Source organism: Aphelocoma coerulescens, chromosome 4A (assembly GCF_041296385.1).
Source record: "Aphelocoma coerulescens isolate FSJ_1873_10779 chromosome 4A, UR_Acoe_1.0, whole genome shotgun sequence".
NCBI classification, from domain to species: domain Eukaryota; kingdom Metazoa; phylum Chordata; class Aves; order Passeriformes; family Corvidae; genus Aphelocoma; species Aphelocoma coerulescens.
In genome coordinates this window covers 984,176-1,117,448 of record NC_091018.1, presented here as the reverse complement: position 1 = coordinate 1,117,448, position 133,273 = coordinate 984,176, and the positions used below count along the sequence as shown (strand labels likewise).

Sequence of the window (133,273 nt, the reverse complement as noted above, 5' to 3'; positions counted from 1 at the left end):
AGCTCCAAGGGGACCGGCAGTCTGGGCCCCTCCAGCCACTGGCACACGGGCAGAAGTGTAGGGCAGAAGCGGGGATTACACGAGAAGCGTGGCCCCGGACGCGTCTCGCAGCCACCGCGCCGTGGGGCTCCGCGTGTCCAGCGGCGTGGGGCGGCCGGAGCCCTGCGGCCAGGAGCGCTGCGGGAGCGCCGGGGCCCCGCGGGCTGCGGGGAGAGCTGGCTGCCCCTCCGTGGGGGTGGCCGTGGCCCAGCCTCCCCACCGCGTGTGCAGCCAGAGCCTCTCTAACTCCACCTCGGAGCGGGCTGGCGTCCTCGCACACGGAGGAGACCATGGGAGAGACGGCTCGGCAGAGCCCGCAGGACTGCCGCTTTCTGGACGTAAGTTCATGGCTTGCCTTGCCACCCTGCGTCCCTGCGGCGCCAGAAATGTCTGATACGTGCGTGTCCTCCTCCCTCCTGGAGCCCTCAGCACACCCCGGCTATCACTGGTTTGTCATTAAATAGGCAGAAGCAGCCAAGCCGCGGAAGAAGATCTGCCCCAGGTACCAGCTCTGTGGACTGCTCTTCAGCGCGCTGCTCCTTTCTCTTATTCTGATATTTTTTGGTGTCAAATACCTCTGGAACCCAGCACCCAGAAAAGTAAGTAAAAACTCTTTGATACAGCATTTCAGAGCATTCCTTCCCCAGACAGAGCTGTCCGCCTCCCCTTGACTCGCAGAAACTTTTAACAACTCCCCAAAACCCAGGCAACTTCACAAAATGCATTTTCTCAGACCACAGGTATTCATGGGACTTTTAAAAATCTTTGTATTATTCATAACTAGCTTTTACTTTATACAGGCTGGGTTTTTTCCCTGTCACCGCATTCTCTCCCCAGTTAACAATTAACAGGGGATGGGAGCTACGCCACAAAGAGTTAAAGTTACTCTTATTTCACCGGCAACAAATTTTATGACAAGTAAGAAAATATTTTCCATTTCATTTCAATTATCTTGCCAGAAACCGGTGGAAAAGTCATTATGCCACCGCATAAAGAGGAGAGAAAGCCAGGACGCAGTGGTGATTGATTGTCAGGGATTACATTTCTTACTTTAATGTGTCTGCAATGTGAGGCATGGTGAGATGGATTAGCTTCTGGAGGAGCTCCTGCTAACTGGATTGGGCTCGTTTATTCCCAGCTGCAGACGGACGCTGCTCTAAGTGCTGAGCACGTCAGGGACTTGCAGGACTGGGCATCTCCAGCCGTCTCTGCCCGCTGCTGCCCAGCATCCTGACAATTCTGCCAAAACCCTTTTTTATCCCACACCCCAAGTAAATAATTTAACCTTGAAGCCTGCCTGGTGCCAGTCATCCTCCGTTACTTTGAACTTCCATGTTCATCCAGGAGGCCCGCTTTGCATCCCATCACCAGTGGGTTTTGCTGGCTCTTAAGAACATCTCCAAAATTCCTGTGCACAGCCAAGGCAGTCTCTTTCCCACGCTGGCATCTCCAATCTCCTCCCTGCCCTATCCTGGAGCCGCTCCAGCCTGGCCAGGATGCCCTCCTGCTGGGTAGAGGAAGCACCCTGCTTGCTGGAAACTTTATCTTCTTATCAGCAAATAGAAATAAATACCCCCCCAAAATAAAAGAAAAAACAATAAAAGCCATATGTTCCTCCAGAATCCTGCCAAGACGATTATAAAGTCTCTACTGTTCCTAGAAAAACAGGGGGCATGCCAGCCATGAGGGGAAGAGGCTGTTAACCCCTGGAGGGGCAGTTTTCTCCAAGCAGGCAGTGCAGAGACAATGCCACAGCCTCGGAAAGGACATCCAGAACTCCGACCCTTGGTGTCCTCGCTGGTGGCACTGGTGGAGGATGGAGTCCACCCAGCCCTCCCCAACACCTGATGGGCAGGCAAGTAGGGCGTGAGGTCCCCAGAAAGCAGAGCTGTTCCTGCAGTGGAGCTGCACACGGACACTCCCAAAGCCCAGCACTGCCCTGTCCCTGTGGCTGTAGGGCTTCTCCAGCTGGCCTGGGAGTCCTCAGGACAAAGCAGGATGGGGGGGGCTGGAAGTTCATAATGCTCAGAAATATCAGCCAAGGGGAATTAAACTCTTTAAAGAACATGAAACCCTTCAAGCTTCCTTGATGTAACTGGAGAGTGGAAAAAAACTTGAAAGAAGAGTTGTTCCTCTGAGGGGTGGCCTTGGACACGGCTCTGCCCTCTGCACAGCAGCCTCTGTGCCGGCCAGCACAGCTGATGATTCAGCTAACGAGGGGTTCATCACAGCCTTGCAGAGGGACATATTTCAACCATTCACCAGCAAGTGTCATTTTTAGCCCTATAAAACATCTCATAGCTCTCTGAACAGCACAGAGCTGGCAAAGCCCAAGTGGGTTAGCTGGCCGCTGTGCTGGCCAAAGTAATTCTTTGTAAACGGAGAGGCACTTGAAGGTAAGGTGCCACCAGGGATCCTGCCCTCCTTGAAATGATTTATGGCACTGTGTGCATTTTGTCAGTCAAAACCAGCAGCCATCCACCCATTTCAGGCTTCAGACTGTTCTTACCACATCATAAAATGCATTGAGAGCTATATATCTTTACAAAATCTTCCTGCAGACCAACAGGAGATGCTCGTGGCTGCCAAGGCACACATCATTCCTCTAACCTTTAAGCAGGGGTGAAGGCACCCATCAGTTCCCATCTGCACAGCCAGTTCTGCACCCTGGTGGATGCAAAACGGGGATACCGATGCTGGGAACACTGCTAAGAGGCTTTGAACCGCCCAAGGGGAGGGATGTGCAGGAACCAGGGGACTGTGAAAGGGGGTTTGGGTTGGCACTAAAGGCAGAGCTCCTGCCCCGCACAAATGGGGCCAGCATGCTCCTGCCCTGGTTCCATGGCCGTACCGTGGGATGAACAGGGCTCTCCCATCCCCAGGCCTCCATCTCTCCTCCCTGCCCCGTGGATTTGAGGGGTTTTGCACAAGCCCTTTGCTTCCACACGGCACCGTTTGATTTGGGAAACGAGGCTCCCCGGGGCCCGGCAGCTCTCGCCGCGCCAGCAGGATCGCTTTTGAGCTTCAAATAGCATCTGCCACTCCTCATCCTGTAAGGGTCAGGCATCCGCAGAGACTGAGGGCTGCCGGGCTGGCGGAGTGCAGCGAGCACCTGCGAGCAGGAGAGCGCTGCTCCTCCCGGCGCCGCTTCCCGTGGGGATGAGCGCCGCCGGGAAGCCGGCTGCTACGCCCCGAAGCTCTTCAGCAGCCCTCGAGGAGGTCTTTGATCCGCAGACAATCCTTGATCTCCTCCAGGCAGAGAGAGGTTCTTACCGCTGCCTTTCCAGGAAACACAGAAGGCGCAGAGATGGAGCAAGTCAGCTGGGGAGGACACGATGGAGCAAGTGAGCCGGGGACACAGTGATGGAGCAAACAAGCCAGGGATGCGGTGTGGAGCAAGCAAGCCAGGGAGAAGGGAAAATGAAATACCTGTGGATTCGGGACCTCAGTCCAGCCTGGGATGTAACCAGGCTCATGCCACAGCACAGCAAAGGCTGAGCTGTGGCAAAGCTCCTGGTGCAAGCGTGGGAGCAGCATCTTCTCCCAGGCTTGACACACATCCCAGGCTTGACACACACTACCCCTCATCCTGGCTGCAGCCTGCTCTTTCACCCAACCCTGGCACCTGCCTGGGAGCTGCCTCTCCTTGTGCTATCCAGGTGATTGCTCCAGCTCAGAGCTGGGCTGTGAGGAAGCAGCCAGACCCACGGCAGGGTCCCCAGCAGTGATGGTCACACACCCAGCACCAGCCTGTCCACCCATTGGACAGGGTGTGAAACCAGAGGGGTGCTGAGCTGACCCCTGTGTGACTTTGGCCTCCCAGGTTTATGACATGGAACACACGTTCTTCAGCAACGGTGAGAAGAAGAAGATTGTGATGGAGATTGACCCGCTGGCCAGGACAGAGACCTTCAGCAGCGGGAACGGCAGTGAGGAAATCCTGGAGATCCATGACTTCAAAAATGTGAGTGTGGCAGCTTGTCCCTGAGACCCTGCAGTCTTGCAGCAGGACTGATGGGATCCTTTAGGACACTGTGAGGTTGCTGGAGCAAGTACCAGGACTATTTGCCCCTGCATGAGGGAGAGCAAGACCCAGACTCCCCAGGGATACTCTCAAAGGAAAGGAGATGTGTTACCTACATAAGCTTCCACCTGTATTTAATGGTGGCGTGGTTCAGTTCCAATGAAATACATCTTAGAAGCGAGACCTAGTTATTGGATTTACCCTTGCAAAGGAACGCAATCATCATCTGTCTATCTGAGCCCAGTGCATTTGTCTGTCTGGAGAGCATTAAAACCTCATGACGCTGTAGAAGGCTCTCTCTGAAACCTAATTAAAATTTGTAGGGAAATACCCTGTGCAGTGACATATGGCAAAATTTTGAGCTAATAGCCTAGCAGGAACTGGGGCTGAATGTTCATATAACCATAACGGTCAGATGCTATTCTGCATATTTTTATTTATGATAATGAGAGTTCATGATAGTTATAAGGAGAAGAGGAGCAGAGTAGAATTTTATGACTACCTGCCTTATAATAATTGTAAAAAGCCCAGTTCTCCCAAACCATAAAATGCAATATCCCTTATGAGAACCTGTTAGTACATCTTAGCACCACGGCTGAATGGAACTGGCACAAAAACATCAACAGGGAAAATATGACTAAACCCTCCTCCTCCAGCTGTACCCTCCCTACAATGGGTTATTCATCCAGCTCCTTGCCCTGACTGCTTTTGGGGTGTTTGCTTTGATCCTGTAGGGAATAACCGGCATCTTCTTTGTGGGGCTTCAAAAATGCTTCATCAAAACTCAGACTAAAGTCCTACCTGAGACAACAGAGGCCAAGATCCCCGAGCTTGAGGTAGGTGAATAAAACAGGGCTCCCCTCTGCCCTGCGAAATCCGCTCCTCTCCCTGGCATAGGAGCTGCCATTCCTGCCGCCCTCCCATCTGCTCCAGCCTTCCCAGAGACGCTGCAATAAAGAAATAATGAGTTGTGATCGCTTCATAAAATGATCTTATTTCAGAGGATTGCTTATAAAAACAAGTGAAAAGAGACAGGATTAGACAGCGACCGACAAAAACCTCTCAACACAATACCGGAGATCAAGAACAATAATCCTGTTGTAGTCAAAAGGTCGTAAGGCAGCTCAGGATTAGCAGGCACCAAAAAGTCAATCAAATTCTTTTCTCCAAGATTTGAGCCTCGTGTTTTCAAACAGAATGAGGCAGAAATAAGGGATTTAAATGAGCAGCCACATTTAAGAAATGCAATTTGAGAAAACTCTTGGCGCGCAGACCCGAGAGGTAGGAAGGGCTGGGGCCACTTCCCTCTCCTGCATGGACCTTCCTCCCACTGATGTGCCTGATTGCTTCCTGCATCCCTTTAACTGCCCACCGCATCCTGCTGCAAGGAGCCTCACACCTTGCATGCTGCATGGAAAAAAGTGTGGACTCCATTATTTAATCCCTCTCTGACAGCGTGACCTGGAGTGACGGCTCAGTCCCTTGACAGCAGTTGTCCTTTGTCCCTGTCCCTATCCCCTGGTGGTGGCACAGCCTTCCTGCCTCCCCATTTCCAGGACGACGGGTGTTAGCAGATTGAATCCCCCCTAGGGAAACTGCTGCAGATAAAATGCCAGCAGGACACGTGTTTGAAATGAAGCGTGGGCAGAAACATTTCCCTGAATCATGACCCAAATTCCCAGACACCGATCCTTTGATTATGCCCTAAGAAGCTAATAGATCTTTTCAGCTACCATCGTAAAAGGGATATGACTTCCCAGGCTTTAGCAGAACATTGCCCCAGGTAGAGAGCTGAAATGTAAAACCCAGTGAGATAAATGTAGATTTAAGCTCTAGTCATGTCTTCTCGGAGCCTGCACGCTGCCAGGTCCTGCAGGCAGCACCTCCCCGACCCCCCCGGCTTCCACCAGAGACTCCAAAAATGACCCAGACTGGGTCAGGTTGTGTTGGCTCCTTCCTATGATTTCCCAAAGCCGTAAGAAAAAACTATAAAAGAGATATATATCTCCAGACACCTTCTGGAGAGAAAAATGCTTTCTGCCAGCTTGCTCTATGGGCCACCACCACCAACATAGACAACATTGCCTTGGCAGAGAGCTCAGCGCAGGCCCATCCAATAATCTTTATATATCTCCCTCCCTAAGTGCCTGCCAAAACACACCATGGACTACTGCAACGGCAGAGACATGTGGTATAAATTACAGAATACAGCCATGCAAAGAATTTCTGTGAGGAGTAAATTAAAGTGTTCGATCAAAAAATCAGTAGCAGAAGGAGAGAGGAGTTAAGTTCTCGGAGCAAAGCAGAGCAGAGATGTTTTAATCATGTGTTTTAAATGACATGGAGGGCTCCAGAAGGCTCTTCCAGATAGTGGGGACTGCACGGGAAAAGGGTCTTGGATGATGAACTAAGAGAGGAGAGAGCAGGGTGGTGTAGACTGAAGGTGGACAGGAAAGCCAAGGCTCATGATGGGTCTGCCCATGTGAGGACTGTCGGGGTAATTTGTGTGCCTCCTGTGAGCACTGTGAGCCAAGGCAGGTGAAGTCCAGCTGCTCTCTGGGAGGGGAGAGGTGCCTTGAGGTAAGCCAAGGAGAGGAGAAGCAGCCAGTGGTGGGGAGAGCATGTCTCACCACACCAAGGTGAAGTCTTGCTCTTCTTCCAGGGTGAAGAAATCACCACCACCTACTTTGAGCAGTCTGTGGTCTGGGTGCCAGGGGAAAAGCCTATTCAGAACAAGGAATTCCTGAAGAGCTCCAAAATTTTTGACATCTGCAAAAATGTGACCATCTTCTGGATCCACCCCACTCCAATAGCAGGTACCAGGAGCCATCTCCCCTGCAAGGGGCTCATGAGCCCTCTCACTGGCAACAGCCCAGTGCTCTGCCATGTCCCCCTCTGTGACATGGTGGGAACCCACTTTGACAGCCTCGTTGTACATCTCTGACATGAACACAGTGTTGCCCATGACCACAGGAGATCATGGCCAATGTAATAGCAGGGGCTGAAGTTCCTCTCTGCAAAGCACTGGTCTCTGCCGGCTCCCCACCGCCCTGCACTTTGCAAAGTGGCCACCCTCCTCATAACAAGGGGGAAAAAAAAATAATCCTTTGTACATGCAAGGAAAGCAGCGCTGCTGGAAACTGGGATGCCTAAATTCTCGTCACCACATGAACATCAGAGTGTGAGCAGACATCTGCATCTAAATCACACAGCGGGGTTGCCACCTCCAGCTGCTCACTACACAGCCCTCGCAGAGGTTGTGGCCTCTGAGATGTGCCAGTGTAATTACCTGCTCTCTCTAACCCACTTCCAGCCAAATGAGCCGGGTTAAAAATCCCTGCTGAGAAAATTCCCTCTGCTCTGCAGCCACAGAGGTGCATGGCATCGCCCACGGGTACTGGCCAGCTCGCCGGTGGTCTGGAGGGCGGGTGGGCATCCGAGATCCTGATGCAGAGGGAGGCTGGTGCCCTTGACTGCTGTCCCTTTTCTGCTTCCTTGTCCCTGCTGTTAGACCCTATCTGCAGCAGTGTCCTGGGTCGGTGGGTCCAGCTGTGTCACAAGGTGCATCCAAAGCCTTGGCCAGGACAGCAGTGTCCCAAGGCTGTCTGGCATCTCCCCCAGCAAAGGAAATTATTGCTGCTCTGGGTCTTTCCTAAGCTAAGAGAGCTGTAGCTGGGCATAATCTGCCCCAAATCATGGCCTTGGGGCTCATGCCAATTCGTGTTGCTTTGATGAGGCTCTACAGATCCACCCCCCAGCAGCAGAGCCCACCATGACAATGTGCTTCTACACACCCACAGCCCCATGCAGGGGATACCAACAGCACCCATGGGCCTGGGGATGGGACGGGCCATTATCTCCTACAGCCCTGCTCCCAGGCTGGGTGAGAGCAGGAGGCAGTGGAGCACTGGTTTGCTGCCGGGCTTTTCGTGCCTCTTGGCACCAAATTCTCATAGAGATGTTAATTCCTGCTGCTGCATTTGTTCCCCTGTTCCATGGTTATTGACAGCAACATTCGGACTCTTCCTGTAGCTCCTGAGCTGGCCAACCTTGAAGGGGCAGAAGAAGAAGACCCTGAGCTGCTCACGGACAGCCAGAGCTGGTTGGACGGGGGGAGCGAACACGAGCTGGAGAAGGACACGCAGGCGGGGCCCAAGCGTCGGGCACGGCAGCTCACTGAGGAGGACCTGCCCATCAACGACTACGTGAGTGAGGGAATCACACCCTGGGGTGCCCTGGCCATGGGCTGGGGTGCCCTGGCCACAGTCCTGGGCTATCTTAGCCATGGTCCCAGGGTGTCCTCGCTGTGCTCCTTGGGATGGCCTGTGCATGCCCTTGGGGTGTCTCCACCTTCCTAGGGAGCTCTGCTCCTCCTCTGAGCTGCCCAGGCTGCCCTCCCAGGATGTCCTGCCCATGCTCACGGGGTGCCTCAGCCACACGAGCCCCTCACTGCACTGGCTCTGTCTCTCCCTGGCAGTCGGAGAACGGGCTGGAGTTCCACCCTCTGTGGGATGAGCGAGGCTACTGCTGTGCCCAGTGCCGCCGCGCCAACCGCTACTGCCGGCGGGTCTGCGAGCCCCTGCTGGGCTACTACCCCTACCCCTACTGCTACCAGGGCGGGAGGGTCATCTGCCGCATCATCATGCCCTGCAACTGGTGGATCGCGCGCATGCTGGGCAGGGTGTAGGCCCCGCCGTGCCCGCCTGCTGCACGGCCACCACGCCGGCGCACGCTGCCACGGCCCGCAGCGGGCACTGCCTGTGGGATGTCCGGTGAGCCTGTCCACCCGCCGGCCGTGGCACCGCCCCGTGGGTGACCCCCGCACCCTGCGTGCTCCCGCGGGGCTGGCGGAGGCCGCGCTCCAGCACGTCGCCGCCGTGCTGAGCAGCAAGAGGCAAACAATAAACGTCTTGTATGAGCGATTGCAAAGAAAATGGAAAGTCATTTAGTCTCAGTCTGATGCTTAATGGGTCTGAGAAGTGATCTAATTGCGTGGCTGCCTCGTCAGGAGCATCCATAACTCAGGTACGGGCACCGCCAGCGCTCGCCTCACTGGGAACGTGCAGACGTGCCTAATTTGCTCCCTGATGGTGCTGGTGGCTGTTCAGCATGTCCTGACCCTCTGTTCCAGCATGCTCTGACGTGTTCAGTAGTTGTTACTGACAGCTCAGGGTGCCACCAGCCCCTCTGGACTTGTGTGCAGCACAGGCATGGGAAAAGCTGGCACAAGGAGCATCCTGAGGAGCCAAGCAGCCAAAGTCAGAGGGAGTCCACTCCTGTGGAGGACCCAAGTGCCACCAGCTGTCCCCAGCCCTGTCACCAACAAATGGGCAACACCTGAATGGCAGGAGGGAAGAAGGAAGTCCTTAACACTGCAGCTGCCCTGAGCACAACACTGCCTGCCACAGGGCTGAAGGCTTACACCAAAATCCCCGTGCACCCCTGGGCAGACTTCTGCTCATGACCTTGGGGCTCATGCCAAACCCAGGTTCCAGATTTCATCCCAGGGAGGCAGCTGCTGCTGAGGAGCTCTGACATCCTGCAGGTGTCACCAGGCAAAGCCCTCTCAGTGTCACCAAGGGAGTGCACGCTGCCATGGCCAGAATGTACAGACAGGGGAGGGAGCAGAGACAGGTGCCAGATGTGGTGTTCCCAGGGCTGCCAGGCCCCTGTCACAACCCCGCAGCTCCCATGGGGATGTGAGCATATTTTAAGGGCAGTTCTCTTCCTCCCTGTTCACGGCTGCACTGACAATGTGGTTAAAACACCGGGAACACAGTGCAGCAGAGCTCCCACATGGCACCCCAAGGGACACCAACCAGCCTTGGGGACACCAAGTGTTTCTGACAAATCCCCTGAGACCTTTACCCCACTGAGAGGGGAGGTTCAAACACAGCGGGGGAATGTGTGAAACCCACCCAGCCACAGCTGTTGCAAGAAACCAAAGCCCTGGGGCCAGCCAGCAATGCTTCTGTCCCTGCTCAGGGCATCCAGAGTGGTGACCAAGGTGCACCCAATGCCTTTGCCAGGACATCAATGTCCCAAGTGTGCCTGGCACCTCCCGCAGCACATGCCTGTACCTACAGAGCATCTCTCCAAATTAGAGTGAGTTGTCTACATAAGTGCTATTTAACCAGGGAAAACCCACACCCTCTGATGGCTGCAGTGCTTTTGCTGCCTGTGGGGATGAACAGGCTGCACAAGCCTCCACATTCCCAAGGTTGGCACAACCCATGCTGGTTTCCCAGCTGGGCAGCTGCTTGGAAACCTCCAGGTTCCTCATGCCACCCTCTCCCAGAACCACCCCCAAGCACCTGGCATCACCTCCACCAGCTGCCCCAGGAAGGAATCTGCCTGCGGAGGCAGGGGCACAGACCAGGGCAGGGTCCTTCCCTCTGTGCAGGCTTTAAGATGACAATGGGTTTATCCAAATCTGTTCCTGCTTCTCACATGCCCCTGCCCTGTCTCCATCCATCCGTTCATTGTCGTCAGCCAATCTCCAGCCTGGCTTCCATGCTCTGACGCATTCTGCCTCGCCATCCCAAGCCAGGAGGCTTTCAGCCAGCTGACAACAGTCTGATTTACTCACCTGGATTAAATGCAACACAAGGATTTTGGGTGTTTCCCTCCGGGCTCTTCCGTCAGCAGTGAGGCTGGCCCATACGGGGTCATTGTTGGGCTGGGGCAGCTCACCCAGCGCCGAGGCAGCATCTGCCAGAGGGGTGACACTGAAAAAGGGCCACCACTGCTACCATGGCTTCACTGCTCTGTTTACACCTGCCTCTTCCCTCTAGGAACAGAACAGGCAGCCCTGCATCCAGGCAGACACAGCTCATTTGAGGTCGGTGCTTGAAACCCAAAAATCCCCCAAGCTTGGCAGGGAGGTGCTTCACTGCAGTACCGCAGCACCAGGCTCACAAAGGCAGAGGCTTGCTGACAAAACAGCCCAAAAATGAGCAGTAACAAATGAAATCAAAAGCTTAAATCCACATTTCTTGCCCTGGGGAGCAGCTGGGGCCTGGCACTGCCCTGCCCTTTGCTCCGAGCCAGCAGCCAGCAGGCTGAGGATGCACATGTTCACACTGGGCTGAATTTACCCTCAGCTCCTGGGCTGGAGTGCTCCAGGCCCTCTGCTCCAGCACAGTTACACAACCCCGGTTATGAAGAAAATTCAATTACAGAAGTTATTTGCAGGCCGAAGTGCACCAGTGCACGTTGGAGGAATGCAAGCTGCAATGGGCACAGGTTCCTGGCTGGCCCAGAGTGAGCGGATCACCCCTGGGGGGACTTGCTGCTCTTCAAGCAGGGGAATTCCCAGGACATGAAAAGAAAAGTCAAGGAGGTTTCATAGAGTAAAATATCTTAGTATTTATTGTGTCTCAGGACAAAAGAATTCTACTCAATACATAAAATGAGTTGAAGCAGCATATAATACTGACAATCAAGTCACAGCTGAATCGGTGCAAGAACACCTACCAAGGTAAAGGCACCAGGAGCTACATCACCAAACCTCGCTACAGCTTACAAAGAACCACTACAGCCTGTACTTAAAGAAGTACAACTATAAAAAAGTATATAAAACCCAGGGGAGGGATGAGACAGCTTGGCAACAACCTTGCTGAGCCAAGGCTTCAGGCAGGCAGGACTGTGTTTTAACAGCCCTATCTCAAGAACAACCGTGTCTGGAGAGCGAGAGGACACCAAGGGGCTGCCAGAGGGAAGGGGAAGCATCGCTTTCCCAATGGAGGCACTGAAGATGAGCACTGGGACACCCAAGAGGCCACCAGCACGGTCTGTTCAGCACAGTGTGGCACTCGGGGAAAGGGCCAGGGGCCGCAGCGCCCAGAGGAGCGCCCTGGCTGCAGCCACCACAGCTACACCAATTATCCCAGGCAGTGGCACAGCAGAGTAGTGTCAGGACAAGTCCCTGAGTGCACCAGGACAGCTGCTGCACTCCTTTCTATGAGCTATTTGAGAAGAAGATCAGTCAGTTCAAAGCAAGATTTCACGATGCGGCATCCAGAGGAAAACTGGAGGCGGAGGCCTCCTCCCCAGCCATTCCCTGCAACGCACACAGCAGAGTTAACAGACAGGATGGGTTTATACACAGGGTAAAATGACACAGCAGACATGGCCTAGCAGGTACCCTCCAATCCCACACCCCCCACACGGTACCCCCACCCCAGGGGTGACCAGCAGCAGCCAGGGGGGCAGAGGCAGCCCACCAAGCTTACAGACATACCGAGCCACAGAATGCTGAGGGCCAGCTACACCATCTCATACTGATTGTTCGTGATGTACCGGGACAGGCAGCAAGAGAGAATGATGCCGATCAACTGAAAAAGAGAAAAAACAAACCCCACATGTCAGAGGTAGCCACACCAGGGAGAGGTGTTTTCAGGAGAAAACCTGACAAATGGATCCAGGGCTTTATGAAATCCAAGGATGGACAGTGGGGTTTACAGACCACAACAAGGGCTGCTGCACCCTGCTTCAGAATCACTGAAAGTGGCTGAAGCACAGGATCCTGTCAAGCACCAACTAAACAAGCTCCTCACAAGGGATGCTCCAGGTCCCATCCTGTTACATTTTGCTTCATGAAGCATGTACTGTTTTACGGTAATTGCAGAGATTACACAGATATCAGGAGCGTCACAGCCAATTACACAGCCACCGGAGAGTGGCAGCACCTCTCCCTGTTGCAAGGACAGTGGGGAAGCAAGGCTGCTGTTCTCACATCAGGAAGGTACTGTTATCACAACATGCTCTGCTATCACAACATAGCCTCCCAGCAGCTGTGCAGACTGCAGGGCCAGATCCTGCCTGACTCTGACCTCCACAAGCAAAGTTGGAGACACATCAGCACAACGCGTCCTTGTCAGATGCATGACCCAGCCAAGCTTGCTGAAGAGGCAATAAAAGCTAGGAACTGGTTATAATTCCCAAGCCTGCCATCAGCTGAGATAATGTTGCAGCTGGGAGTGTGTGTCCAGTTCACCATTCCCGTATCGGCCATAACTCAGTGAGCCCAGAGCGAGACCAGCCCAGCCGAGGAGAGGAGCGGGGCGAGCAGCTGGGCGCAGCAGAGTGGCTCCGGCTCTCCCGAAGCACTCACTAGCCTGAGCTGCAGCCAAGGGCTGTGAGCTCCCACCTCTCCCCCAGTTCAGTCCATCCCTCACGGAAAGCACACGGTGACGAGCTCATTCCAGCTGAACATCCTGGCGGGGTTCCTGCTCCCCACGCCGGCGCGGGCAGCCCGCGGTCCCGGCGGGCAGCGCCTTGGCGCTCACACCATGGCCTGTGTGTGCCGGGTCAAGGGGAGGCAGAATGTGAGCCCCTCCAAAGCCAAGGCCAGCAGGAGGCCAGCTGCACATCCCGCATCCCAAGACAGCCCTCGGCACCTCGGGAAAGCCCAGCGCGGCGTCAGTGCCCGGCGTGGCTGAGCTGGGGGCAGGGGCCTCCCGTTTCCTGCCGGGATAAAGCCTGCCGGGGCTGGGGCTGGCGAGCACGCTGCTGCTGCGGCTCCTGCAGGAAGCGTCCTGCAGGATAAACTGAAGGAGACGCTGGGGAGCGGGAGGGAGAGGACACAATGGCAGGGTAGGGTAGCCCGTGGGGAGGTCACCCACCAGCACAGGTGGTGCCCCACGGGCACTCACGGGGACACCACCACACAGAAGCGATGCCAAAACACCTTCCTGATAACAGTGGTGGGTGGGCAGGAAAAGGAAGGGCGCAAATTTGATCCCTGCCAACAGCAGGCGCAGAGAGTTTGTCCATCTCCGTTTGTTTTTTCTTGAAGTCGGTTGTTTCAGAGAGGAGCTCTTTCCAAATAAACCTGGGCTCGAGGAAATAGAGCTGTGGCTTCAGCCCTGGGTGTAAGAGACTGGGCCCTGCACAGCAGGCAGATTAAACCCAAGGGGAATCCACATAGTAGCTGCTCCTCCCTGGCTGAAACCAACCATGCCTTTTGTAAACACCAGACTTTGCACCGGAATTAAATACCTCTGGAGACATGCTAGCGTCACTCTGCACTCCTCCCAAGCCAGACAAAGGAGATTTACCTGGAAACACGCGATGCCAAAGGAGATTCCAGCCACAATGCTCATTTTGGACTCCATTGTTGACGTTACCAGAAAAAAACAACCCTGCAGAGAGGGCAAAGTAAGCACCTGGATGCAGTGCTTTCCACCCCCAGCAGTACAAACCAGCTCCTCCCCAAAGCACCAGCAGCTCCAGGGGAAGATGCTCCTGTGCAGGCAGCAGGGGGGTCCTGGCTGCCCCCCTCCTGACAGACCTCAGCAGAGCCATTTCCCTATCAGGGCTGCCCCAGCCAGTCTCCCAGCCCAGATGCCTTATCAAGGGGAGCACTGCCCTTGGGCTGTTCCCAACCTGAGCAAGGTGACTCATCAGAGGAACGATCCTTGCATCACTCAGCCATCCCCGCTGATGAGGTCACACTCACCATCGGGTCAGGACTTTGCACCGATGGGAGATGTCAGCACTGCCGAAACAAACTTCACTGGAAACTACTTCCTTACTCACCTGCTCTTCAAAACACCACCCCCAAAGGCCAGTGCTTGGGTCTGGCTGGTCCCTGATCTCAAAGGAAGGAGTAGGGGAACCTCAGATAGAAGGGAGGACTCCACACCCTTACCCTACCTCCACTCCAGAGAGTCCCTGGGCCACTGAACAACTGCATCAATAGGGCAGTTCTCCTTTCAAGCCTGCCAGGGACAGACTAGCCCTTCTCTACACACCCATCCCTGCCCTCCCCATCTCCAGAACTGGCAGGCAGATTTTTCTGAGCTTAACTTACATCCACAAACACTTTAAGCTTGGCCTTGTTTGGGTCTTTCAGATCTTCCTCCGAGCAGTCATTCTGGTTCTTGCAACAGCTCCGGGGGATGCCCCTCTGGCTGAAGTATTCAGTCCTCTCCCAGTCAGAATAGTTCTGCACCCCGCAGCAGTGCAGCTGGAGGGGGAAGCACATTTGGGGAACCTGGTCACACCAGGGAACTGACCCCAATCCCACCATCACTGACATGGCTCCCCTACCCTTGCCCATCTCACCCAGCATCTGCCAAATTCCAAAGCCTGTGACTGGGATGCCGATGCCCCAGAGGTCCAAGGGAACACCCTGGGCCAAGGGGAGCATTCCCACCTGCTGGCAGCCAGACGCCAGCCTGGGGCTCTCACCGTTCTCTGGATGGTGTCAACGGCCTCGCTGTGCCGGTCCGCGGTCACGTTGTAGTCCTCCAAGGCCAGGTTCAGGTTACTCTCAAAGTTTGTCTTTATCTGTAAGAGAGAGGTCTCAGCAGCGGTGCCGTCCCCTCCTGCCCCGCAGGACCCGCGTCCCCGCGTTAGTCACCGCTCGGTGATGGCAGGAATGACTCTGGCCACGGCCAGCAGACATTTCCCAGCCACCAGGCAATTAGAGGCTGTATTAAAGGGCAGGCTGGCTGCACTGTGGCAGCAGGGATGCTGCCTGTAATAACACGGACCTGCGCCATGCCAGCTCCCTCCCAAGCAGGGAGCAGGAACCCTCCGAGGAGCTTTAATTACTGAAATTATTGCAGAAGATAGACCAAAGCCAGAAATTACAGTCCAGGGCTACTCTGCCTGCTCTGATGGAGGGACAGCGTGCTGTGCTGGGCTGACCCTGCACCCAGGCTTGTCCTTCTGGGTCCTTACAGGGACCAACCTGCTCCTTGTGCTGGTTTACCCCCATTTTCACTAAACTAAGCACCACTCCCAAGCAGCACCTCTGTCCCTCCAGTGACATCTGCAACTGCCCTTGGGTTAAAAGCAGCCTCCAACTCACTCTGCAGCACTGGGAGGCGGCAGTGGCCGCCCAGACTCACCTCGTGCCTGAAGACGAACCCCACGACGGCGGCCACCAGGACGATGAGGAAGATGAGGGACAGGAGCATTGCATACTGCGGGCAGAAAGGGTGGGATGGGAGGGAGTGGACGGGATGGGGTAGGACAGGATGGGACAGGGTAGGGTTGGGATGGGATCAGACAGGAGTAGGATGGGATGTTTCGGGATGGATCGGGATGGGTCAGGAGAGGATGGGGCTCCATCCCACCCTGTCCCAGGCCACCCACCAGCTTGAGCATCCAGGTGCTGCCGCGGCAGGTGGCAAAGCACCCGAAGGTGCCCAGGAGGACAACGACGGTGCCAGCGCCCACCAGGACGAACGGGACATTGGTGGCTTTCTCGTCCAACAGGGAGAAGTAGACGGCCAGGCTCACCCTGCCCCAGATGCCCACGGCCAGCAGCACAATGCCCGACACCTGGTGGGAGAGGGGAAAGCCGCAGTGGCTCGCGACTGTCGCGACAGGGCGGCGCGGCCGCGACTTGCCGGGGGGTAGGGTGGGCGCTTACCCAGAAGACGAAGGTGTAGGTGAGCAGGACGCTCTTGAGGCAGGTGATCACCGGCTTCGTCTGCAGCCGCCGCGACGGGGACGCCATGGCCGACACGGGGCGACTGCGGGGCCAGGACGGGCCGGGGCGGGGCCGGGCCGGGGCTCCGGGGACACGCCCCCGACACGCCCCCCGCCGGAGGTGCCCGAGTGCGCACGGAAAGGGCCGAGCGCAGAGAAGGCGCGGTGCTACTCCCCCCTCCTGCCACAGGGGGCGCCCTGTCCTGGGACACCACTGCCCAGTGACACCCCTGTCCTGGGACACCCCCTGTCCTGGGACACCCCCTGTCCTGGGACACCACTGCCCAGTGACACCCCCTGTCCTGGGACACCACTGCCCAGTGACACCCCTGTCCTGGGACACCCCCTGTCCTGGGACATCCCTTGTCCAGGGACACCCCTGTCCTGGGACACCCCCTGTCCTGGGACACCCCCTGTCCTGGGACACCCCTGCCCAGTGACACCCCCTGTCCTGGGACACCCCCTGTCCTGGGACACTCCCTGTCCTGGGACACTCCCTGTCCTGGGACACCCCCTGTCCTGGGACACCCCTGCCCAGTGACACCCCCTGTCCTGGGACACCCCCTGTCCTGGGACACTCCCTGTCCTGGGACACCCCCTGTCCTGGGACACCACTGCCCAGTGACACCCCCTGTCCTGGGACACCACTGCCCAGTGACACTCCTGTCCTGGGACGCCCCCTGTCCTGGGACACCCCTGCCCAGGGACACCCCCTGTCCTGGGACACCCCCTGTCCTGGGACACCCCTGCCCAGTGACACCCCCTGTCCTGGGACACCCCCCGTCCTGGGACACCCCTTGTCCTGGGACACCACTGCCCAGTGACACCCCCTGTCCTGGGACACCCCCTGTCCTGGGACACCACTGCCCAGTGACACCCCTGCCCAGTGACACCCCCTGTCCTGGGACACCCCCTGTCCTGGGACACCACTGCCCAGTGACACCCCCTGTCCTGGGACACCCCCTGTCCTGGGACACCACTGCCCAGTGACACCCCTGTCCTGGGACACCCTTGTCCTGGGACACCCCCTGTCCTGGGACACCCCCCGTCCTGGGACACCACTGCCCAGTGACACCCCTGTCCAGGGACACTCCCTGCCCAGTGACACCCCCTGTCCTGGGACACCCCCTTATTCGGTGTCACCTCCTGTCCGGTGTCGCCCCCTGCTTGTCCTCTGTCACCTCCTGTCCGGTGTCATCTGCTGCCTGTCCGGTGCCACCCCGTGCCTTTCCCTACTACCCCGTGTCCGGTGCCACTCCCTGCCTAGCCCGTGTCAATCCCTCTCCAGTGCCATCCACTGTCTCCCCTGTGCCACCTCCTGCTTGTCCCATGCCACCTCCTACCTGCTTGGTGCCCCCCGCTGCCACCTCCCGCCTGCCCCGTGCTACCCTGTGCCAGCCCTTGCCCGATCCATGCCATCATTCCCTGTCTCCCCGGTGCCACCCCCCCCCGTCCCGTGCCCCCTCCTGCCCGGTGCCAGCCAGTCCCTGCTCTCCTGCTCCAGCAGCTGCTGATGCAGCCCTAAGCGTGCCCCACCCCCTGTCCAGGTGTCCAGCGGGACAGCCACCCCGCGCCCCAGCACATGGCATTACCACCATGCTAACAAGCGCCGGGCTTCCTGCCCTCCACGGGGCGAGCCCTCCCGGGGATGTCCCCGGGCTGCGGGGGCTGTGGGCTCCCCACAATCGGCGGCAGCAGCAGCTCCGCACAGGACCGCCCTGCCCTGCCCTGCCCAGGACAGCGGGTTATTAATTAGCGCGCTCACCATCCTGGCCGCGACATAATTAGCCCATTGAGACAGCAGCGCGTCCTCCCCTGCACACCCCACGCGAGCGCTCCTACCTGTCCGTGCCGGGCTCATGCCCCGCTGTTCCTTGCCCACGCGGTCCCGTGCCCCCGAGCCCAAATCCCGGGTGGCTCCAGCCCCTGCCGTGCCTCCCGCCCGACCCCAACACCGCGGGCTGTGGGGCAGCGGGTCCTGACAAAGGCACTGCGGTGCCTCTGCCTCGCGGGGGCTGAACTTCAGCCGGGAAACAGACCCCAGCTGCAAGCGCTTGCCTCGGGAGCGGTTCCGGAGCCTTCCCGTCTGCAGCGGGGTCTCTCCCTCCCTCCTGGCGAGAGGTGGGAAAGGGGACCTCGCTCCTGCGGTTTTGTGCTCGTCCCTACAGGCCCCCGTTCCCGGAGCCCGTCAGGGCTGGCACAGGCTCGGTTTGGCTCTCTCCTGTGTCTAAACAGGCTTCTGGCTCTTCTGCTTGCAGTAGAAAACCTCTAACAACCTTTTAAAGCCCCAGAAAAGCAGGAGGCGCGTTGGAAAACGGGAGATCCTGGGATTTATTATTTTTTACAATCTCATCATTTTGGGCCTGACTCACGGCTTTTGAATGTTTGGGATGGGCAGCCAAGGGGGAAAGTAAGTTTGCTCAGCACAAGCAGAGCAGCCAGGCAGGAGGGACAGACATCTGTGCAGTGACAAGGCGACAGAGGGGGCCGTCATCCTGCCTCCAGCTCGTCTCCATCCTCGCCAGGGCTCACGGCCGCTCCCGGACTCCGCACGGCAGGCGGGCTGCCCACCCCGGCTCCCCAGGATGGCGCAGGAGGCAGCCCCCGTCCTGCTGGTTGTCCTTGCCAGGCTGGTGTCATCCACGTGGCATGAAGGTGAGTGCCGGGCTGTGCGGGCACAGCGGGGCTCCTGGGGGTGGCAGCCTGTGCGGCTCTGCTCCTGCTGAGGGCTCGTGGTGGGAAGGGATGGAGAGTGCCTGGGTACAGCGATGCCAGGAGAGCATCAGTGACGGAGGGCATGGGGTGCTGTGCGGGCGAGCTGTGGGTGCAGGGAGGAATGGAGGGGTTGCTGGCAGGCATCCAGGGAGGAGCAGAAAACCAGCCTTTCTTCCTCACACCCCCGCCTGCGGGAGCGCAGTTTCCCGCTGACTCTCTGCTCCCACGGGGGCCATCGGCCGGCAGATGTTTGCCGGATGGAGCACACAGTCCCAACCCAGCCACGGCTGGACCACCAGGTCACAAGCCTTGTTTGAGGTGGTTTCCACCTTCCCTGCTTCCATCCTCTCCCCTGGCCATGCTGCCAGCACGCCTGGCTGGGGATGCTCCTGCCCGGTGCAGCCGGCGCTGAGCTGGCCCCAGGTGAGAAGGAAAAGGCAGCGCTTTCAATAGAAGGAAACATCACCATTAAATGGCGCATCTGCCTGCGGGGACACAGTGCACTCTGTCCCCAGGGCCCCGGCGGGAGTCTTGGCAGCCCCCTCGGGAAACGCCTTTGTTCAGCAGGTCACGGAGGCATCCCCACTGCCGCCCGCATGGGTACCATCGCTGCTCCTCTGCTCCCCGAGGCATCCATGGCAGCGTGAAAATAGCAGCAGGACAAACGCATTGTGAAAACGAGTGGGCAGCTAGTGGGAAGCGGTGGGGAGCTGCTCCATAGTAAAGTTCATGTTGGAAAGATTCGTAATGGAGTTTCCTACCCGTGACGGCGGGGCTTCTGCTCGGGTTGGCCCTGGCGGATAACCCCTTCCCAAAACCCCGAGCAGAGACAAGGGGAGATTGGGTGCAGCCACGGCGGGGCTGCCGCTGTGCCTGGGGCCCCTTCCCGGGCCGAGCACCCCCGCCACGGCGGAGGGGAGCGCGGTGGGCTGGGCTGGCGGCGAGGAGGGGGCAGCGCTGGCGGGGGCCAGCGGAAACGCGGCGGAAACGTGAGCTCAGTGCTGGGGAATGCCGCGGCCGGCCGAGGCGCCGAGGGGCCGCGGGGAAGGACGACAGCCCTCTCCCCCTGCACCGGTCCCTCCCCGCCGGCGAGTACCTTGCCCATGAAGGCACAGTGCGCGCCAGGGGGCGGCCCGCAAGGATGGCGCAGGGCTGTCCTCGCCCCGTCCGTGGGGCCCCTCTGCGCAGCACGGGTGGCGTGGGGCCAGCATCTCCGGCCAAGCCCCTTCAGCAGCTTCATCCTTCCCTGGAGCACGGGCAAGGGGCTGCATCCCCACCAGCCCCGGCCGGGCAGCGTGCTCACCATCCCCTTGCCTTGGTGAGGGGATGGGCAGGAAAGGGCAGCTTTCTTCCTTCCCTTGGGATGCCCCGTGGCAGTGACGGTGCCATGGGAGCGGGTGGAAGGACTTCCCGGCAGCACGAAGCTGGGGGTCGGTGCCAGCCCTCTCCGCGCCAGCACCCGTTTCCTGCCACAACCACGGCTGCTCCTGCCGCTGTTTAGTCTGCGGCTGGTGCCAGCGCACACCATGTCGCTCGGGACTGGGCTCGTGGTCTGCCCGGCTTAACCCTTGACAGCAGTCCCAAGGACAGGGTCTGCCCAGGGCTGGGGTTGCTTGGCGGGAGTTGCGGGACGTTTTGCAGCCACGAGCTACCGCGCAGCCTGCTCGTCTCTTCCCTCCTCCCCAGGGTCTGGCTACTACCTGGAGAGTCACACCAACGAGGTGTACGCAGAAGAAACCCCCCCTGAGCCTGCCCTGGACTACCGTAGAGGTAACAGCACCCAACCCATCCTTTGGGTCCTCATGGGGAAACCGAGGCACGGCAGGTTCCTCTGTCACCTCCCTGCTCTCCTGCAGTGCCCCAGTGGTGCGCCACGCTCAACATCCACCGTGGAGAGGCCACTTGTTACTCGCCCCGGGGCAGCTCCTACCGCAGCAGCCTGGGGACACGCTGCGAGCTGAGCTGCACCCGCGGGTACCGGCTGGTGGGTCCCAGTGCTGTCCAGTGCCTGCCCAGCCGCCACTGGTCCGGGATGGCGTACTGCCGACGTGAGTGTCCCCGGCTCTTGCCTTGCCAGCATCCCCACAGGCACCCACCGCGGCCAGTCCGGGGTGCTCTGCCCACTCGCATGGCCGGCAGCCGCTTCCCTCCCCTCTTTGCTCTCTCTATCCCAGAAATCCGGTGCCACGTGCTGCCAGCGGTGCTGCGGGGCTCCTACGTGTGCTCAGCAGGCGTGCAGATGGATTCCCGCTGTGACTACACCTGCCTGCCCGGCTACCAGCTGGAGGGTGACCGGAGTCGCGTCTGCATGGAGGATGGGCACTGGAGCGGGAGCGAGCCAATCTGTGTAGGTAAATTCTCACCCCACGCTGCTGGGGCACGCAGGGGCTGATCACTCATTCCTGGGGTGTCTGCAGGTGTCACCTCACATCCAACCCGGACATTCCCTGCACCTTCCTCCCTTGGGACCCCTGTCCCTGCTGTTCCCCGCAGTGCCATTAGCCCTGAAGCACTGGCACCAGCCCGGGACTGGGGCACTCAGCGCTGGCTTTACAGCAGGTCCAAACGGCTCCGAGGTCCCTGAGGTGGTTCAACACCGGGGCTGGTGCCTCCTTCTCATAGCTCAGCTAAGATATCCACAGGTTTCATGAGCCCCTCTCCTCCTTCTGGGCAGATATGGAGCCTCCCAAGATCCGCTGTCCAGACTCCCGGCAGCGCATCGCAGAGCCAGGCAAGCTGACTGCCACTGTCTACTGGGACCCTCCCCGCGTGAGGGACTCTGCTGACGGAGTCATCAAGAGGTGAGGGCAGAGGTGCTGCAGGCCCTGCCAGCGAGGGCTGGAGGCCGTGCCGGGTGCCCCTGCCCGGGGTGCTGATGGGGAAACCCGTCTGTTGGGTGCAGGGTGATGCTGCGGGGCCCAGAGCCCGGCTCTGAATTCCCTGAAGGAGAGCATGTGATCCGCTACACCGCCCATGACCAGGCTTACAACCGAGCCAGCTGCAAGTTCAGCATCCGTGTCCAAGGTGAGAGGGCTCCCGTGGGGCCTCTTGCTGCTCCCCCCAGCTCCAGGCTCCACACCCACTGCTGGGGCTGCGCTCCATCAGCCCCAGCCCTCAGCCAGCTTCCCTCCATGCAGTGAGGCGCTGCCCTGTCCTGAAGCCTCCGCAGAACGGGTACATCTCCTGCACCTCCGACGGCAACAACTACGGTGCCACCTGCGAGTACCTGTGCGACGGGGGCTACGAGCGCCAGGGCACCTCCCTGCGGGTCTGCCAGTCCACCCAGCAGTGGACGGGCTCCCAGCCCCTTTGTGCGCGTAAGTGGTGCGGGCAGGGCAGGAGCTGCCCGTGCCGATGCCCTGCGCTTCGGGGGATGCTGCCTGATGGGTCAAAGGGGTGATGGGGGCCACGATGGCAACTCCCCCCACACTTGTCTCTTACCCCAGCCATGCAGATCAACACGGATGTGAACTCGGCCGCCAGCCTGCTGGATCAGTTCCATGAGAAACGCCGCCTCTTTGTCATCTCAGCCCCCGACCCCTCAAACCGCTACTACAAGATGCAGATCTCCATGCTGCAGGTGAGGAGACCTTCCTGCTGCCTGCCTCCCCACCTCCACATCCAGCAGCCCCTCACTGTCCCCCTCCCACACAGCAAGCTGCCTGCGGGCTGGACCTGCGCCATGTCACCACCGTCGAGCTGGTGGGGCAGCCCCCACACGAGGTGGGACGCATCCGGGAGCACCGCCTGTCCCTCAGCATCATCGAGGAGCTCAGGTAGGGAGACAGGGGGCTGTCCTGCAGAGCCAGGTGCCTGTTTGAGGGGACAGGGAATGGGAATGCCTCTAGGAATGGCAAAGCATGAGGTTGCAGTTGGGTTCATGAACAGCCCCTTTCTGCTGCACCAAAGGGGCTCATGCAATGGGGGGGACCCCCCTGCAAGTCTGAATGCAGTATCACCAGAGCTTCCCAGAGCTCACAGCCCCGAGAAGAGACGGGAGCTCAGAGGGACCTGAGCATGGTTGCAAGAGGTGGGCAGGCTCAGCCCTCAGTGCACGCCCCCAGCCCCGAGCAGAGACCCCCTTTGCACCTGCAGGCGCTTCCTGCACCTCACGCGCTCCCACTTCAACGCGGTGCTGCTGGACAAGGCGGGCACCGACCGCGAGCGCTACATCTCCCCGGTGAGCCCCGACGAGCTCTTCGTGTTCATCGACACGTACCTGCTGAGCGAGCGCGAGGCGGCCCGGCGGGCACAGAGCGGGGACCCCTGCGAGTGAGCCAGCGCCGGGGAGAGCCCCCGCCACTGCCCTCAGGGGAGGGACACCTTCCTTTCTGCTTTTCTAGTCGCCCACTGTAGAGGAGGAGCAGGGTGCCAAGGACCCCGGGGAAGGGGAGCCCCTCTCTGGCTGTTCTGGCACAGAGAGGCGAGCAGGGACTGTGTGCCAGCAGAGTCCCACTGCCCAGCAGCCCGGAGCTGTTTCCAGCTGGGGGATGGTTCAGCCCAACCAGGACCATGGCAGGAGATGCTGGAGTGCCCCTGCTCAAATCCCAGGGCAGGGAAGAGACAGGGAGCCAGAGGGGCGCAGGCAGGGCAGGGAGGGCAGGCCGGCCAGCAGTGTGACAGCCTCTAACACAGCAGCTTCAGCCTCCCCACGGCTCACCCTGTGCACACCCTGGACCTGATGCCTCCCACTCCGAAAGCCCTTATTAAAAGCAAATGGCCCCGTGCTCAGCAGAGCCCACAGCAGCCAGCCAGCGTGCAATCCACCCCAAAGGGTTTGCCATCTCCCCTGCCACTCCCTCCCTCTCCCACCACCTACAGGGAACCCTTTCTGGGAACTGCTTTGGCAGTAGAATATTAACTATAAATAAATAAATTTGTATAAAAGTCAGTCCTGGCACATATGTCACTGAGAGGCCTGGAAAACAAACGTTTCCTGGGGAGCACAATCCCCAGTCTCCCCAGGCTGACCCCACACAGTTCTACCCATCCTGTGCTGCAGCTGGGGCTGGACTGTGTATGGGAAAGAGGGTGGAGAGGACAAGGAAAGAGCAGACTGTGAAATGGGGTGGTAGGAAAAAGAATGGGAAGAAATAAGAACACAATGACATTTCAAAGCATTTTGCCTGGGGGAGAAGAAGGGAGGGTCCACAAGGACTCCAGTTCAGCCTGAAATCTGGTACAAGGCTTATGACAAGAGAAAAACCCTTTAAACGAAGCTAGGCCAAGAAGACTTTCTGCCCAAGCCTGTTTAGAGAAGGTCATGTTTATTAAACTGTAAGAAAAAAAACCAACCCACATTTGGCAGCCCTGCCAGGCTGTGCAGCAAGCATGGCTCCCGACAGCGATGCCAGTCCTGGTGCCACAGCCTACGGCCTCAGCTTGGCCATGGTGGAGCGGAGCTGGAGTGTCCCCTCTGCCCAGGAGCCCGGATACTGGCACATCTTCTGCCACAGGTTCAGCTCCTCGCCCGTGGAGTCCATCCAGTCCACAGCCTGCCCGTTGCTCATGCCTGGGAAAAAGATGGAGAAAGTCCCTGCCGGAGCAGCCTCCTGCCCACAGCACAGCAGCCCCAGCAAGGCTGCTGGTGCCCAGAGTTTGGTGGGCCCCAGGCTCCTCACCATTGCCCACCCCCAGCCGGACACCCCCGAGGAAGTCGTTGCTGGACAGCGGCTCCCGGTCCCAGACCGTCAGCTCCAGGCAGATGTGCTGCAGGTCCTCGGGGTTGATACCATTGTAGACAAAGGTGTGGTTGTAATGAGGGTTCAGGGTCTTCTTCACCACAGGCGTCTTCCTCTTGGAGGCTTTGTTTTTGTGTGGCAGGAGGTAGCTGGGGGAAGCAGCCCCTTGGGTTAGCACAGGGGCAACTGCCTCCTGCTCTGCAGGCTGGGGCACCTCAGTACCCCAGGATCTGGTCTGGAGCCCCCTTCCTGCCTGTCCCGGCACGGCTCAGGAACAAGGACCATGACACCCTGCAAGGGGCCCTCCTCCAGGCTCCCTGGCAGCTTTGGGAATACAGCCACAGAGAGCAGTGTCTTCATCACTCCCCCACCCAGGACCCTCACTCACCCCTTGACAAAGCTGTCTGAGGTCCCCCCAGACTTGGCAGCTGTGAGGTTTTTGGCTTCTTTGATCCAGACCTGGAGTTCACCGCCGTCCCCCGTTTTACCTAGGAAAAACCGACACAGTAGAAACTAATAAAATTTAATTTCCACCACTGTAAACTTCTGGAAAGGTCCTGCTGAACACTCTTCATCCCAGAGGCAGGTGCAGAGCCCGGGCTGGCATCCCCTCTTGCCTTCTCCTGTATTGGCCCTGCCTGATGAGGCAAAGGCAGACAAAATTGCTTCATGCAGGGCCCAATGGTCGAGCCTAGTCCAGCTGCAAGGAAGCACTGGGATGGTTCAGGCAGCCTGAGGACAGCCAGGTCTGCCCTGACCCAGGGCAGCTCTGCAGGCAGAGCTGCAGAGAAGGCTGCAGTGAACCCCATCCAGAGCCAGCTGGCAGGGCCACGAGCAGGTCCTGCAAGGCTACACACTGATCCTGGAGCTTCAGCACTTACCTTTCCTGCCATTCCCAGCCCCAGGATGCTTGGCAGATGGGATGTACTTCATGGAGACAACCAGCTCCCCCTTGTACTGGTGGAGACCAGCAGCATCTGCCCCAATCTGCAAAGAGGTGAGAATTACCAACACTGCAGAGAGGCCATGGCACACACAGTGACAGCCTGGTGCGCAGCACCTCCCCAGGCTGGGACAAAGGACTTGTCTTCTCCTAGATGTGGCTGAGCTGGCACAAGTGCCTGCAAACTCTCCCCGGCATGACCAGAGTAGCCCAACTCCTTTGGGATCTTATTTTGGCTCAATCACCTGACAAGGAGGAGGGAAGCCAGGCTCATGGCAGAAGATCTGCCCTTTTTTACTACAACAGCACTGCTGTCTCCACTGGGGTTTTCATATCTCCAAATATTTGATTTGGCATAAGCCTTTTGGCAATGCTCAGCCGAGGTCTCCACACCCCTCTGCCCATTGAGGGCTATACCCCAGCAGGAGCAGGCAGAGGAGGCTGTGGGCAGCAGGGCTGGGGTGGCAGGGGCACACCTTGCCATGCAGGGGTAGGAACTCCTCCAGGTGGCTCTCGAAGTTCCAGGCATCCAGTGGGACCTCCACCTCCCCCAGGAACGTGTTGCGGCCAAAGCGATCGTGGTGCCACACTGAGAACTGCAGCGTCCTCGCAAGCAGGAGGGACTTGTTAATCTCATACTGGGGAGAGAGAGGAAAACCACTGGTGAGCAGGCAGCAGAGGGCAGGGGCAATACCATCAGCTTGGCATATACCACCAGCCACAGCTCTTGAGAATGAGAGAAGACAGGTTTGAGGAGCAATGGATGCACACAGGAGCCTGTTCATCTTTCTTTCCATGCCTGCTGAAACCTCAGAGTCCCAGGGCAGTGGTGCAGGAGCCTGTGCTCTCCCAGCAGATGGTCCTCAGAACCAGGACCCATGCCATCTGGCCATCCCACCACAAACTGAGCTCTGCCAGCCCACCAAGCCTCAGGTGGCCAGAGCACAAGACCTCAGCAAACCTGGCTGTGGGAGCCTAAAAACCAAACCACAGCTCTCACTTCCTTCTGTGCAAGAGGGTCTGGCCTCAGAGGTGCACTGCTAGGCGCAGGGAGAGTCAGCCAGCAGGAATGGTGAAGGGCAGTGCCAAGTTGTTCTGCCCTGGGGCCCAGAACTGTCTTATCTCTGCCCCTGCAGACATGTTGCTCTCTTTCCTGCCACTGTAGCCTGCCTTCAGGGGCCTGGAAGCCTTCACCATGGAAGAAAATATCCAGGGTAAGCAGGATGCCTCTGATCTGGGGAGTGCCACAGGAACCAGGGACATGTCCCGTGACACGTTCACACCTGCAGCTGTGCCTCCACCCCACCGTGGCACTGGGGCTTGGCAGCACAGCCAGAGCAGAGCTGCGAGTGGGTTTTTGCAGCTTTCAGAGTGCAGTCTCTAGACACGGGTCCTCTGCAGAGACTCCACTGCAGGGTTAGGAGCTCTACCCCCCCTTGCTTGTTCCAGCAGCATCCCCTGAGAACCTGCACCCCAACCCATCCCCACCCACCTTCAACAGCTCGTTGTACAGGGGGTTGATGGTATTGCGTTTGATGGTTGTCTTGCGTTTCCCCTGCCGGGATTTGTCAGGCAGGAGGTAGGTCTTCACATAGCTGGAGGGAGGAACACGCAGCACTTCAACAAGGTCCCCTGCACAATTAATCACCCGAGCTCCCCAGGGCAACCCCAGACCTTCTGCCTCACCAGGACCCTCCCACTTACAGCTCCCATCTCTGGTGAGCACCCCACAACCCAGCTGGGCACCACCAGTGGTGCCAGCAGCCATCACCCCCTGGCTCTCACGGGTTGGAGCGCTTCCTGCCCTCGTCCCCATAGGCCAGCTGGCGACACTCCTTTACGTGAATGAACAAGGTCTGCGTCTTCTGCTCGTAGCTCAGGGAGAAGGAGATGCCCCCGGTGACAGCCACGCTGCCGAAGTCGCCAGCCTCACTGTAAATGCTGACCATGCTGCCCAGTGTGCTCTGGAAGACATGGCAGGGCTGAGCAGGCACAGGATCACCTGACAGTCCCTGTTCATCCTCAGCAAGGCTACTCCCTGTTCCTCTTCTGCACAGCCTCATTCACCTCCCCGTGGCTGGGGATGGCCACCAAGTGCCTCCCACCCACACATGGGCTCCCTGGAACAGAGCTGAGTCTCTGCATTTTGATTCCCTTCAAGGGGAAGAAGCCCCCACACACAAGGCTCTTACCCCTTCCCTCCAGGAGCTGCCTGCCCTGCCTCCCTCCCACCCAACCCGTCGGCCCTGCCTTTCTCCATCACTTTTCCATCACTTCTCCTGCAGTGGAGCAGAGCACAGCCACGCCACAGAACTCACTGAGGAGGTGCCACTGCGCATGCTGCCCCGGGCCACCCGCTGGCGGTGGATCTCCACCAGGTTATCGATGTCCTCCTCCTCCTCCTCCTGCAAGGAGAGAGACAAGCCGCCTGTGTGGGGAGCAGTCGGGCACAGCCAGACAGATACTCGGCTCCTCCAGCTGGCAGCCATCTCCATGGCAGTCTGAGGGTCTCACCAGCTCCGTGTTGAGGCCAGGGACTGACTTGCTCCTGTCCCCCAAAGAGCCACCTTCCCCCACAAGGTCCTCAGGGCGCAGGTCGATCACCGACTTGGTGTAGTCTGCATGAGAGGTGGTGAGCGGGAGGCAGTGGCACGGAGCAGGACTGGCAGAGCCCTGCTGCTCCCTCCCGAAAGAGGCTGTTCCAGCCTCTCCCATCTGCACTGAAAGTCCATCACAGCCCAGGGAAGAGCAGCTGCCCACCCCCGGCCGTGTCAGCACCCAAACCCATGGCACCCGCGCAGCTCTCACCCGCGGGCCTCACCACCCGACGGGGGTTCTTCTTGAATATCATTTCATGCTCATCCACCAAGGTGCTGCTGCAGGTCCCCACGGTGGCATCCTGGGGAGGAAGAGTCCCTTCAGAGCAGGGCAGGGCTGGGCACCCCACAGGGCTCCCAGCCCCACGCCCCAGGACAGGGCCGAGCCTGCCGGAGCAGCGTCACACACCCGTCCATCAGAGAATGCGGTTTTGGAGCGGAGAGGGAGGGTCAGGCTGGAGGAGGCAGGTCCTGCTGGCACAGCAACCTGTTTTCCAGGGATGGCTCTCTCCAGGGAGTTCCTCCTGTGGCGGAAACAAAGGTCTGTCCCAGACCACAAGCACAGCTGGCAGAGCAGGTGCTGGCCAGGAAGTGCCACTTGAGCTGCCTGTAGCAGCCAGGGAGCAGAGGACCTGCCTGCCCAGGGACAGGCTTCAGCCCAGCCAGAGGAGCCAGCTTCCCCTCACCAGACCGAGAAAAACACATTTCAAATGAAGCTCCTCATCCTCTGCCAGCCAGTCTTGCCAAGGACAACCCACCCCAGGAGCCTCTCACCTGCCCCCCACATCAGCAGGACTAGGTCTGTAGCCATCCAGGCTCATGTTTTCCATGGACTCTGTGTCGCTTTTGCCATCCCGAGGGTCTGAGGCATCTGGAAACAAACTGCAGACAAGCAAAACCACAGGTATGTCCTGTTTGGCAAGGAGGTCGGTCTGAGAGAGCTTCTGTGCCACCGATGATCTGCACGGTGCGGCAGATTCCTCTCAAACCTGCAGCAGATAAGAGCTGGTGCCTGGAGCATGGGGGACAGCAGAGATTCTTACCTGGACCCCTCCCGGGGTGCAGGGGGGCTGGGCTGCCGAACTGCAGAGCTTTTAGGCTCACTGAGCTGGGCTTTCTGTAGGAGGGTTTGTCCCACAGTCTCTCTTTTGTTGGCTGGAAGGAGAGAGGCATCAGGAGGAACACTGCTCCAAGCTCACTGCCTGGAGCAGGAGTTGCTCCCATCCACACTGGACAGAGGTGCACTGGGGAAAGCTGGAGCATCCCAGATGGCTGGGCTGTGGGAGAAGGCATTGCTATGGCAACCCTACCTGTTGGTCTGTGCCGCAGGGACAGCCGTACCATGTCGCTGCCCAAGTGGTTGGCAAAGCGGTTCACCCTCTGGTCATAGAACCAGTCGCCCGTTGTCTTCTTCAGCTCACTGCAGGGCAGGGGATGGTGGGGGCAGTCAGGGGCAGTGGGGGCTGTCCCCTGCCCCAACCCACCCTCGGTGCTGCCACAACCCAAGGAGAACACAGATGCAGTGGGCAAAATTAGCAGGTGACTGGGCAGAGACAATTCACTGGGTAGTGGACAGGCCTAGCTACATCCTCAGCAAACACAGGAGTAAGACAAGTTTTGTAGGACAGAAGAGGCCAGAAGGGAGGAAACCTGGGATGTTTGAAACACAGGCTGTGCAAGGGGCACAGGGGGATGCTGCAGTCAAGTCAGGGGGTGAAGGGGCAGGGTGGACATGAGGGAGACACAAGAGCAGGGTATGACCCATTTCTCCATCACCTAAACATGGGAACCCTCTCCAGGAGTGATGGCAGAGTGAGCTGCCCTGCACTGGAGAGGACTAGCCGGGCTAGGAAGGGCTGGCCATGGGGCATCCAGCTGAGGCAACTGAGGAGAGGAAGGGGACTGAAGGCATGTACAGAAGGTGCCTGCCACCTGTCCCCGGCTACTCACGCCTCCTTGGTGCAGACTTTGCAGCGCCAGGAGCTATTGGGGCTGTAGGAACGGCAGTCCCGACACACCAAGTGGTTGCAGCCCCGGCAAGTGTTGGCCTTGGGGCTGACGCGGCCCAGGCTCTGCTGGCAGCGGGCACACGTCCTCTCGCTGTAGCGCTGGCTGCCCCGCTTGGCTCCCTTGCGCCGGATCTCCAGCAGCTCATTCTTCAGGCGCCTGCTCAGACCCGACACCAGGAGCTGTCAGAGCCGCCCCGGGACCCCGGGGGACCCCCGCCATCCCCACTCTCACTCATCCACCCGCTTCCAGAGCGGAGCAGGGAACAAGCTCCTGCCCAGCCCCAGCCGCGCTCGCACCTGATCCTCCTCTCCTCTGCTTTGCGGAGCTCCTCGTCGCGCTGCAGGACCTGCAGGATCAGATCTCTCTCCACGTCCGACAGGAAGGACAGATCCACAGCCTCCGACATCGCTCCACCCGGGATGGCTGGCCCTCACCAGATGCCAGCTAGGGACATGCGAGCTGCTGAGCCCGGGTCCCGCCCCGCGAGATGCCCCGTGCCCGTTCCCGGGGCTGGACCGGATCGCGGCACCCAGGACATCGGCCCGCCCGCCGCCTCCACCGCCCTGCCCCGGGCTGCGCTCGGGCCGCCTGCCAGCCCCGCCGTCCCGGTGACCTCAGCCGGCTCCGTGGGACCGGGCTGACGCCCAGCACCCGCGGGCAGCCCCGGCAGGAAGGAGCCGCCCCGGGCTGCCCCTCCCACGAACGCACCGGGGCTCGGAGCTGCCCGACCCCGAGGAGCCGCCGGGAGCGGACACGCACCAGGACCCGCGGTAGGGACAGGATCCGGCTCGGAGGCGGCGGCACCGAGACCCGGGTGGCTGCGGCCGCTCCAGCCTCGACAGAGCCGGAGCATCTGCTCGGGGGCTGCAGCCGCTCCCCGCCCGGGTCGGCGGAACCGGCGGGAGGGCCCTTCCCGTCCCCGCAGCCGCGCCCCGGCGTCCCTCGGGGAAGAGGGGCTGGCGGGACGGAACCCCGGCTCCTCTCCGTCGGGGAAAGGGGGGGCCGGGGCCGGCGGCACCGCGTTCTCAGCGCGGCCACCGGGGCTGGGACCTGCCCCCACCCTGGGACACCGCGGCTCGACCCCCCGACAGCAGAGGGACAGCTGGCTCCCCCCGATTCCCCACCAGCCGAGGGATCCCCGTCCTCCCCCGTCCGCGGAGGAGCCCTCGGTACCCCCGGCCCCGCCGGCGGAGCGACCCCCGGTCCCACGATCCTGCCGGTACCTGCAGCGGCTCCGGCCGGCGCCTCCCGGCAGCGGGAGGGGGGCCGGGACGGGAGGGCGGTGCCGGTGCCTTAAAGGAGCCGCGCCCGCCGCACCTGCGGCACCGCCGGGGCTGCCCGTGCGGGAGGCGGTGCCCGCTCCCTCCGTCCCCTTTCCCCGGCCGGTCCCCCCGGCAGAGCTGCGGCTCCAGCCCCGCTTTCCCCCCGCTCGGCAGGGCGGGGCCCGGTGCCCCATGGCCCTGACTGGGTGGGCAGCTTCTCCCGCAGAGCACAGAGCGCACCCGCACCCGAACTGCGGGGGACCCCCGGGATGCCCAAGGGGGAGCCCCAGGGGCGCGGCCGTGGTGTCCTCCCGCCGCAAGGCTTCAGCCGCTGCCCTTGTCCTTCACAGCAGAGATACGGTCCCCGCAAGGCGCCTCGCCCCTGCCCGCAGCAGCACAGGCACCACGGGAACTCGGAGCACACGCGGCTGGACGAGGCGTGGGGCTCCACCCGTGGGGAGGTGGTTTCTCGCCATGCAGGACAGCGGGGGAGGCCACCTGGGTGCAGCCCAAGGCAAACGAGAGGACGCGGCTCTGCCCAGACTTTCAGCCGCACCCCAGGGACGGGAGAGCCAGAGGCTTCTAGCCCTGTGGGAAGCGATGGGACACTGACACAGTGGAAAAAACCACGGAGACATCAAAGGGCCAGCGGGAGCTCCCTCATGGGGCTCCACCGAGGGTACACACGCAATAAATACGTAGAGAGCTTTGGGGTTGCAGGCAGACGATGCCCCAGAGGCTTTGCTCCCTGAGCCCCTCCACACACCACCCTAGGACCCAAAGACCCCAGGCCAGACCCCCACGCTTGCACCAGTGTTCACGTTTTAACTGGACACCAACAAGAGGTAGTGAGAAACATCCTTATTTCTGTAAAAAAGATACAAGGAAAACGAGATGAACAGACTTGTTTCCAGTACATTAAAAAAGCATGCTGGTAAATACAAGCACAAAGCTTTGTCCCTGACCTGCTGAAATGAACCCAGCAGGAACCCAAGGCTTCTCAGCCCTGTGGCTCTCTCCTGTGTGAAAATGGGGCTGAAGGTGCTACCACATGTCCAAGATCTGGGCAGCGACTGGCACAGCCAGGGCAGAACACTGGCACTCTGAACCCCAGCTCGCTCCATCCTTGTCTGGATCCTGAAGGGATCTGCCATGGGAGCACAACCCTGGATGCCCTGGGCATGGCGAGGCACTGTTGGGCAGTGCTGCCACCTGGGAACTAGGGGACACAAGGCACATCCAGGCGGGCAGCAGGACACTGCTGGTAGCATCTCCCTGCCCCTGGTACTTGATACCACCCTTCCATGGGAGCTGGAGCCCCAGCAGTGCCCATGCCCACCTATACAGGCAGCACTGGCCGGCACTCAAGGTCCAGCACGAGGTGCTGCACGTGTGGTGCGTAGGACTTCACTGCCTCGATGTGCAGGATGCTGGTGCGCCACGGCCGCCCATGCAGCTCTGCCAGCAGCCCCTGGATCCGTGTGGCCGTGGCTTCAGCCCACCTCCGCCACTCGGGTCTGAGCCTGGCCCCCAGCATCTCCTTCCCACCATCCTCTGTTGGGTGCTGTGCCTCTCCCCCAGAGCCAGTTGCCTCTGGAGAGCCCCGCTCAGCCGGCGGGGCCGGGGTCTGCGGCGGGGCAGGCGCGGGGGGAGTCTCCACATTGTGGTGGATGTGGAGAACCCCACCCGTGTCCTTCTTCAGGACGCGGCAGGCCACCGGCCAGCCTCCCTCCGAGCTGGGAATCAGCCCCAGGTTCACCCTGTCTGCAACGTCCCGCAGCTCCAGCTGGGAGAGGAGAGGAGGTGAGGGGATGCCAGCAGGGAGAGGGTCCGCGGCCAGGCGGCAGCGCTCACCTGCCGGCTGTCCCCAGCGTGGATGTGGCAGCGATCTTGCACCCCGTTCAGCACCAGGGTCCTGTGCAGGGCCTCCACGGCGTGGCTGTTCCACTCACAGGCATGGACGAAGGCGGCTCCCGCGTGAACCAGGAATGGCAGCGTGAAATAGCCGATGCCTGCGGGCAGGAGGTGGCAGTGGCTGAGGGCAGGGACCTGCCAGAGATCCACACTTCTCCCTGAGGGCAGGGCAGGATGTAAATTGCCTCCCTGGCTCTCCAAGTCTGCTTTGCTCTGGATTGGAAGAAGCCCAAACACTGGAAAAATGGACATTTATCCCTCCCTCTTCTTCAAAAGCAAAATCTCTTGAAAAAAGTTTAGAGGGGCTTATCTTACCTTCTATCTTTGGCCATCAGGTTGAGACCTGCCCTGCTCTGCAGAAGTGTCCAGATTACCATTTATTTTAATTAATCCAGAGCAGTTTTGTGGGTGCCATGTCCTTTCAGTGTGGCACAAATTGGAAGCACTAACTTCCTTAAGCACAAACAGTGGCAAATCTTTCCTCTGGATCCAAGTGATTCCCGAAACCAGCACCAGGTACAGAACACGGCTCTGCAGAACCTGAGTGCAGGACATCCTAAGTGTCCAAAGGCCACAGGGACACAGGAGGGACAGCAGTGCCAGGACAGTTGAAGGGCTCACAGACAAGACAAGAGCTCAGTATTTTTCATTCCAGGCTGCAAATGACATTTCATGTCTACCTGGATGCCATCAGCACCTGCGCCACTGCTCTCTGCCAGCCCATCCTGCCCGACCCCTCCTCCGTCCCCGTTACCTGCGTAGAGATCCACCAGGACCTCCCCGGAGCAGGGCAGTGAGGCCACACGCAGCTTCTCTGTGATGTTGCCCGGGGAGAACATGCACTTGGTCACGTCAAAGGTGTACCTGGAAGACCCCGCCGAGATGGTGAGGGCAGTCCCTTCCCAGACCAGCCGCATCCTGCGGCTCCTGCCTACCTGATCCCGTTGTCCACGTGCTCCACCCAGCCATCCTGGCCCAGCAGCAGGGTTACGCTGGGGGTCCGGAACCCATCCGGCATCACCCGTCCTTTCCTGGCCACCCGCCGGGCCCCCAAAGCCGAGGCGACCGTCTCCCAGAGCGCCGAGCCTGCAACGCAGCCGTCCCGGCAGAGTTGGGAAATGCGGGCAGCCCCGCGGGCAGGACCGGGGCAGGCAGACCCTGCTCTCCCTCACCCAGCCGCTCCCACGGCGCAGCCTTGAAGCTGTCCTCGCTCAGCAGCACCAGGTCCCCGTGCCTCTGCCAGGCGTGGGGCACATCCCGCTCCAGCTCCTCCGACCAGGTTCCGCCCAGCAGCCGCCGCAGCTCATCCCGCAGCTTCTGGGCAGGCGTCCGGCGGCGGGCGGCCCTGGAGGGGACAGGGGCCTGCAGGAGGGACGTGGCACGCGGGGCTGAGAGCCCACCGCCCCACACAGCGCTCGGGCCAAGAGAGCTCTCCCAACCTGGATCCAGACCCGCTCACAGGGCACCTCCGGGGGCAGGCGGAGCCGGGAGAGCTTCTCCTCCAGCACAGGCAGCGCCACACGGCGCCCCGGCCCCTGCTGCAGCTGGTAACGCCCGTCCAAGAGCTGCTCCTCTTCCAGGCATTCCCTGCACGGGGAATGCAAGACACGGTCAGACCCTCCTGGTGCAGGGCTGGCCCTGTGACCCTCCTGCCGGAGCAGCACAGGGCTCCCATTCCCCCTCGTTGCCGGTGCCCCTCACCTGAGGCGCTGGGCGAACCTCCGCTCTGTGGCCAGCGCAGGGACAGCCCCGGGGACGTCCGTGGCTTCCATCCTGCCAAGCCCCAGGCGGTGTCAGGCTCGCCAGGGACTGTGCCTCGGGGCCGGTGCCCGAAGCTGCATCCCGGGGGCCGCGGGGCTGCCCGGAGGCCGGCTCCTCGGTGCCGGGGGGATCCCCCGGGCCGCACCCGCCCCCCGTTCCCGGCTCCCGGCGAGTCCCGGCCGCCCGCCCCCCGCCGCTGCCGGCCCGCGTTTCCCGCCGGAGCGCTTTCTGAGAGCGCCGCTGCCATGTTTGTTGCGGGCGCGGGCGGAAGCGGGGGGCCGGTTGGTGCGCGGACCGGAAGCGGCGCGGGCGGCGCGATGGCGGGGCTGTCGGTGCGGGACCCCGCCGTGGATCGGTCCCTGCGCTCCGTGTTCGGTGAGGCCGCGGGGCCGGGGCCGCGACCTGGGCAGGGAAAGGGGCAGGGAGGGTAGGGGCAAGCGGGGGGCCGGCGGGTTTGCCCCCCTCGCCGTCGGGGCCCGCACCCGCCGCGCTGACCGGCGGCACCGTCTGTCTCCGCAGTGGGGAACATCCCGTATGAGGCCACGGAGGAACAGCTGAAGGACATTTTCTCGGAGGTTGGGCCCGTGGTCAGCTTTAGGTGAGAGCGGCCGCCGGCCTCCCCCGGGTCCCCCTGCTCGGCCCAGACCGAGCCTCGCGGGCTCTGCGGAGCCGGCCTGGGAACCGTGGAGTCGTGAATCCTTAACGTTGGGAAAGACTTCTAAAAGCATTCAGCCCAACCGCTCCCTCAGCACTGCCAAGCCCACCGTGTCTCCAAGTGCCACATGCACGCACCTTTTGAGCGCTTCCAGGGATGGTGACTCCACCACTGCCTTGGGCTGCCTGTTCTAATGCTTGACAATCGCTTTGGCGACGGAATTTTGCCTAATATCCCATCTAAATCTCCCCGGGCCCCCCTCGAGGCTGTTTCCTCACACAGAGCAGCACAGCATTTGCGGGGCTTGTGAGGCTGTGGCAGCTGTGCTCAGGGCAGAGGACGGAGTGGCTGTGCCAGGGTCAGCCGGAGATGGAGCACAGTGTCCCGTGCACAGCAGATGGACGTGGGCACGCAGTCCTGGGCTGGAGGAGCTGCCCTGCTGTGGCTGATAAGTGCTCAGGTCCTGGTCAGGCCCTGTGCTCCTCACTCCCATCCCAGTGCCTCTCAGGGGTGTTTCCCAGGCTTGGCACCAGGCCCTGGAGAGCTCTCAGTTAAGGGTTTGGGAGGTGCAGGAGCAGCCGGTCCCAGGAGCTGCCTGGTGGGGTGAAGGGAGGCACAGAGCTGGCACTGGTGGGCTTCCTGCACACCGCAGCTTCGTGCTCTGTGCCAGGAGCCAGGAGGCCCTTCGGCTGTGCCTTGGGCCCGACTGCTGTGTGCCTTGGCCTGACTCCGGAGCCTTCGCTCTGCTCCCGGCGCTCCTGCGGCCGTGTCCCAGTGTCCGCTCTGGAGCTGTGGGAGCCGTGGGCACAGCTGGACGCCCACGCCGCCCTCAGCAGCGCTGTCGCTCTCGTCGCCGTGCAGGCTGGTGTACGACAGGGAGACGGGCAAGCCCAAGGGCTATGGCTTCTGCGAGTACCAGGACCAGGAGACGGCGCTCAGCGCCATGCGGAACCTCAACGGGCGCGAGTTCAGCGGGAGGGCCCTGCGCGTCGACAACGCCGCCAGCGAGAAGAACAAGGAGGAGCTCAAGAGTGAGTTGGGATTTTGGGCTGTCACGCTGGGCCCGGCCTTGGCAGTGCTGCAGGGCACGTCTCTTCTGCCCGACTGGTGCAGCTGACCTGCTCTAAGAGGTGTTGCGAGTAGTTCCCAGAGGGATGCATGGGCTCAGCTCTGTGTTTTTGCTCCCAGATGATCACAGAATCACAGAATTATTTAGGTTGGCAAAGATTTCTAAAGATCATGGTCCAGCCTTTGACCAAACATCACTGCGTCAGCTAGACTGGAGCACTAAATGCCATGTCCAGTCTTCACTTAAACAGTTCCAGGGACAGTGAATCCACAACCTTCCTGAGCAGTTTGTTCCAATGCCTAACCACCCCTTCTCTGAAGAAATTCCTCCTAACATCTCCCTGAGTTCAGTGCCTCCTTTTCCCCCTGACGGGCTGGTGCTCCCCTCCCAATGAGCCCGTTGCCTGCGCTGTTCGTGTTGCAGTACAAAGTCACCAACTCTATTGCAGGCTTGGGCACGGGTGCACCTATCATAGAGTCACCCTATGGGGACCCTGTCAACCCAGAGGATGCCCCCGAGTCCATCAGCCGGGCAGTGGCCAGCCTGCCACCCGAGCAGATGTTTGAGCTGATGAAGCAGATGAAGGTGAGTGCAGGAGGGCCATGCTCCCTATGTGAGCACAGCTCCTACTGCCACTGCCTGCCCCCTCCCAGCCCCTGTCACACCTTGTCAGAGCTCTGATCAGTGCCTGTCTTCTCAGCTTTGTGTCCAGAACAGCCCCCAGGAAGCCAGGAACATGCTGCTTCAGAACCCCCAGCTGGCTTATGCACTGCTGCAGGCCCAGGTGGTCATGAGGATTGTCGACCCGGAGATCGCGCTGGTTTGTCCCTTGCTGCTCATCCGGGGTTGGGAGGATATTGGTGGTAGCCTTTGTGGAGTGGGAGTGGAAAAGAACTTCTTTCTCCTTCTTCCTCCCCTAGAAAATCCTGCATCGCCAGACCAGCGTTCCTCCTCTGATCCCAGGCAACCAGCAGCCAGTGCCAGGGCCAGGACCTGGGCCGGGACCGGGGCCTGGGCCAGGGCCCAACGCGCAGCTGAACCCACAGAACACCCCCTCATCCCAGCCACAGCCCATAGTAAGAGCTTGCACGACACATGAGCTGTGCAGGAGAGATGGGCAGTGCCAGCTCCAGCTCTCCCAGCTGGGGACGTGCCCAGGTTTTGGTGTGTCTCTGAGATCCAGTGTCTCTCCGGGCAGGGCGGAATGCATGTCAACGGCGCTCCTCCTCTGATGCAGCCACCCATGCAGGGGGGGGTGCCAGCCCCAGGACAGATGGCAGCCCCTGTGCAGGGCCCAGGCCCTGGCCCCATGGCTCCAGGAGGTGAGTTTGGGCCGAGCTGCCCCACCCATGTGCACACGGGTCCTGCAGACACCCACCTCCCTCTGCCTTCCCCCTCACCAGAGGGCTCGTAACCCTGTACTGTACATTGTGGTTGTGCTGCTGCCAGAGGTGGGCTGCAAAGTTGGATTATCCCTGGGGGGAGCCAACACCAAGGGAATAAACCTCCAGATGCCCCCCCAGGAGCTGGGAGTGAGAAGGTATTTGGGGCCAGAGGAATGGGTTAGTCATCAGGGACGGCTGAGGAAGGGTCTGATCTCTGCCTGTCCCCTCTCAGGTGGGATGCAGCCACAGGTTGGGATGCCAGGTGCAGGGCCCGTCCCCTTGGAGCGCGGACAAGGTAAAACAGACGCGTGTAGTGCTGTGTGTGGTGTGAGCCTCGCTCCAGTGAGCAGTGCTGTGCCCCAGCTGTCTGCAGCCTGGCTGTGCCTGGCCCCAGGGCTGTGCCCGGCTGTGTTCACTGAGGCACAAGGCTGTGGTAGCAGCTCTCTGGCTCCCAGGACTCAGCCCATGCCGCTATTGGCTCCCAGCTTGTTCTGCGCCGTGTTGTGCAGTCGAGCCCTGGAAGCCAGGGGCTTCAAGCGGGATGTGCCTGTTTTCCACCTCTACGAGCCCGTGTCTGTCCCTGTGCTTGTGCGGGCAGGCAGAGCTTGCTCTTCTCTGGTCCGTGTGCTGCTCCGCTGCTGCCTGGGTGCTGGGAAGCGGCTGGTGCGGCCGCCGTGTCCTCCCGCGCCGTGCCCAGCAGAGGGAGCGGGCTCTCCGTTTTGGCTTGAGGCTTGGCAGGGACTCTCCCGGAGAGTGACGCTCGGCTTTCCCTCCGCAGGCACGGTCTGTACGGCCCAGCCCTGGGGCCCGGTTCCTTACGCTTCACGTGGTGCCATACATAGGTTAGCATGGCCCAGGTGTTCCTGTTCTCCCAGGAACAACACGTGCACACACCTGTCACCTCTGTTGCCTTGACTCGTATCCTAGGCCTTGTTTCAGAAACATGGCAAACCTAGTCTGAGATCCTTCGGCCTTAGGGGCAGCCGACTCTCATTTTCTTTGGGGGGGGCACTGTCTTCCTGAAAGCAACCTGATAGTTCTTGGCACCCAAAAAGTTTTGGAGAGCAGAAGCTGGATGTGCATTGTGGGGCCAGCGTGGCCCCACAGAATGCCGTGTCTCTCGGCAGGATGTCTTCTCTCCCTGCCTCTCTCCCTGAGTGAGGGAAGGACTGTGCCACGCTGGCTGTCCTGCCTGTGGTGGCAAAGGTGGTGTTAATGGAAGAGGTTGATCAAGTCAGACTTGCAACATCTTCTCTGTAGGTTTTCCAGGGGACTTCAGGGAGCTGATCCTGCAGGCAGCACTGTCCCCAAAGCCGGTGCATGCATGCATACACTATTCACGTGTATTCTGCTCTTTCCCTCTTTTCCTGCTGCTTGCCCAGGGAACCTGCAGCTCTCGCCCGTGGGACCTGCCAGGCCTGCGTCTATCGAACGCGTTCAAGGTACCCCGGCACCCGCCAGCTCCCTCTTCCCATGGAGCTCGTTGTGCAGTGTGCAGAGAGCAGCCTTCACCCCGCTGTTCTCAGGGCCAGGGACTGGCATGTCACTCCTTGTAGCCTGATGGCAATAAGAGGAGGTGGAGGAGGCAGGATTTCCTCTAGGGCTACGGGAGAGAACAGGCTAGAACCATGCACGGAGCCTCCAGTGGAAAAGGAGAGCCTGTTTGGAAAGGGCTTTTGCCTAAGATCCAGCCCCCTTTGACACTGCACTTCCAGGAGCCTTCCAGGTCTTGCTTTGCTCCTGGCCCCACGTCAGCACGGTGTTGATGCCCACACTTGTAGGGATTGCCATGGGGGCAACCCATTGCTTGATTTGGCCCCTGCTACCATAAGGAACATGAGATAAAACCACGGAGGAAAAAGAGAGGAATAAAACTGGCAGCCAGGGAAGGGGCTTTGGTGCACTCCAGCCTCGGGTGTGGGGCTGTGTCCCCGGCAGACAGCACAGCTCAGGGGAGCAGCATGGCTGCCCCACACCCGGCCCGACAGCGCCGGGGACAGTCTTGGCACGGCACTGGTCATGCAGATCCTCACGAGTTCTTGTGTGTCTCTCTGGCAGTGCCCATGCCAGACCCGAGGGCCCCTATGCAGCGTGGACCTCTACCTGCTAGTGGCCCGCCGCCCCGAGGCCTTTTGGGAGATGCCCCGAATGACCCTCGCGGAGGGACCCTGCTCTCAGTCACTGGAGAAGTGGAGCCCAGGTGAGGGGAGAGGGAAGGAGAGGAGCCCTTGGCACTGTCCCCTGCCCAAGGGTAGCCTCTCGCTGAGGACAGGGATGGCACCAGCCTTCCGGGAGTCACTGCTGCCTGGTCGGAGGCCTGTGTGCTGCCAACCGCGGGGGCCGGCCCATTTCCCCGGGGAAGGGATATCCCCGGGGTGATGGCACCTGCCCTGCAGCATGGGGCCACCAGCACCCATCCCTGTGCCAGCCTCACCCTCCTCCCCTGCGGCCGGCTTCGGGGGCAATCCCAGCGCTCTGCCCAGACCGTGCCAAGCCAGTGTCTGATTCACACTCTCTCGCTTTTTCTCCTCCTCCTGCTTTGCTCTCCTCGTCTCTCTGCGTCAGAGGTTACCTTGGGCCGCCCCACCAGGGAGCCCCTATGCACCATATGCCTGGTCATGACAGCCGTGGCCCCCCCCATGAGATGAGGGGGGGACCCATGGGAGAACCCCGACCACTGATGGGAGAGCCGCGGGGGCCCTTGATGGATGCTCGAGGTGAGAGAGGGGGCATGAAATACTGGGTGGCTTGGATTGTGCAGGCAAGAAGTCAGAGTGGAGCCGGCTGCCCCGACCCAAGGCATAGGAAGGGGGTTTGGGCAGTGAAATGACTGACTCCAGGCGAGGAGGGACAGTCACAGAGTGCAAGGGACTTTCTCCAGGCATGTCTCCTCTGCCCCCCGCCCTGCACCTTTTGGGTGCTTGCTAGCCCCCAGACAAAAGAGGCAGCGGGCTCACTCCCACACTCCCTGCAGCACTGCTTCCTTCAGGAGCTTACCTTGTCTTTCCTCCGCAGTCGGAAGAGATCCCCGAGGGCTGGAGCCACGAGGACTGGAGCCGCGCGGGCTGGAGCCCCGGGTGATGGAGGCGCGAGCACTGGAGGCGCGAGGCCTGGAGCCGCGAGTGCTGGAAGCCAGGGCCATGGAGGCCAGGGTCCTGGAGCCCCGGGGCCTGGAGCCTCGTGGGCCCGGTCCCAACCCGCGTGGCCCAATGCCTGGTGGGATACAGGGTCCTGGGCCACTTAACATGGGAGCCAGTGGCCCGCAGGGGCCCCGCCAGGTACACACGTCTCTGCTCAGCCAGTTGGGCACCGACGGCATCCTGTAGGCTGGGGCTGGGTGGGGGGGTGTCCCACAGAGCAGCAGCTCTGGGAAGCACCAGGCTTTGGTCACTGGCTCTGAGGGGTCTGGGCATCTGTCCCATTTCCCCAGGCACTGCCCATCAGCTGGGGACAGGACAAGGCTCAGGCCTCTCTCCACCTCTTCCTGAGGTGCAGGAAGGAGCACAGGAGTTGGAGGGAGAGGAGAGCACGTAAAAGGCACTCTCTCGGTGCTCAGGCATTTTCAAGCTGTCCGTGAGGGCATCCATGAGGGCATCCATCTGATCATCTGCTTTACCTTCCTGGATTTGTATGGCTGAGTCCAGAGACCCCTCAGTCCTTAACCCCTCTTTTACTCCCATAGGTTCCTAACATGGCTGGGGCAGGCATGCAGGGAGGAGGCATTCCTGGCGCAGGAGTCCAAGGAGCTGGTCAGCCTGGAGGCTTTAGCCCTGGACAGAGCCAGGTCACCCCACAGGATCACGAGAAGGTGAGAAAACAAAAGAGAAAGGGTGAGACAGCAGGAGCAGCACTTCCTGTGTGCCTTTCTGTGGTGGGGTCAGCCCCTCCCTGGCTCTGGTATGCTGTGGCTGCTCTGGCAGGGCATGTCTCTGACCCCTCTTTCCCCACAGGCAGCACTGATCATGCAGGTCCTGCAGCTGACAGCGGACCAGATCGCCATGCTGCCCCCAGAACAGCGGCAGAGCATCCTCATTCTGAAGGAGCAAATCCAGAAATCCACAGGGGCACCCTGACAGGTGACCTCCTTTAACCCAGTCTCACCCTGTGCCTGTTCCCCTCCAGTAAATCAGAGCTGCCCAGGATGGGACTCTGCCCTGCTTCCCTCTGTGCCAGGCTCACCTTCCTCCCCTTCTTTCTGGCAGGCACATGATGGAGATGCCATGTGCCTGGATAGAGGTGATGCTCCATGGCAGCTGCTTCCCATTGCTACTTGAGCTGATGCTGCATTTTGGGAGAGGTTGTGTCACCCTCAAGAGGTTTTTCCTTCCAGTTCATCCTTTTGTTTTTCTGTGTATATTTTATGATGTTTGAAATAAAGTGGGAGGAGGGTTTGAGTAAATCCATGTCTCTGGCTGCCTTGTTTGGTCTCTCATGGAGGCCAGGGTGGGATTGTTGGCTTCTGGGAGCAGTGTGGCCTGGCTCCACTCTTGTCCAAACAACTTGCCATCCTCCCTCCTTCCCACACCAGGGCAAGAACTAGTCATGAAGTTTCTTGTGCCGTGCTGTTTACAGGGGTGTAGGGGAAGGGCAGGACAGCAAGCTTGGCTTTCTGTCCCTGCTGGCGGGGCAGGAAGGGCTCTGTATCCAATTGCAGGATCACTTATCACACCAGCCTGCTCAGGGAGTGGGGTTTCCCTCCCTGCACACGCTGGAGCAGAACCTGGTGGGAGCTGCAGTGGGAGCTGAGCTGTGTGCTGGGTGCAGGCTCGCTCTGGGGGGTGCCATGGTGGCAGCGAGCCCCTGCAGAGGGGTGTCTGACCCTGCACCCCAGAGGGTTTGCTATCGACCAGCTCTTCTATTGCAGCCCTACAAGGGGGCAGAGCATGGGCTCCTTCCTACCTGCACAGCTGAGTCACTACAGAGGCTTTCATTACAAAGAAAAGAAAGTTTAATTTACTCTTACACAAAGCACTGTTTAAACCCTGAGGGGCACTTTTGGCCCCTGACACCTGCATGGATGCACATGCCCCATCCCCGTGCCCTGGTTCTTTCCAAGCCGCTGGGCTGCTGCTGCTTCCCGCTGCTCCGGCAGCAGCATGCAGCACGTGTGTCTGGTTTCTCAGTGAGGGGGCTGCGTGGAGCTACAGGCCCACTTGCTCCGTGAGGACCCCTTGTACACCAGGACAGGCAGGCAGCAGTCTTTGAACCTGGAATTTCTCATGGAGAAGGAGTACCTTGCTGTGTCTTGCCTGGCTTCAGTGCATGCACTGATGCTTATCCCTGGCCTTGCTTTGGAAAAGGGCTGAGGCAATCCAGTCAGGGTCCCTGCCTGCTGGGGCACCAGCCTCGCTGCCACTTAAAAGTTTTCCTTGTTGAAGTAGAATTTGACCTTCCTGGGGTCCAGGCTGGAGTGCTGGTGACAAGACTTCTGCAGGCTCTTTGCCAGGGCCTCTGGCCCACAGAGGAATACACCGACCACTGACCTGCAAACAGCATGGGGCTGTCAGTGCCAGGCGGGCAACTCAGGGAAAAGTGATTTAAAAGCCTTTTGAGCCCCCTGCAGGGGATAGCACACCTCTCCCAAAGCCTGCCCAGTGCTGAGTGCCAGGGTGGAGGGGGTGCCTCCAGCTCCAGCATCCCAAGTTCCCTGCTCAGCTCTCACCTGGGGTGGGCTGCAGCCACTGCTGCAAACTCCATGTTCCACATGGGCCGCCCGAAGATGGTTTTGTGCCTGAGGCCCGTCACTGTGTCCGTGGTGGTGTCGAAGTGGAGCGCCACGTTGTTGGCCTGGCCAGGCAGGGATGGTGAGAACCCCAGGCACCACCCATGAGCCCCCTTCCAGTCCCTCACCATGGAGGAGCATCCATTGTTGATCCCACCAAACACCATGCCTGGACTTCGTGCCTGAAACCATTGTCATGCTTGCCCTGCCCTTCCTGCCCAGCTTGGCCACCCTGTGTCCCCTCTTGCAGACGTGCCAGCCCGTGGTCGACTCACAATGCTGGTGTTCCAGCCAGTGAGGAAGAGGCGGTAGGTGAGAAAGTCTGCCTTGCCCGACTCAGCCATCTTGTGCTCCAGGGAGGCAAGCAGGTCGTTGAACCAGGCAAAGGCTCCTGTGTCCCGGCAGAGCCAGTAGAAGTAGATCTGGGATGCAGGAGGAGAGGGATTGCTCAAGGTGGAGCAGAGCTGGAGGGAGAAACCTGCAGCTGGTCCTATGGGACACTCCATACCTTCTTGGTTTTGAGGGTCTGGTCAGCCTGCTGGAACTTGTACCAGATGGACTTGAGGATGGAGGCGAAGGGGGTGACGCCGATGCCCGCTCCCACCAGCATGGCCACCTCGTACTGGAACACGTCCTCGCTGGCCGTGCCAAAGGGACCATCCACCTCGATCCTGGCCAAAGCAGGGCCTGGGTGAGACATACGGCCTCTCCAAATCCCTGAAATGACCTGTTGGGCACTCCCCAGCCTACCTGGCTATTTCCAGCTGGAAGGTGTCAATGAGACGCTCTGTCCAGTCGCCAGCCGCCCGGATGTGGATGGAGAAGAAGTCCTCCTCGGGCGCAGAGGTGAGGGTGAAGGGGTGCCACTCCAGCAGGGAGATGGCGGGGCAGTTGACGAAGATGTACTGCCCCACCTCCATGCGGAAGCCTTTCTTCTGCATCTGCAGCTCCAGCACGCGGGCGGGGTGCATGACCACCTGGGGGCACGGGCAGGGCTCAGCGCCTGGCCTGGCTCCTGTCCCTAGGAAGGGGCGATGGCCATGGCCCCTGCCCGCCTCCCCATGGCCACCACGGCGAGGAGCTGTGGCACCGATGACTCCAAAGGCAGGAGCTGGGATAGGAACGGGCTCCTGCACCACCCACCTTGGTGACAACCACCTTCTGCTGCGCACGCCAGACGCGCAGGATCCGCTCAAAGACGTAGAGGATGATGGGGGCGAGAACCCACTTCCAGGACTGTGAAGATGGTGGAGACCAAAGGATTGGGAAAGGCCGGAGCATCCCAAGGGCAAGGGAAGAGCTTCTCCCCACAGCCATCCCAGCACTGCCCTACCTCGGCAGGGATGCTCCCGAACTCAGGGTCTTTGCAGCAGTCGTGGGTGCAGTTCTGTTCCCGCTGCGGGAGGTACTCGGCACATTGGTGGGGGGGCACCTCTGCCATGCTCTGCTCCGTCTGCCCACGCACCAGCCCACTGCAGGGAGGCGAGGGATGAGCCCAGGGGCCAGCTTCTGCTCCTAGCCAGGGCTGAGCCGCACTGCGTGAGGCCGGCTGGGCTAGCCCTCCCTGGAAATGGCAGTCCGCAGCCCCACTGGGCTCTCCCCGCAGCTGCCCCACTGCCCCTCGCTGTCCTGCCCTGGGGAATGGTGAGGAGCCTTACGCAATGCCGTGGATGACGAGACCAGCGAAGTAGACGAGGAAGAGGTGGTGTGTGTACCAGAAGAGCTCGAAGTAGTTCCTGCGGATGAACTCGGTGGAGGACGTGACCATGAGGATGAGTGCCAGCGTGATGATCACCCCCGTCAGCCCCGGGATGGTCGTGAAAGTCACGTACTCGACGGTCTGCAGGGGCAGCAGGGTGGGTTAGGGGGGCAGGGGACAGGTGGGGGTGGGTTGCTGCATGCTGAGGCCGTGCTCACCGTCTGGTTGGAGTGGATGGGGTTCAGCCACTTGTTGCTGCCCTGCAGGTGCATCTCGGAGAGGACAGCGGGGAGGCTGCCGTCGGTGGCTTGTTGGCTCTGGTTGTAGCGCTCCAGGTTGAAGAGGTGGGCGATGGTGTGCACAGCTGGACAGGGGACAGGCAGTCACCCACCAGGTAGCTCCAGTCCCCACTGTTGCCCCACCCCAGTGCAGGGGGTACCTGTGAGCAGGGCCAGTGCATAGGCCACCAGCTTGTGGAAGGTGAGGTTGTGGTCCAGCTGCTTCCGCAACGTCCGCCTGCAGCACTGCAGGGAGAGGCAGCGGTGTCAGGATAGGGACAGGGACGGGGATGGCCGCAGCGGCTGTGCTGCCACGGGACACTCACCGAGCAGGTCCCACGGAGGAAGGAGAGCAGGTTGCGGCAGACGGGCAGCAGGATCAGCATGCTGTTGAAGTTGAGGCACTTGGCTGATGCTCGAGCCCATGCCAAGGCGGACTGGGGAGAAGAGCGGGGTGAGCACCACCATCCCATCGTGCTGTGCCAGGACTGGCTCAGGGTGGGGCCAATCAACGCTGAGCTGGGACTGAGTGATGCTGGGCTGGGAACTGGGATGGAGCGATGCTGGGCTGGCATGGGGGCTGGGAGGGGTGATGCTAGGCTGAGCTGGGATGCTGTTGGCCTGGGACCAGACAGGGATCAAGACAGGGACCAGCATGGTGCAATGCCAGGCTGGGGAGTGGGATGGAATGATGGTGGGCTGGAAGAGGACAGAACATGAAAGGGGTGTGGGATGTTGCAGCCCCCACCCCAGTGCAGCAGGGCCCCTAGGGGCTCGTGTGCCTGGGCAGGCAGGATGCCATGGGGGAGCACCTTACCCCAAGGATGGCCCTGGTGTAGAAATACTGCTCATCCCGGTCAAAGAACAGAAAGTAGTAGGTGAAGAGGAAGATGTTGATGCCCAGCCAGGCTGCCTGCGGGGGAAAGTCACAGCCTCCTGTCCCGGGAGCCTCTCATGCTGCAGCACTCAGGGACGGGCGCAGCCAGAGGGTGTCAGGACAGTACAGTCCCCTCCTGTTTCCTTATGAGCTGCCCTGTCACGAACAGGGCTGGGATATGGGCCCAAAGGTGAGGAGAGGTGTGGAAGTGTTGTAACATTGCTATCTTGTCACACACAGCTCTGTGCATCACCTGTGCATGAGGAAGGAGGAAGGGCAGGAGCAGACAACGCCCGTGTAACGGGAGGGCAGATCTGGAGGGTAGTCAGGGCTGTGTGGGGAAGATTCTGGGAGAAGGAAGTTTCCCAGGGAGCTGGCTCACCGTGTTGCTGTCCCCTGCCTAACGCCACTACACCCCACACCAGCGCCTCTCACAGCTACTGAATTTTTGCAGAGGTCCAAACAAAAATCAACCTGCCGTGTATTTGGATTTTGGCTGTTTTCTTTTTCTTTTTTAAGTAACTTCAAGAGTTAAAATAGCCCAACTCTCTGTAAACCCCCACGTTCCCGTGCTTTCACAGCTCCTCACACAGTGCTGAGCAGCTGATGGGTGCTGGCCAGGCAAGCTCTGTTACACCAGAGATGCTGCAGCACGGCACTGGCAGATGGTCCCTATGGTGCCAGCTCCTCACCCTGCCACGAGTTCTCACAGGATCCTCCTCCTCTCAGAAGGGGAGAAGCGAGTGGGAGGCTCCCAGCCAAAGCGGCTGGGCAAAGCAGCAGCATTTTTAACTTTTCCAGGACCCCCTTTCCCGTGAGCTGTGTTTTCCCTAAGACTTCAGTTTTCCAGAGCCCATCCCTCCCCTGGCTGCCGGGGTACGGGGGTTGGCTGAGCAGAGGGGACGCTTGTCTGTCCCCACAGCCCATTCCAGGACAGCCCATCAGCCCCCATCTCCCCCACGAGCCCCCCAGGTCCGTAGCCCCCAGAGTCCCCCCGCACTGCCCCACCCCAGTGAGCCCCCAGCCCCACACACTCACGAGGACGGCGGCCGAGAACCAGTGGTTGACCAGCCAGTTGCCCATGGTGCGGTGTCCCCGCGCCCGCCCGCGCCCGCCCGCGTTTTATGGAGGCAGCAGGCGGTGCGACAGTGCCGGCCCCGGGAACGGCGCCGCGGGACTTTCCCCTGAGAAGCCTTTAAGGAAATGCTGGCGGCTTCAAAGGCCACCTTCCAGGAAGGCAGGGCTGACCCCATCGCCGAAACGAGCCCCCTGTGCTGGCCAGGAATGTCCCCCCGCTGAGAGGTCCCCTGTGGCCCCACGCCTCGGTGACACACGGTGTCTGGCAGCTCCTCTTGGGGTTTTGCAACCTTTGAGGGCAAAACCGGGCTTTTTTTGGTAAGGTAGGAGTTTGCTGGGAAGAAGTTGCAGAGGATCCGTCCTGTGCCTGTCTCAACCACTCTTGTTTTCCCCCGCCTCCCTCACCAGCCTCCGCTGCCCCTTTTGCAGGGAAACCACCAAAGGAAGAGAAGCATCCTGGGGTCACGGCACTGTGCCGGTGCCAGGATCCAGCCCGGGCATCCATTACAGGGCGGGTGATTTAAGACTGAGCACCAGTGGTGCTGCACCTCCATGGGCCCCCCAGGGGAGATGAGCATCCTCAGACCAGCACCCAAACTGAGCTGACCCCAAAAATGGGTGCTGGGGGGGCATGTCACACTCCTGGTTTGGGGCCAGGATTCCTGGGTCCCATCAGCATCCCCACTGCTATGCCAGCCACCCTTGCCCTCCTGCCTGCCCTCCACTGCAGGGCCCTGAGCTCTGGGGTGTCCAGTGCTCCAGCTGGGAACAGCAGCCAGTTGTGGGGCTCTGAGCCTGGAGGAACAGGTTGGACAGGATTGCTCCTTGCTGGCATGCTGCTCTCTCCTGGCCTGCAGCCATGGTCACGCTGACGGAAGCGCAGGATGAGGCCAGCCCCCATCGCACCATGCTCCTGAATCTTATCGGCTCCATCGAGGGGCTCCCCCCCATCCCCCTGGCACAGCCCCATTTCGAGGCCTGTGAGCGAGAGGGTTACATGGAGAGCAGGTGTGTGAACCCATGCCAGCCCCAGCGGGACCATCCCCACCCTCTGCCTGAGTCACTGCCAGCACCCAGACGCGCAGCCACAGCAAAGTTTCTTTACTGCTTAGAACAGTCCCAGTGGCACCCGTGGCCCCAGGTCACCGTATGCACCACAGCAGCAGGTGGGGGTGTCGGGACACCCCAGGGGCTGCACAGCACGTGGCAGCCAGATTGCAGTGGCAGGTGGTTTGGGCACCCCTGAAGCTCTAGAATGATAGAATCATTTGGGTTGGAAGGGACCTCTAAAGGCCATCTAGTCAAACTCCAGAGATGGGCAGGGACATCTTCAACTCGGCCAGGTTGCTCAGAGCCCCATCCAGCCTGGGGCCTTGAATGTCTTCAGGGGTGGGACATCCACCATCTCTCCGGGCAACCTGTGCCAGTGCCTCACCACCGTCATTGTAAAAACCTTCTTCCTTATGTCTAATCCAAATCAACCCTCCTTCATGTTCACATGAGTGGTCCTGGGCAGGCAAGCACACTCCTGTCCCCCTGCCACCGTGGGGATGCACTGGGACCTGCTGCCACTGCAGGACCAGGCAGCGCTCGGCCTGTGCCACAAGCACCCTCTGGCTGCTGGTGCAGCCCAGTGCTGCCTATCCCCATGTCCACAGCTGGCTGGAGGAGCCACGTGCTCAGACAATGCTGTGCCTCACGCCGGGCTCAAAGGGTGCCTCGAGGCACAGAGGGGTCCCTGGCGATTGCCGGCGGCAGCACACACAGTGCAGGAAGTCAGCGACGTTGTGCCGGAAGAGCTGGCGGCAGGGGTGCAGGTACTGGTAGAAGAGGAGCATGAAGTAGATGCCCAGGCAGTAGCCGAGGAGGAGCTGCAGCACCAGCAGTGGGGTGCAGACGTTCTCATAGACATCAGTCTTGAAGAAGTACCAGAGGATGACGAGGGCCGTGTTCTCCGCCAGCCGGGCCATGTAGTACACGGCCAGGCGGCCCCAGTTCTGCGACTTGTCGATGAGGTCTCGGTCAGCTAGCTTGAGCTGCACGGCTGACCAGCAGAACATGTTGATGCTGGAGTAGAGGAGGGTGAAGGCACAGAGCACCACCACCGTGCCCAGGCGGCTGAAGTTCTTCTCGATGTTGTCAGGCAGGCGGTTGCCGCTGCGCCAGAACTGCACCCAGGGCAAGAAGAAGACCACCAGGAGGTTGGCCAGGGCGATGGGAATGATCCAGTGCTTGAAGACGGTGCTGAAGAGCACGAGGACGGCGATGCGGGTGGAGATCTCCAGGCTGCGCCACAGCACAATGCAGATGAAGGCCAGTGGCCGCAGCTGGACCTTGTAGTCATCATACTTGACCTGGATGGCCAAGATGTTGCAGACGAGCGCGCCGTAGGTGACTGACACCAGGCAGATGGCCATGAGGACGGCTGCAGAGGGAGAGAGCAGGGGAGTCAGGCAGTGTTGGAGACCAGGCTGTGTCCCGTCTCTCCACTGCCTGGGGTGCAAAGTGTGGAGTGACAACCCCCGGTGGGAAATACGGGGTGCCAGTCCTGGGGGAGAAGCACAGGGTGCCAAGCACCAGGGCTTGCAGCAGAAGGAACAGCTCATGGCTGGTGGTGACAGTCCCCATGATGAGGCAGCTGCAGGGGGAGCAGCAGGAGGCTCGGCTCCCCAAGGCTCTCCCTACACCAGTGAAACCCAAGCCTTGGCCAAACCGGAGCCATTTCTGTGGTTGGACCATGCCCCAACCCCCCTGCCCTGTGCAAGAAATGCTGCTCAAGTGTAAGTGGGGCAAAGTCTCTGCTGCGAGGCCCTCTGCCTTCATCCCAGCCAAGAGCCACACCACTGTAGCCCCAGAAGCATCCCCAGAGCCAGCCTCATCCGAGGGCTGCAAAGCCAAGGTCATTTGTAGGGAGTGCTGGCAGCTGCTCACATTCAGCGCAGAAAAAGTAGAAGAGTGCAGCTGGTCCCATCCGTGCTGGCTGCCAGCTGTGGGGCTGAGCTGACACTCCAGCTGCGAGGGAATCACCCAAAACACATCATTTGGTGTTTGCTTCTTGCATCTACTGCTAGAGGAGCACTGGCACTCATTCTTCCTGTGCGTCTGCAACTCCCCAAAATGCCTTTGCAGAGGACCAGTTAGGGGGTTTCTACGGGGCATCTCCTGTGCTTCCCTTTCTGTGGGCACAGATAAAAAGGTCTGGGCTCCCAGCACTGCTGGGAGAGCGGGTGGGTGAGGGCAGTTCCTTCACCCAGCACTGTAATTGGAATGGTGCAGGAGCACGCCTGCATGCCCAGCTCGGTACCATGCCAAAATGGGAGTTAAAAGTTTGCTCTGGCATATCCACCCCCAAGCACATAAACATCCTGGGAGCAGGCGAGGGAGCCTGGGAGTGGGAGTGCTGGGCTGGGAGCTCTGGCTGTTAGAAAATGTGCAGAAATAGATCCAATGGAGGGACTTTAAGGAAGCCAGAGCCTGTAGCTAGATGGAAAAAAATGAATGGAGATCGAAGCAGGCTAGGGCAGGGACCTGACCCTCTTATGAGACACAGTGCTGAGTGGATGGTCTGGTTCTGGAGGGCAGATATCCACAAGCACGGGTCTGGGAGCAGAACCTGCCACCTCAGTCATGGCCAGCTCCTCCCACTTTGCATCACTGCAAACAGGAAAGCAGAGATCTGATGAGTGCCCAACTTCTGTGGGTTGTGCTCCACATTTAGGGGAGTCCAGTGGAAGCTGTGTCAGTTTGCCTGGATGTCACATCGGCACAAGCAGCTAAGGAGCTGCCGGCGTGCCCTGGTGGGGTTCCTGGGGAGCCCACGTGCCAGGCGCTCTTACCTCGGGCAACAGGGACGTACTTCTCCAAGACGCTGATGTAGAGCTGGAGGGTGAGCTGCGGGGTGGAGCCCAGGAAGGCCTGGATGACGGCCACGCGCTTGAAGGCGTTGCGATGAGTGGCCAGCCGGCGCTCCGAGTGGCCCACCTCCTGCTCCATCTCCACCTCGTAGCCCTTCCGCAGCCGCCGCTTGCGGGTGATGGTGACGTAGGGCTCCTCCTCCCTACCTGACCAGCAGTACACCAGCAGGGCCTCCATGCACCTGTGGGGACACAGGAGCTGTCACCCTGCCAGGCTGCCCACTGCCCCCCACTCCCAGCAGCTCCAGCCGCCCCTTGCCTCGTGCTGGCCAGGCCCTGCTCCTGCTGAGTGCAGCCCAGCTGATTTGGGCAACTGTTCAGCAGTGCTGTGGGCAGTCCCTGGCTGGTCACACCAGGACCATGGGGATGCCCAGTGGCTGCTCCTCTGCTCCAGCACTCAGGATGAATCATGTTGGCAGAAGGGCAACAACAGCCCCAGCGAGGGCTGAAACAGCTGCTGGAAGAGGTGCAGCATCCAGGGTACAAAGCAGTGGCTCTGCTGGGAGCTGCAGCTACAGGAAGGTGTTAATCACCCTTGGGTCTGTTTTCCCAACTGGCAAAAACCTCTTCCTCTAAGCAGAGGCGAAAGAAACTGTGATAGTGTCTTTGATCTCTCATCTTGAGCAGAAGAAGGCTTCCACGCTTCCTCCTTGGTGGGGACAGCAGGAAGGGGAGCACAGGGTGAAGCCGTGTGTGGCATGGGCAGATAAGGCAGCGCTTCCGCCGCCCCTTCTCCGTGGGGCCCTCACGTGTGGGCACAGGTGTGACTTTCTGCCGTGCTGCTCCCCGCTGCAAGGACAGGGGGACCCCCAGCCCCTCCACACAGCCATAGGGCGGGTGTGCATGGCCAGAGGCAATCAGCTTGGCTCCTGCTCGGGGACCAGCTGGCTCTGGGACCAACAGGACATCGTTATTTACGAGTGCTTATCAGGACAGCACAAATTGCTGTGTATCAAACCCAAAAGGAGTGAGGGTTTAGGATAAATTCTCTCGACAGATCAGGCCAGCACTCACAACTCTTTGCAAACTCTAACAGGAAAATCGTTTCATCCCAAAGGTCTGGCTTGAAGAGTAGTCCCAGCTGGCTCCCAGTGCCCTGCCAGACCTTCTCAGCAGGCTGGGCTCCATCTCCAGCCTGAGCAGCCGGCTGAAGCAGCCTTCCCCAGGCAGCCCTGGCTGGCTCTTACAAGCAACTGGGCAGCACTGTACCCATCTCAGACAGCCTTGGTTGGTGTGGTGAGAGTCACGACACTGCTGTGGGCCAGCACAGGCTGGCAGCACTGAGGCAAGGCCCCCCAGGTGGCTCTGAGACGTGGTGACGGGGACACATCTGGCGCCCTGCTTGTTTCCGGTGACAGAGGAAGTGCAGAGCAGCCCACAGTGGTTTTGGAGCTCTGTGGGTACAGCGAGCCCCAGAGCGTGGCTGCTGGCCTGCCCTTGGGGAAGGAGCCTCACAGAGATGTGGCTTTGCCATGCCTCCTGTTGTGCATTCTCATGGGGCAGGCTGCCCAGGATGATGACAGCCCAGGAGGCACCGCAGCATTCCCAAGGAATGAGGGATCAGCTTGTGCAACATCCATCCAGCCCCTTACTGTCCTCTTCCCAGCACAGTCCAGTGGCCCCTCAGTTCCCATGCCAGCCCCACTCCTGCACCTAACTCTTCTCCTCCACCTCCCATAACCCCACTGAGTCCCACTCCTGGCCCTATGCAGGACACCCCAAGAATCCCACTATGTGCCCGAGGGCGTTGTCCAAACGCTTCTCGAACTCAGGCAGGCCAGGTGCTGTGACCACTTCCCTGGGGAGCTCCACCACCCTCTCTCTGGGTGTAAAACCTTTTCCCGATATCTAATCTAAATCTCCCCTGACTCAGCCTCATACCAGGTCAGTATTCACCTTCAAGCACCCACCGGGGATTCCCATCTGTGCTTCCAGCACAAGGACGGTGATGGCAAAGCCAAGAGGCTGAGTGAATCGCTGGCTGCCTCCCGGACCTTGGGCAGAGCTTTCCCAGCAGCTGGGATACAACAGGGCGGCAGAGCCGCGTCCTGCCCGGAGCGGGGTCCAGCAGCAGGAGCAGCCGTAGCACCAGCGGCGAGCAAGGGGCCCCCGGGAGCAGCAGCGCCGGGGAGGAGGGCCGGGGAGCGGGCAGCAGAGCTCCGGGCACGCCGGGCACAGGGCAGCTGGCAGACGGCGCCGGGTGCCCGTCCTGCCCGGCACCGCTCCCTGCTCTCCCCCGGGTCCGCGCAGGGGTGCCGGGGGTGCCCGCGCCCCCCCGTGCTCACCTGATGACGGGCCCGAGCTGCAGCAGGTGCATGAGCAGGACGAGCGGGCGGTCGCGGCTCAGGTCGCGGTGCACGAAGATGAGGGTGAGCTGCACCAGGACGGAGGGGCAGAGCACGAAGAAGACGGTGAGCGCCAGCCAGAAGCGGTCGTCGGAGTGGCCGTAGGAGAGGCAGAGCACGGCGGCCGCCGCCCCCTCCCCGCAGAACAGCGCCGTCGAGAAGACGATGCCGAGCGGCAGCTTGGCCCGCGACGGGGCGGCGGCGGGCGGGCAGCCCCCGCTCGGACCGTCCATGGCGGCCCCGGCCCGGCCCGGCCCGGCCCGGGCGCTCAGCCCCGCCGCGGCGCCATCCCGGGCTGCAGCGGAGAGAGGAGCCGCGCTGCGGGGCGGGACGGGGCGGGGCGCGGCTCCCCCGCCGCACCGAGCCCCGACGGGCGGCCCCGCACCGGCCCCGCCGAGCCCCGCCGAGCCCCGCGGCCCCGGCACCGCTCCGGGACCGCCCTGACGCGCCCCGACCCCCCCCAGCCCGGGGTCCACCGGCCGGGCATCCCCAGCGGGTCCATATCCTCCGGCCCGGGGCCCCGGCTCCTGGTACCCCAGCCCTGCCCTGGCCACCACCCTCCTGCTCCGGGAGCCCCGTTGCTACTGTGCCCTGGTCCCCATCAGGTGTGATGTCCCTGCCCCAGGACAGCCCCACTTGCACCCTCTGCCCCAACACCCCTGTCTTGGACCAGGATCTTCTACCGAGGACTCCCCATCTCTGCAGGGAACCGCCCCCCCAGGACACCCCCAACATGGCCAGGACCCACACCCCAGCACCCCCCTGGAGCACCCACCTGGGGACTCCCATTCCCCAGACACAGCGCTGACAATCCCATGCTACACCTTGTGTGTGCCCTGGAGCCTTTGGAGCCCTGCCCAGGGCCCCCCCATCGAGTCCAGGCCCGATCAAGTCCTGGCAGTTACCAACACCTCAAAATGCAGCAACATATGGAAGGTCCCTGCAGGGGAGAATTGTCAGGTAGCCCCGGGGACACTGGGGTCCCACCGTGGGGCAGGAATGATGCCACTGTGGGTGCCAGCCTTGCCTGAATCAGACAGCCGCCAGAGAGCTGCCTGCACTCACCCCCACCTCAGATCCGGGGCCTGACCCCCGCTCCAGACCCAGAAATGGAGCTGGGCCAGGGCACCACATGGCCCTGAGCTCGATGGGGCAGCATGTGGGAGGGAGGGCGTTGTCAAGGCAGGGAGCATTTTGGTATCTTGCAAGACAAGCTGTGTCAAGGACACCCCTTCAGGTCCACAGAGCACCTGGTGTGTGTATCAGGATTTGGGAACTATGTTACAGGGGAGATGTAGCTGCTGTATCTTGAATGTTCGTGCTTCCAGATGTGACCTTGTGCTATGGCTGACTAAGAGTGCTTTTCCCATCACCTTCAAGGACCCACCCTCAAGACAATGGGATATGTGGACTCGCTGGCGGAGCCAAACCTCCCACCACTCAGTCCCACCTCCCTCCCGTGTGTCCCACCTTGATCACCCGTACAGTGGTGGGAACACCGGGCTGTCTGGGCTGCTCCCCACCTCCATGGCCATGGGGGTCCCTGCTCTAGCAGCTGCCTCCAGCACCAGCCCTGCCCACCTTTCCCCAGGAGCGGTGGTGTGCGCACAGGCGGGATGCACACGTGCTTTCCTGAGCACCCACTGCCTGCCAGGTCACTCAGTCCAGCCTGGGCACATGCTGGCTGGCTGGGACAGATGGGGCAAGGCAAAGAGTGTTTGACATCGGTCCATTTTCCCCAGATTAGGCAGACCACGAATTTTTAGGCAACTTTTAAAAGGCTCTCGGTGCTCATCCCTCAGCAGCTAGGCCAGCTCACAAGGAGGTGCCCACGTTAGTGATGGAGACACTGCCCACTCACCTGCCCCATGCAAGCCAAGAGCACAAAACCTCCCAAACCACACACACAAGAGTTTTCCCCATTTCACCAGTCTGGAAGCATTACCAGGGCTATTGGGCTTGTCAGCAGCAGGGCTGAGAATAAAACCACCTGAGACATTGGAGGCCACATCTCCCACAGCAACAGCTCCCACACAGAAGCAATCCCTGTCCCTGCAGCTGCTCAGAGCTTTTCCTTCCAAGGCTGAACAGCTGCTTTGGGAAACCACAAACCCCATGAGCTCATGGGGACTGGCCTGACTGGCGGGAACAGGAGATCTACGTGTGACCATTCAGCTCTGGTATGATAGTTACATATTTTCAAGCTGTTTTTGGAAAACATCCTCTCCAAAAAAAAAACTCTGGCAGGGCAGAGGGTGAAGGGAGCAGTGTCCAGGCAGAGAAGCCCGCCACCAGCTGACTGGTGACCGTGGCCAGCCAGGGTGGGAGCTGTGCATGGGAGCAGTTGTGCCTGGCTGGGTGCTCAGCCAGTGACAACACATCGGGTGGCACTGCCAACTGCACCCACGGCGCTGTGTGAGCAGCAAGAGCAGCGTGCCGTTTGTACCATTTATGCAACTTCCACTTATCCAAATTAAAAGCATTCCCCAGGAGTCTGGCAGGTCACCAAGCCCTCAGCTGAGCAATGCCTGGGCTTCAACTCATCATATTTTTAATTTCAGCTTCCCCTGCTTCGTGATGAAATACTTAAGAGCAATTGTTTAAGCAAGCAAGAATTCCAGTCCTGTATCCATAAGCCCCAGAAGCCGTCAAGAGGAATGGAGAGACAAAGCCTCACAGCATTTTACACACCAGTTATTATCCCATTTTCTGTCCCAAGCACAGAGAGGCAGTGAGCTGTTCACGCTGTGAGTCACCTCTACAGCCTGACCCCACCTGTTCACAGCTCAGTGCTGTAAACAGCAGACAGACCATAAAAGTGATGTGGGTCACAGATAGCACCAGCCAGAGCTCCTGTCCCACTGCCCTGCCACTCCCTGTCCCTGCCAACTCAGTGCCCGTGCCACTTCCTGTGAGCCCAGCACAGCTGGGGCTGCACAGGTGCCCTGGGACACCCCTGTCACAGAGCAACTGCCTGACCCAGAGCTGCCACAGGCCAGCAGGGACAGTCCAGGGGCTGGGGACATCCTACCCAGGTGTCCCCACTCTGCAGTGGCTGCATTCTGGACCAGCAGAGCTGTTGGCTGCTGACTGGCCTTCACTCTGGAACCTCCCAGGAGCAGAACAGCCCCTGGGCTGGTGGATGTGAAGTGTTATGGAATCACAGAATCAGAGAATCTCCTGAGCAGGTAGGGACCCACGAGGATCATTGGGGATGGCCAAGGCACCAGCTTGAGTCTCACTACCACGTGTGGATGTCAGTTTTCCTGTGGCCACAAGTGCCTGCCCTGCCCTGGAGAGCGTCCCAACTTCATTAATTTCTTAATCCTGGCCTTCTTTTATTTTTTTTTTTTAATCCCAGTGTTCACACAACACACGTTGCACAAAGGGCAGTGGCACCCACTGTGTGAAACCGCAGGGTTTGCTGTGCAGCTTTTCCAGCCCCTTGGATGTGCCAGGGCATTTGTGTGTGTGGGGTGGGAGCAAGCTTCCTCACCAGCTCTCACTCTCAAAATAGCCCCGTCTGCTTTACACATGCCTGCCTGCCTGGCGGCTCAGCTCCTGTATAAGGAGAAGAGAAAACTGTTTGGAAAAGACAGGGAGCTCTGAGCCAGACCTTTAAAGAGCCCAGGTGGGGAGAGCTGCCAGCCTGCTCCCCAAGCTCTCCTCTCTAGGACCCAGAGCAGACACCGCTCCCAGGGCGCTCGCTGGGACATGCCGAGAGCACGCTGCTGCCTTCCCAAATATAGCCCTGCACACAGAGGTGGAGCAGCTGCTCGGGGTGTGGGGATGGCCAAGCTCCCTGACTTCAGGGCTGAAACCTCCTCAGGAGCACAGTCTGTGCTGGGGATTAAACATTCAGCTGGTGCCACACGCAGCGACAGTGGGGATGTGTTGATCAGCCCCATGTGCTGGATGAAGTGGAAATCACAAAGCGTCCCCCAGCTTGACGGGTATGTGAGACGGGACACAGCTGTGTCCCCTCAGTGCAGCCACGCTGCCCTGCCGGCAGGGCTGGGAGGTTCCCAGGAATCTGTGAGCTGGGAATTTTTTACTTAGTTTGGAAATAGCTTTTCAAATGACTGGTTTCCACAGCCTAAACTGTTTGAATGTTGCATTGCTTTCACAGTAACTCAGCTGTATTTTTTCCTGCCCCAGCAGTCTGTGGAATAGTTTCTGGTTGGGGAAATATTTATTCCATTTGCTTCATCATGCGACTGCTTTTACTGCTCCAGTTCCTCATCCAGCTTCACTCTGAACCTGCAGGGAGAGAACCTGGTATCTGTGCTGAGGACCTCATCCCTCTAAATCTCACTGGAGGCTGTGCTGAGCCCACTGGGATCTGGGCATGGAGCTCAGTGCTGCCAGGGCCGGGATGCTTGCAGGCAAAGCACAGGCCATTTCAGTGCTGCCTCATGGCTTCAATTCTTTAACAGGAAAGCAGAGTTACCTTTGGGTGCATTTATAGGTCTTTGCAATAATTACACATTTTGAAGTCGTGCCTCCTTGGCTACAGTCCCAGCACAGGCAGTGGGTGATGCTGTAACACTAAACCAGGCAGGAAGGGTTAAAATTACCTTTAATTAACCGATTCCCCCGGCCCTACCTGCTGTAAGAGTATACAGAGTGCTAACCCAGCCAGGCTGCGCCTGCGTGTGCCCTGGGCATCCTGGCAGGTGGGAGGAATAGTTTATACTCTCCTATCCCCATGCAGGAAAGCAGCAGGAGCACCACCATGCTCTCAATAAAACCACTGTAGGAGCCTGGACAGGGCTTGTAGCCACCGCAGGGGCTTCCCAGAGCCGTGTGCATGGTGCAAGAAACAAGGTGGCAGCTTGTCTTGCAGCAGGGAGCAGAGCAAACAGAGCACTCGGATCCAAGCCTCTCCTAGAAATTTGTGTATGCTTTGGCTGAGAAGCACGCTGCCAGAACTGGGTGAAAAGCAAACAGCTCCCTGCATGCTTCCTGCCTGCTTCTGCATCCAACGTAGGGTGATGGTGCCAGTGTGGGGGAGCAAAGAACACTCTGGAAAAAACAATCTCCCTTACCCAAAAGAGCTCGGGGAATGGTTGCCCACAATGGCTCATGGCAGTAGGGTGCAAACCATCCCCTCTCCCAGTGCCATTCCAGCAAGCCGCTGCAGTGCCCCAATTCCTCACCAACAGGTCTTGGTGTCACAGGCTGTAAATATCCCGTGTTCCCAGCCTGACTGTGGGGCGTTTGCCTGTAATTAGCTTTTGGGATTTGGGAGCTGGTGTGATCCGGGGTTATCGTTAGCCACCAGTGCTGTGCTGGGATTTAAAGGGACAATGCAGCTGTCTGCATATCTACCACCTCAGTGTGCTGTCATATGACACATTAAATAGAGAGAAGAGTCTCTCCTCAAAGTCTGTGTGCGTCCTTGCCCACCACAGATCCCTTTTCGGGCAGAGTCAATGAGGTTCCAATCAAAGCAGAACAGCTTGCTAATACTTCTGCCAGGACTTTCCGGTCTTTGCCATCACCTTGGCTTTGGTGTCACCTCAGCTCAGGGCTCTCAAGGCTGCAGGCAGCCCCTATAGCTCTGCCCACTGTGTTCCCTCGTGAGCCATCATTCCCCACATCCAAGCTCCCCAGCCGTCCCCCCCACTCTGCTGCTTGCCCCAGGGGTGCTGGGTGGGGTTCCCAGTGTGCCCGATGCCGGCCGGGGCACGTACTCACGGGGTCTAGTGAAGCCAAGGCAGGGCAGCCCGCCAGCCCGCGGCCATCTGCGCTTCTCCGTGGTCCCTGTGGTTTCGCCTCATTCCCTCTCCTGCGGCACTCCAGCGGGCAGAAATAGCCCCAAAGCACGTGCTGCCTTCCGGGGAGCGATGCCAGGACCAGGCAGCCCCGGGGCCCCGGGCACAGCCCTCCCTCAGGGGCTCCTGGCAGCACTAGAGGGTCCAGCCCAGCACCGTGCCAGGGCACAGCCTGGTTATAGCTCTGGTGAGGAACATCTTCATTTATCTGCCAAGATAATAAATTCTGCCTTAGAGTTTCTCACCTGGCAACAGTCACCAAGGAAACGAGAATGGCTGCTGCGGGTCCCTGCTGGCACCGCCTGGGGAGCCCCAGTGGCCCTGGCAGAGGGTGTCCGGCTGCACTCCGGCTGGCTGGCTGTGTGGGCAGAGGGCCAGCTACCCACTCGTAACCTGAGCGCAGGCCCAGCAGAATGCACGTCAGTGTGGGCTTGGCCCTTGTGCCATCTCTCCGGAGCTGTGTGGGTTTCACCAGGTTCGGGGTGGATTTTGAGGTTTTCCTGGCTGTTGATCCTGGTGTGCATGCATTGGGAGCCATGACCTGCAGTTGCCTCAGGCTCCTGGGGGGTTTTCCTGTCCCCAGCACCAGTCTGACCAGGGATTTTGGACACTTGTTTTAAAAGCAGTGGCATCCCAAGTGCTCAGAGATCTCTGGAAATCCATTGGTGCCAGAGGGAGATCAGATCCTGCTGCCCCTCAGGAAGATGAGCCGCTGCCTCCAGGGCTGCCTGACACATGGCGCTTCCCTATTTATAGCACCTGTAGTCATGCCCCTTCCCATCCCTGCTGGGCTGTCCACTCACAGTGCCACCCCTAAACACAGAGGCAAGAGCTGACACTTGGAGCAAATCATTTCAGCCCTCATACAGCTAATTCTGCAAAAAGCATCCCAGCCCCATGCTGTGTGTGAACCTGCCACTGCCGCTGCTCCCAGCAGGCTGCTGGCACAAGCACGGGACAGGCTGGGAAAGGCCATCAGGCTGGGGACAGGGAAGTGCAGCCACTGCCCCACCATCAGCAGCACAGGGGTGACCAGTCACCTCAAATATGGCACATGACTGTGATATTAGAACAGAAATTTCATCAGCCATTAACCATGCATGGCTCCCTGCCCATGGCACAGATCTGGGGCAGCTCCCTTGCCCAGGATGGATGCCGAGTTTCCCAACAGTGTGTGGGGCTGGAGAGAAGGGCATGGGGCTCATCCTGGGCTTGCACCCCTGGGGCCAGGGCAGTATCTCAGCATCTTTGGCCCGTGGCTGGTGCTCAGCTGGTCGAGGCAGTGTTGCTGGTGCTGGGTGGTTTATCACGGACTGAGGTGAGCCATCAGGCTCCCTGTTTGCTCCCAGGTATGGCCTTTGAAGGATCTCATGTCTTTGTCCCTCTGGACCCCACTTCCCCCCCACCAGAGCTCCTGCAGCTCAGACATCCCTGTGTGACTTCTCCTCCACACCCATCAGTGGCAGCAAGCCAGGGAGGGCAGCTCTGGCTGGGAAAAGAAGCAGGAAACCTGAGAAGCAAGATAAGAGCTTCAGAGCTGAAGATCAAGGAGCTGGGACTTTTTTTCCTCCACTCCTTGCCCTGTGGTCTGAAGGTCCCCACCACATCCCTGCTCCCAGCCAGGCTCCTGCTGGGGCTGGCTGCTGTTTCTACCCCAAGCAGCACAGGACCTGCTGCCACTCAGGCAGTGCCATGTTAGGGCACAAAACACAAGCAGTGAGCAGTGATGTTCCCCAGCCCAGCTCAGAGAGGACCCTGGGTGAGCAGCAGAGCTGTGCACACCATGAAGGGGATGCTCCTTGCAGGGGCTGCAGAGAAACATCCCCTCAGTGATCAGGCAGCAAGAAGCCAGGGACACCGTTCCTTAGAGAAGTCACTAACTCAGCCCATGTGGGCTGTCAGGCAGTGTCCCCACCACAAGCCATTCTCGCCAGGGATGGAGACACAAGGCTGCCAGCACCACGAGGCTGCAGTGGGGTGGATGAGGCAGTGCCGTGTCACCCAGCGTGGCAGGCAGTCCCACAACACGCCGTGTCCCAGCAGCCGCTGGCCTGGGCCGACCCACCAGGATTAAGGAGCCTGCAGGAGTAAGTAATTTAAATCCAGATTAGATTTAAGCAGCTGCTATGCAAAGGGCATGTGAGCAGAGGCTGTGCAGTGGGGATGAGCAGGTGAGAGACTGACTGGCACCCCTGTGATGTGAGGGGCTGTGAGAGCAGGGTCTGGCTGGCAGGTCCGTGCCCATGGGGTATTGCCCAGAAGGACAGATTTTGTCTCCAGGCTTGGCTTGTGCGCACCAGACCGGAGGCAGCAGTGCTGTGCCGTGGGACAGGACAGCCCAGGATGAAGAGAGAGCCCAGGCAGGAGGATGAAGCACAGGCACACGCTGCGCTGCTCACTTCGTAGGTGCTGGAGAGAGGCCACCCCTCTGCACGGGGCTGCAGACCATGTTCCACCTCTTCTCCCACTGCTGGTCGTGGCTGCAGGCCATACAGGAGCCCGTCAGGTAGGTCCCTGTGCCCACTCCCGGGGCTCCTGGGGATGAAAATATTTACCCTTGTGTTTATGAGCGGTGAGGGCACCAGTGTGGTGACAGGGTGAGACAGGTGCCCATTGCAGGAACTGTCCCCAAGCTGCTGAGCAAGGCACAGCGTGTCCTCGCTGCCCCCCAGCAGGCAGGAGCTGGCAGGCAGGGGAGCAGGCTGGGCAGGGATGCAGACGCAGGGAATGGTTCCAGTGGGATTCCATCTCTGCAGAGTCAGCAGCTCCCCAAGAAATCTGGGAAGGATGCACTGAAACACCTGCCTTGTTTGCATGTGTCAGGACACCCAGGTTAATTCCCTCATGACAGCACTGCAAGGAGGTTTATGGTCCTTTCCTTCCGGAGAGGACACCTTACGTGCTGTAATGCTGGAGGTGCAGCTGTGCCACCTCTGCTGCCATGCAGCCTGGTCTGTATGTTTAAGGAAGAAAATGATACTGCAAATAACTACAGTGGCTTGTCAGTGGCAGAGAAAATGTTGTTTGTGTGGCTCTGGTGGATCACGTTGCTGGAGACTGGACAGGGCTGTTTAGCAACAGGAAAAACACCTGGGTCCAGGCAGAAGCTCATAAAATCGTCCTTGCTACCTTTCCCTACCTGCGTGTGCTCAAAACTTACTGCCAAGGAAGGTGTAATCATTGACTGCATATAAGGAAGAATCATGTGGGCCTGTACATATAATTGCTTAATCCTATATGATATGAGAATAAATCCTTGCCATAGGAAGCACCTTGAAGGCTTTGCAGTGTGGCTGTCCCATGGTGTTGGGGTGGCTCCAGGCACTTGTGCCTGTCCTCACCCTCTCCTGGGCACCAGGGATTGTCCCTGCACTTGCCCTCAACTCAGACAGAACCTGTGTCACCCTCCTGCCTCTCTCCTGGCTGAAATGTAGCTGCCACGGGCAGGGTCCTTTGCCTGGGGGCCTGCAGTGGTCACTGCTCCCCAGGTAGCACAGCCTTTTTCTGGGATGCTCACCTGCTGTTGTTGCCCTCCAGGAAGGTGACTCTCCTTGTCATGGGGCTGGACAATGCAGGGAAAACTTCTGTCATCATGGACATAGAGAGAGGTGAGGAGCAGCACAACCCCAGAGCCTGCCTCAGATGAGGCAGCAGCTTTATGGTCCTTTCCAGCCAAGTGCCCAAGCTTCGAAGGACCAAGACTCCTGAACTACAGCCGCTGTTCTGGGGAAGTGTGCAGGGCACCAGCCGTGTCCCAGGCAGCCCTGGAAGAGGGAGTGGGGATGTGGCTGGGGCAGGAAGGGCACAGGCATGCTCCTGGGCTCCGGGGCAGCTCTCTGCCCTCTCCACACCCGCAGCGCTGGCCGGCGAGGTGCTGCGCGACACGCAGCCTGGCCAGACCCGCCTGCGGGTGGACAGGTTCGAGGTGACGCTGGTGGACCTGCCCGGGGGCCAGCGCTCCCGCAGCGCCTGGCGCAGCCACTACAGCGAGGCGCACGGGCTCCTCTTCGTCCTGGACTCCGGTGACCTGGCGCGGGTGGAGGAGGCCCGCAAGGTCCTGAGCCGCGTCCTGAGCCATCCCGATGTCTCCGGAAAGCCCCTCTTGCTGTAAGACTGGGTCGATGGGATGCAACCTCTGAGGCAGAGGGTGAGGGGTGGAGTGGGAACCTGTTGCTGGGGTTGGGGGCTGCGGCGGGGGTGTGCTGCCCAGGGAGCTGTCGGGGAGTGCCGGGACATGAGGACCCCAGCAGTGCTTGGGAGATCGGAGCATCCGTGGAGAGGAGCTGAGGAGGGGGCTCCAGTGCCAGGTACGGGCTGGGGCGGTGCTTCACCTAATCGCAGCCACACCGGGAGACAGCGCGCAGCCTCCCCCGCCGTCGCCCCGCGAGGCACCAGGGGCCGCGGTGACGGTGGCGGCCGCTCTTCCCGTGCCCCAGGCTGGCCAACAAGCAAGACGCGGCGGCCGCGCTGCTGCCCTGCGAGCTGATCGAGCGGCTGTGCCTGGAGCGGCTGGTCAACGAGAACCGCTCTCCCTGTCGCATCGTGAGTGCGGGGCTGGCTCCGCTCCCCGCTCCCAGTGCCCGCGGGGCTCTCGCCGCCGCTCGGCGCTCCCCGCGCTGATCCCCCCCGCCCGCCCGCAGGAGCCCTGTGTCGCCAAGCGGGTCCCCCCCGCCGGCCCGGCCCGCGCCACCCTGCAGGGGCTGCGCTGGCTCCTCCGCGCCGCCGCCGCCGCCCCGGCCCCGCCGGCCGCTGCCCCGGTACCTCCCGCCCCGAGGGCCGCCCGAGCCGGCCCGCCCGCCCGCAGGTGGGTGCGGGGCTCCGCGGGCGCCTGTCCCCGTCCCCATCCTCCCCCCGCAGCGCTCGTTCTCACCCCGCTGGGCTCTCTCCCCCAGGGAGCGGCCGTCCCCCGGGGAAGAGGGCGCGGGGAAGAACGGGGAGCACCGGGCAGCGCGCCCCGTCTGCCGCCTCCTGCCCCTGGTGAGTGAGTGACACCCCCGGGGTGGGACGGGGTGGAAGAGGGGCTCTGCCACCCTCTCCTCATTCTCCTTTCCCCGCCCAGGAGGAAAGCACTAAGGGCCCCAGGAGGAGGAAGAGGAAGGTGAAGAAGAAGGGCTTGGGGCAGCCAAGCCCAGCCGAAGAGCTGGAGGGACCGGGAGTAGGGGGTGACAGCCGTGCAGGGGCTGCCGGGGGGCTGCTGCTCCCCAACAGGGTCGGGCAGGAGGAGCCCGTACTCACCAGGATGGCCACTCCCCACCCAGGTGAGAGGGGACTATGGAGGGGTGCCAGCTCTGCCGGCACCAGCATGTCAGGACCTCCCTACAGGGAGGTTGCCAGGCCTGGCAACGTGGCAAAATGCTGGACCACTGGTCCCTGCCACCTCCATCAGCTTTGCTTGCAGACCAGCTGAGTGCAGAGCCAGGTCAAAGGAGTCCGAAGGGGAAGAGGAGAGACATCTGAGCATCTCCACATGGGAGGATGCATGGAAGTGATGGAAGACTGCAAACCCACCAGCAGCAGTCCTCTCAGCTGGCTTGGTGACAAAGGCATCCTTGCTCAGGTATGGTGCCTGACATTTTTTATTTCTCCATCCAGCACAGGGCATGAAAAAGAAAAAAAAGAAGAAAATCAAGAATAAAATCAAGTCACAGGAACCTTCTCTGGAGCAGCAGCATGAGGAGGCCTCAAGCACCTTTGGTTGGTATTTCTCAGGACAGATTTTGCTGAAGCATCAGGGGTCTGGCCTGCTGGCAGTGGGGCGTGAGCTGTGCAGGGACACTTGGCCATGGGGTGCTTGGTGTGGGGACATGGGCACAGGCAAGTGCTGCTGCAGGGCAAGGGAGGGGCTGTTGTGGAGGCAGATGCTGCTGCCTCTGCTGTGAGGTGGGATGCAGGGAGGCCACATGAGTGCACTGTGCTGGAGCCTGGGGTGTCCCTGCAGCCCTCACCCAGCACAGGTTGCCAGGTGGACAATGGAGCTGGTCCCTGGTCAGTGCCTGACTGCTCCTCTCATTCCCAGATTTGTATCGCCGGGCGATGCTGGCTCTGAAGATGAGGCAGGAGCAGAGGAAGCAGACTTCAGCCATCGCCCCCTGAGCAGGGGAGGCACAAAGCAAGGCGTGTGTGCTCCTAGAGGACCCAGACTGCAGTGGCAGTGGGACCCACGCTCATGCAGAGCTGCTGGGGTGCTTGGCCACGGCTGGCAGAGCTGGGAAATGGGTCCTGGGGCATAGACAGCACCATTGTCCCCTGCATGGCTTGAAAACCAGGGATCCACAGGGGCGAGCCAAAAGTCCCTTTGTAAGATGCCTCTCTGGCAGCCGGGCTGCAAATTCATCTGAAAAGGGAACAGCCGGCCCCTTGCTGCCCCCTGTTAGTATTCTGGGGAAGACTCCGCTTAAACCCGGGTAAGTCTGTGGAGGAGAGGAAGATCCGAGCAAACATCCCAGGGGGAAAGCCTGTCTCTTGAATTGCCCTATGCCTTGGGAAAGCTGTCTTGGCAGGTCAGGGGCTGACCTGGCCCGTCAGTCACTCCCTGGATACTGCCTGGAACAGTCTCATTTCCTGATGGTGAAGGTGGGAGGGCAGTCCCAGGTGGTCTGCAGAAGAGCTCCGCCCAACCCTCAGCCACATCTGGCAGGGCTGTCAGGACCCTCTTCACACACTGGAGGAGGGCAATGCCCGCGTTTGTGCATCCTGCAGCCCGACAGTGAAAATTTAAGTTCAAGCAGCTGGTGGCAGAGGCTGCTGGAGGCTTCTTCCCCAGGATCGTTCCTCCTGATCCTGCCATCCCTCCAGGAGACACATTGCAGCAAATCTTCCCGTGTCACTGGCAGCCCGGCACTGTGCTGCCCCAGGTGGTCCCAGATGTGCGCTCGGCTCAGCTCTGAGACGGGACAAGCAGCAGCGCATCGCGTCCCGACACAACCCGCCTGTGACACACCGTGTCTGTCAGACTGTGCTGTCCCGGGGCCCGAGCCGGGCCGGGGGCTCGTGCTGCCCGGCTGTGACAGGGTGCCTGGGCCGGGAAACCAGCCCTCAGCCCTGGGAACACCTTACGTGGAGCTGGGAACTGGGTGTTGCAGGTAACGCCTGCAAGTGTTAGAATGTGAACTCGCGTCAGTCACCTCTGTTCCCGTGGTGGTTACTGATTAACAGGCACTGCCTCTGTGGTCCGGGGGAAGGCAAATCACTAAAGCTCTTCCCTTGGCAGGGCTGAAAAGGGAGAAGAAGAGAAACCGTCTACTTTGCCTTGCCAGCCTGCCATAAAGTTCTGTCGAACTCTGCCGGATTCAACTGTTGGTGACTACAGGGATTATTTGTAAATAAATTGTAAATAACAACAGCAGAAGTTAATACTGCCCTGTAAATACAGCGCTTCCAGCAGCCCCCTGTCTCAGCCTGGTGGAGTTCCCTGCGATGTGGGTGCTGGGGCGTAGAGGGTAAAGTGGGGACCTGTGCTGTGATGGAGCCTCTTCTCCTGGGATGGGTGTCCCTGGGGGTCGTGTCCAGGCTGCCAGCCACGTTCCTTCTGCTGGGGTCACAGATCTCCACAGCATCATAGGGAGAGAAACATTAAAATGTATCCCCTCTCACACCCACTTCTCGCACAGCCACTGGGTTTGGGACGAGGCCAAGCACTCCCAAACAGCTGGGACCACGAACCAGCCCACGGCCTGCTCACTGCAGCTCCAGAACCGGGTGGGGAGCAGGAGCAGAGTGGGTTTGGGAGCATCTGGCACGGGCGGCTGCAGCCAGCTCCCTCTGGTGCTCCCTGCAGCTCCCGGCACCGCAGCTCCTTCCCTCGAGCACGGAGTGCCCCGTGTGGCACCCACAGCCAGAGATGTCCAGCAGGACAAGTCCAGCGGCAGAACTGGCCCGGCTGATGCTGCTGGGAAACTTTCCTTGGAGCCAGCTGTAAAAAAACCTGTCAGGTTGACCTAACATCTTTCCCCAGATATAATGATCTCCAGCCTGTGGTGCAGACAAGCAGTGAAAACGTATTTCAAAATCAACGCCCTTTACCCTGGTGTTTCCATGGGTGTAGAGCACCTAATCCCAGGAGACAATCCTGGTCTGCATCAAAAAGGAACACAACTTTCATCTTCTTTAGAAGGTGAGCAGCAACAACTCTACATTAAAAATGGTGTATCTCAAAGCATCTCAGAAACAGCTTGGAAATGAGGTCTTGAGATCTACGTGACCAAAGATAAATCAAAATATACTAATTTATGGCTAATCTGGGCCACTGGATAATGGGCTGGGCTGCTCCTGGCACATGTGAGAAGCAGTGGCTGTAGCAGGGGGTGCATGCCTGGGGCAAGTGGGGTGGGCAGGGCCTCTTTTTCCATATTTCTCCTTTTATTTATCTTACATCCCAATAGCTGAATAACCAGCTAGGGCAGGAGGTGTCTGGGAGGCATGGTCCTGGTGGCACTGCCTGCTGCTGGGGGTGAGGTATGGCCCTGCCCAGGCTGGTCCTGGCATGTCTGATCTGCACCGAGGCCAGGTGTGGAGCCCAGCAGCAGTGCGTGGCATGAGCAGGCATCCCCAAAAATGAGATGGTGCTGAGTGGTACCCTCCCATGAATGCTGGGTTTGCTGGAAAGTGCTGGAGTGCCAAATGTGCTGAGAAGCAGGAAGCAGTGCCTCAGCAACTGCTCTGGAGAGACACACTTTCTATCTCTTGAGGACAGTATCAACAGCATTTTCTACAGGGAGTGGCTGGGTGGCACAACCCTGCTTTGCACTGCAGCCCTTGGGATTATCTAGCATACCCTTCTTTTCCAGTTTCCAGAGGAGCTGACTCAGGAGGGTCAGGGTAGGCAAAACATGGTGCCTGGTCCCACCAGCATTGTCGTGGTGCCACAGCCTGGGCTGGGGCTGTGTTGTTGTAAACTGGCATGTGAGTCTGCATTTCTACAGCTCTTGATTTTGCTCATTCAGAGACCCATATCTGCCAAGAGGGTCACCAGCAGCTCTCTCCACAGCCTGTGTCTTTCTGAGCCTGAAGGATGGAGAGAAGGAGAGATGGAGGGAGTGAGTCTGCACCCGGCTGAGCTTTGCAGAAGTCGATGACTGTTTGTATGCTGCCAGGAGGAGATGAAGAGATGTTTGAGCAAATGCCTGTGGGAATACACCTCCCACCTCCTCATACCAGCATTGCTTTGCACAATTGGATTCTTTCCTGATGCTTGTTATCACTATCAAAATTTATATGTGTGGGCTGAAAGTTGAAGAGTGAGACTGCTGCTCTTCTGTGAAGAGCACTGCTTGGTCACTTGTTTAAAAACACTGCCAAGTCCTCCTGTGTACAGGACAGCACCAACCTTTCCAGGCAGCAGGAAGACCTGGAGGACAGCCTGTAAGAGGGGATCGTGTGGGGAGGCTGTCAGCTCCTCTAGTTCCACCCATGGCCCTGCTGTGCTTTCTCCCATGTCATTAAATTTCGCTTTCTGCACACTGGCTGGGCTTAGCCAGCAACTACACTTTGTATTATAACCCCTCCTTGCTCCACTCTACCCCCAGAAGAGGATGGGGAAGATGATGTTGACTCTGAAATCTCCCCTGAGAGCCCTTGATTTGTCCCATACACATGGGCAGGGCAGGAGGCTCCCCAAGGCAAGTTGTTGTTGACATGTACAGGCATCTCTCCTGCTGTACATCCACTGTTGTTTTTTCAACAAAAACTAAACCATGTGTTTTCTCCATATATATTGGTATTTCCAGGGGAGAGTGAAACCATCGTGGATTTCACCACTGTTTCCAGGATTCTGATGGAGACACCCTTTGGCAATCAGCCTTCCTAGCACCTGCAGTGAGGATGCCTCATGCTCCGAGGGGCAGGACAGGGAAGGTGAGCCTGGTCCTGGGGTGCTCCACACATCAGGGAGCTGTGGGGCAGCAAAACCCCGCAGCAGCCAGGCCTGATGAAGGAAAGTAACTCAGAGACAGAGATTTGTGATGTGGGAAAAGCATGGCAGTTCTTTGACCACTCCTTCACTAACCCAAATTGATAGAAGAAGGAGCCAGCAAGTGGTTTTTGAGAGCATCTCAGACACTGGAATTTGAACTTTGATTTAGGGCAGTAAAAGGAATTAACTGCAAGTGATCCAGGTTAATGGGTGTTTTGCAAGGCAAGTGGAATGGATCACATCCTGTGGGGTGCCTGCAGGTGATTCTCATTCCCCGCCAACCCATCTGTAAATCCCAGCACCTGTTCTGGGGCATATAAACAGCCAGGGAAACGCCTGTGTTTTTCTGGGGTGTAGAGCCTGGGGCTTGGGCTGGTAAGGGGCTTTCACATGAAGCTCTCCCCTCCGTGCTTTGTCATGAAGGTACAAAAATTAATTAAAATAAATCTTTTACTCTACCATAGCAGTGGCTGTGGGGGAAAGGTGAGCAGCCCCTGCTCCTTGGCTTTGCTGTCCCTTGGGAGGGACTGCTAAGGTGTGGGGCTCTTTCCCATGTTACTGTTGTCTGAAAGTTGGTTACAGTATGTACATACTTAAATAAACATGTATAAGCAAAGTAAGTGGATTTTAAACCTTGGAATGTGTGTTAGGGTTGATAAAAGCCCGGGGTGGGAGGTTTTTTGAGCTCAAGAAGCTGGTTGCTATGTACACTTTCTCCTGTTTGCAGGTTCTACTCTCTCACTAACTTGGGTGGGCTGGCTGCCAGCATGCTCTTGTGGAAGTTTCCTAGCTGAAAAAGTGACTGTTGGGAAGTAGTTCAATATTTTTTTAATATGAGCACACCAGGGTCCAAGTGATTTTCAAGAGATCATTCAAAATATGGTGATATATGTGATAATAGGCAGCTCTCAACATGCTGAGTAATGAGTAACCATGCACAGAGTTTCTTTTGGATGTTTTGTTACCTGTTGTAGACCCTCTGTTGTGTTACACTAAAAACGAGATCTGGAGTGTTTGCTGTCATGTATGCTGAAAAATGTTAGGAAAGAACCAGGTTGAATTCATTGAGAGTAACTCCCTAAGCTTCTTTTGATTGCTGTGAAAGGGGCTATCAAGACTTTGTAGGAAAGGAGAAGACAAAGGACTGGAAAACGAGAAACTATGAAAACTTTCCCTTTCTATGTTTAATGAGCCTTGTTGGAGGTATTGTTGCTGGCAGAAGGAAGAAGGATATAATCAAATTTATTTGGTAGATGTGTTTGTCTTGGGGCACCTGGAAATATGCTGGAGTCTGAGGTACATAGATTTATCATATCATGTATCAAATATATTTGCTGGGTTTTCCCTCTTCAAAAAAAGAAAAAGGGAAATTTTGTTAACTGAAATTGGTGTTCTTTCACTTTCATAAATTATCACTCTAAGTTGCTGTGTGTTTGAATAGGGTATCTCACACTGAGGGGAAACTGCCTCTTGGGAAAGACTATTTAATTAGAAGGGCTTTTGCTACAGGATATCTCTGGATATAGGCTAAGAGCCAATTTGTTAACCAAAATCTTTCATTTTAAAATCTGCTGCAGCAATCAGAGCTCAGGCCTTGCCTGTGAGAGAACTTTTACCTTCTTAAGCAGCACTTTACCTTTCACTGCAGCTGAGCTTAGTGAGACTAGCTCAGTTACCCAAGACTAGCTTGTTACCCAAGCTCTCATCTGATTAGACCTTACACCCCACCTTCCATGCATAGTGCAGCTGTAGGAGAGGTTTGTGGGGGTGACTTAGGGTTTTTCTATAGTTTTTTTTTTTTTTTTTGGCTAGGCTTGTTGTTTGTAGGTTGCAAGTACAATTACTGCAGAGGCCTGCAGCAATAGGCATCTGAGCTCTGTGCTCTGTTCCAGCAAAGAAAGCTGCTGGGGGAGGGATAAACGGATTCAAAATGCACTTAAGGGGTGGAGAAAAGCACGTGCACATCCCTTTGTGTGATGGACCCCGCAGTGTGGATGTTACTGCTGAGTCAACTCCACAGCGCTCAGTGCGACTCGGAACTTGCCTCTTCCTTCCCCCAGAAGGCTGGGGAAGGACCAAAGAACTCCCTGGGAAGTCCCTGCTGCAGGTTATGCCTTGCCAGAGGCAGATGTTTTGGGCACAGGTGCGAGGCAGGACTTGGGGAGCTGGTGCCGAGTGCTGCGCCCAGCTGGTGCTGGTCGGGCCCGGCTGATCCGGGGGATGGGATGCACAGGCTCCAGGGGATGGCAGGAGGCTTCGTGCACACCCTCTGCAGACAGTTACTGCTTCCCTCCCTCACGGGTGTTTTGCAAGAGTGATGCAATCCCTCCTTGGAACACCCACACACACGAGAGTGCTTGCTGGCCCCTCCCAGGGGAAACCTGGTTTTTCCAGGCGGATTGGCACGAGGGGCGGATGAAATCTGCACCCTGCCCTGCTGAGGGGCAGTGAGCACTGCCCAGAGGTGTTGGCAGCTAAAGGCCATAGGCAGGGCTCCAGCAGACAGAGGATTTGGGTGGCTTTGGCTGCTTTCAGAACGTGAGCTCCTGGTCCTGTGCCTGCTGGTCACCCTGTGCTGGCAGGGTAGACTTGAGAGTCTCAGCTGTGCACAGACAAGAATTCTGTCTTGGAATCTGCTTGCAAAAATGCTCTCATTTCTTATAAAACAATATTTTTCACCAAATCAATGAAGGATCTGTCCTATTCGGGAGCAGTGAAGGGAAAAAATGGTGTCAGCTTCTCCTTGGCATTCTCGCAGTGATCCTGGCATGCTGTGATGTACCTGTGGACTAGGACAGAGTCCTGCCAGTCTCTTCGGAGAGCAGTGACTGCAGCAGCCCTGAGCATGAACTCACCTTCCCAGATGGAGGTGGCCCTGGAATGGTTGTCGGGGGAAATTGAGGATTGCCTCAGAAGTGGGTGGCACTCAGCAGCAAGTGCCTCGTCCCGGATCCTCTTGCCCAGTGTGAGGAGCACCCAGTCAATGGGCAGGTCATGCCCTGGCAATAAATTAGCTGTTAACCTACATGCTCAGGTTAACAAGACCTACTTCAAGCTGTAGCAACACCGAGGACAAACCTGTAGTACCTGCCAGGCGGTGGGAAGGACCTTGATGAGAAGCAAATCCATCTCCATTGACTTCATTCGACACTGGATATTATAAAAATCCATAAAATATTTGGAAGACGTGGAACGCCGATTGCATGTTTTACAGACAGCTCTTCATCCTCCAAGTGGCCACACGATGGCAGAAGAAGCAAAGAACACTACAAAAATAGATGTTTTTTAAAAAGCTCCCCAAACCCCGCGAGGCGGTGAGGGTTAGTGTGTGTCCCAAGGTCAGGGGGGAGCGTGGCTCCCGCCTCCTGCTGTGGTACCTGCCAGGGACTGAGCTTCAAAACCTCCATCGCCGTGAACAGTCAAAACAAAGGTTTCCACAGGACATGAAAACTATTTTGTGAGAGAACTTGATGGATTTACCTAAGGTGTGAGGTGTTCGAGGCAATCTCCCGGGTCCCTCTGTTTGTGCCCTGCTTGCAGTCTGCTGAGCGCTTGGCTGATGCCCTAGATACTTCATTCTTTGTGCTAATTGAAGTGGCGACGGATGCCAACCAAGCTGTATCGTGCAAAATTCTCCCTCGGAGAGGGACCTGCTCCTTGTGGTCCCCTCCACGGGCAGGGCATGCCCGGGTGTGGGACGGAGTCCCCGCCAGCTCCGTGCCCGCCGGGCACCGCCTGAGCCTCGGGTGTTCTCCGCACGGCACCGCCTGAGCCTCGGGTGTTCTCCGCACGGCACCGCCTGTTCGTGGCTCTAACAGGCACGTTAAAAACAGATTTCCCTTGTAAAGACCTGTGAACTGATACAATTGCTACCAAATCAGCAGCGGAATCGTGCAGCCTGTTCCAGGCGGTGAAAAAGCCCAGTCAGGGTTGTTTGCTTCCTCTCTGCGGGGCTGGTTTCTGCTGAGACAGGGGTTTCGCTGCCCCGAGGCCACTGTGTCAGCAGCTCACGGGGGATGACAGCTGCCTTGATTTCTCCAGTGAAGTCGTGCCTTTGGCTGTTCGGGGTTAAGTAAGGAGATGGATGGATTTAAACAGCCTGGTTCACAGCAGGATACTATGGTTGTGCTCTGGCTGAGTTTGGGAGACCAGGCACTCACCTGTAGCTCTTACCGGCTGTGCTTGGATGTATTCCATCTGGGAGCTCTCTGGAAAAGGGTCTCTGTCACTGCTGGCAGTGCATTTAAAGCTAATTAGCTAATGTTTAATTCTGTATCACCATCCAAGTCTTGCATTTTGTTTCTAATCCCAGCAAACTTAAAAAAAATTAAGACGTCAGCATTTCAAAATGAAATGGGTAGGGGCTGATGTTTGTGTGGCACAGGAATTGTAAGGATGAGTACAGATGCATGGATTCTCTCTTCTGCTGGTGGGACCAACTCTCCTTGTGATCAATTAATGCAGGTGAAAGGTGAGGAGCAACTGTACCTGCAGGAACATATTGAAGAGAAGAATAGAGCTATTTTTCTGTGGGCCAGGTAAGCCAGGTTGCCTTGGCCTTTGGAAACATGCAGGTGCCTAACCCCAAAGGCTGCTGGTTCACTGGGCATGGCTTGGTCTGTTCAGCACCTACCACAGAGCCCTGCAACAGGAAAATGTCTGAGAACAACAGCTCCCTCTTCTAGCCAGCACAAACAGGCTAGAAAAGCATCAGCAGAGTACCCAAAAAGCAGTGCAAAAGCTGCAGGGTAGTGTTGGTCTAACTTTAGTTCTCTGTTGTTTTGTGGGGGAGGGAACTCTGCAGCCAAGCTGGGTAGGCATTATAAGATGTTTAACAATTGCCATTCATTATTTTAAAATGCCTGGCATTGTTTTCTGGTTTCCTCTGTTGTGGTTAGGCCTTTGTGTGGAAAGGTGAGCAACAGCACAGCTGCGCAGGGAATAGTGGGCACGTTGCACTTGGGAGTCAGATGAGTGCTGGCTGTGCCCTCAGCAGTGCTGCCTGGCTCAGCAGGGATGTGGGAGCCTTCACTGATCCATCTGCTGCTGCCCTGGGAGAAGTGGGGTTAAAAAACCCCGTAGACTCCTGTCTGTCCGACACCTGACTTCTATTTTGGTGCTGGGGCAGGCGTTCTGTGCAGGCTTAGATATATCCCACTGTGTGAAACTGCCAGACAGTGGGTGCTTGTGTAGAGCAAATGTGACTGGGTTTAGCCTTAGTAAAACCAATGTGATGTTATTCTTGCTTTAAAAATGTGAAGTGAAAAATCCCTGTGTGTTTTCCAGGTCTCTGGAAGCTGACAGCTGCTCTCTAGGCCCAGCTGTGGTGCCACAAGGTGAGTTTTGCTCAGTTCCCAGGAAGAAGCTGACTTTAAAAACAGGAGTGAAGCAAGCTGCTGAAATGGCAGTGGCACCTGGGTGCTGGGGTCGAGGAGCTTCCTGCTCTTGGAGAGGTGCTTGGAGCTGTCAGCAAGGGACAGCACCAGAAAAACTCCCTGCCCTGTGCTGTTGCAGAGGATATTGCTCCAGAAGAGGCTGTTTTATTACTAGGCAATAATGAAGTTGAAAACATAACAAAAACATGTAGATTTTGTTAGGTTACATCTTGTCTTTCTCAATTTTGGTGGTTTATATTTATTAATATTCTCGTGGTCTGTGCCTGCTCCCTGGAGGAAGCATTTCAGGCAAGTTTAGCGTCCTCTCTGGCGCTATCCCAGCCCCGGGGAAGGGGTGTGTGTTTAGCCTGTGTCCTTCGGAAAGGCTGGAGGCACCAGGGAATTCTGGGCTAAGAGGCTGCAAAACAGCCCTGGGAATAGGCTGGTCTGGCTGAGCCACACATGGCAGGAAGAGTTTCTAGTGGGGAAAAGTACCCAGAGACTCTAAACAGCTTCTGTGGTCAGTCAAGTCTTGGGAAAAAATGCTCCAAGGTGTGTTTATGTTGGCTGCTTGAGCACGGTGACAGCGACTGTGCTTCTGCACCAGAGGAGGGGACGATGGTGTGCCTGCAGTCCGGAAAGACAACCATGCCCTGGGTTGCACCACCAGCAGGTTGAGGGAGGGCGTTCTGCCCCATAATCCACTCTTGAGATCCCCACTGGCAGTGCCATATGGACCTGTTTCAGAGGAGGCCATGAAGATGCTCTAAGGGCTGGAGCATCTCTGCTGTGGTGACAGGCTGAGAGAGTGGGGGGTGTCCAGACTGTGGAAGAGGTGGCTCTCAGGAGGCCTTGGAGTCCCTTCCAGAGCCTAAAGTGGATGCAGGATTGCTGGACAGGGGCTTTTAATGAGGGCATATAGTTATAGGACTGGGGGAATGATGCCTTGGGCAGGTCGCACAAGGGGTAGTAGTCCTTTTCAAACAGAGAGAGCAGGTTTGGGTTAGACATGAGGAAGAAGTTCTTCCCCCTGAGAGTGTTGTGGCACTGGCACAACAGGTTGTCCAGAAAAGGTGCGGATGCTAAGGCCAGGTTGGATGGGGCTTGGAGCAACCCGGTCTAGTGGAAGGTGTCCCTGCCGGGACAGGGGTTGGAAGGAGATGGTCTTTAAGGTCCGTTACGACCCAAACCGTTCTATGCCAGTGCCATAGCAGAGGGGTACCGGCACCGAGGGCAAATTGCACTCATGCAGATGGTGGGGAGGGGGCGGGCAGTGGGTGTACCGGAGCCCGGGGTGCGGGGCGGTGGGTGTACCGGGGTGCGGGGCGGTGGGTGTACCGGGGTGCGGGCCGTGCGTGTACCGGGGTGCGGGGCGGTGGGTGTACCGGGGTGCGGGGCCGTGGGTGTACCGGGGTGCGGGGCGGTGGGTGTACCGGGGTGAGGGCGGTGCGTGTACCGGGGTGCGGGGCGGTGGGTGTACCGGGGTGCGGGGCGGTGGGTGTACCGGGGTGCGGGCCGTGCGCGTACCGGGGTGCGGGGCGGTGCGTGTACCGGGGTGCGGGGCGGTGCGTGTACCGGAGGTCAGGGTGCGGGCCGTGCGTGTACCGGGGTGCGGGGCGGTGGGTGTACCGGGGTGCGGGGCCGTGCGTGTACCGGGGTGCGGGGCAGTGCGTGTACCGGGGTGCGGGGCCGTGCGTGTACCGGGGTGCGGGGCCGTGCGTGTACCGGGGTGCGGGGCAGTGCGTGTACCGGGGTGCGGGGCCGTGCGTGTACCGGGGTGCGGGGCAGTGCGTGTACCGGGGTGCGGGGCGGTGGGTGTACCGGGGTGCGGGGCCGTGCGTGTACCGGGGTGCGGGCCGTGCGTGTACCGGGTGCGGGGGGCGAGCCCATCCCCGCCCGGGCGCGGTGGCTCCGCCTGGCGGCGGCGGCGGCGCCCTGCACTCCCAGGCTGCTCCGGGGCGGCCCCGCCCCCGGCGCGGCGGGACAAAGCGGGGCCGGGCCGGGCAGGGCCGGCGGCATGGAGCGGGGCTCGGAGCGGGGCTGGAAGCGGGGCTCGGAGCGGGGCATGGAGCGCGGCCCGCGGCCGGAATAGGAGCCGGGCCGGGCGATGCGGCGGTGAGCGCGGCGGGGCCGGGCGCCGCCGCGATGCTCCGCCGCAGCCTCAGCCGCCTGGTGAGTGCGGGGCCGGGGCGAGTGCGGGCGGGGAGAAGTTCGCTGTTATTGTCTTTTTGCCTTTTTGCGTTTGTTTTCCCGCCGGGGCGGGCGGTGCTCGGCGCGGGGCGCATCCCCCTCCCCGCAGGGCCCCGGCTCAGTCCGACCCTGCGAGCCCTCCAGAAGTTGCCTTTGCTGCCGGAGCCCAAACCTTGTTTTTTTCCTTCCCCAAACCTGTTGGAGGGGACTTCCCCGCCCCGGCAGCGCGCTCCCCGAACCGCGTGGCTCTTCCTGCCCCGGGTGGGAGGCAGGGGGCTGCCCCCGCCGACGCTCCGCGCCGCCAGACCCATCCCCATCCCTTCCCGCTGCCACATAAGCTACTCGGAGATTTCACCGTGACCTCATTGCTTGGCCTCAACTCTGTAATTACTCATTTTTTCCTTTTCCACAGCAAATGTGGCAAAACCCGTGTTTTAACATCATTTCGGGCGCTGCTGTTTATTCAGCAGTGTCACTGATTGCGCAGTGCGTAGTTAGCAAAGTTCCTGGAGTTCAGGCGGTGGTGAGTGGTGTTAGCACAGCCCCAACACCCTGGGAGGCTCCGGAGCCGCTTCCCAAGGCACCACCCTGTTACCTGCCGGGATAATGGGCTCTGCCGGCAGGGCCGGAGCCGCCGGGAGATGCGCTCTCACATTCACTTCTGGTTTGGAGCGAGGTATTTGTGCCAGATTTTCCAGGCTTATAGCGCAAGGGACTCTAATTCTCCTTTTTAAGTCTGGAGGTAGCTCTGGGGGGCAGGCGGGTTGATTTCCCGTGTGTTTCTGGGGCGGGCTCTGGGTTAGCCCTGTGCAGAACACACCGCAGCCGTTGTTTGTCAGCCTCGGGGACAGATGGAAACTCAGTGCCCTGAGTTGCTGCCTTTGATGCCTTTTGAGTTTAGCTCTGCCTGTGTTAAGTGCTTCCTACCCCACCCTAGCAGGAGTTGTTGTCTCAGTCGTGTCGGGAGGCATTTTTGGCTTGAGGCGTCTCCACCGAGTTCGGTTAGAAGCGTTTTTGGGTGGCCGCTTCCTGTAGCGGGTAACTGTGAAGCTGCCTGGCTGGGTTCTGGATCCAGCACCCTTCTCGCTCGTGAGGAGCGACCCCTGCCCTGCCCGGGGTCCCACAAAGTCTCTGTGTCACCTCTCACAGTCCCTCGGCGTGGGGAGGGGACGTTCAGTGCTGCTGGGATGTGATGTCCTTTGAGGTGGAGAAAAAACATCCTGAGCACAGCCCAGGTATTTGTAAACGCTTAGTGCGGGGTTGAGCTGTTGCAGCACCTATATGTAAGGGTAGAGGTGGTTTTCTGGCTAGAGGAACAGCTCTGTTCAGGGACCAGGACAGAGTGCCAGGTCATCTGCAGTGTTGGTGTGGGATTTAGGCGTTCTTTCCACCTCCTGCCTTTGTAAGCAGCATTTCAGCAGCAGCGAGCTGTTTCTTATCAAGCTGGTGCAAGTGGTATGGGTCCCCCGATATCAGCTTTTGGCTGATAGAGCAGCTCCTGCCATGCTGCTGCAGCTCTGCCCTGTCCCCAGCCCTGCACGGTGCCACAATAGGCTTGGGTCAGTCCTCTCTCTCCTGCTCCATGGGAGGAGAGGGCAACCCGTGCCAATCTCCATGGAACTATCCCCAAGCTGCTGTCTTGCCCTCAGTCCTGGATGGGTAGTGCTGGGCTTCAAGAGATACTCATCTTGTGGCAGTGGCATTCCAGAATTCACTGCAGTTGTTAAAGGCTGCAGATTTTCTGACACTTAAGATCCCATAGGGCTGTTCAGACAAACGTTTTAACCTCTGCACTGTGTGGTCTCTGCCAGAGGCTCGTAAATACCGACAGATACTAAAAATCCTGCTTTCAATTGTATTTCACAGCTTAGGCACAATGGATGTGACTTGCCCTATCAACATGACTGTTTGTGGCTCTGTTTTTCCCTCCTATAAACTCTTATCCTGGATAGGGTGTGAAATGGGATGGTAAAAAGAGCAGGAAGGGTAGAGTGGTGCATGTGGGTCTGCTTAGCTACCTGGGGGTACAGATTGATGCTCTGCAGAAACAAATTGGATTCTGAACTTCAATTTGTATCACTGAAATAATCCCTGTCAAAGGAAGAGTGGGGCTGGGATCGCTGCGGGGAGGTGGGATTGAATTGCCATGGTTAATCCACTTTTAGGAGATACTGTCAACTTGAAATATAACTTTAATTCTTTTTTGGAAACAGATTCTAGTGCTGGAGTCTTATTTTTAGTGTCATGCTGCTCATACGGCTGTTGTGGGGAGGATGTGGATGTGGAGTGGGGAAGTGCGTTGGTGTCCAGGGAAGGATTGGGGTCACTGCTGTGCTGGGCTCCTCACAGGACTGGGGCGAGCACTGTCCACTTCCAGACCTGCTGGGAAGTGCTGGTCCCTCTGTTGTGCATCACAGACAATGTGCTTTTCCTCATTTGTTACTCTGCCTGGGTTCCTTGGAAGCGTGCAGACAGCTGTACCCTGGGGCCACGGCTCTGCACCACAGCTCTGCCCCACAGCTCTGCCAGGGCTGCAGGGCCGGTGCTCACTTGGGCTGTTGCAAGAAATAAGTGAGAAATGCAGAAAGAGAAGTTACTGATGCCCTCATTGTTTTCAGTTTTGCTCAGCCTTTCCAGGAAGGCTGGGATGGTGGGTGAAGCACCCCAGGGTGCTCTCCCTCTTCTTGGGATGCCTGGTGCTGGCTGAGCCTGTGGGCTGATGCTCGCCTATCGTGGTGCTCTGCCCTGGGTTTCCTGCCTCTGCAGTCAGTGCAGTTCCTTGCTCTGGTACTCTCCTATTTGTGTTCAAAGCCTAGGATAAGTAAGAAAACAAACAGTCTGTAATTGCAAGCAAAATTCTTCTGTTTGAGTGCTTGTGCAGTGTCTAACAATAGGGTCTTAGTTGTGTTATTCCCATTTAATTAAATACCTTGGGGCCTGATCCTCTTTGCAGCCTGTGCCCTGGTAAATCCCTGGCGTTTGGCGAGTGCTGGGCTTGTTGTGAGCTGCTGGCTCTCAACAATGCTTGCTTGGTGTTGGGGAGGAAGGTGCCTCTTAGATGGGCTTGCAGTGGTTGTCCCTGGGCTTGACCTGTGTGACTCTGAGCCTTTGCCTTGTTGTAGGCTGCAGGGATGTTCTCTTGCTGCTCCTCTCCTGGGATCTGCATCCCTCTGTCCTGTGCAGCTGCCAGCTATGGGGGTACCCCCAGCTTGGTTATGAGGCCCAGTGGGGCAGTTCCTACTGGAGCCCTGCAGGAAGATAGCCCTGCTGGGACCTATTCAAATGGCTGAAAATGGGAAATGGCCCAAAGTCACCTTTTAGATAGGAAGTAAATTCCCCACTGGCACTGGGGAATGGGTGAGAAGGGACAGGGACAGATGGGAAGAGCCCTGGGGTGCACTGGGCTGTGTGGGGCTGACCACTCTTGGCTGCCAGCCCCTGCCCAGCTCGGGGCATGCTGGAGCATGGCTTGTGAAAGATGTCCAGGTCTGGGCGTGGAGGATGCTGATTTACACTCTTGTCTTTAGGATTTTAGCGTGTAATAAAATCTATTTTTGGACACAGAGCATATCTGTGATTTTTCTTTCACACTTGTTTTTTTTTTTTCCAGCGAATGTGAACCAAACACTAGTGTGTGATTGCAGTTCCTATTCTAATAGTAGAGATGACTGTAGGTAGGAGTTGGAAGCTGTAAGAATTGTCTTTTCCCCCCAGTCCAGCCATGTTTACACCTGGAGGGTGAGGCTGCATGTCAGATACCTTGCACCTGACTGCCAGCTTCTGCAGGAGGTGTTTTGCTTTCATTGATGTGACAAAAACCTGCAAGCAGCAAAGGTTGGGGCTGGGGTGTGCCTGTGACACCAGGTGGCAGTTCTGCTTGGAGAAATCCCACACTTCAAAAGTGTGTATTTGAATGAAGCCACTTGAATTTTTCATGAAAATTGCTGAAATTTTATTTTGTAAGATGTGTTTAAGGTGATAGCAACCTTCCATGTGCTCAGGGCCAGTTCCCCTGTAGCAGCCACATGGCAGCCCATGCTTGACCACAGAGAAGTCAAGGAAGGCTCAGCTAGGGAAGCTGGAACTGTGGAAAGATTAGAGTTGCAATCCTTTATTGATGCTCCTTCTGTGGAAAATGGGGACACAGGAATTTCTCAAGTTCTGGGGAATATGGGGACATAGGGGTTACTCAGATTCCTGTAACCATTTCCTCTTTAGTGTCTCCTAACTGTAGACCTATTCCCAGAAATAGCTCAACTATTTGGCTAAAAATAAATAAAAATCAAACAAAAAACTTGGCCCGAGATAAACGGCTGCATGGAAGTGTTTGTGTGTGCAGTTGAAGTTTGGGGAAGTTGGAAATCGCTGTAGGGCGGGCTGGAAAGCACCGGTCAAACATTAATGATAAGTGATGCTTCTAATTAAACCTGTGGCATGCTGAAACTGTTCTGTGGAGAATTAGTTGTCTTGGCTCTATTTTCTTCTTCCCTTCTTACCACTTTTGTCCCCAGCTGGTATTTTGCTAAGAGTAATGGTGATTGTCTGGGCTGTGTGGGAAAGGTTGGGAGCTGACTGGAACTGCAGCTGAAGGCATGGCACTTCGCTTTTAATAATAAAACTTGTAAAAGCAAACAGGGCATCTATTAGTAACAAGCTTTTCAGCCTTGCCTTTAATTTCATCCTGCTGCCTTTGGTTTATGCACTTCCTTTCTGATTAAAGCTGCTGTTACTGGCTGTAACTGTCTCTAGTGGAGAGATTTGGTTTTTTTTAAGTGTTAGTTAAAATCAAAGCTGATGGAGAGCATTCATGGTGTCTGTGAGTCAGAAGAAACCCTCATACCCAAATCAGTTGTTGCCTGCCAGTGATCATGTTTTTAGCAACACAGGTTTGGTCCCTATGAGCATCTTCCTCCCATGGCACCATGTTTCCATCTCTTATCCCAGATGTGTAATTCCTTGCGTTGTGGGACTGTGTTTCCTTGGGAGATGTAAACCCACTGTCCTTGCTGAGAGAATGCTGGACTGGCCAAGTGGGGGAACATCTCTGTGGCCAAGATCTGCCTGCCAGAGGAGCTGGCATTGCAGGGGTAAGGGAGTTGCTGGGATGCCTGGGAAGGGGGGAATTTTCCAAGGAACTTGGGGTGAGAGTGTGCTGTTCACCCATTTGCCTTTCCCTGAAAATGTTTGCTCGGGGGTTTTTCTAGGGAGTTTCCTGTATTTAGCTGTGTGTGGGAGGCGGGTGCTGAGACTGGAGGGCAGCGGGGAGGTTTTCCTGCATGGCTTGGGCAGTCACTCCAGTGGCCTTCTGCCCAAATGTGTCCCCTGCTGAGGGGAGAGGGCAGCAGCTCCTGCCCTGTGCCAGGACAGCCTATCCCGAGGTGATCTCAGAAAATAGCTCTGCATCTAGACTGAAATCTTCTTGCTGCTCATCTCAGAAATATTTCTGTGTTTGCTGAGGTCTGGGAAGGATGGGCTGGTTTTACCCGAGCAGGTTTTGCCAGTGCTATCGATACACAGGGTGTTGTGGACTTCACCTGCCTGTGCTCTCCCCAGCCAGTGCACCTGTGTCCACGCCTGGGCTTGGAGCCCCACAGGATGCTGCAGGAGCCAGGAGAGCCTGGCACACATCTGTAGCTCTGCCCCTGCCAGCTCCCTCACCTCTTGCAAGTAGACAAGATTTTTTTCCCCACTTTAATTACCAAGTAGTATTGAGGTTCAGTGATGGGTTTTTTTTTTTTTTAGTGTTTTCCCTTGTTTGCCTGGAGACTTGCAGCTTTCTCTAACTCGTGGGGACCATGCAGGTGGTGGGCTGCAGGCAGGGCTGGTCCGCAGCAGCTCGGGGTGCTGGACTGTGGCTGTGTCCTGCTGTCACTCAGGAGCCTCACACCACTGGGCTGCTGTTAGCAGTGGGCACAGCATGAAGGACATGGTGAAGTGGGCTCTGCTCAGACCCTGCCCTGCCCTCAGTCAGAAGGGTGTCCTGCTCGTTGGAAATAGGTCGCAAGGACACTGCTGCTCACGTTGCTGATGACTGTAAGCCATTTCTATAGTTATTGTTGAAATAACTGTACAGTAATCTCATGTAGTTCTGCTCTCCTGAGGCTCCCTGCACCCTTTCCCCAGGCTGGCTCCACGACCAGCACGCAGCCCTGGCTGCTCTCGGTGTGACCATCACGCTGCAGTTTGCTGAACTGCTTTGAATTATCCAACACCTGACCAGTGACTTAGTTGCTAGGTTTGCCTGAACTGGCTAACATTTGGTTTGGGGGGTTAGAAGTTTGCTTTTTTGCAATAAACTTCAGGACTCGAGCATGGAACTGTTCGTGAGTTGCCTTAACCTTCCTGTGGGAGCAGGGTGATGCTGCTGCCTGTACGCTGCAGGGGATGGCAGCGAGTGGCAGACTGGTTTACAGCTTGATTTACTAACTTGTAGCCTGGGGAAACAGTGAAACTTCCCTGTTTTAAAAGGTTTCCTCTGGCTTCTGCCCTCACCTGGCTCCTGCTTGGCTGCTGGGTCAGGTAAAGCCTGTTTTGCCCAGAGGGTGCAGTGATTTCAATATATATATGCATTAAATATACATGCATGCAATATATGCACATTAAATATGGATATCAGCAATATACAGAGATGCATTAAATATTTATTTATTTATTTACTTCTGCTTATGGACTCTTTCTCAGGCTTGGCCAAAACCCAAGGAGCTGCTGGGCAGTGATTGGCACAAGGCACCACTTTGGTGGTTGCAAAGTGCATTTGGATATTGAGCTGTGTGTGGGACAGTGGGGTGGGGAGAGGAGCTGAGGCTCACTAGTGGGAGGGAAGCAGTCCTAGGTTTTGCTTCTCCTCCCCTCCATAATTTTTCATGCTCTCATAGGGATGCTCACTGCCACAGATGCTGATCAGAACCAGTACTCTCTAAAATTTTTAGCTCTTTATGCAACCCCTTCTGCACGTGATGTGCAGTTTGTCCACTCTTGTGGGCACCTGTTGCATCCTGCTGACTCCAGTGGTGTTTTTTCCCAAACCTCAGTCATGTTGTTTGGGATGGAATTCCAGCTGAAGCCCATTTAGTCTAAAAGCAGATCTCCTCTGGACATCCAGCCTAACTGACAGTGCTTCAGAGACATTTGTCCTGCCCTCCTTAATGAAAGCTTAGTGCATGATCCAGTTGTTTGTAAAGAGCTTTTTGTTTTCCTCCTGCAGCAGAAGGAGGGGTGAGCCCCTGTGAGGCTGTTCTAGCTGGGTATTTTGCTCTCAAATCAGGCTTTTCTTGTGTTTTTTTCCCCCATCTTGAAAAAGATTCCTGTTAAACTCCATTGTGGCCTTTGCTGGGTAATGCTTTGCTGCAGGCTTTTTGCTCTTGTGTTCAGCTGAATTTTCAGGATCTATAGGTGAAAGGACTCCAGCCTTGCTTATGGAGGGCTTGGTAATTTCTTGCTCTGTGTTTTCAAAGTGTCTTTTCATCTGGCACTTCTTAGAGTGTGCTGTACACCTTAACAAGAGTCTGTAAGATGATGGAGGTGGGAAACAGAGACATCGCTCACTTGGTCAATGCAATTTGTGTGCAGTATTGTGGCAAATGCACTGATTTGCAAAACAGAGGGATCCTCTATTTCTTGTACTGTAAAGGACCTAGAAAAGCTGAGTAAGATGTGCAACAGGCAAGACCAGACAATTTGAAGCACTTCTTTGGTGCTGCAATCCAAGATCTCTTCAGCAGTAATACAAATTAAATACTGCTTGACTGCAGCGACGCTGTGCTCTGTTGCTGGAGTCTCAATTGGCTTAAGAGGGGAAAAAATAAAAAAAAAATAAATCTCACTGCCGGGAAATTAAATGCAGGGGAAAAAAAAATCCACTTTTGTGAGGAGCCCTTCCATCTTTTATTATGATTTCTGTGTAATTCTTCCCCAGCATTCATACAAAGCCAAGCAGCTTCTATCTGTAGGGACTCAGACTGCACTGGGGGGGGGCTCCAAAGCCAACCTTGAAATGCAGCATTAATATATTCTTTTTCCTGTTTGCTTTGGGTGGTGTTTTGCATGCCGCTTTTGTTCACTCTGAGTTGTGGAAGTTTTTTATTCTTTTTGATTTTCCTCCTTCCTTACAGCTCACCTTTTCTTGCATTGTTTGCTCAGGGAGGGAGTGCAGTAAAATTAGCTGTGATGCCCAGAGGGCTGTTGTCCTTGTATCAGCCAAATTAGTATTGGGGAGTACATAATTTTCATGGGGTGGTTTCTCCCAGTGCAGCTGAATGGATGGAAGTGGGACTTCCCACCTAACAAGTACCCTTCCAGTTAGTGCAGGGTGGGTAGCCAGCAGAGAGAGGAAACCTTGGGTGAAGGAGCTTGTGCAGATAACCGTGAGAGCAGGAACGCCCTTGTCTTGGTGCCGGGCTGGGGAAGCAGACTGATGGGATGGAGATGGCTGAGTCATCTCCAGGGATGCTGTCCCCCTCTCCCGCACAGGATGGGCTTGCTTCTGCAGCTGATGGTGCTGGCGTGGACCACAGCAAAACCCCCTGAGCTCTGAGCCCGATGTCCCAGGGCCAGCTGAAACCTCAGCTCCCTGTCTCTGTGGCTTTGCAGCTTTCCAGGCTGTTGTCTTAGGGCAGTGCTCGGTTTGGGGCTCGCTCAGCCTCTGCTCTGCCTTGCCCCGCCGGAACAGGAGCCAAAGGATTTCCTGAAGATAAACAGTTCTAGGCCACATGGTGAGGATTTCTCTCCTGACTGGGTGGATTTCACTGATCCAGTATCCTGGTATGACTGTGCCTGCAAGCCCCAAGGACGAATCTGTTGGTCACTGTAGTACCCAGAGATGAAAATATTCCCAGTGCAGTCTGGGTCATGTGGAGCTGATTTGGGCTGTGGAGCAAGGGCTGAAGCAGGTGTTCTCTACCTCTTTCCCTTTTATCTCCTGCTGCTTCTGTGGAAACATTTGTCTGTGGTACAGCAAGGGCCAGAGTTAGATAACCACAGCTTTTATGGTTTTGGAGTTGAAAAGCTTGAACTGAACCGGTGTGAGTGAGGAGCATGGGGAAATGCTGGCACCTTGGATACCCAGTCAAGGATTGAGGGCACTCCAGGATGCTGGTGCAGAACTCGGGGAGTCCCTGCGGGCTGGACCTGCCCTCCCATCCCTCCTGGTGGCTGTTGTGTGGGAGATAGGACAGCTTCCCTGGGGCAAAGCTTCATCTGGGGGATGGGTCTGGGCAGCCCTGGGTGCCAGCCCTTGCTTCTGGGGGACTGTGGTGAGATACGTGCTGGCAGGGCAGTCTGTAGCCTCTGCCCCTGGAGTGTGGACAGCCAGGCAAGCTTGCTTCCCAGGGGAAAGGGAATAAACTGCTCTGGGAAATGGGCTTCTCGCCAGTCAGCTGGCAGCCTGGCTCTGAAATGCTGGGAAAACTTAAAAAGGGGCAAAATGTTTGTAGGTGGCAGAGGTTAGAGTAACGTCTGGCTGAGCTGGGATGCATAACATAGCATTTAGGGTTTTTTTGTTTCCATAACTGAAGAGCTCAGGCTTTCAGAGGACCAGAAAACAACGGGAAAACCAACAAATTATACCTCTGCTGGGTGATGCAAGCACTGACAATTGCAAACTGGGAGGTTCTTTCCATTTTGCTCTTATTTTAATTTTTGCCAGGCCAAATCACTGCTCTGGAGAGCTTGCTGCCCTGCTAAAATAGCTCCCGATGAACAGACATATGTGCACAGCTTGAGCTGGGGAAAGGAGGGAGGAAGAGTTCTGAACACAGGAAGACCTTGTTGTATTTGCTTTGTGACCTCTGCAAAACATTTGGCTCTTATTCAAAGTCCTTTTTCTGTTCTTGAGCCTGAAGTGTTCCTATGAGCCTGAATTTTATATGCTGGCGGCATGCTGGTTGAACTTTTCTTTTGGACTGCCAAAAATAAAGATCTGCTGCCTGTATTTCAAGATGAGCAATGGTTTCATAACCCTGGCTGCCAACAGGGCAGGGAAAAAAGAATTGAGATGCTGAAAACTTCCGAAGGTCGGTGGTTGTGTTTGAGCAGGAGCAACAGATTTTCCGCAGAACAGCAGCACTGAGGTAACGCTGCCCCAGTTGATCCCGCCTGGGTTTGGCTTTCTGCATCACTCGGGAGCCTGACTTTGTGCAAAGTGCTGCCGAACAGAAGCTGTGATTGCAGACATTGTGGCACGTTTGCTGGGAAGATGCAGTACTGCCTGGTTTGAGGGTAGACTGCCTCCAGAAGGAAAAACAAAATCTGTGCCAAAAAAGGTCTTTTCAGCTGTCACCCCTGACCACAGCACTCCTCAAGTCCAGGATAGGGCTGGTCCCTCCTTTAAATTTATTACCTAGGGAAAAAAACCTCTTGTATTTCCTCTCTCCACCCTTATTAAATCTTTCAAGTAGCCTTTTCCCCTGTTCTCTCCCCTTGGCCATGTCTCTGTTTTTATTGGTGCCTCTGTTGGCTAAGTCAGCTTTTCCAGGAAACGCAGCCTGGTTGGGCTCTGCTGTTCCCCAGCCCATTGTCCTTGGTGAAGGTGATCTTCCTGTAAGACCATATGGTGAGGCAGCAGGTCTTTGGGACAGAGGGGACGTGGGGATGGGCTCTGTCTGGTGCCCCTTGCTTGGCTGCACCTCTGCTTCCATTAAGGGTGGTGTGATCTGGGTCAGTGATGCTGTGCTAGAGCTCATCATCTGCTGCTTTATCATGCCCAGGGATGAGGTCTGGGTGTTGAGCCCTATCACATGCTGATTGTGGTGTAAAAAAGCCCCCTGTACTTCTTTTCCCATGACTCCTCTTTTGTTCTTGCTTATTCTTTTGGTCTGGGGGCTCTTGTGGTTGCCCCTGCTGCCCCCCACCTTGGCTGGAGCCAGCTTAACCCAGCGGTCACTCCTTGGTGGTCATGTTTTGTCCCTGGCTGAAATATCAGTGGGAGCTTCAGCCTCATCACAGGAGAAGGGATACTGGTTTAAATTTCAACCTTCTGTTTTCCCAAGGTACCAGCCTTCCCGTCCTGCTCAGGGATGAGCAGCAAAGTCCCGTCCAGTGGAAAATGAGATGGGGCGGTGTGCACCTTCAGCCCATCCTCTCAGACCTATGAGCTGTTAGTATTTCAGATGCAATGTTGGTTGTTTGGCTTTTTCCAAGGTCTGTGCATGTTATTGACCCTTTCCTGCAGGCACAGGGAGAGAGAGTGGTGGAGTTGATCCTGATCGATGGAGTTCTCTCTCTAAATCAGGAGATCTGCCTAAATATGTGGTCGGTGTGGGTAAGCACAGTCTGAGCTGCTGAATTATTCAGGGTATTCTCAAAGCATTGCTTGTACCCTCATAGAAATGACTAAGGACAAAGAGTCACAGAAAAATTGGCAAGAAGAAATTTCAATTAAAAATATATCGGTTGGGCAATGAGGTTGATGTGCTGAGCAACTTCCCGAGGCTGATGGATGTTTTGGGGAGGTTATGGTAAATTTATGGAGGCTTTTTAGAATTGTGGATGTGTTTTCCTTTGTTCTTCTGAGGCTAAATGAAATGGGAGCTAGAACAGGCTGTTTTGGGAGGTGCTGTTATTTTTGCAAGCTTTTTTTGTAAATCAGGTCGCCTTCTCTACTACTTTTATGATAAATGGAACAATACAGGAGCAATTAGACTTTAAACTATTCATGAGATCGAAGCCAAGTAATGTGATTTAATCTTTCTAGTGCATATATTTAATATAAGCTGTGATTTCATTCAAATGCTTGAGCCTTGTACTTGTACTGTATAATTATCTCTGTGTTTAGCAGATGATTTTTTTTTTAAATGCCTGTGGTTTTTATTAGATCCGTTTTCTATGAGTTATTTGTGTTTACTTTGTGGCTTAAAGTTATCTTCAGCAAACATGAAAGGAGAGGTTTTTTACTAGTTAGTTCTGGTTTTGGTGCTTTCTGGAACTGTAGTAAATCAAATGGTGGTGGTTTTTTTTCTTCTGCCGCTGTTTTTTTCTGGAAACAGGGCCAGAAGGTAGCACAGACACTTGCTTTCCATATGGGGGATATAATTAAACACTCTGTTTTGCAGCTGCCCTAGAAATAGTCCACTTGAAGTGGCTCCTTGTCAGCGGTGGCTGCAGAGCACAGGTTCACCTCTCTGTTGAACTCAGTCTAACTCCGTTAATTTTTACCCAGGCTTGCTAATTTTTACCCACGTTTGCAACTTTTATCCGGTGCCATCTGGGTCCTGTGCATGGTGATGTGATGGATTCCCAGAAAGTGGGGAGGGGTGGTGAAGAGGAGCCGCTCCCCACGGCAGGCGGGAGCTGTTGTGCTGGGGAGGGATGTTCCTGTGGGAGGAGGGCACACGTGGAGAAGGGGCAAGAGGCATGAGGGGGCAGTTGCTGGAACTCAGGCAGAGAATTTGGGGACTGCTGTGGGCTGTAAATGTAGTTCTGCCATCTCTGTGTGATGCTCCAATAGCTTCAAGTCATCAGTATGTTGTGTTATTAATTGCATCCATGGGCATTTTTACTGCTGGCCTGATGCCTTCAAATCATACCTGTTCTTATCTCCCCAAAGAAAAATTTATAGTGAAATGCCAAGCCTCAGGTGACCTTCTATGGGCATGTAGTTGGGTTTTTGAGTTTGGGCAATGTAAGAAAATAGCCGTTATCCTTCCTAATGCCTTGATTTCAGAACTGCTACTTCTGGCAGTACGTGGGCTTTATAAAAGGTGCAAGTATGGGAAGGTTGGGTTACGTCAAAGCATTTGACAGAAATACATTAATGTGTGAGCTTTTCCCTGGCATGAGAAGGGTGGTGCTGCAGCAGCAGCCCTTGGCCCTGCCGAGCGTGCAGCAGAGCGTGCGTCCTGCATCGGTGCAGGCATTTATCACTGCAGCCGGGCACCTGGGCCTGCCTAGGGGCAAAGCTGGGATGGGCAGCCAGCTGCCAGCTCGAGGGATGTTCTGGCAGAACAGCCTCACCCGCCTCATCTTTATCTCCTGTGATTTGTGTTTGACTCCTGGCTGGTGTCTTCCAGCTGAGCTCCTTCAGCAGAAAGCTGGTTTGGATGCCCTGCTGAAGGATGGATTCGCTGATGGGCTTGGTTAGGCACGAGGGGAGTGGAGCAGGAGCTCTGAACTGGAGCTTGAAACATTGCAGGAGAGACCGACGTCTTTGGGGCTGGGCCTCAGGTGATGCAGACAAGATAGTGGCTCTGCTCAAAAATGCCTCCTTCCCTCCTTCCTCTCAGTCCTGGCGTCTGCGGTGTCCCCCTGGTGCTGCTGCGTGTCTGCCAGCTGCTGGGAGCTCTTCTGGGTTGCAGGGACATGGTACAACAGATGGGTCTGTGGTCACCTACCGGCATCCCCAGATCCTCCAGGCTTGGTGGGAGAATGCAGTGTGGCATCCCTGGCACTGTCCTGAGACTGTGACCAGTCTGACACTGCTAATCCCTACAGACAGCTCTGCTTCTCCCCGTGCTCACGCAAACGCCACGCCTCCAGCCCAGGGAGGTGAGAAAGTGCCTGTGAGGGGAATGCAATTGTTTATTTTCTTGAATAATCCTTTTGGCAGGCTTGGCTCTAAACAGCAGGAGAAACTCTGGTGTTTGCCTGCACCAGCTGACTCCAGGACTATGGGCTTTGTAGAACCCCAAAAGGCAAAGAGGCAGCTGCTTGAAGTGTATCCAAGTAATATTTTCTTTTTTTTTTTTTTTTGCCATCAGAATTAAAATTTTTAATGAAAGGCAATCAGAAAAAGCCGTCTAAATCCTCTCCCTGCTAATCTACATATTTTATAATTTTCCCCAAAGCCTGGCAGTTATTCCCTAAATCTCCCTCTAAGTCTCTGTCGTGAGCCATTATTAAGACGTAGCAATCTATTAGCGACCCGGCGAGCGGCCGAGCTGGGCTCGTCAAAGTGAGAGCTTTTAATTGCTGAGCTCAGCCAGCACCTCTTGCTGCAGGCGTCTGGTGTGCGCTCGCTTTCTGGAGGCTGGAGAAGAGAGAGATGTGGTGTGAAGCCTTCCAGCTTCTCATGTGGCTGTGGGAAGGTGTCACACTGCGGGGTGGTTGAGGAATGGGAAATGAAATGCTGTGAGTGGTGGGAGCCTGGTTAGAGCATGGAGGGGTTCTCCCTCTGCAGCCCCCGCAGAGGGCTGGGATGCACCCTGGAGTTACAGTGTCACTGTTACTGTGGTGTTACTCATCTTTGTGGGTGATGCTGCAGATGAATAACTGAAGGGATTTGAGGGTGAAAGCCCTCCCAGGAGTTGGTGCTGATAACTCGGTGTGGCTTGGTCAGCCAACACACCACACCTGGGTGTGGGTTCTCCTCTGCTCCGAGGCTTCACATACTCCATGCTCTCTATGGCCAGCTGTGGATAGTCAGGAAATACTCGTGTGTACTTTTTCAAAAGTGCTTTAAGCGGAACTTTGTGGTTTCTGTGCCAATGCATGTGATTGGCAAACCCTCACCCTGCTCCTTCCCAGTGCTCTGCAAGCGGCATGGGCAGGGGAAGCTGTTGCTTCCTCCCTGTGCTGTAGGGATGCTCGCCAGGCACGCCTGGCTCCAGATCCTGGACAGGGGCACGACGGGGACCAGACGTGGGGACATCTGTCTCAGCTGCCTGGTACCGCTGTGGCGTGGGTGGATGGCTCTGCCTCTTGCTCCTGGGGCACAGGTTGGTGAGACCATGGCTGGCACCTCCCTAGTGCAGCAGATACATCAGGGAACCCTTTTTGGGTCTAGTTTCTAGTTAGGAAGAGTTGCTGTTTGGTGTTGCGGGTGGTGGTGGTGTGGCTGGGAGGAAGGTGGCATTCCCTATCTGGGAGTGTGTGCCAGCCCTACCCAGTCCCTGCTGGGGGTGCTGGTGGCTGCTGCTGGCTCTGTCGGGAGGTGCAGGGACACTGTGTAGGGCTTGAGAGTCTTCCTCCTGCTGCTCTAAGCATCAGCTGCTGGAGGTGTGAGGATGGCTGTAGTCCGAGTGGTCAGCACACCTCCCCAGGTATAGGCATGGTATAAAAACACTTCTTTAATTAAAGATGCTGCAGTCATGGGTGGGAAACCAGGGAAAGGAAGAGCTGCTGCTTCCTTTGGGCAGATCCTGCTCCTGGTGCAACAGGATCCATTCAGTTGTTGCTGCTCCAGGTCCATTGGTTTTAGCTGTTTAAATTTTTGGTTTTGACACTTTCCCCAAGCTGCAGTTAGTCCCAGGCCTTGACGTCTTAGCATGTTTTTCTTCAGAACACCTTTCCTCTAGCTGGGTTTTGTTTGCACCTTGACAAGCTGTGTGCGATGAGCCCTTTGGAGAATGGGGTGCTGAGCCAGCTCCAGGGCACTCCAGGAGCATCCATCTGCAGAAGGCTGAGCCTTGCTGGGCAGCTGACATGGGACAGGGATTTGGCATTTTTGACACCTGCTCTGGTGGGGTTTCAAAGCAAGCAAGCTGTAGGGTTGAGGATTAGTAAGAAGTGGAGTATGAACAGTATCTGCTGGTGTTTTAGCAGCCCTGCTGCCTGCTAATGCCCTTGAACCGTAAACTGTGACAAATGTCTTCTCTATTAATGTTTAAAAGCTCAAAACCTTAACTCTAAGGAAACCCTACCCTGGTCTAACACCACTCTTTCCCCCCCACCCCTCTTTACTCATTTGCTGTTAGTGGGCATTTTAAATGCACTGTGTAATTTTAAGTTCAGCCATCACAAAATGCTTCCTGGTGCCAGCCAGGTCTTCTCCCTTGTCTGTGAGCATCTGTGGCAAGGACACTTTGTTATATGAAAGGGGGAACCTGGACAGAATGAAAAGCTGATTTTTAAACTATTGCACAGTTCTGTTGTTTTTGAACATAAAGTTTTCTGGTCCACTGAGAAACTTGAGTGTGCTGTGCAGGCCAGAGCTGGAGGCTGATGGAGGTGTAGAGCTCGCAGTGCTGCCTTGTGCACTCAAGAGCTTCCAGTGGGCTGCAGGCACTGGCAGAGACCTGCCTGCCCTTGGCTTTGTCACAAGTTGGGAAAGGTTTTAAAATAATTTACAAGAAGTTGGAACTTGGATGTTTAAGAGTCACATTAAAATAGAAGAGCTCTGATAGTTTTGGTGCATTCAGATATTTTGTTTACTATGTGTTAACATCCTCTCCCTTGGATCTGGAGGATGTGTCTGTAGTTTGCAGGGTGCTGTCACCTCCCCTGGGTAGCCTGGAAGGGCTGTGGGGTGGCTGGGTCTCTGCTAGAGCCCTGTGTTGCTGATCACAGGTGTCTCGTGGCTTTGTGCAAGGGCTGCTGTCCTCCTGCAGAGCAGCCCTGCTTCCCTGCTGAGGTTATTCCGCTGCAGTTCCCCTCATGCTGCTGCAGAGCAGTGGGGCTGTCATCAAGCTCCCATGACATGAGGCTGACATTCACTTGTGACATCTCATTCTGCTTTAAATTAACCCCCCAGCAAGCCCAGCTGGCTTCCCAGCACCTTGTGTGTCATCTTGAGGAGTTTGTGATGTGAAACTGTCTGCTTCATTATTTGAGACTTTAGCTGAGATTTTTAAATAGCAGAAGAAGACCCTTTTGGTTTTCTGAGCTAAGTGCTAAATCTGTGTGTACCAGTGTGGTGGTGAGACATTTTGCATGGGCTTGAGGGTTGGACAGAAGAGTGAGGATAAGGGAGGGTGCAGTTTCCATCGTCCTCCATGCAGTGAATAAACACAGAGCTGCAGGATTCTCCAGGTCAGGACTAGGAAGAGATGTGTGGATGATAAATTAGTGACTTGAAGACCTTGATAAAGACATATTCTTCTTCAAGAGGAAAAAATAACCTGGCACAGGCTGCACATACAGGCAGCAGCTGTCCTGCACAGGGCAGGAGTGCAGTGACCTGTCCTGGTGGGGTGTAGGACGGGCTGTGGTCCTGGGAGCTGATGGCTGAGCAAAGGTGTGTTTGAGGCTCAGCATGGCCTGAGTTTTGCTGAATGACCTTACGTGTTCTTCATTCTTGTGCTTTGGCTGGAGCAGAGAGGTGAATTTTTGAGTTCCAGCTGCCTTATTTCCAAAGAACAGCACGGTGCATTGAGAAGCTGGAAGCTATTAGTACAAATACTGAAGTTATTTTGAGCTAAAAGCTGTTTTTTCCTTGTCCTGGCTGCCCCGACAGTGTGCTGGGGAGGAGAAGCGGGTGGGGACGCGCACCGTGGTGGTCGGGCACCGCCCCGTTTCGGACACCGAGGCCTACGTGGCACAGAAGTTCTGCGACAACAGGATCGTCTCCTCCAAGGTGAGCTCGCCCTGCTCGTCCAGCTGCTCCGTGTGCGGGATTTCTGCGCGGGTACTCACCCTGCTTTTATTCCGTGGTGGATTTGGAAATTGAGAGACTCTGAATTCCTCAAGGGTGGATGTAAAGGTCCGTCTGCAAGTGGAGCAGCCTGGTACAGCCCTTACACACAGCTCCAGTCTCTCTCGTAGTCTTAATTTTTTTTTTTTTATCCTATAAATGCCGGTTGGGGCATGTACGAGTTCCTTCCTTGTAGGCTGGATGAGAGCAAAGCACATGGACACATTGATTTTGTGGGGTTGGGGTTTTTTTTTGGTGTTTTTTAAAGTCTTCTGGTATTCCCTTTGGGAAGAAAAGACAGATATAATACAGCACGAGATAACAGCAACTAAGATTTGCAAACAGGAATGGGATTATTTTATAAAGGGACATAAAAATGTGATTCACTTTTTTTTTTTTTTGGTTCTATGGGATTTTTCTCTCTTGAGATAGGGCAAAAATAACCATGCTCTGTTTATCCCTTTGGATGAAAGGGGGGGGAACATTCATATGGTATTAATGCAGCTTTTGTTTATGGTGGAAAACTGTGATGACACCCATCTGCTTTCTGCTTAGCTTTTTTCCATGACATTCATGAAGCTATTTCAAAAGATTTGAAGCCAATTCGAGTAAAATATCAAACAAGTGGCATTCCATATTGTCAACACAGCTGGATACGTATCCCAGTGCCTAGGATTCATGATGCTCAGCATACACTTAGGCTTCAGTTTTGCTCTACTTGAGCTCTAAGGGGTTTTTTTCCCTCTCTTTTCTTTTTTTACACATCCTGGATCTTATCTGTTTTTATATGTCTGAGTTTATTTTTGGGAAAAGTTTTAAGTCTGTCCATGTTTAACTTGTGCAGCATTCCCACTGACGTTTCCCTGGCACACAGGAGGGGCCTTCAGTGAGGACACCTTCCCCCGTCTCAGTTCCCTCTCTGACAAATGGTTTGGTTTAGCACTAATTTTAGTTCTTCCTTGATTTAGTTTTGAATGTTGTGTCCTTGCTCTTTTTTTCCATTTATATTTGGGACCTTACCAGCCTCTTTTATAATTAAATGGACATTGGTCTTGAAACTTGGCTGCTTATTCTTTTTTATTCCAGACAGACTGAAAGATAGATATTAGACCCATTATTTTCCATGTTGTTCCTAAATTCCACATGCTTTCCAAAGTAAATGAAATGATTCAGCAGCCGTCTTAAAATTATAATGAAGTACAACCTAATACTGAATTTGTATGGGCAGCATGGCTTTTTGCCTTTTTTTTTTTTTTTTTAATAATAAAAGCAGCTCTAAGATGGTTTTGGGAATTGGAAAAAATGTATCCACTGTACATTATGTTGTAATGAAAGCAGGTGTCTGCAAATGCCTTTCTAGAAGTTGTCGGTGAGGCACTTCCAGGGTTCGGTGCTCCAGCAGAGAGCTGGAGCTGGAAGCCGGAGCAGAGCTTGGTGGTGTCTCTGCATCCAGCTGCACTGTGCTCCTGGGTTTAGATCCAGGACCTGGATCTCTGCCTGGAGCCCCCAGGGCTGCTCAGCTGCCTCGCTGTGCTTCCCTTGCCACGTTAAAGGAGAGCTCCTTTCCTCCTCCGTGCAGATCATTCCCTTTGGTAGCTCTAGTCCCTGTCAGCCACGTGCCTTGGTCTGTTTGTGAGTCCCCTTCTCTCCCCACAGTACACCCTCTGGAATTTCCTCCCGAAGAACCTTTTTGAGCAGTTTAGAAGAATTGCCAATTTCTACTTCCTTATCATCTTCCTCGTGCAGGTAAGAGCTGTGATGCTAAGAGCGAGTTTTATTTAGATGCTGATGTTAAACATAGCTTGAACGAGAATTGAGATTTAAAACTGTTTGTGCTTATAAGAGGTTTGGAATTTGTTGAGTTGGAAGCTGTGTTATAATTCTGCCACACCATCCAAGGCATAAAAATAATTAAAATATCTGGGCCTGTCTGAGATGGGGTTTGAATGACTGCTGGAACATTGAAAAACCATCTTAATTCTCACTGTTAAGATCATTCAACCACTGAAAATACACTTGATGCTATACAATTAAGATCTATTTTTTTTGTCACCATTACTACTTCTGTTTCATAACTATATTTCCCCAAGTGATATGATATTTTATGTCTCAGGTATGATGAGTTTCAAGGCAAGCAGGAGAGATAGGATGTACTCAGTAAAATTCAGAAAATGCGTAAGATGAATTCTGGAAACCTGAAGCTTCAGGAAGTTGCTCTGCATGGGCAAAGCAGCAAATTTATTACAGGCACAAACTTTTTGTGCTCTGCTTTGTGGCTTGTATGAAGGGGCAGATCCTGAGGAATACTCATTTTCTGTTCTGTCATCCAAGAAAAGCAAGCTGTCAAAATGCACTGGGGTAAAGGGAGTTTGGGAGAATCACTGCAATGCCTTTGCTCACATTTTAAATCCTCAAGTCTGGGGCTCAGCACACAGCCAGCTCTAGGGCTGGAAAGAGGCACCAGAGCTCTACCCCACAAATAAAAAGGCATTGTGTGGCTTCTGCAGGGTTTTGGTGGGTCAGGACTGGGACATCAGTCTCTCCCAGGCTGCAGGTTAAAAGATGAGTGCCTGAACTGTTTTATCCCTACTGTAAAGGATTCTGGTTTACAGTCACTCTGGGTGGTGGCTGCAGGAGCGGGGATCCCGAGACACAGCCCTGTGGCTCCTCCTGGCAGTGTGACATGAAAGGCCAATTTACTCTGGCGTCAGCTGGCTTGCCTCCATCTCTTCATTTTGCTGGCGTTGCTCCATTTTGTCAGACCCAATTTGTAATTTGCCTTGAACTGAAGCGATACCCTGGAGTCAGGATGTCCTTTTTGTGTAGCTGGCCACTTAGTGACGTGCTATTACATTTTATCTATTGACCCTCTGGCCATGGAGAACATGAAATATTCCTGATTATAGTTACAAAGTGAGTTTCAGTCTAGCTGCTTGCCCATTTTAGGCACAGGTCTATGCAGGTGAGAGAAGAGCCTGGCTGTTCCTCCTTGTTTTTATTCTGTGAGCACCTCTAAAATCAGGAAGCAGCCCTCGTGGTCTATTAGAGAAAAAACAAACCCAACTGAGCCAAGCCCAGCCTGACAGCACTGATCCACTGGCTGCTGTAGAGAGCAGCCACCTGCCCCCAGGTGCTTGTCATTCTGGAGACGTCACTTGCCTTAAAAAGGCACTCAGGGCCACTCCATTCATTTTAAATGCCAAGGGTTATACCTTGAAAAATGCCATCTATATCTTAAATGTTCATGCTTATCTTTAAATTTCTTAAAATTGATGGGGTTGTCCTACCTGGTTCTGCACGAGGAGTGAAGTGTCACAGCGCTCGGGTGCATCTGCTCTGCCTGTTGTAAAATGCTTTATCAAAACATCTATTACTCTGTGGCTCCAGATCCAGCTCTTTGTAAGACAAAGTATGTGCGTTAAACAGAAACCACGTTGTGCACAAACAGGGATACAAATAGCTGTTTCTTTGGTTCATCTGTTGCAGCACTTGCAGGAATCTGCAGGGAACCTCCCGGTAGAAGGGGCTGGAGCACAGTCCCAGAGTGCTTGTAGACAAACCAAGCTGGTGGCAGTAAGCTATTTTAGGAGGTAGCAGGAGTGAAAAGTGTCCCTTTGAGGAGGAAAGTGTGGTCCTTAGTGTCCTTAAGGAATCTTGTAAGAAGAAGCTATTAAGTAACGGGAGGACTTGGCCACTTTTAAGTGGATTCAAATTAAGCTGTTGAAGTCCTAAACCAGTTCAAAAATAGTTTCAGATGAGTTTGCCTTTGTCCTGGCTTGTTGCTTGTGTGTCCCCTCAGCTTTTCACCATCCACAAAGGGGAAGAGTACTGTCCAGCCAGGGGATTTTTGCAGGGAGTCCAAACTCCAAATGTGTGAATTATTCCAGGCACTTCATCTGGTATTTGTGTTCCTATATCTGTAATCCTATATCTGTGTGGACAGACATGGTATTGCTTTTTTTACATAAATACAACTACATCTTGTCCAGTGCAGGAAACTCTCCTGCTGGGCAGCAGGAGGTCCTCAATTTTGTCCTTCTCAGCAGAAAGCCAAAGTTCTTCTTGGATTCCCTAGACCTGTCCAATTTTTGCAAGATAACTTTTGGCTGACTGGCCAAAACTTCATGATAATGCCCCAGTGAGTGGCCATCACTTGTGCAGTGTGTCTGTGTGACTCTTGGCACTATCCTCACTCGAGGCTGTTCCTCCAAAGTGTGGTTTCTACCAGACTTTCTGCTTGGAAACATTTTAATCCCATTTAAGTGAGCCAGGGCTTTGTGTGCCCGGAAATATTTTTGGTGTTTATCTTGGTTTACCTTCCTGCTGCTTAACTATTATGCCATTTATCTGGCTGCTTCTTGTGGTGTATCTCTTCCACTTCAGAATCTTCTGGCTTTTCTCTCTGGGTTTAGTAGTGTGGGGTAATATTGCAGTGTACAGCATTTCATAGTCAAAAATGTCCACGTAGCTGATAAGAGGAGTCCTGTCCTTAATACAGCTTTTTACAGGCAGCCTGAAACAATAGATATCCAGATACTGCTGTTTGTGAGCATGCTGGGGAAGCACAAACAGGAGACAAAGTCCCTTTGTGGGGACACAAAGCCTTTCTGCTGAGTTTCCCCATCCCTTTCATTGTAGCCCTCATCATCTGCCTCTCGTGCTCCCATTCTCTCCAGGAACAGCAGGAAAAATGACCGATTTATGGTGTGCTGGTTTGGAAGGTGGAAGGTGTTCCCTCTCACTTATGAACCTGTTCTGCCATCCTTACCCTTTGGGCGAAGGCCTGGTACAGTCAGAAAGAACAGCCCGAAGGTTTTAATTAGTGATCAAGGGGCTTGGTCTTTACCATGGCGCTGGCTCGAGCACTGCAGTGAGCTCAGGAAGGATCCAGCTCTCTGCCCCAAGGCCCCTGAGCATCCATGGTGCTTAAATCATGCTCTGAACTCCAAATCTGAGAGCTTAAAGACAAAGCCTGGATTTCTCTTTTACTTAAATATTCATGTTCTGTTCTGCAGTATATTTCATAGGTAATCTGGGCTGATGGGTGTTATTTTTAGCCTCCAAGTGTCAGTGGTTCAAGATGACTGGTACTGCCCTCCCTTTCATAACCAGCCCTTCCTTCCCTTTCTCTTCTGCTAGGCTCTGACTTGCCCCCAGTGGGATAAGCAACCTTTTCCCCCCATAACCAAAGTTTTGGGTTTCTTCTACTGCCTAAAAACCAGGGCTCAGCAATACATTTTTCTTTCTGCAGGTGATAGTGGACACCCCAACCAGCCCGGTGACCAGTGGCCTCCCGCTCTTCTTTGTCATCACTGTCACAGCTATCAAACAGGTACGGTGTGGGGAGGAGCAGATGCTCTTTGGGATATGTAGAGAAAATGATAAACATGTATTTAAATATACTCAGAAGCCACCGTGTGCTGTAGGTTTGGTGCACCCTTCTTAGAAGGTGAGTTGTGCACGGGTGCTTTTCAAGAGAGGCTGCATTTTGAGTGTGGTTATTGGTGTCTCCTGTTTTGGCAATGTAAAACCCCTCTGTGCTGTTGTAAGCGGGCCTTGAGGGTCAGTAAAGCTTTCTGCTGTAGTTCTGGTGTTACTTGAATGTTTTTCCTCTTTTTAGAAGAGCTCTCTGAGTCCTTGCAGAGACGTGCTCCAAATATAGCCCACGCTCTGCTCCCATGCTGGTAGGTAGAAAGGACAGGTTCTGTTCAGCCACTCAGCTAGCCCTGAAAACATGTAGTCCTCATCTTCTTGCAGTGTTAAAAGACCTTTTTCCTCCCATCACAGGCACATATGCCATTTACAATTTCCTGATTGAATAATAAAAGAAGTTTCTTCTATGGGGGCTGGAAAGGGAGAGCTAGAATAACATCTATCTGCTTCAAATCTCAGTGTTGTATTCTTCCAGTAAAGACTGAAGAGGAAGAGTGTCATCCTGCGTTACCATAGGAAAGAGCTGCAGGCTGCTGAGTGTATTATTCATATTATCAGTCTGTTCTTGCCAGCACTGAGAATAATAGAAATGTGTTACAGTAGTTTAGCTGCTTGTTGCATGCCCCACATATAGATTATTTTTGTGTTATTTTAGTCTGTTCTGAATCTGTCAAATATGCATATGAAGTTTTTAAAATAAATTGATTCAGTCTGAGCTACTCTGATGATGTTTTGTCAGGCATGAAGGAGGTCTGAGGACTGGTTGCCTTATTCATTGTTTTAATGTGTCCCTCTCATCCTCACTCCTCCCTTTTCATTAGTTTACTTGCTTTGTTACAAGTTTGTGTTCCTGTGTCTGTGCCTTAGGGGTACGAGGACTGGCTGAGGCACAGAGCTGACAATGAAGTGAACAAAAGCAACGTCTTTGTTGTCGAAAATGCAAAGCAAGTGCGGAAAGAGAGTGAAAAAATCAAGGTAACTTGTTAGCAGAGAACTCGTGTGTTATCACTGAGGCTGATGGGAACACAGAGGTGTGTGCTGAGGGGGCAGGGGAGGAGGGGTGTACTGGGTTAGAGCTGCCCCAGTGTGCTCACTTTCAGATGAGATGCTCTGAGAGCTGTTCCCAGTTTAGGAGTGAAGCTGCCTTTGATTGCTTTTGGAAAGCTGTCTCACAAAAGCTGTACAGGGCTGACAAGTGACAGATCTGTCAGCATTTTACACTTCTCCAGGACAGGCAGTCCTCTTCTATTTCCAACTCTCCCAAGGACACCACGAAAGTACACTTAGCTTTGACGTTAATTTATCACACCACACTTCAGGCAAGTAGAATCTCTTTCTCCATCAAGATTTAGCAGAGAAATACTTACTAACTGTGCCACGTGGGTGCTCTGAGTCAGTGCAGGCTGCATCGCCCCATCAGGCTGTGGAGTGATGCTCAGGGATCCATGCACCTCTTGGACCTCAGTTTCCCTTTTAGCCAAAGTGATTTCTTCTAGGCTTTGAGAGAAGCTAAATCATAACCATCTAATAACAACTGAGAGGACTTTTCACGGGACTGTTTCCTGTCTTCTAGGTTGGAGACATAGTAGAAGTGACGGCAGATGAGACCTTCCCCTGTGACTTGATATTTTTGGCCTCCAGCAGCATTGATGGGACCTGTTATGTCACTACAGCTAGCCTCGATGGCGAGTCCAATTTCAAGGTAACGGGGCTGGGTGGGGCAGCGTGTGGGGTACTGGGGTACCTGGAGATGCCGCTGCTTGCGTGGCAGGGCTGTGCGTAACTGAGGCTGCTGCCCTGGAGCCCATTCCTGCAGCTGCGTGGCTCTTTAACGGCTCTTGTTGGCTTCCAGTGCGTCAGCAGTGAAGCCCTCGGGGATTGTTTGTGCTCTGTTTTGTCTCCAAGGGCCATTTCTGCTGGCACTGCCCCAAACTGGATTGCTATTTATCGATACAGCTTCGCTGCCCATCGCAGGAAGTGTTAGCACTTCCCTGCTCCAGCCACACTCTGTGAGCTCTGGTGCATCAGGGAAGCAGTGCCTGCAGCTCTCCAGCTCCTTTTCCAGGACCGCCAATGCTCCCATTACTTAACTAAGCATTTCCAGTGAGATTAGGGACTTTTTTGAGGCAGCATGTCTAGACTCATTCAGGGAATTTTTCAGCAGCGTGAGAAAAGCATCGCTTCTGGGATTTTCTCTCCCTTTCCCTGAAGCAAGCAGTGAAATTTAATACTAGTCTTGCTCAGGATGAATATCTTCAGTTTGTTTTCTTTCTTTCTTTCTCTCCTCTCCTCTAAACTAGGGAAAGAAGCAGCAACAAAAAGCTTATATACGTCAGAAGACATGAACATTTGGTTGCACTTGAGTGTGATAAATATTTATACAGATACTAGCAGCTGCAGTAGTAAGACTGGAAGATACTTTAAAATGACATGATTCATTCCAGCGTACTCTGAAGTCAGTGGGAATACCACTGTGGATCTGATATGTTTATCTGGGATTTGTGTTTCTTCTCTGTGGGCAGCTCTTAACTGGCACTGGACAACCTGTGTAGGAGCTGGTGCAGTGCTGGTGCACAGTACTGGTTCCACTAGTGAGGAGTTGGAGCTCTGAAGTGGCTTGAGGCTAAAAATAGCTAACCATGTTAAAAGGCTATTGCTTATTTGTGTCAGGTGTATCATGTGCGTGAGTTCACATTACTTTTGCAGAGTCTGAGCTCTTAGTAACTTGTGAGTCTGGGGATGCAATGCTGAGTTTCTATATCAAACACTGTGGTGTTTTTTCTTGGTTTGCGGATTCCTGTAGGTGACTGGGAGCTGTCTCCTGTTTCATGATGAGGTGAAGATGAGTTTGAAGGGGAAGAGGGAATAGAAAAGCCAGCTCTGTTTGGGGGAATAGATCTAACATTACAAATCGGGGTTTGCTGCAAAAGGGGGGTGAGGGAAGCGTGCTTGGGTAATCACCACACCTCATCTGCAGGGATATCTGCTGCCTTCTTGGTGGAGATTTTTCTGGTAGTTGGGGCATGTCAGGCTGAGGTATGGGAAAGGTGCCTGATTAAGTGAAACTGGAATAGAACTGTAAAAGAGATTTTGTCAGGGCTCTGTCTTTGAAGCACAAATCTTTGGCCATACGTTAGCTAAAAGAACACGTGTTTTCTAAATACACTAAAGGATGTAAAGATCGTGGAATTGATTGGGAGGCAGCTTTGAAGTATCACTCAGTAATTGCACAGTGTCTCTGCTGATGGGAGCAATGCAAAACCCCTACAAGGGCTGGGTTTGGTACTGGGCACTGCAGGAACAGTTTTGACTTGTGCTACACAAAAGCTGTGATCTGTGCTGGAGATCCATGTGTGCTGTCAGTTGGAGCAGCCAGGTAGGTCACCAAAGCAGCACAAAGGTGGGGGTTTCCACTGCCATGACTGCAGCGTGTGTAGCGTGGCGGTGCCTCCGGTCTGCGCAGGGAAGGGGATGCAAGAGTGAGGAGCGGAGGAAGCATTTTAATGAATTTGTTTATGAAGGTGGATTGAGGCAGCCCGCCGTGACTTGGAGCTCTGAGTAGCTCCTATAAATAGAGCCTGAAAGGCAGTGAGCAGATCCTTTGTGGGCTTTTCAGTTAATTATGAGATATGAACCTTTGCAGCAGCAGCTGCTAAAAATAGCTCAGAGTCTGCCAGTGCTCTGCCTGATCCCTGGTACTGGAGCTGGTGTCTGGTTACTGTCAGGAGCCAGGGCAGGTGGTCCCCAAGAGCCCCTTCTTCATGGGGCACCTGCAGCCTCCCCTCCACCCCAACCAGGGCAAGTCCCCAGGGAAAACCAAGGATGCTCTGCTTTCAGTGTGTGCCTTACTGAGACACACCCAGCAGCTCCTTGCTACTGTGGTTTCCCTTAAGCTTTAGTGACTTCATTCTTTCACTGAGAGATGCTTCAGCTGCCTTGCGGGAGCATGACAAGGGCTTGGGAGAGCTGCTGGTGCTGACTAGCTTGTGCATGGTGGCATTTTAAGTAATGGGGTATAAAACTTGGGATGGGATTGTAGCTGGGGCTCGAGGTGACGCTGCCTGTGCTCCTGTGCCCAGACTCACTACGCGGTGCGGGACACCACCGTGCTCTGCACCGATGAAGCCATCGACACCCTCACCGCCACAATCGAGTGTGAACAGCCACAGCCTGACCTCTACAAGTGAGTCTGTCCCTCCTGCATCCCCCCCTGCCTGTCCTGCCCCGCAGCTGCCGGGTGTCATCTCCCTGCAGGCCCCTCAGCACCATTGCTTGGGGGATCTGCGGTTCGGCACAGCAAAGGCCATCTTCTTTTCATCAGAGGCCAAAAGGTGTCTCAAGGCAGTGATAAGCTACTGGGCCTCTTCTGTATGAGGATGGCAAAGTCTTTAAAGCTCAGTGTCTTTGCAGAAAAGCCTCCCTTGTGCAGCACTTGTCACGGTATAATGAGCTGGTTTTTGTCAGCTCAGCAGTAATAATGGTCCATGCACCTATTTTTAGGCCACTCTACCTCCCAAGTAAAAGGCAATGGGCTGAATGACTTCCAGGAGTAAGTGGTCTGTGTGGTTAAATCCCTTGAGGGAGGTTTGCTGGGGTGTGCTGCAGTCTGTAATGGGAATGTGCTGGGGTGTGTAGGTGCCGGGGCACTCCTGAGCATGGGAAATGTGTGGCTTCTCTCTGTCCTGAGCACAGACACCCCTCTGAAACATTAAACTCTCAAATTCATTTGTTTCTGTGTTTGCTTCCATTTCCTGTCAATGAATTTTCTTTAGTGTGTTTATAATACAAGTTTCTCATCTTTTTATTACAGATTTGTTGGAAGAATTATCATCTACAGAAGTAACCAAGAACCCGTAGCCAGGTTGGTCTTGCAGCTGTGTGCTGGCCCTCCTCAGAGGGGTTGGGCATCTACAGAGAATTTCAAGGATCTGAGCTTGTGCTGCCATCATTTGGGAATGGTTTTTTGTTTTGTTTTTTTTTTTTTTTCTTTAACCATTCCAAAGATTTTATTCTAAAAGGAGGCGTCCCTTCTGCCATCCTGTGATTTGTTTGAGCCCCTTTTGGGGAAGCAGTGCAGGACCACCTGGTAATGTCCTGCCCTGCTGATGGGTCACAAATCTACCAGGTAATTACAAAATACTGTCACTTGAAAGTAAGAAAAAACTTAAACACCAATCCGAGTGTTTCAAGGGGAAAAACAGCAAATAATGTTCATAAGCCATCAAAAAGAGTTGGCTCTCACCAGAGCGTTGTTGGATGGGTTTTGTGGTGGGTTTGTGGTGGGTCTGTTCATACCCTAGAAGCAACAGAGGCTCATTGGGGGGTTTCAAAGAGAAATAAAAACACAGATGGGGCTGTCAGCTTTGATGGTGCCATTGATTGACTGGGCTGGAAGGGACAGGCTTCTGATGACTTTAACATTGCATTTTTATAAAAGTACTGAAGCATACTAGATCTGAACATTTTGCACTTGTTCCTTAAAAGCCTTAATGAAAATCCCCCAATAAGAGTGGAACTTGGTACATCGGGGATAGTGTTTGTAAAATGAAATGGAAATGTAATTATACAAAGAGAAAAACAAACTCAAACAAGGCCCCACTTAACATACAAATCATGTAATCAGATCTAAGGAACCTTTGCTTATCTTTATTACCTGTTTCTGACTCTAATTTATAAAATAGATTGAATCATCTGTGAGTGATGCAATGTTATATAATTTCTTTTATGTTTAGGTCTTTGGGTCCTGAAAACCTGTTGTTGAAAGGTGCTACCCTCAAAAATACCAAGAAGATTTATGGTGAAGTTATTTTTGTTTATTTATTTAAATAGTTCTGATAAATAATGACAAATGTAGATGTTCACTACTAAATCTGGAGAGGGAACATACCTCTCTACAGCCTGTCTACCTGGGCTGTAGAGCTGCAGTTTTCCTGCAAGCTGATGGCAAAGTGGCTGGGGTGAAATCAGGAGGCACTGGTTCTATCTGCAGGGCTGCCCTGCTGTGCAGGTTGTGTTAATACACCAGAGCAAGTTTTCCTCTTTGCCTGAGACACAATGAGCAAGGAGTTGTTCCCAAATCCTTTGCTGGAAGTGTGCTGGGAGCACAATCTCAGACGCTGATGACGGAGGGTGACAGCTGTGATGGGAGACTGATGCTGTTGCTGACTGTACGTGATCCATGGGCTCTGGCTCAGTGCTCTGAGGTACAGCAATTACACTGCTTAGCAGCCTCAGAGGTTTCTGTAGCTGAACAGTCCTTGGGCAATGCCTCTTTCTTCAGCTGGGATTGGAGTTTGATGTAAACACCGATGCCCCTGATGGCCAAGTGCCAGCTGGCGCCCTCCGGGGCTGCGAGTCCCTCATGAGCCCTGCTTTGATACCCTGCAGGAGTTGCAGTCTATACTGGAATGGAAACAAAAATGGCTCTGAACTACCAAGGGAAATCTCAGAAACGGTCTGCAGTAGAAAAGTGAGTATTTGTGTTCAGAAAAAAAATCAGTAAAACCTGCTGGGTTTGGGTTTGTTTTCAATGGATGACTTGTACAGTAATAATCCCCTAATCTGCTGCCTTTTGTTTCAGATGCTCTCTGATTGCATAGAAAAATCTGGGTATTTGATAAAGCATATCTTGCAAGAAGCAGCATAATTTAGTAGCCTTTTTTCTTTAAAAACAAAACTAAGAAATGTTATATGAACCTGACCCTGAATATCAGCAGTGTCAAAAGCACTTGTTCTGTAATTCCCTTCTTAAAAGTAAGGAAGTCTTGTTCCTGTCTATTTACGTGCTTTTCTGTATAAAAATAGCTGCAAGAATTTAAAAAAAAAACCCCTGTTTTTCAGATCTATCAACGCTTTCTTGATAGTGTATTTGTGCATCCTATTGGGCAAGGCCACTGTGTGCACGACTCTGAAATACGTCTGGCAGAGTAATCCATTTAATGATGAGCCTTGGTACAACGAGAAGACTAAAAAAGAGAGAGAGACGTTCAAGGTAAGTGGATTTGTATTTCAGCACCTCCTCCAGCTTTACTTACTCTGACTGTTTTGGTTAATCTGATAGTGCCTGCTGCCTGCCCTGGGAGTCCTGTTTGCTCACACAAAGTGCTGTTGTTTCCTTCGGTCTCTCCTGCTGTTTGTGTTTCTTTGGGCCTCTCTCATGCTCGTGCACAGTGATATTTGTGTGGAGCAGGGCAAAGTATAAATAAATACTATATAATACAGAAATGCAGCTGATTTAACCTGGGTCCTTATCTGAACTCGAGCTATCTTTCAGCTTTGAATAGGTAAACTTAAATTGAGCCATGTCAACCAGTTTCTTAAACTTGCCAAGACTTGGGCAGTCAAGCCTGGGAGAGTGTAAGGGTGCAGAGATCTTTATTTGATGGCTTATTGAGGAGGACTTACAGGGATGTCACTGCATCACTTGCACCCTTGCCACAGCTTGACTGGTCTCAAGCCACCTGCTCCTTTTTTCCAGTTACTTGGGATCAGGACGAGCCTGTAGCAGTGTAAAATTATAGCAGTATAAATTAAGAGGAATATGCTGAGATGAAACATTGTTTTGGTCCCTGTGAAGGAGTGAGATGTACTTGTGTACCTGGTAGGTCTGCAGAAGGCAGTAAGATTTCCTGTGCCAAAGGAAAATGGGATTTAGCCCTGTATCTTAGCTGCCTTCATCTTCATGTTGTTCTTTTCTATCTAACTTAGAAGAGAAGCTGTCCAGAATCCCTGAGGTGTTGCTGTAAAGTGCCCCTGTGTCCTGACAGCCACAGGCTGCATCTTCTCCTCTTTCCTTTGCAGGTCTTGAGGATGTTCACGGACTTCCTGTCGTTTATGGTCCTCTTCAACTTTATTATCCCCGTCTCCATGTACGTTACAGTAGAGATGCAGAAGTTCTTGGGCTCCTTCTTCATCTCTTGGGACAAGGAGATGTATGATGAAGAAATGCAAGAGGGAGCATTGGTGAACACCTCGGACCTGAATGAAGAGCTCGGGCAGGTCAGAGCATGCTGTGTTTGCATCTGTTTGGATGCAAATGTGGAGGAAAGTGCCCTCCCTGCCAGGAGCCCTTGTTGTGGCAATCCCCCGCAGTCCCCTCGGGCCAGAACTTCACCCGCTTTGGTGGCACTTTCCATTTAATGTGATTCCACTCGCTCTGTGAAACAGATAAGGTTATAAATAGTGCATGAAAGAGCAGGAATTGGGTCACGCCAATTGTTTCCTTATTGGGGAATATCAGGCGCAGCACTCTGTGTGTCAGGGTGATTTGCTTTCACTGCTTCAATTAAAAATTAAAAATCCTCTGTCTCTTTGAGGATTAATGAAAATGTCTGCCCAGTCATCTCCCTGGACGTGCAGAGCACGTGCAGCTGTGCTGCTGCTGCTTTGCTGGGGCACCTAGACAGCTCAGTCTTCCCTTTCTGATCTATACTGGGTGTAGTGCCTCCTGCTTTTGATTTTGCTTTAAAAACAATAATAAAAATATATTTGGAGTAGCAATTAGCTAATGGAAATACAGGAGCAAGATGGAAATCCCCCAAAGGAGGCAGCAGACCTGCAGCAGCAGTTCTATAAGCACTAGGGCTATAGGAAAGGACCCAAGAAGGAGGATGAGGGGAAAGTGAAGAGCCTGGAGACAGATTTTAAGTCTTCAGAAGCTGCCTCCTGCCACCTATGCAACAGGCTGAAAAGCAGAGGAGCTGCTCTAAGGAGCAAAGTAGCAGAACTGCACAGTGATGCAGTGGGGCACCTGCATCTTTTTTTCAGGGTCACGTTAGGATAGCAGCCAGGTATTCTCCAGCATTGGCACAGATACACTAAAATTCCCCAGCCTCTGTTTTTGGGGGTTCCTTCCCTGTCCCTTTGGGTTGGGGGTGCAGCAAGGCAGTGCCTGGTGCTTGCAGGTGGAGTACGTGTTCACGGACAAAACCGGGACTCTGACGGAGAACAGCATGGAGTTCATCGAGTGCTGCATCGACGGGCACAAGTACAAAGACTGCATCTCGGAGGTGGATGGCTTCTCCCAGACTGATGGACCCCTAAAATACTACGGCAAAGCTGAAAAGGTAAGAAATGTGCGTGTTGGTGGCTGTGAGGGTTTTGTGGCCAGCTCCTGGCTGGGCGGTGGCATTCAGCTGGTAATGAGCCCTCCCTCCCTCCTGCCCAGAGCCGCGAGGAGCTGTTCCTGCGGGCACTCTGCCTGTGCCACACGGTTCAGATCAAGGAGGCAGACCAGGTGGATGGGCTGATGGCGCATCCAGAGCGCAAATACACCTATATCTCCTCTTCCCCAGATGAAATCGCTTTGGTGAAAGGCGCAGAAAAGTAAGAATGTGAAGACGTTGGGGTTTTGATTCCCTCTCTCTGGTGGGAAGGAGGGAGGTGAGGGTGATCTGAAGGTGATAGATCCCTTTCCATGGTCTCTCTGGGAAGCAGGTTGTGATACCAGTGCTGAACCTGACCTGCAGCCCTGTGAAGCCTGGGGGTTTAAATGAGCTCTCTGTTAAAGGGATGCTCTGTAAAGGATCTTCCCTGAGCAGCTCCCTGGTAGGCTGTGGTTTGCATTCACTGAGAGTAGCCCCAAGGTGCTGCAGTGCCCAGGTGTGGCAGAGGCTTCTTTGCTGGAGCCCACGTGGCCTTTGCTTTAATCCCCTAGAAAGTGAGACCAGTTACCATGTGCATATTGCAGTGAAATTGTTTCCTTGCCATGCAGTGGCAAAATAATAGGATGGTTACTTTTGTCAACCCCACATTTGAATCCTGCCGGAGATGCTCAAGGCCAGGCTGGGTGGGGCTTTGAGCGACCTGATCTAGTGAAAGGTGTCCCTGCCAGGACTAGGGAGAAGAGTTTGGGACTAGGTGATCTGTAAGATACTCTCCAGCCCAAGCCATTCAGTGATTCTATGCTCTTGCCAGCCCCTAGGTTTTAAATGGAGTCTGTTGCAGCTGTGTACACTTGCTCATGGCTTGTAAACCTGCCAGAGACCCAGTGGACCATGTCCAGAGGCTCTCAGTGTCTGTGTGCTCCAGTGCCCAAGCTCTCCAGGGGATGGGAGCGGTGCCAGAACATCATAGCAGGCTCTGCATGGAGCAAGCAAACATCCAGCCGTGCTCCTTAGCTCGGGCTCACTGACTTCTTTGCTCTCCTCTGCAGTGCAGAAGGTGAAACAAGAACATTGTTATGTATAATATGTGCCAATGGGTTTTTTCAATGTTGTTCTGTCCTTTTGTTTATTGACAGGTATGGTTTCACTTTTCTAGGACTTGAAAACGATTTCATGAAAATACGAAACCAAAAGAATGAAACTGAGCTGTAAGTGCTGCTGGGACTGCTGAGGAACAGGGCTGCTCTTCTGCACCACTCCCACCCAGCTTAATCGAGTTTGGTCAACCTGGCAAGGTCAAAGCTGTTCCTTGAGGGCTGTCAGACAGTGCTGACCTGCCCCAAAATCCCTGTTCCCTTCACAGAGCACAGCACATCAAGGTGTAGGCGAAAAGGCTCACTTGCAAAAGTCCACGGGTGGTTTACTGATGTCTAAATTCAGGTCCCTCAAAAGGCTGCAGTCCTTTGTATGTATCCTTCATCTGTGCCAGGCTGTGCAGGTGGCTCCTGGGATTCATGGGGTGGCTGCTGACCTTATGGGCCGTGGCTGGGGCTCACAGCAGGACATTGTAAGCCTAAACTCGTGATACAGTTCCATTCCCTGTAACCTTTTTCCCCCCACCTCAAGCTGAAAATAGTTGGATTTTGCCCTGTGCTCACAGCTTGGTGGACATCTGGGAGTCACTGACTTAATCCCAGCACTCCCTGAAAACTTGCCCTCACAAGCAGGTTTCACTTCTTGCTTCCCTCGTGAAGAAACTTCTTATTTAAATGGGAGACTCAGTGTTACTGCTTGTGGCATGTGGTGCCCCATTCCCTGCTGAGCCTCTTCCCAGCTGGGGGGGGTGGGACACTGGTGGGCACCTGCACCCTCACTATCATGCTCAGATCACCACAGGACTACTGGAATTTGGGTTTTTTCCTCCATTTTCTTGTGCAGTAGCTGTAAAATTCATTCCCCAGTGGGTGATGCCTCTTGTAGGGTGTATTGATTTCTGGAGCTCATTGTTAGTGATTTTCTGTCTGAAATAGTTATTTTTCTATTTTTCTTACACTGTGTCAAAGCTTTTTTCTCCTTTTTTAAAGGTACCAACTTCTCCATGTGTTGAACTTTGACCCCGTCCGGCGCCGTATGAGTGTCATTGTGAGAACCACCACAGGTACAGTCAAAGTGCACTTGTGGACTCTCATACCTGTGTGCACAGCTGTAAAACACATCCCCCTTATCCCTAGACCCAGAGAAGCTGAGCTGTTAGGTTTTCTAAGCTGGTCTAACTTAATCCTGCACTGGGTCTGGTTGCCACAGAGTTAATTTTCCTTCGTAGCAGCTGCTTGGGACCAACAGCAGATCAGGGGATGAGAACAATGACCCACAGGGAGCTCCCTGCCTGCCTTGTTCCAGGCTGAAACAAGTACAGGGCAAGACATGTGAGAATGTCCCCTGGGTGGGATGGGGTTTCATGGGAATAACAGAAAAATTCAGAGGTCACCATCCTTCTCAAGTACCAGTCCTGTAGGGTTTGGGATGCTGGTTTTACCCTCCCTGGAGAGCTTGCCAAGGCTTTCAGATAGGAAGCAATGTCCAGCCTGTTGCAGAAAACTTGCTCAGAGGCAGGTAGGGACACCCAAAGTCTCAGCCAGGTCAGACAAAAGTTTTTCACAGGATGAATGGTGAAAGGCCATTTTTGGTAGGCAGTTGGGCTTCTAGCAGTTCCCTCTTTAGTACTGCCAGATTTCCTCCCTCTGCATCACTTGCTATTGGCGTTGTTAAGTCTTGTTAAGTCTCTCTGCAGCTTGTGACTGCTATAAACTATTTATAATTTGCTTTTAGGAAAGTTGCTTCTCTTCTGTAAAGGAGCAGACTCCTCTATTTTTCCAAGGGTGCAGCAAGAAGAAATCCAACAAACAAAAGTCCATGTGGACCGCAATGCTATGGTGAGCACTTGGATGGCATTTGGCTGGCTCCTGGGGTCAGGAAAGCCTTATTCCTAAAATAGGGATGTGACCTTGCTTGGGAGGGAAGTGTTGAAAATGTGAGTGTCACTTCACATTGTTTTGATACCAGGCTTCTTTCCTTTTCTGTTTCGTTGGCTTCCACCTTTATTTGATATACTTATATGGTCTCCATCACACTTGTGTCCAAGCATCTCCCAGGCAAGTTAAAAATAGAAGTAACAGCAGCAGCCTGGTCCCAGCTGTGATGGCACTCGGTCCCTGCTCTCCCTGCTGGCTGCATGCTCTCAGCCCTGGTCCTGTCTTAGTTTCTTTCTGCCATGTTACCTGCACATAATAAGCAGAACCATGATTACTCTGGTGGGAAGAAGTTGCTGAATAAACACAGAAAGTTGCTCTTTTGACACAAGCCAACAAATTGTCCTTGCCCTCAGGGTCAGTACTGACAGCAGCACTGATGGTAGACAAAAACACTAACCCTAAAGTGAGGAGCTGTAAAAAATCTGGATTTAAGGCATTTGTCCACTTTATTTTCTTTCCGTCCCGCTGCCAGGATGGCTACCGAACGCTCTGTGTGGCCTTCAAAGAACTAACTCAAAAGGAGTATGACAGAATTGACAGACAGCTCAACGAAGCCAAGATGGCTCTGCAGGACAGGGAGGAGAAGATGGCCAAGGTTTTTGATGACACAGAAGCAGACATGCACCTGATCGGGGCTACTGCTGTAGAAGACAGGTAAAGAGGTGACTCCACCACCAGCACTGTGCTACCTGTGGTTTCTCTGTGATGTGGCCTTGTGGCCCTGACTCGCCATGGTGGAACTAAACAGCCAGGCAGATGCTGGCAGTGTCCAGGGCAATTAATTACACCATGGCACAACCCATTTCACAGTGCCCTAGTTGCTTAAACTGGCTGATGTAGTAGGAATTGGGATTTATTAATGAAACTGCAGAAATACTTGCACTTCTAGAGAGTGAATTAAGCACACAGCATAATTTGCACATCAAAACAAATTCAATTCCATGTTCAGTTATAGTAACTGCAAGTGTAAATTAAACTCTTACTGTGAGGCCTAAGAGTCAAAAGTATAAAGCAGCGATTTCTCTTTTTGCCTGCAAATAAAAATTTGGCATTGCTGACTTGTAATCCTTATTCCTGTGGCAGTGGTCTCCCCAGCACGGGAAAAGTCAATTAACTTCTCTTGAGCTGGTATCTCCTACCTGCAGAATCAGGGTTCTGTGGGTTAGGTGTGGGCCAACCTGCAAAGTGATGCTTTGCTTCTGCTTGCAGGCTGCAGGAGCAGCTGGCAGAGACCATCGAAGCCCTGCACGCAGCTGGCATGAAGGTCTGGGTGCTGACAGGAGACAAGATGGAAACTGCCAAATCCACCTGCTATGCCTGCAGGCTCTTCCAGACCAGCACGGAGCTGCTGGAGCTGACGGCAAGAACGGTGGGCGAGAGCGAAAGGAAGGAGGATCGGCTCCATGAGCTGCTGCTGGAGTACCACAAAAAGCTGATTCAGGATGTTCCCAAAAACCGGGGAGGCCTGAAGAGGTGAGTGAGCCAGAGGACCCAGCCATGCGCATTTCAGATGCAAATTTGGTAGAGAAATAGGACCGTGCTGTGGCCCAGGGGACTGGTTACTTGCAGGTGCTGTGACCAGTTCCTTTGCTTCGCTCATCATCTCTGGTATTAGTTGGCTTTGAACTTAACTGCGCTGTTCCTTTAGTGAAGGGCGTGTTAAATCCAAGCTTTTTAAAATTGCTAAGCCCCAAAAAAAAGGATGGGAAGACGATTAACCCAAAACCAGTTTTTTTTTTCGCTAAGGTGTTACAAGCAGCTTGGTTGACTTCTTAGTCTGATTATGTTTCAAATGTGTTCCTTGTTGTGCCCCAGAAGCTGGACGTTGAGTCAAGAGTATGGACTGATTATAGATGGCTCGACGCTGTCGCTGATACTCAACCCTTCTCAGGACTCTGGCTCTAGCAATTACAAAAGCATATTCCTACAAATCTGCTTGAAGTGCACTGCAGTCCTTTGCTGCCGGATGGCTCCGTTGCAGAAAGCACAGGTATTTACCTCTAACTGGCTGAAGCACGTCACTGGCTGATGTGACGCACACTGAATTCATCAGCTGGGACTTGACCTGATCATCTTAATCAACCAGGACTTCTCCAGGCAATGTGTAAGCCTCGTCTGAGCTTCAGAGCATGATGAAAGCACACCATTCTTTCAAATCTGAATGCAAACCCTTTGTTTAATATGCTGGCAGGAAGCTGTAAACCCAGGCCAATTAGAAATAAACAAAACCTCCCAGTTTGCTCTTTTTTTCTTTCCAAATTTGTCAAGTGGAGTCTGTGACTTCCTCACTCCAGCAGATGATGTCCCAGCCTGATAAGTGATGTGTTTCTGCACCCTGAGATGTGTGAGAGAACCCACCTTTGGGAGACCAGGGTCTGGCAGAAGGGAAGAGCAGGATGTTGCTGCTGGGGTTTGTTTTTAAATACTGTCCTTCAGCCCTGCACAGCTGGATTGGGCTTTTGCTCTGGTTGTGACTGCAAAGCAAGTGACAAGGGCTTTTATTAACCTGCACTCTCCAGGCGTTATATTGTTGCCATAAAAACCTGATTACTTGTCCTGGGGGGAGCAGTGGGAAGGTCTCTGGAGGCTTTTTAACTGAATTTTGGGTTCTGCTGCTGTCCTTTTTTAATATCTTTTAGATTGTGCGAATGGTGAAGAACACAAAAGGAAGCCCGATAACCCTGTCCATAGGGGATGGTGCAAATGATGTCAGTATGATTTTGGAAGCACATGTGGGAATAGGTAAGAGTCCCTGAAACACCCATCTCACACCCCAGACCTGTCTGCTCTCTGGCTGGGGCTCACTACTGCGGCGCAGTCGGTGTTTCTGATTGCACACAGCTAAACCAGTCCCACTGAAAAATGGGGGAGGTCTGCTCTTGCTTTCTTTGGAGGCAGAGTTTAACTCCAGATGAATGCTTGAGATCATAGAATAGTTTGGGTTGGAAGGGGTCTTTAAAGGGTCCAATGCCTGTAATGAGCAGGGAGATCTTCAGCTATATCGAGTTCCTCAGGGCCCTGCCCAGCATGACCTTGAATATTCCCAGAAATGGGGCATCCACAGCCTCTCTGGGCAATCTGTGCCCATGTTTTACCATCCCCATTGTAAAAGAGAGGGACATGAGACCATCATATACTGCTCACCTGTGATAGTACCATTCTCTCTGTCAGTGATACTCTGCAGGTTATTTTCAAAAACTCTCTGACCACATTTGTGGTGGTAAGGATTGCTTGGGGCTCAGGAAAAAGGGGGCACAAGCAGCAAACAGATGGGTGATTAGTGGCAGTTGTTGCAAGGGCAGTGTGGTGAAAGTGTCAGACTTCAGTGCTGACTGGTCCTAGTAGCCCAGCACAGGGACCCACAGGTGTTTCCTGGGGGCTGATGCCCAGGTGCATTGTGTCTCCACTGTCCATGTGACTGACAGCAGGCTGGAAGCTCCTGCCTGCAGATTGGTGTCAGAAATATGGGAGACTTCTGTAATGCCACTAAAGAAGGGTCAGTGGAAGAGAAAGGGCACATTCTTCATTTGGGGCTGTTGGAAATGCCATGGTGCCCTCTAATGAAGGGAATCCAGTGCAGTTCATTTGGATGCGGCTTTTGAGTGAACAAAACAGCTCTGTGGGGATGTCTCAGGAGGCTGAGCAGCTGCAGTGGAATAACTAAGCTGTGTGAGATGCAGGCCAGCCCACGGGGAACCAATTCCTTATCTTTCATCAGGTTTGCCTAGATACTCTTCACCACACTCTTACACAGGAAATCACAGAGCAGCCTAAATATAGCTTGAAAAGTCCAGAGGCAGCTCTGAGTGTTGTGGAGCCAGAACCACGCTGAGTGTATTAGTGTTTGGTCTCCTGGGGCACTCAGGAGGGAAACTTGGCCTTTGTCACGCCTTGAGACACTGAGTGATGTGAGCAAACCTAGTGGGCAGCATCCAGGTTCCAGCCCCTCGGGATTAATCCCTTGCCATGCTTCTGTCTGCAGGGATAAAAGGCAAAGAAGGACGCCAGGCCTCCAGAAACAGCGACTATGCTGTGCCAAAGTTTAAGCATTTAAGGAAACTGCTACTAGCACATGGGCATTTGTATTATGTGAGAATAGCACACCTTGTACAGTATTTCTTCTATAAGGTAAGGGGCAGCGTGCAGCTGATTTCTTTGTTTACACTATGCATTTCTTTGGCAGTAGAATAAAATAATAAACAGGAGAAAAAACGTGTGGGATATTCTGTAGTTCTGTTTTCCTCCCCTAGGGCAGGCTGTGTGTGCCATGTGCCTGTCCATTGAAAACAGTGCTTACAGGGGAACGTGAGCATTCTTCTAGTGTCTTCTGCAGATACTAACTGTGCACTGGATTGGTTTTGTGCCTGATTGAACAAATGCCCTACCTTGTTTGATGTTGTAATGTCAGCCACTAATGTCTGATAACAGGAAAAACTGCTTGGATTTAGACTGAGAAGTCAAGTGCTTCCCTGCTGACCATTTGTCTTTTGTTTTCCTAGAACCTTTGCTTCATTTTACCACAGTTTTTATACCAGTTCTTTTGTGGATTCTCACAGCAGGTAACTTCCAGTAATTTGTCCATAAAGGCAAGATAAAAAGCAAATGGCATAATGAGGGTTCTTAGCAGAGACTTAGCTTTTGGCATCCTGTCCCTTCACCACCTTGCTCTGGAGGACAGTAAGAACTGACCTGGTTGCTCAGCACCGTATCTGGAACATAATACTCTGAGACCATAACTGAAAAGAAAGCAATCTGCTTGCTTTCCCATCCACCAGCCGTAAACACAGGTGGACGCCTTCCTGAAGTAATGAGAGAAGGATTTAGCTGGTTTGTCAGCACCTGATTTTGCTACTTCTGCTTCTCTTAAAAGAACAAGTTTTGAAAGGTTGCCTGATTTTGTCTCCTCTGCTGCATTTTACTGCATTAAAAATGTCACTCAGGAGGAAGAACAGTTCATTCTTTTATGGCAGCTTTAAAAAAAGACACACAATGAGTGTCATCAGAGCTTTGGTTAGTCCAAGTAAGCATCAGAGGGACAGATCCATGTGGTGAGTGGGTTCGTGTGCCTGGAGACAAGAGCTTTGGCTTTTGTGTCACCTTAAAGGGCTTTTGTGTCTATTTGGGCTCGAAAGTAACAGGAAGAGTAAATGATGAGAGAGAATTCTCTGCTTGTTTTGGCAGAAACACTTGCCTTTTCCTTTTAAAAAAAAAAAAGAAGCTGTAGTTCCTCTAAAACAGTCTAGTCTTTAGAGAGCCGCAGGAGGCATCAAGTGTATTAATAGAAGCGGCAGCACAAGAGCAGCAACAGGAAAGCTCTGATAAGGGCTGTTTAGTTGTGTTTTTCTGGAGGATAAGGTGGAGATGAGACCAGCCAGTTACAAAGCGTCCTGTCAGTGGGAGCAGGTTCCTGGCCACGCAGCCTGGGGGTGCCTTGTTCCCCCTTGCATCGCACGGAGCACAGCTCCTACCCAGTGACGCTGTGCTGTGTGACAAAGGGATGAATCTGTAGGGTGTGTAGGAGACGAGGGCTGGAAATTTGTGGAGAGGCTTTTAAAGAGGCTTTTTTCTGTCTGTCTCATTTAACCCTTTCTTCCTCTTCTAAGCCACTGTATGATGCTGCTTATCTGACCATGTACAACATCTGCTTCACATCGCTCCCTATCCTGGCTTACAGCCTCCTGGAGCAGCACATCAGCATCGACACGCTGACCTCGGATCCTCAGCTCTACATGTAAGTACGTGGTCTGGGTAAGGCTCTGCACAGCTCTGTTAGCCATGGTTTGAGTTTTCTTGGTGCAGGAGTATAAGCAGGTGTCCTTGTCCTGTGTCAGTGGTGGGATCACCACGTACTGCAGAAAAAGCTATTTCTGTCCCTCGTGGCTCAGCTGTTTCTGCACTCAAGATGAGCAGCCTTGTTACTGCCTATTGCTACTTTTTTATGCTCTCTGACAGTATCTGGTCTAGCAAATTGCACTGCTGTATCTCTATAAAAGAGTAAACTGTAGGTGGAATTCTTCATCTGTAAGAAAAATCGAGCTGTGAGTGTGGCCAGACCATTCATTCACGTTACCTTTGAGCCAGGCAGTGCGAGCCAAGCACGTGATAGAGCGTGTAATGCATGGAGGGGAGACGTAGCTTTCAGGAGGAAAAAGGATCTATTCTTTTTCAGGAAGATGAATGTTTCTGAAGCCCAACTCAGGCATGTAGTTTCTCAGCTTGCCTAAATGAATATGGTCCCCCAGGCTTCCCCTCCACCGGCCAGGTCCCCTTATCAGAACCCAGAGAGCTCTGCTCATTGATCCACATGCTCAGTTGTTGGCCACGTTGCCCAGGGAAAGGACAGCTTACACTGTCTCTCTCTGCTTTGCTTAGTGTTTTCTCTCCTTGGTTGCAGTGGGGAGAGGCTCCAGTCTTGCCCAGAAACAGAGATGCTTTCCATCTTCCTCCCAGCCCTGCCCACACATGTGCTTGGGGCAGCCCTTCAGCAAAGACTAAGGAAGATGGTTTTTTGGAAAACACCCCTCTCCATGTGTCCCTGTTGCTAATTCCCCAGCCTGGCAGTGAGCTCAGCCCTGTGGAAAAAGCCACGTCAGGGCTGCTTTGGCCAGTGCCCTGTGCAAGCCCTGTCACTGTAGTGTGATGCTTCTCACCAGTGGAGGAGCCACGTGTGGCACAGCTGTGCTCGAGCCAAGAGTGATGTCTGTGCAGAGAGAGCAAAGGGAATTACCAGGTGCCTGAAATATTGTGTGGCAGCTGCCTTAGGTGTAGAAAAAGCAGTGAATGCAATAAGAGCTGTAAGGCAGGGAAGGGGCTTGGGTGGTTTTGAAGTGAACACTCAGAGCCATGACTGATTAGAGTTCTCTATTCCTTCACTCGTATGGTAAAATGCCACCATCTGTGTTTTTAAATAGCTTGGTAATTGAGTATTGTGCGACAGAGAGCAATAACAGCAGGCCCCTGTGCCTTCCCCTGGTGGGCTCTCTGATCTCTGGGGTCTGTCTGTTGGGGGGAAACAGCCTTAGTTTGAATATTCATGACTGTGCATGTGCTGCTGGATGCAGAGCGCCCGCTGCGCTGCTGCTGGAGGAAGTGCTGAGCTGCTGCAGTGCAGATCCCGCGTCTGGAAAAAGCCTGTTTACCATGAGCACTGCAGGACAGAAGTGGGAATGCTAAACAGAGCTCACAGAGAGGAAGCTGCTTGTATTTTCTCTCCTTGCAATAACCCACACTTCCAGTCTGGTTTATCCTTGCTCTTTTCTCAGACCCAAACTGTGATACATTAGAGCGTGGTCACAGCATCGTTGTGCGTAGGATTCAATAGGGTCTTGTTTTAGAAACTGCAATTACAGGAGCCCAGCACCATGCAGGTTTGCAAAGTGCATCCTGCTGAAAATGGATGTACTGCTTTAGGAGTTAAGGAGAATCATGTGAAAAAGATAGGGATTTTAAAGAAAGTAAGCTGGAAAGATAATGATGCAGGGAACTGTCTTTAACTCCCTCCTGCCCTGATAGCCACCCTGCACTCCCCAGGCCCTGTGTGTGGTCCCTGCAGAGCTTTGCTCATAGCCCATCCATTTGGTGCTGCTGCCTCTGTGCCAGATCTCCTCCTGCATTCAGCCAAGAGCCTCCTGCTACAACCCCTGTGATAAAAACACCCACCATACAATTCAGGAGGTTATTTTCAGCCTGTGCAGAAAAACACCACTTGAGGGAACAGGACTTGCAGAGCTTTTCTCAAAAAAGGACTTTGTGCATTCAACAAAAAGAGGGAAGCACACCATGGATTTCCTGCGTCCCATACAGCTGCTCTTTAGCCCTACCCTGCTTTTAAAATTTAGCAGATAGTGTCAGATACCATGGGCAGAGCAGAGGCTCAAGAGAAGCTCAGGACAGCGTTGCCTTGGTTCACTTTGTGCTTTTTTCACCCAAGTTATCTAGAGGAGAAGGACAAAGCAATTCATATGCTGAACCTTTTGTGATTTCTCATGATCAGCAGCTGCATATGAGAAGTGTTCTTTATGTCCTGAACACTGGTAGGTATTTTTGTGGTTTCCCTCCTGCCTGCTACAGCAAGGGCTTGCTCCAAAGCCCCCTGATCCTGTGCCTGTGAGGAGCTTTGCAGCTCGTCCTAAACGTGGTGGTGATGGTCTTGTTCCTCCATCTCTTGGCAGGAAGGTGTCGGATAATGCAATGCTGCAGTGGAGGCCGTTCCTATACTGGACCTTTCTGGGCGCCTTTGAAGGACTCGTGTTTTTCTTTGGGGTTTATTTTCTTTTTCAAAATTCGTCATTGGAAGATAACGGAAAGGTAACGCCACCAAAAAAAGGAAGATGAGTGTTTGTTTTGTGCACTGCCTCTGATATGCCTGGCAGGGAGTATCTACGCGCTTAATCTGTGCAGTGTGTCTCGAGTCCTGTCCAACAGTGTAGCCTTGCTTATGGTGTGATTCTGCAGCAAATGCTTGAAATAAAACGTTTTCCAGATCGCCATGGAAACAGGGCAGAGCTGGTTACACTCACTAGGTAAAATGACTAGTCTTACACACAGCTCTATTCCAACCCAGCGAGCTTTGCACAGCGCTCGTCCCCTCTTCTGTGTGATCCCAGGCATTGGCCCAGGGCAGGAGCAGTGTCTGTCCTTCCCACCAGGGACAGACAGAAATTTGGCACGTGCTTGGCTGGTTGTGAGCAGCTGAATTGGCCCACCTTGATGAGATGCTGCTCATTAGCGCAGACATGGTGCAGGGCTGCTTGTGTGCTGTGCATGCTCTGCGCTGTGATTTCAGCCTCCCATCTCCCTTTGCCCCGGGGGAAGGCTGGTGCTGGCCTTTCGCTCCTGTTTTGGAGCCAGCACAAGTCCCCAGCTGCTGGAGCGAGCAGGATGTTGTCCCTGCTGTCTGCTTGCTCACGCCTCTGCTGTGGGGACGAGCGCTTGCATCGCCGCATGAGCGAGGTGTGGGAGCTGCTTGGGTTAATTTGTACAGAAAGAGGAGGAAAAAAGATGGAGGTTTTTTTCTTTTTCCTTTTTTCTTATTTTTTCTTATTTTGCTGGTTAACTGAGTGCAGGGTGGCTGCCATGTGTAGTGGCCTGAGCTGTTTCAGGACCCTTTCCCCAGGGTAATGTGCAGCGTGTTATTAGATCTTGACTGATGGGAAACTTCTTTACGTCGTCGCTTGTGACCCTTGAAAATACCTAAACCTTTTTTAGCAGCTAACACTTGGAGAAAAGCTGATGAAATTTATGTATGTATATTCATACATTGCATCAATGCCAGGATTTGTGGCCCCAGTCAAGCCCCTGTATTGTCAAATCAGTGCTCTTCTGTATTTATAGCCATTCTGGTCGTATTTGAATGAAACATGAAGCACTGGTATGTTCTGCAGATGCCTTGAGGGGTCAAGTCTATGTGGCACTACAATAGGATCTATGGTTATGTCCTGTTCTGTAAACACTTATGCCTGTAAGAACTGCTACCAGCAATTGTTCATAATATCCATGTATGTTTGATTGACTCCTTTTTCACTCCTATTGAATTTAATTTTTTTGCATTTTTTGAAAACTTTTACATTTCACTTTCTGTTTTAATGTATGCATTCAGATCTTGACAGCCTTTGGTAAGCATCCCTCCCATTAATTGCCATCATTTGGATTTATATACAGTATCTGCTTTTCTTTGTGTGCGTAGTCACTAGTACCCACAAACCAAACCAGATGAACAGTACCCACTGGTGCATTCTGCAGAGGGGACTGCAAAGACATGATGATGAGTGTGGCGAGAAAGCAGAAACTGAGTAAATTGCCAAGAAATCCTGAAATGCAGGTGGTGCAATGACTTGTATCCTCGATCGACATTGCTGTTAGTAGGAGGTTGTGCCTGTCACTGTCCCAGCTCTGGTCACCCGTGTGTGTGGCACTGCATGGCTCAGGGTGGCGTAGCGGGCGGCGAGGCGTGCGGGTGCCTGGAGCCTCTCGAGTGTCGATCTCCCGTAGCAGTCGCTCCCTCCCGGCCCTCCCTGCGCTCCCTGCTTGCACCCCCGTCCCCGTCGTTGTTTCTGTGCCTCCACGGGGCAGGGCCGAGGCGCCTGTGGCAATGGTGTGTGTTTTACAGGTGTTTGGAAACTGGACCTTCGGGACCATTGTTTTCACCGTGCTGGTGTTCACCGTCACTCTCAAGGTCAGCATCTCCCTTCCTTCCTCAGTCACTCATGGCAGGTGTTTTCCAAGGCTCGTGTGTGCTCTGTAAAACTGTGTAGTGAACGTGTGGAAGGTGAAATGTCTGTGAGTGTTTTCTACCGCACTTAAATCTTCTCTTCTTCCATAGAGGCAGAACCTGCTTACTTTCCTGTATGCAGTCTATGGTTTATCTTCTGTTTAAATTATTTTTCTATTTTTTTCCCCTCTTTTGAGGACTTCAGTTGGTTATGGTTGGCTTTTCCCCCTGCTTTCACCCCTCGATGTTCAGTTCCAGCAAGAGGAGAGGAGCAATAGAGAATTTGGATTTGTTCACCTTGTTTCAGACAAGGCTGAGTGCCAGAGTGATCACAAAAGCACGTGTGTCAAATAACAATAGCAAATCTATTTTGTTTCATGGAGCTTTCCAGAACAAACTGTTTGCATAAGACCTTACAAAAGGTCTTTTATGTTTGGTTCAGGACAGCAGGTGGTGACAAGAGGCAATTACAGTCCCTGTAACCTTTAGACATTTCTTTCCTGTAGCATCAAGGGTTGCACCAAATTTGTTCCATTAAAAAGTGTCAGTTACAATTAGAATGTCACTGTTTCCCTGCTAACATTGTGCCAGACTGTGGATATTGAAAATGTTTTTCCTGGTGCCCATATGCACAGAGGTAGCTGTTTGGAGAACCTTCAACCTTAGTGTGAAACCAGTCTGAAATTTCATATAAATACAATCCAATACATCCTGCATCTAAAGCCTTTCTTCTCTCTCTTTTTATTCCCACAGCTAGCGTTAGATACCCGATTCTGGACGTGGATGAACCACTTTGTGATTTGGGGCTCCCTTGCTTTCTATGTGTTTTTCTCATTCTTTTGGGGAGGAGTCATTTGGCAAGTATCTTTTCTTTTTTCCATGGTCTTTCTTAGGGGAATGCCCAGTGCTGGCTGTGCAGGGCACGTGGCTGCAGCATCCCCTCATTTGGGGTATCCTGAGATTTGCAGGTGGCAAGGGGTGTGCAGCCCTGATCCTTCTCTGCTCAGTGAGGAAGGGATGCCTCCATCTAACACCCACCAAAAGCCAGTGCTGGAAGAGGGCTGTTGCATGATGAGATGTGTTTAAGGAGGTCTCAGCCCACCAGAGGGAATAGCCTGAAAGAGAGAACGCCCTGGGTGCCATCCAGGTGCTCAGCTTTGGCAGGGGGTGTTTGCTTTTCTGCCTGCTGGGTCATTTGTGGTGCTGAGGCTCTTGTCTTTATTGGGAGGTTCTAGAGTAAAAACCTTCTAGGGTCTGTTTGTGCATGTGGGTGAGAGAGACAGGAAGAATTCACGGTGGAAAGAAACCCAGTGAAACAGAAGGAAGGAACAGATGAGGCAGATGCAGAGCAAGAGGACGTGGCCCTCTGGGACAGCTTAAGAGGGAAAAATAAACAGGAGAAAGCACAGGTCCTGGTGTTGAAATCATGGATCTGAGTAGAAGAAATTCTCATTGATTTGAGTGTAACCAGTATTTTAGGTTCAATGTGCTGCAAAGGCAGGTGAACATTAGTACCTTACCAGCATTACCAGTTGTGTATTTCCTGTGCTGCAGTAAGTGTTCAGTTGATATTCACAGTTGACAGCATCTCCCATTTTACACCTTTGCTTTCCCATGGGCTATTGGCTGGATCCCTGAGCCAGTAACCTGCTAGTAAGGATGTAGAACAGATTTAAATCTTTTGTTTGGGCATCACAAGCTTTAACTCTTCAGTTAACTCTTGCTGACCCACAGATCCAGATCTGCAGTCTAGTCACAACTCCACGCTGAAATGTGTGAGTTTTCTACTGAAAACTCATTCTGCTGTTTAACTTGCATAGCTCAATATTTTTGACTTAACACTAAGCAAAAACTGCGTTGGGATCCTTGTCATCAGTTATTGATGGCGTTTTTCACAAACAGCTGTTGGTTGCTCTCCCTCATCAAGGGAGGGGAAGGAAGGAGCAAATAACCTGTTGTGATTGTGAGACTCTGGATTTCCACTATCAAACCCAAACTAGAAGCCATAGCAAAGCCTGAAGCTGAAAGAAAATTACCTGGTTTTTGATGAGGTGAATAACTTACCTTTCAGTGATGGTAGCTAAATTCAAGCCCCTTCCCACCCTGAAAAGTAACAGATGTGGAAGATTCAAAATGGATGGTGACAATCTTCCAGAAACAGTGCAGTCGGAGGCAGGAGATGGATTGGGAGAAAGATGGACAGTGTATTTCTGTGCTGTACCCATCTCCATCTGAAAGGGAGGCATAACTGCTGACAGCTTGACGTGAAGTCTCCTTTGATTCTGACCTTGGAAAATCCATGTTAACCAGAATTTATTTGTATCCTTTCTTTTTCAGGCCTTTCTTGAAGCAGCAAAGAATGTATTTTGTATTTGCTCATATGCTGACTTCTGTTTCCACATGGCTGGCAATAATTCTCCTGATCTTTATCAGCCTTTTCCCAGAAATTCTTCTAATAGTTTTAAAAAATATAAAAGAGAAAAATCATCAGGTAAGGAACAAGATGATGTATCCCACTGTATTTTTAGGAAGACGTTTCTTACCCTTAGGCACCAGATGAACCTGTAACAATACCATGTACCACTCATATCTCAAGAGAGGCTTTCTTGAGTCTTGTCTTGCTCTTTCACATGCCAAAAACGTCAAGAAGTTATTCTAAAAATACTGCCTAGATCTGTAGCGGGGAGAGACTCAACCTGTGCCTTTCTTTAGTTGCCTTCCCTGGGTGGGAATGTTCTGTCTCCTAGAGAAATGTGTAAGCCTGAACTGACCATCAAACACACCATATCTTGTCCTGAAAAAACTTGCTCATTTTTATGTTAGAAAACACAAGCAGGATGCTCCCCTGGGTATGTCCTCAGGTGCTGGTGCAGTGGGAGCAGGGTCAGGTCCTGTCACATCTGCCCATGCTCCGTACATAACCGAGGGCTCAGACCATGGTGTTCACTGTCCCTGAAAGGTGTCTGGTTTCTGAACAGCTTTCCTTCACTGCTGGGGAAGGAGGGCTCCCTTTGGAAGTGGAAACCTCTTAAAAGTTTTCTTCATTGCTCCTGCAAGTGGGGAAGGCCAGCATTGCCAGGCTCACAACTCGCTGTGCTGAGCCCCCTGCCTTTGTCTCTGCTTGCCCAGAGGTGCTGAACGTCCCAGGGGTGCAGCCCCATCCCCTGGGCAGCCCCTGCTGACCCCCCCTGTGCCTTCCCCTCCTGCAGCCTCTCTTCCCCTGCAGCATCAGCGAGTCCAGCCCTGGGTCAGCATGTGCTGTGTTGCCAGCCAGCCCTGGCCTCCTGACCTTGGGTTTGCACGTCCCCAGGCTGCAGTAGGGCACAGCTGAAGGGACATGGTGTGGGGTCACCCCTGGCCAACACGCAGCCAGATAAGCCCCACCCCTGGATCATTGATAGAATCAAAGGTGGGGGCTGGAAGGCCCCTTGAAGATCACCCAGCTCCAGCCCCCTGCCATGGGCAGGGATGCAGTTCACTAGATCAGGTTGCTCAGGGCCACATCCAGCCTGGCCATGAACACTTCCAGGGACGGGGCATCATTAAAGTTGAAAACAACAGAGATGGTAAGAAAGCCATGGTTGTATTTTATGAGGATCTATGTAACTTCTTCCACTTGAGTATGATTTAATAGTTTCTAGCTTGACACCCCTGTTGAATAGGCTGGGAGTGAGTTGCTCTCAGCTGCAGACCTAGGACAGTTTGGGGACAGTGCCCTGGAAGGATGACCTGGGGGTTTCTGAGCCCAACTCACCTGGGAGGTGACCCATTTTTGCCTTCAGCTGCTGACCAAAGATCATTCCCAAGAGTGCTTTATATTCATTTAACAAAGGCTCTTGTGACATCACTTAGCAAAGCAAATTGGGTGTCATCTAGGAAAGTCTCCAGATGTGCATCCCAAACTAAACACAGGCTGAGCCATATTTAAATGTACATTTTGAGTAAGAGCTTTACTGTAAGTGCCTGAAGGAGCTGGATATCTGTGTCTGCCATCAGACACCAAAGTCAGTCACCTGATTTGTAAAGGCATCTAAGACCAGGTAGAGGATTTCAAATCAAGACCCTTGTTGAAAATTCTGACCTTAATGTTGTAATAAAAAAAAGATCAGTGTCCCAAGGGGAGCATTAAGTGAAAAACAGGATTAGGAACATTGTTTAGGGGTCTGAACCACAACTTGGCAGCTGAGGGTTCCTTCTGGAAGGGTAGGATGAACTTCAGGCCAAGCCTGATGGGCATTTGCCCTTGACCCCAGTGGGGATAGGGTTTCACCCCCAGTGTCCTATAACACAGCTCATCAGCTCTGCTCAGCCTTTATTAAGTTTTCTGTGTGGAAGTGTGGTGGTTGTTTTGATTTTGTTTTGATTTTGTTTGTTTCTTTAACTGCAAGGCGCATTTGTGTTTTCCTTGGTTTCTGCCTTTCTCTTTCTTGTACTGCAATTTTCTGTCTTTTGTGCTGTTGTGAACTAGGTAACGAAGCGCCTTCCTTCCTCAGGAACATCCACTATCTTCATGCTTTCTCAAACTTCCAGCAATCACAGCTTTTCTTGGAGTGAATAAGGTGATTTCCTTTCTGAGTCGCAATGTGTTGCTTGCTCAACTGCTTTTTTCTTCCTTTTAATGCCTAACTCCTGAAAACCCACATTTAGATTTGCTCACACAGCAAAACCTTGCTTTTCCCCGCCTTTTGCCTTAATTTAAATCTTTTGCTTAAATATTTCGTCTGTCTCTTCCCCTTGGGTCTCTTGCTGCACCTCAGGTGGGTGAGCTGGTCGTGCTCAGGATGTCCAAGTGAGGTGGACACAGACAAAGCTGGTTACACTCTCCTTCCTTGCTGTAGTTTTGTGTTAGTGGACCACATATAAGTGGGACAAGGTGGAATGGATGTTGATTGTCCTCTGGATGAGTTGTCAAGTGCCTCAGGCTTGTGTGACCCAGGGAGGAGCTTCCCCAGCGCCCACCTTGCCCAGTCCATCCCACTTGTTAATGCTGCCGTTGTTCTTTGTGTGATTAAGCCACAGCCCTCACATTGAGGGATAGTCTTGGACTTGCTGACCATGGGAGTGGTGGGGCCACACACAGAAAAGCGCCTTGATTCCATGTCCCTAGTGTTTGGTTCCATTGCACATCTCCACCATTACTTGCTGTTTTAAAAATACCAGTTACGTGGAGATCAGGGATGTTTTCCTCCTCCCTCAAATGCACCTGCAGCATAAACCTCCAGACATTTTGAGAAGCAGGGCCAGTTTCTGAATACCCTCCATGCCTCTTGCCCTACAAAACCGAGCCAGTGTTAATCACCGTGTGTTGCTCCATCCTTTATGAAATGACTCAGCTGTAAAAAGGGTTGTGTGTCTTGCACTGTTTGACCCCGGGCAGGCTGAGGGTCACGTGTGCTATAAGTCTCTTTGCCTCGCTGTTGCAGAGCAGCAGGAAGGCACCTGATTCATTGTCGGCCAGACCTTCTGTCAGACCACTTCTTTTAAGAACATTCTCAGATGAGTCTAATGTGTTGTAACAGGTACCCTGTCCGGAGGAGTTGGGATGGTTTTAAGGGCATCAATTAACCAAATGTAACCCCCTCCAAATCAATTAAACCATGGTTCTTGTAATCCTTTTCACTATTGGTGTGGGGCATCTGTCCTTGTGGAATGGAGATGCAATGCTTGGGATACATTTTAATTTGGGGATGTGGTACTATCCAGCTTCTTCAGAATCCCATATCTGTACAGATTCTTTCAAATATTTGGCAATATGTAAACAAATCTTTCAATCTAACTGCTATTTCAGTCTAATATTACAGAAAGTTTAATTTGAGAGTGCAGTCCGAATTGTGCTAACACTGGTTAAAAAGCTAATGCTGATACATTTACAGTGAAGCATTGAAATCTCAGTTGTTAAAATGATTCCAGTATTGCATCTGAATTGTACCAAAATCCCTTTCTCTAGGGTGCATGCTGTTCTGTCAGATAGAATAAGTATGTTTTAATTCATCTGCATAGATGGAAACTAAACACATGTACTTATCTGTGTATGTCAGCACACGGGACAGGGGCATGTCTCGGTGTCCGTGTGTCTGTACGCACACCCAGAGCATCCTCGTGTGGGTTGACTTGATTTTAAACTTGGTAGTAAGGCAGTAGCAGAATAAAAAAAGTGCCTAATTGAATTCACAATTCTGCTTTTAGTGGAGATGTCAGGTGTGGTGTCTGCTGCAAACATAAGCCTGCAGATTATCTACGGACCTCTCGCACCTTTGTGCCCGCGCCTGCCGCTGGAGAAGTCGGGTTTATGGGCACGGCAGGTCCAGCAGCCGGGCTTGCCGGGCCTCCAGTGCATCTGGCAGCCGGCCCGTGCAGCCAGTCCTTCCCCAGCGACATTAGGTGGTGCTCTCCACCACCGCATTCTGATGCAGACTGGTGTGGGAGGCGGCTGGAGTAGCCCAGAGCGGGAGTTGCCGGGGACAGACAGCGAGGCAGATGCCGCTTTAGACTTCATGCAGCATTTTGCAAATTGTGAAAATTGATTTGTCATCTGATTGCTTGGTTGTGAATGATATTTGGCACTTTTATCATGGGCTAATCATTCTTCTTCTCCTATATAATTTAATTTTTTTTTAAATAACCCAGGAAAAGGTTTTTGAGTTTGGGAATGTAACAGTTGCAATACATGTTTTTTTTCTTCTGATTTTGCAGGCTGGCCCCTTTGATCTGCCTGTATTAGTGTCATACAAACGTATAGAGAATGGTTATGTGAAGACTGAAGATGCTGTTACTAATTTGGCAGAAAGATATCCTCTCAGGATACCTTAAAGTGCTCCACACAAACACTGCGTATTGTCATGCTGTAGGAAAGCCCGTGGGTTTAACCTGACAGTTCCCTTTGATAGTACCAAGGACTGTAAGCAGCCATGCTGATAGAGCAGCAGCCAGGGCACTGGCCCCACGGTACCCCTGTCTTTGGTCTTGTGGCTTCCCTGCCCTCCCAGAAAAACCAATTCTGCCAAATTCTACATCATTGGAGGCTGAGAAAGCATCTTTAGGAAATCACCTAAAACTGCATGAATCCAAGTGCAAGAGTGCAGTGCCAGCCCCATCTCACATGGGGGCTTCCTCTGCCCACTGCAGATCTGTCCGAGAGCAGCAGAGAGCTGCTCGAAACTCTTGCTCCGCCTGACCAAAGAAGTAGCACAGACTTCAACCCAGTAACATCCCCCTCCAGCCCGCTGAGGGCACTGGGAAGAGGCTGCTCCTCTCACACAGAAGGTGGGATGCACCTGGAGCCCCTCTCCCGGTGCTGCGCTGCCTCGGCCGGCGCTGCCCCCTCCCAGCAGTGGGTTCCCAGATGCACACAGCAGGATCAACTGAAAATCTGGGAGAAATCTTTGCTGCTCCCTCCTCCAGGTATGGCTGGAAGCAGTCTGTGGTCTCTCCACAGCAGTGGTGTCCGTGTGAAGACCTGCAGTGCTGGGAAAGTGCCAGAGCCTCCTCCCACAACCAGTTTGCTGATGGGTTTATTCCTGCTGAAGGGTGAAGAAAAGGTTGTTTTGTGGCTGTTTGTGATGGAAAGAAGCTTTCGTGGGGGAGAAAGGAATCCCAAAAGTTGGGCTGTGGCAGACTCTGAGCCCCTCTGCCCAGGCTCCTGTGGCTGTGCTTACATTACTGCACTGTGCAGTTGCTCCAACACTTCAAAGGCCTGAGTGACAGTGCAGTCCTTGGCTGATCCCAGGGACATGGGCTGTGCCTGTGAACCTGCAGGCGTATAAAACTGCATCTTGAGTTATTTGCACTAAGGAGAAAGAAGACAGTTTAAAATTGAATACATGAACCTGATCTCATTTTACATTTTGTTTTTTAAGTTGGCATGTTCTTTTTAAATCTACCTGTACCATGGTCGTAGGAACTCTTCTCTTTAGGTCCTGCGCAGCAGAGGTGAGATGCCTGACTCTCAATGTTTTTGGTTTTTTTTTCTCTGATCCTTCATATGTGGGAAGAGCAGCTTTTTTTGTTAAGTCATAAGCAGTGACAGAGCAGCCTGTGTGGCAGCACTGGTTGGCGTGACAGTCCCTCCCTCGTGCTGATGTCCCCCAGGGGCAGAGGACCCCCTGTGAGGAGCTCCAAGGCTCTTTGAAGAGGCACCGAGCTCTGCGCTGCTGCTGGGTTTGGCTCCCGCTCGCTCAGGCTTTGTGTCATGTACATACCACAAAACAGTCTGGGACTAGACAGAACATTCCCCTCACCAAATTTTGTTGAACCTCAGACTTTTAATTTTGGGAAGAATCAAGTCTTGCTCTCTGGCTGCCACCCCTGTGGTTCGTCTTCAACTGGTGCAGATCAGCTGCTGGCAAATTCTCTCGTGCATCATGAGGGCTTGGACAGGCCTTACCTGAGAGGGAGAGGGGAGTGCACAGTCCCTGTGGCTGCTCTGCCATCACCCAGCATGGGAGGGGACATTTGGACAGGACCACTGTATTATACACTCTGCACTGGTGTCTGCACCGTGTCAGCGCCTGCGGCTCGACTCCTTGCTGCATGCAAGTAAGGAGCTGCACTGCCAGCATGTGTCCCATGGGCAAAGCTTTCATTTTCTTCTTTTTTTCCCATTTTCCTAGCTCATTTCACAGACCTAGAATTCAACTTGCAGACCTTGTCCCGTTCTCAACTTTTCTTGCTAAAATGTGGTGCCTACAGATCAAGTATATGATGAATATGAGGAAGATGCGCTCTCTATGCCAAATCTAACCATTCTCCTTAAATATACAGTTGCTGACTTGTGTTTACATAACTTTTAAAAAATGGGCGCTAAAATGCCTAATTCCTGTGATTCAAAACCATTCCAAGCCTGAATGGTCCCAAGCCTGACACCTTGCTTCTCTGTTTGTTTTGTGTCATGCTCTACTCCAAGGGTCAAAGTCTGTTCTCCTGGAATTCCATTGGTGATATCAGTGGGAACAGTGAAACTTGACGTGTGTGAACTGTTCAGTAGTCACTTAAACAGGATGATTTCTGCTGCCTGTCTCGAGACAGAGCCTTCTGAGAACCAAATCCTTCTCTTGGTGTTTCCAAGTGTCCTGTCTCCAGCTGGAACAAGCCGTTGCAATAGCTGTATGTTCAAACCCAAGGTCTGTGTGCCGACAGGTGGGGTGGAATTCATGCAGAATGTCTTGAGTAGCAGCTCTTCTGGGGGAATGCAGTTTTTCTTGGGCTTGTATCTTCAGATAGTGCACTTGGTGTAGTGCTGTGTGCCAGGACAGCCAGGCTGCCCTGGTCCTGCACAAGAGCTGATCCTCATCATTCAGCAGTGGCAGAAATGAAATTGCTATTGCTGTGGGTGACTTCTGAAATTGGGGGAAACAGGGGACCCCTTTTGAGGTTAGAGAGGCAAAGAAGTGGTGGTAGTGGCTGTAAGGTGTATGGCAGCAGGAAGCTGAGGTGGCAGCAATGGGACAGTGATGCCGTGGTGGGTGCTTGTCAGGGCTAGAAGGCCAGTACAGGCTTTTCGGTGGAGAAACTTGAAGGAAAAAAGGCTGGGTTTTTCTCATAATAATTTGTTGAAGTTTAATCACTGACTAGTGACACTGAAAGATAAGGAAAGTAATTAAGATTCCCTCTAAAACTCTTATGTGATAACAGTGGAGCTTGGTGTAGTCATAGCGACTTTTCAAAAACTAATCCTAATTGTTGCGGGAATATTATAAATGACTTGGAATTGCATAAAAGCTTCAAATTGAATTTGTATACACACAGTTGAAAAACTTTCCTAATACTGCACCATTTATCCAATTTCCCAGCTACAAATTTTTTTTTAAAAAATGTAGTGTATAGAAAATGTAAATTATATACAGGCAATGAGCAGATACATTTTCAGCTTCTTGCAAAGAAAAAGGACTGCAACCTTACATTTTTTTCACTTTAATGCAATTTTATACATTTATGTTGCTTTATATCAAGGAAATTGAATGTGAATGTTACCTTTTATGAATGCAACTTGCTCCTTTTTCATTACAGAAACTTTTGTTTGAAGTAATCAATAAACTTTGGTATGTTGTTCTGATTAATATATATTTGTTGTCTGTCTCGTCTCCTTTGAAACTGCTAGGGGATAGTTGATTATGTGGGCTTTTCCAGGGTAGGACTAAGGGCATCATCAGCGTTTTCACTGGGGGTAGATGCCAGCAAGGCCATGCTTAGTTGTCTGATGTGGAGCAGCATTTGCCTAAGGAAATACTGGTTGCTTCTCATACATTTTTATTTTTCCAGCAGTGTATTAGCAATTGCTGGCATCAGCTGCTGCACACAGCTGGCCTGTGTGCTTTCAACTCATTTCCCTCAAAACGAATGTTTCCATTCATGAAGTGTTTTCCATACTGCTGTGTTGGTTCTTGGTTCTGTGTGTCGTGGCTACCTGTAATAAATTAGTATTTTTTAGTTCAAAGCCTACAAGTACACAAATGAGGTTTGCAAAGTGCCTAGTGCTGGTGAGGTTCAGGCCCAACATTTGCATTGATGAAATTCCAACAACATAAGGAAACTGCTAAAGCACGACTTGC

The 133,273-nt window shown here is 54.4% G+C and overlaps 9 protein-coding genes across 21 annotated transcripts; 4 read left to right on the top strand and 5 right to left on the bottom strand.

The window, feature by feature from the left end:
- The first annotated feature begins 309 nt into the window (after positions 1-309).
- TNMD (tenomodulin) lies at positions 310-8,952 on the top strand. Its single transcript, XM_069014889.1, has 7 exons — positions 310-377; positions 504-638; positions 3,863-4,003; positions 4,798-4,899; positions 6,726-6,879; positions 8,096-8,268; positions 8,541-8,952. Exons 1-7 carry the CDS (start codon positions 330-332, stop codon positions 8,748-8,750), a joined length of 963 nt encoding a protein of 320 aa, XP_068870990.1. The 5' UTR covers positions 310-329; the 3' UTR covers positions 8,751-8,952.
- Positions 8,953-11,406: 2,454 nt separating this feature from the next.
- On the bottom strand, positions 11,407-16,586 carry TSPAN6 (tetraspanin 6). Of its 2 annotated transcripts, XM_069015019.1 has the most exons (8): positions 16,452-16,586; positions 16,172-16,360; positions 15,925-15,999; positions 15,260-15,358; positions 14,880-15,035; positions 14,125-14,208; positions 12,306-12,399; positions 11,407-12,125 (listed from the first exon to the last, which is right to left on the bottom strand). In XM_069015019.1, exons 1-7 carry the CDS (start codon positions 16,536-16,538, stop codon positions 12,331-12,333), a joined length of 759 nt encoding a protein of 252 aa, XP_068871120.1. In that variant the 5' UTR covers positions 16,539-16,586; the 3' UTR covers positions 11,407-12,125; positions 12,306-12,330. The 2 variants fall into 2 exon arrangements, with proteins under 2 accessions (XP_068871120.1, XP_068871121.1); XM_069015020.1 differs by lacking the exon at positions 15,925-15,999.
- Positions 16,587-18,585: 1,999 nt separating this feature from the next.
- Positions 18,586-24,054, top strand: SRPX2 (sushi repeat containing protein X-linked 2). The gene is made up of 11 exons (XM_069014888.1): positions 18,586-18,631; positions 19,036-19,165; positions 20,912-20,995; positions 21,082-21,273; positions 21,400-21,576; positions 21,900-22,026; positions 22,128-22,249; positions 22,363-22,542; positions 22,672-22,805; positions 22,880-23,001; positions 23,321-24,054. Exons 2-11 carry the CDS (start codon positions 19,096-19,098, stop codon positions 23,499-23,501), a joined length of 1,389 nt encoding a protein of 462 aa, XP_068870989.1. The 5' UTR covers positions 18,586-18,631; positions 19,036-19,095; the 3' UTR covers positions 23,502-24,054.
- Positions 24,055-24,470: 416 nt separating this feature from the next.
- On the bottom strand, positions 24,471-31,978 carry SYTL4 (synaptotagmin like 4). Of its 2 annotated transcripts, none has more exons than XM_069015014.1 (17): positions 31,965-31,978; positions 30,753-30,900; positions 30,397-30,612; positions 29,757-29,866; positions 29,490-29,601; positions 29,221-29,328; positions 28,856-28,970; positions 28,658-28,748; positions 28,364-28,467; positions 28,168-28,254; positions 27,635-27,813; positions 27,342-27,444; positions 26,326-26,487; positions 25,788-25,893; positions 25,295-25,394; positions 24,847-25,055; positions 24,471-24,737 (listed from the first exon to the last, which is right to left on the bottom strand). In XM_069015014.1, exons 2-17 carry the CDS (start codon positions 30,860-30,862, stop codon positions 24,595-24,597), a joined length of 2,055 nt encoding a protein of 684 aa, XP_068871115.1. In that variant the 5' UTR covers positions 30,863-30,900; positions 31,965-31,978; the 3' UTR covers positions 24,471-24,594. The 2 variants fall into 2 exon arrangements, with proteins under 2 accessions (XP_068871115.1, XP_068871114.1); XM_069015013.1 differs by lacking the exon at positions 31,965-31,978 and adding an exon at positions 31,680-31,738.
- Positions 31,979-32,564: 586 nt separating this feature from the next.
- On the bottom strand, positions 32,565-35,605 carry TRMT12 (tRNA methyltransferase 12 homolog). The gene is made up of 7 exons (XM_069015018.1): positions 35,334-35,605; positions 35,072-35,219; positions 34,805-34,994; positions 34,568-34,718; positions 34,387-34,496; positions 33,573-33,730; positions 32,565-33,504 (listed from the first exon to the last, which is right to left on the bottom strand). The coding sequence occupies exons 1-7, from the start codon at positions 35,402-35,404 to the stop codon at positions 33,058-33,060; spliced, it is 1,275 nt and encodes a 424-aa protein (XP_068871119.1). The 5' UTR covers positions 35,405-35,605; the 3' UTR covers positions 32,565-33,057.
- A 70-nt stretch (positions 35,606-35,675) lies between these two features.
- CSTF2 (cleavage stimulation factor subunit 2) lies at positions 35,676-42,901 on the top strand. 3 transcript variants are annotated; one of them, XM_069015015.1, is made up of 15 exons: positions 35,676-35,768; positions 35,913-35,991; positions 36,910-37,079; positions 37,566-37,702; positions 37,818-37,937; positions 38,038-38,193; positions 38,316-38,439; positions 38,735-38,797; positions 39,885-39,944; positions 40,561-40,702; positions 41,068-41,219; positions 41,518-41,780; positions 42,185-42,310; positions 42,453-42,578; positions 42,705-42,901. In XM_069015015.1, exons 1-14 carry the CDS (start codon positions 35,711-35,713, stop codon positions 42,573-42,575), a joined length of 1,773 nt encoding a protein of 590 aa, XP_068871116.1. In that variant the 5' UTR covers positions 35,676-35,710; the 3' UTR covers positions 42,576-42,578; positions 42,705-42,901. The 3 variants fall into 3 exon arrangements, with proteins under 3 accessions (XP_068871116.1, XP_068871117.1, XP_068871118.1); XM_069015016.1 differs by lacking the exon at positions 39,885-39,944; XM_069015017.1 differs by lacking the exons at positions 39,885-39,944; positions 40,561-40,702; positions 41,068-41,219.
- A 565-nt stretch (positions 42,902-43,466) lies between these two features.
- NOX1 (NADPH oxidase 1) lies at positions 43,467-48,182 on the bottom strand. 2 transcript variants are annotated; one of them, XM_069015007.1, is made up of 13 exons: positions 48,117-48,182; positions 47,019-47,114; positions 46,528-46,638; positions 46,363-46,447; positions 46,142-46,287; positions 45,883-46,064; positions 45,558-45,696; positions 45,368-45,460; positions 44,975-45,201; positions 44,733-44,895; positions 44,500-44,646; positions 44,165-44,289; positions 43,467-43,985 (listed from the first exon to the last, which is right to left on the bottom strand). In XM_069015007.1, the coding sequence occupies exons 1-13, from the start codon at positions 48,159-48,161 to the stop codon at positions 43,859-43,861; spliced, it is 1,686 nt and encodes a 561-aa protein (XP_068871108.1). In that variant the 5' UTR covers positions 48,162-48,182; the 3' UTR covers positions 43,467-43,858. The 2 variants fall into 2 exon arrangements, with proteins under 2 accessions (XP_068871108.1, XP_068871109.1); XM_069015008.1 differs by lacking the exon at positions 48,117-48,182 and having other exon boundaries at positions 47,014-47,040.
- Positions 48,183-49,241: 1,059 nt separating this feature from the next.
- On the bottom strand, positions 49,242-60,187 carry XKRX (XK related X-linked). 3 transcript variants are annotated; one of them, XM_069015012.1, is made up of 4 exons: positions 60,115-60,187; positions 54,355-54,709; positions 51,992-52,251; positions 49,242-50,580 (listed from the first exon to the last, which is right to left on the bottom strand). In XM_069015012.1, exons 2-4 carry the CDS (start codon positions 54,645-54,647, stop codon positions 49,835-49,837), a joined length of 1,299 nt encoding a protein of 432 aa, XP_068871113.1. In that variant the 5' UTR covers positions 54,648-54,709; positions 60,115-60,187; the 3' UTR covers positions 49,242-49,834. The 3 variants fall into 3 exon arrangements, with proteins under 3 accessions (XP_068871113.1, XP_068871110.1, XP_068871112.1); XM_069015009.1 differs by having other exon boundaries at positions 54,355-54,443; XM_069015011.1 differs by having other exon boundaries at positions 60,111-60,184.
- Positions 60,188-70,462: 10,275 nt separating this feature from the next.
- On the top strand, positions 70,463-132,785 carry ATP11C (ATPase phospholipid transporting 11C). Of its 6 annotated transcripts, none has more exons than XM_069015002.1 (30): positions 88,762-88,923; positions 94,771-94,890; positions 96,604-96,693; positions 100,199-100,279; positions 101,248-101,355; positions 101,954-102,082; positions 104,460-104,563; positions 105,191-105,241; positions 106,113-106,177; positions 106,768-106,849; positions 107,221-107,371; positions 108,181-108,378; positions 109,284-109,445; positions 109,547-109,704; positions 110,621-110,692; positions 111,569-111,642; positions 112,314-112,417; positions 112,989-113,170; positions 113,726-113,989; positions 114,332-114,506; positions 115,156-115,258; positions 116,499-116,644; positions 117,016-117,075; positions 118,120-118,247; positions 120,688-120,823; positions 122,625-122,690; positions 123,480-123,583; positions 125,064-125,217; positions 128,150-128,245; positions 129,420-129,506. In XM_069015002.1, exons 1-29 carry the CDS (start codon positions 88,777-88,779, stop codon positions 128,240-128,242), a joined length of 3,507 nt encoding a protein of 1,168 aa, XP_068871103.1. In that variant the 5' UTR covers positions 88,762-88,776; the 3' UTR covers positions 128,243-128,245; positions 129,420-129,506. The 6 variants fall into 6 exon arrangements, with proteins under 6 accessions (XP_068871105.1, XP_068871107.1, XP_068871103.1 ...); XM_069015003.1 differs by lacking the exon at positions 129,420-129,506 and adding an exon at positions 127,195-127,285 and having other exon boundaries at positions 128,150-128,234; XM_069015004.1 differs by lacking the exons at positions 88,762-88,923; positions 128,150-128,245 and adding an exon at positions 70,463-70,524 and having other exon boundaries at positions 129,420-132,785.
- The last annotated feature ends 488 nt before the right edge of the window (positions 132,786-133,273 follow it).

What these genes read in the sequence shown, in the direction of transcription:
- TNMD (XM_069014889.1), top strand. Translation starts at nt 330, where the DNA reads ATGGGAGAGACGGCTCGGCAGAGCCCGCAGGACTGCCGCTTTCTGGAC. An exon ending in AGGACTGCCGCTTTCTGGAC is followed by an intron (nt 378 to 503) that starts GTAAGTTCATGG and finishes GTCATTAAATAG; the next exon opens with GCAGAAGCAGCCAAGCCGCG. An exon ending in GGAACCCAGCACCCAGAAAA is followed by an intron (nt 639 to 3,862) that starts GTAAGTAAAAAC and finishes TTGGCCTCCCAG; the next exon opens with GTTTATGACATGGAACACAC.
- TSPAN6 (XM_069015019.1), bottom strand. Translation starts at nt 16,538, where the DNA reads ATGGCGTCCCCGTCGCGGCGGCTGCAGACGAAGCCGGTGATCACCTGC. An exon ending in AGCTTAAAGTGTTTGTGGAT is followed by an intron (nt 14,209 to 14,879) that starts GTAAGTTAAGCT and finishes CCCTCTCTGCAG; the next exon opens with GGTTGTTTTTTTCTGGTAAC. An exon ending in TTGGCATCGCGTGTTTCCAG is followed by an intron (nt 12,400 to 14,124) that starts GTAAATCTCCTT and finishes TCTCTTTTTCAG; the next exon opens with TTGATCGGCATCATTCTCTC.
- SRPX2 (XM_069014888.1), top strand. Translation starts at nt 19,096, where the DNA reads ATGGCGCAGGAGGCAGCCCCCGTCCTGCTGGTTGTCCTTGCCAGGCTG. An exon ending in TGCCCTGGACTACCGTAGAG is followed by an intron (nt 20,996 to 21,081) that starts GTAACAGCACCC and finishes GCTCTCCTGCAG; the next exon opens with TGCCCCAGTGGTGCGCCACG. An exon ending in AGCATCATCGAGGAGCTCAG is followed by an intron (nt 23,002 to 23,320) that starts GTAGGGAGACAG and finishes TTGCACCTGCAG; the next exon opens with GCGCTTCCTGCACCTCACGC.
- SYTL4 (XM_069015014.1), bottom strand. Translation starts at nt 30,862, where the DNA reads ATGTCGGAGGCTGTGGATCTGTCCTTCCTGTCGGACGTGGAGAGAGAT. An exon ending in TCGGGTGGTGAGGCCCGCGG is followed by an intron (nt 28,468 to 28,657) that starts GTGAGAGCTGCG and finishes CCTCTCATGCAG; the next exon opens with ACTACACCAAGTCGGTGATC. An exon ending in GGCAGGAAGCGCTCCAACCC is followed by an intron (nt 27,445 to 27,634) that starts GTGAGAGCCAGG and finishes TCCTCCCTCCAG; the next exon opens with CTATGTGAAGACCTACCTCC.
- TRMT12 (XM_069015018.1), bottom strand. Translation starts at nt 35,404, where the DNA reads ATGGAAGCCACGGACGTCCCCGGGGCTGTCCCTGCGCTGGCCACAGAG. An exon ending in CACGTGGACAACGGGATCAG is followed by an intron (nt 34,497 to 34,567) that starts GTAGGCAGGAGC and finishes GGGGTCTTCCAG; the next exon opens with GTACACCTTTGACGTGACCA. An exon ending in CCTGGTGGATCTCTACGCAG is followed by an intron (nt 33,731 to 34,386) that starts GTAACGGGGACG and finishes TCCTGCCCGCAG; the next exon opens with GCATCGGCTATTTCACGCTG.
- CSTF2 (XM_069015015.1), top strand. Translation starts at nt 35,711, where the DNA reads ATGGCGGGGCTGTCGGTGCGGGACCCCGCCGTGGATCGGTCCCTGCGC. An exon ending in GAACAAGGAGGAGCTCAAGA is followed by an intron (nt 37,080 to 37,565) that starts GTGAGTTGGGAT and finishes ACTCTATTGCAG; the next exon opens with GCTTGGGCACGGGTGCACCT. An exon ending in CATCCCAGCCACAGCCCATA is followed by an intron (nt 38,194 to 38,315) that starts GTAAGAGCTTGC and finishes CTCTCCGGGCAG; the next exon opens with GGCGGAATGCATGTCAACGG.
- NOX1 (XM_069015007.1), bottom strand. Translation starts at nt 48,161, where the DNA reads ATGGGCAACTGGCTGGTCAACCACTGGTTCTCGGCCGCCGTCCTC. An exon ending in TCGGGAGCATCCCTGCCGAG is followed by an intron (nt 45,461 to 45,557) that starts GTAGGGCAGTGC and finishes CCATCTTCACAG; the next exon opens with TCCTGGAAGTGGGTTCTCGC. An exon ending in TTCCAGCTGGAAATAGCCAG is followed by an intron (nt 44,896 to 44,974) that starts GTAGGCTGGGGA and finishes TGCTTTGGCCAG; the next exon opens with GATCGAGGTGGATGGTCCCT.
- XKRX (XM_069015012.1), bottom strand. Translation starts at nt 54,647, where the DNA reads ATGGACGGTCCGAGCGGGGGCTGCCCGCCCGCCGCCGCCCCGTCGCGG. An exon ending in CAGCTCGGGCCCGTCATCAG is followed by an intron (nt 52,252 to 54,354) that starts GTGAGCACGGGG and finishes GTGTCCCCACAG; the next exon opens with GTGCATGGAGGCCCTGCTGG. An exon ending in GTACGTCCCTGTTGCCCGAG is followed by an intron (nt 50,581 to 51,991) that starts GTAAGAGCGCCT and finishes CTCCCTCTGCAG; the next exon opens with CCGTCCTCATGGCCATCTGC.
- ATP11C (XM_069015001.1), top strand. Translation starts at nt 88,777, where the DNA reads ATGTTGGTTGTTTGGCTTTTTCCAAGGTCTGTGCATGTTATTGACCCT. An exon ending in CATTGTGAGAACCACCACAG is followed by an intron (nt 111,643 to 112,313) that starts GTACAGTCAAAG and finishes ATTTGCTTTTAG; the next exon opens with GAAAGTTGCTTCTCTTCTGT. An exon ending in TTTTGGGGAGGAGTCATTTG is followed by an intron (nt 123,584 to 125,063) that starts GCAAGTATCTTT and finishes TTTCTTTTTCAG; the next exon opens with GCCTTTCTTGAAGCAGCAAA.